This window comes from Aricia agestis, chromosome Z, assembly GCF_905147365.1.
Source record: "Aricia agestis chromosome Z, ilAriAges1.1, whole genome shotgun sequence".
Classification (NCBI taxonomy): domain Eukaryota; kingdom Metazoa; phylum Arthropoda; class Insecta; order Lepidoptera; family Lycaenidae; genus Aricia; species Aricia agestis.
Genome location: NC_056428.1, coordinates 9,358,800 through 9,480,695, shown reverse-complemented (window position 1 = coordinate 9,480,695; position 121,896 = coordinate 9,358,800). Strand labels below are relative to the sequence as shown.

The following is a 121,896-nucleotide window of genomic DNA, read 5'->3' as shown; positions in this document are numbered from 1 at the left end:
AGACTGCATCTATACTTTATTACTTTATCTATCATCTATGTCGACAAGGCTGTTTATGAATGTGGCGAGAAAAGGAACTTCTATACATAGATAAAGTATTATATTAAAAAGCATAGACATAATATATACTATATGGTATATATTAAGTCTATGTTAAAAAGTACCTCAATGCTTCTAGAGTGCGTTTCATCGAATAGTTCCTTTGCCGTCATGTTGGCATTACTGTCTGTCAATAACGTAAACACGGTAGACATGCTCTGCGAGTATTCATAAGTTTTAGTGTGATTTCGTGAGAAAATCATGCCGAAAACATTAAAGAGTGGTGAAAGAATGATGGTGTTAAGATTGAAAGTGTTTTGTGAACGTGAAAAACGTAACGGGGGCCCAATAAATTTGAATAACTCGGGTTGCCGCCATTTCAGCTTAGTGAAATAGGGTTACTAGCATTAGTTTAATCACCCTGAAATACAGTAAAACTTATGAATACTCGCAGATCGTGTCTACCGTGTTTAGTTGTTTACGTTATCAACAGACAGGAATGCCAACATGATGGCAAGGGAACTATTTGATTAAACGCACTTCTAGTGACGAAAACTACATACATGCGTCATGCGAACGAAGTCGCGGGTAAAAGATAGTAATTATATTATTATTATCAGGGTGAGCGAAGCGAGCCCTAGTATATCCCACAACCACACACACTTTACGGAAAAACTATCACGCCTATTGATTTGTGCTTTAACATAGTAATTTTTATTTACATGTAAATGTGTTATCACCAGTTAGTCAAGGTGTAACGACACGAGCCCTCACAAAGCTCGGCTTTTAGCTAGTAAATGCGAAAGTGACTTTGTTTGTTTGTTACGCCTTAAGTTTGTTACGCATAAAGTACTGAGCGGATCATCATGAAACTTTAATACGTACACGTTGTCTGGGGTATAGAGAAGGACATAGGGTACCTTTCATCCCGGGAAAAAGAACGGTCCCCGAGGGATAGACGTTAACGCAGGATAAGCCGCGGGCGAAAGTTAGAATTATATAAAATTAGGGAATTATTAAAAGTAATATTATTAGATCTCCCTAATTTAAGGTAGCACTATAAAGATAATGAGGCAACACTAATTTGCATTAGTGCCAACAAGACGGCAAAGGAACTATTTGATGAAACGCACTATAGTTCTATTCTAATTTCTATAGTCTGTCAAGAAAGTGAAGAAATTAAAAAGTGGCAACATCGTAGTGTCATCTCTTTTTTATTAGATTGATTTGAAAGGGATGACACAACGATGTTGCCACTTTTTAATTTCTTCACTTTCTTGACAGGCTATATCTGATTCTATCATACAAAAACGTCATTTTTGACAGTTCTCTCCAGCGGCGCACATTGACTGACATTGACACATTCAAATAAAAGCCTTGTCGAACTGTAAATAAACAATCAGAATTTGTAGGTTATAGTTTTTTTGTTATAATTTAATGTAACTTCGAGATGCGAAAAGTATCTTGTTCGAAAAATGTTTGTTTTATCTGAAATGAAAGACGTTATACGAATAACACCACAGTATTTTCATCAAAGTTTGGCGGAATCAATAACCACACTTCTTAATAGGAAACTTGCCAATAAAGTATGTATTATTCGGAAAGTGATTTAGAATTCGATATAAACTTATAATAATCTTTAAAATTACTTTTGCAGGTGGTGCTAGATGTTGGCTTGTGCATAGCATTATTTGATATAACTGATATTGGCCACTCTCACATATTCCCAGGAGATGGTTCATCACACACAGAGGTTAAGTTCAGGTTTATCATATTTAGACCTATGGTTGAAGAAATCCTCACAGGAAAAATCAGAAGTTGTAGCAGAGAAGGTGTACATGGTAATATACCACATATTTTGCTTATGATTTTTTATGTTGCTTTAATTTAAACATAATATGAAAGTCACATTGTTCAAACAGACTAGACTTCATCAAAGTAGTCATATCAGATCAAAGAGTCCCATTTCGATGTGGTTTGTTATCTACTTTCAGTGACCCTCGGTTTCTTTGATGATATTTTAATACCTGTGAATGCACTACAACATCCTTCACGCTTTGATGAAACTGAACAAGCATGGGTATGGGAGTACCCAAAAGAAGATGGCGAAAAGCATGATTTATTTATGGATTCAGGTAACACACACTTAAGAATATCTTTATTGAATTTTAGCTATAAAAAATAATTATTATTTATATAGTTGAACACATCGTTTTTTTTTAGTATTTTCAATGTGGTTTTTATCTAAGTTGTTGTTTCTGGGATTAATATGTGAAACCTTACTCACTATTACATTATACTTATTCTAATATATTGTATTTTAGGTGAATCAATAAGATTTCGTGTTACAAGTGAAACATTTGAGGAGAGCATACCATCAGGACCTCAAAGTACAGAATGTCCTGTACAGACCATAGCACCCTACAAATTGACAGGAGGTATTAACGAACCAGGTTTGGGTTTGTTGACATGGTGGGAGAGTCAGGAACAAGATGACGATGGTGATGAGGAGGAAGAAGACAAAGAGGAATGAAAATTACTAGAATTGTCTCTGGTTTTTTTTTTTTTACTTGAACTTGATGCAGGTTTCTTTGTTATTTAGATTTAAAAAAATGGATAGAACATAGTGCTCGATATTTTGTGGGACAAAGAGGATATAAACTATGTGGTGTGAGAGAGAATCTGTGATAGTGATTTTCATTATTATAATCTTATACGTTTTATGTTTTCTTGAAAAAAAGTTGGGTAACATCTGTTTCAAATTTACATTATTCTGTGAGAATGAAAATTTGGCAAACTATAGAGTTTGTACACACATTTCTTGGTCTTAAATTATTGCTCAATACAACTCAATAGTTGAGGCAATAATTTAACCATTTAACGGGCATAAGGATACTGCACAATAAAATAACTTTTTACAGTTAATTATTATTTTTTATTAAAATTAAAGAAACACGTCTTTCAGGAAAATTTAAAAAAAACTGGGAAACCCCCGGAAAATTTGGTGGGAAAAATATTCCCATTGCCCTTCAGGGACAGTGAAATTGACGAAAGCATGGAACAATGCACAGGGCAACATCGCATTTCTCGCACTTCACTTTGCTCCTTTTGTCATTTGTTTTTGTGCTGCATAATTTGCAACGCTTGTAAGATTCCAATGCCACAGGCATATGTACACCCACATCTTTGTAACGCAGTTCAGTTGGCACAGTATTTAGAGTTTTTTGGTAATTCTCTGATTCCAAGACTCTTATTTTCTTGGTCACGTAATTTCCTATAGCAGACGTCCGTTTTCTGCAGCTGTACCCATCGATCAGACCTCTGGCAATGGCCACACGGAATTCTAGGTTGGTGAGTCTTTGCGTTCTTGAAGTGCACGAATATGTTATAAAAGCATTAGTTATACAGGCATCAAAGAGAAAATAAAAAATTCTGACCCACCAACGCTTGCTCCTCCGTCCAATAGAATAGGTGCCTCTTATTTGATCAAAGCGATCAACCCCCCCCATTCTCTTCGTGTATTGTTGAACAGCCCTTGGACAGTTGATAAGTTTTTTTGAGCCATCTTTCTGTGTTCTTGTTACATGAGTATTATTTATTTTAGGATGAAAAGCAGTGGACAATATCAGGACTTCCTTTGTGTCTTGCCACACTGTGAATGGTACATCCTGTTTGGTCCTCCACTTGAAATTCCCTTTAGCTAACTTCAAGTTTTTTGTATTTTTTATCATATTTGGTAAATCGGATCGATTTCTTCTGACCGTTCCAGTAGCAAATAATCCATTCTCATGTAAATACTGAAGCAAAGCAGTATCAGTGAAGAAATTGTCGAATGTGACATGTTTTTCAAATTCTTCTTCTATAAGTTTTCTTGTCAGATTCTTTACAACCTTGGCTCCCAAACCCGTCTCAGTTCCTTGACCAGTTTTTCCCGTATATATTTCAAACTCATATAAGTATCCCGATTGACTGTCACATCGACACCCCACTTTATAGCCCCTTTTGATAGGCTTCAAAGGCATATATTGCTTTAGGGTTGATCTTCCCTTGAACAAGATCATACTTTCGTCAACACTTTGTGATGACGAGTTTTTGGCATTTTTTTGAAAATTGTTACCAAGCAGATATAGTAGAGGACGCAATTTGTATAATTTGTCAAAGTCTGGATGTCCTGGTTGTGGTTGATGAGTGTTATCATTCAAATGCAGTGCTCTCAGTATGTTTTTAAATCGTTTTATAGGCATAACACTTGCTACCTCTTCTACTCTGAATCCTGGATCTGTAGACCAGTATAGTTCTATTTGAGGTAAAATGTGATATCCCATAATCACGATTACACCTAAAAAGGCACGAATTTCTTTTTTATCAACCGGTGTCCAATTAGGTATCCTGTTCTGCTCAGCATACAGATTTGTGTGTGTGAAGTGTACCAAGTGATAGCACTTGGTACACTTCATCATCAAGAAATTTATCTAGATGTGCAACTGGACGGCATCTGTTGCTTAGCAGGTAAGTGGGTGCTATCAACATTTCATCAAAAACTTCTGGATCTGGGCGACTGACCCACATTTTTTTATTCCAGGGTTCATCTTCATCAACTTCAGAATCATTTGAGTCATCAGTTTCACATTCACTTGACACCTCAGGCTCCCAATCTTAATCTCTATCTAGTAAATCTATTGAATCAGACATTTATGTTGAGCTGACATACGTTGAGATTGAGACGGGACACTGGCTATTGGTTCAACAGTTTCATCTGAATCAGGAGAATCTTCTAACACATGTCTTAAATTTTCAGAGTTATACTCTTCATTTTCGTCCAGCTCCAAATCATCTTCCGAGTCGCAGTTATCCGGAATTCCACAAATTTCCTCTAATTCCAATTCAATTTCCCCATCCTTCAGATGTCTTCTTCGTGACATTTTGTCACCAGAAGCCTGAAAGATACAAGAAAAGTGTAAAAAAAACATGTATCCTTTCTAAATATAGTGATCTTGCCGGGCAACGGGTTCTATATTCCCACCAAGATATTGCCCTAGCCGGGGAACGGGGGATATATTCCCACCGAAACTAACCTCAATAATTGTAAATATTTCTGTTGAATTTCCAGAAATATTGGCACTAGTGACTAGTATATTGACTGATTTATCGAAATAAATGAATTACTCACCACTTCCAGTACGAAAATTGTAAGATGCACGTTGATGTATTTCACTATTGAAAAAATCTCGTTTTCGCAACAAAAAACAGCTGAAACCACCATGACACTTCAAACGTCAATTTTTTTTTTTAATTTATAATGTTTGACATATATCTATGGAGTTGCTACTGTTCAGAAAAAATACTCCCAACAAGTAAATTTTGTCATAATCTACCGAAAAAGTTGGTGGTTAAAATATTCCCTATGCCTGTTAAAGGGTTAACAATTAGGCAGTTTACACACGTGTGTTTCTATTTGCCCTTACACACTGTGCCGCTGCCGCTGCGGCGCCGTGTTTAAGGGCTTATAGGAATGCAGGGATGAGTATTGCAGCGGTGGCGGTGCCGCTGTCGCTGCGGCGTGTGTGTAAACAGCCTTACTATTAACTGTACAACTGTAAGGGTCAATTTATAATAGCGCAGAGTCGAAGCGAATTTTCAAAAACTGAACACAGAAAATTCAACCTTACTTCTGTGATACATTACTTCTGCGAGTCCAATCAGCGTTGTTCAGGTGCATTGACAGGAATTCGCGTGCATGCGCGCGCCTTTTTAAATTGGGCGTGTTCGTACTTCGTCGGCGTATTTTTGGACAAACCTTTTATTACGCATGTCCAAAACATATTGTTATTGTCATGGCAACGCCATAACAAGTTGCTGGTCAAGTCGTAAACAACGTATTAATTGTTTATGTTACGGTACATGAGATAAAGCTAAACATGTTACTAAATTGTCTAAAATAAATTATTTAATACTTTATTAGTTTTTTATTATTTTATTATGGAAAATATGGATATGGATCACTTGGAAAATTTAGTGGAGGAAATTATCGAGGTATTATAAATTTTGCGTGCATAAACATTGCATAAATTCATAAAGTTTGTACAAAATGGAGATGAATTTATTTTGTTTTACTCAACAGGACTGGCTATTTATTGATTCTTCATCAGATGAAAGCACATCCGATTCAGAATCTTCTGATGATGAAGGCAGAGGAGGACCTCCCGAAAAGAGAAAATGTGTAAAAAGATTTGTCGAGGATACTGTTAATACTTATTCTGATATAGAATTCAAAAATCACTTCAGACTTTCTCGACAAACGGCTTATAATTTAATAGGTTTTTAAAACAACTCTTTAAAGTTTAATTTAATACATAAAAATTGTTAAATTTTTTTTCAGAAAGATTCCGTCAAAGTATATTCCTAGCTAATAATGAACCTCAAGAAAATTCTATTACACATGAACGAGCTATGCTGATGACGCTTTGGTATTTAGCTAACACTGAAACTTTTCGTCAAATTGCGGATCGGTCGAAGCTCTACACACAATGTTTTAAATTTCATTATGTGAGGAATTTATAAAGTGGCCTATTGATGAGAACGAAAAAATTGCGACTAGCCAGGGATTTTCTCGTAGAAGAAAACCTTTTATTTAAATACTTACTCTAAAAAGAAGAAAATAAATTTTTCCTTATAAATTTTTAACTTTAATTTGTAACCTCATATATAATAGGTATATACAAATTGCATGATATTAAAAGCTTGTCGCGAGACGCTTGTAAGTACCTATTTATTCAGTCAAATTTGTACTAGTTTATTTACAAATCACGCGTATAATAATAATATTATATTGAAATAATTGAGGTTATAACTTAATACTTAAAATTATTAAGGACACATTTATTTTCCTCTTTTTATGGTACTTAGGTACTTATTCAAATAAAAGCTTTTTTTTCAAAAAGTTTTTGTTTGTAAGTAATTTATTTTTTGCTTTTTAGTTCAATATTTTTTTTTATTAGTTCACATTTCTCTTTCTCTACTTGTAATTTTTCTTTTGCTAGTTCAAGCTTTGCTTTCTTAAACAAAAGTCTCTCTTCGTTATCTTCACAGAGTTTTTTCTTTTTTCCTGACCTTTTTTATTTCCCGTTTTCTTGTTTGTATCTTCTTGGTTCTCTTTATTATTTTCATTTTTTTTTCGGTAGAGAACCTATAGCATATTGCGACGAGTTTGTTGGTTTGTGGCCTAGAAATTCATCAATCTCCTCGTAAAATTTAAATGTATCTGGAGATCGCCCGGATTTATCCTTACAAGATTTATAAGTGTGAAACAGGCTTCCCCACTTTGTCTGACATTGGTTTAGAGTGACGTTAAACTTTTGGCTAGTTAAATCAATAACAATATTGCCCCAAAAGTACTTTTTCTTAATTGGGTGATCCTTTTCGTCTAAATGATAAGCGTAACTTTGAATTAGAGCCAAAGTGTATTTATACTGCCAATTGCATTTTTCTTTCTTCTGGTTACGGGAAAAGCAAGAACTGGACTGATTTTTTCCATCATCTGATTTTTCTTAAAAGTAAGGAATTCATTCATATCAAAATTGTCCTCATTATCGGAATATTTTTTTTTATTGTCTTCCCGACAATGGTCATTGTCAATGTAAAAAATTTCCTCACTAAGTATCAGTTTTCTGCTCATGCATTCCAAACCATCAGTTTTTCCAAACTCAAACACTTTCAAGGATTTTTTTATCTAGAAACGAAAAATTTGTGTAAGTATGTGGAAATATATCTTTACTCAATGTATCTCCATACCTAATTTCAGCAAAATCGATTCAGTGGTTTGGGCGTGAAGAGGTAACAGACAGACAGACATACAGACAGACTGACAGACGGACAGACAGACACACTTTCGCATTTATAATATACGTATGAAAGTAAGGATAATAGTTTAAATACTATATGGTATACCTAAGTATACTTATATAGTATGGATATGGATTATAATTTCAGATTTCTGTGAATTTTCAACATGTAAATAAAGGCTTCCTTGTACTTTGATTATGGAAACAAGCCTTAATACCGTGAAGAAAAGAAATACGTGATTCACAATATAACATAACAAGTAACAACTTAATTACCTGATTGTATATTGGACTGCGGGTCTTTGGTAACACAAATAGGATATATTTTTTGGGATTTTGGATCCGAAAATGTTGTACTTTTAGCAAAAAATTCCTTTGCTGTCATTTTTACACGAAAATTTAATATAAGATTTAATTTCTTTATTTTTGGTTTGTTCATTGCAACGCCACCAACAAATTGCAATTTGTTTTAATGTCAAGTCGTAAACAGTTGTCGTTGCCATGGCTACATGAATTGGACATGCGCAATAACAGCGAATGCGTTAAAAATTATGCCGACGAACACGGCCGTTCTCAGAAGTAATAAAGTGCGTTAACGCTTTGGAGTTAAGGTTGAATTTGTTATGTTCACTTTTAATAATTCGCTTCGACTCTGCGCTAGTATGGCGCTAGTATAAATTGACCCTAAATAATTAGGTTTTGCAAGATTTTATTTTAATAATATAAAATTATTAAGTTTGCTCTTTGTGTTTTAATAAAAGCCTGAATAGATGCAACAATTCATATTTATTCAACAACATACAATAACATATTTTGAGATATTATAAATCTACTTATAAATAGACACCAATAATATATTTTAATTTGTATGATTTAAAATAAGGTTTATCACATACATTATATATTAGTAGTTAGTACTACTGCAGGCGAGACCGCACTAAAGCGACACTACGCGGCAGCGACGCGACGCGACATGTATTCCAAATGCTCGCTGATAAGCATATATTTTTGTGTCCTAACCTACTCATCAGACCACCACTTTTGTGAACATGGTACCAACTCGGTACCAGTTCAATCAGAACAAATACCCCATACAACAAAAGAAAAATTTTGAAAATCGGTTCACAAACGGCGGAGTAATCGTTGAGCACACATAAAAAAAAAATCCACAGCCGAACGTATAACCTCCTCCTTTTTGGAAGTCGGTTAAAAAAACTTAACAACGGACTTCTTTAAATTTATCTACGAACGTATAATTTACATCGGAAACCCAGATCTATTTAATATACTTATACTCTTTGAAACCTACAAAAGGTTTGCATCTGAATAAAAAAATCACTTACCTGCTATTTTCAGGTTTAACTTAGTAAAACTACTCGAAATCAACTCAAAACAACGTAGCCTTCCGTGAACATCAATGGTTTGGGTTTTCAATTAAATAAATCAAGTTAATAAACACGTAAAAACCAAGAAAAACGATAATCCTTTTTTAACGTTGCGGGTGACACGTTAGCCGTGTCATCTACTTCTATGGCGTATGACACGGCTCACGTGTCACGAGAATATTGTATGCCGCCACATCTGAAAGTCTTCAAAAAGGTGCGCCCCATTGAATCGGTTAACAGCGTCCAAATATAAAATCTTTCTCTTCGTATAAAATCGTAATAAGTACCTAAGCTAAGCAGCACTACTCGGCAGCGACGTTACCTACGCGACACACAGTTCTATGAGACGTAAAGTGTCGCGTCGCTGCCGCATAGTGTCCCGTAGAGTGGTCTCACCATAATATTATAATGATCAGACATTAACATGCTATGTATTAAGATTTGATCCCATTTTTAGGCTTCGCATAAACTCCATCGGAATCGGGCAGTACAGAATCCCATCATTTCGTTGCTTTATATTTTTATAATTTTGAATTGTATGATGAAACATGCAATGAAGCTCCCTTAGCATTTTTTAAATAATAACTCTTTTGGCATTTTAGAAATATTTAACGTGTAAGAAGCGTACGGCTTGATTCCGATGCAATGAACGCGCGTCTTTAAACAAATAAATATATCAGATCTTAATGCTGTTTCTACGCTTGCCGAGGCTTGGCATCCGTCCACAAGCACAAGCGTGTAAAGAGAGTATCTGGCTTGGCTTGCGTGAGCTTGTGGACGCTTGTATCCGATTCGGAGTAGTATCGGTTTTTGTACACAGATCATTGGGCGCTTGCGGCAAGCGCTTGTGACGCGTTCACACGTTGGCGCTTAGTAGCCTCTGTGATCTCGCGACGAACGAACGTCTAGTTCTGACTCAAAAATGAGTGGCTGGTCGAACGAAGAGAGCTTATCGTTTTTGGAATATTACCAAACCGAAATATGTATCTGGAACCCCCAAAGATGTTAATAGCCGACACAAGTTCGGTGTCCGCCATGCTTGGATGTACGTAATACACTGACGCATTCACAATCGTGTAAACGACTTCCAAATACCAAGCGAGATTTGTGGTCGCTTGCCAAACCTCGGCAAGCGTAGAAACGTAGCATTAGACTTTAGAGAAAGATATAATATTAACATTGAGATATAAGTACGTAGTAGTACATTAAGTATGATATATCTCAACAGCATTGAGATACATACATAGTACTTATATAACTCTATGCATATTAACATTTTTACGACTAACTGAGAATTATACGAATATTCTACGTAACTGATTCTGTTTCCCCCAAGAAACGAATAATATATCATTTCATACCTCATTTTATAATGAAGTGGGAAATTATAAATAGAACAAAATTATACAGCATGACTGGTAAGACATGTTCAATACTCGAGGACGTGATATTTGGTTATTATATTAGTTGAAAAAAAAAATATATATATAAAAATAATATCAATTGATCACTGAGTAAATGAAGCTTATAGTTAAATAATTATTTACCCAACGCATGGACACCGCGCGCGGGAAGAATAGTGCGCGCCGCATAGTAATTTACTGAGTGTCCATGATTCATTTATTTAAAGGGAAATTTGGTCAAAAATTAAATACCTAATTTAATAATTTTATAACATAATTATAATGAGAATCGAGTACCGAGTACTCCCATTAAGTATTGATCATATCTCACCAGTCATGATGTAGATTATAGATATATAAATATGTAATCAATAATATTAAACCGAAAAGTATATTGCCAACATTGTTACCTGAACTGAGTTATTTTGCTATCTACTGTTCTAATACTGAGATCAATTCATACATACATATTTACTATTGAGAAGCAAAGCCTTTTCATAAAGATTTATATGACCTATATTTTATACTTAACCACCATACACTTATAGGTACTAGTTATCTATAATAAAATGTTATCTTATAGTTTTTAGTTCTTTGGGTCTTTTACATATTTTTACTACTTAATACGTATACTATTGAATTTGCAAATAAACATGTTTGTGAATTAACAATTTAATGAAACTAAAAAAAGTATACTTACACACAAAAACCCTTAAAATAAATTGAATGTCTTTATTACACATGAATAAATAAACTTTTAAGCAAAAGAAATGTTGAAAAATTAGCATACTTACTTTAAATGGCTTACAATAAGATATTATAATATGTGCCCTACCAATATAGGCCTCTTAGACTTTTAACAGCGATGCAGTCGCGCGTTTTTGAAACGCGCGATAACATCGCGACACCAGCAATTTTTGTATCGATGCTGTCGCGCGTTAGTATCGATACAGTTGCGCGTTAGCATCGATACACACGCGATTTTGCTTCTGCATCGCGACAGCATCGCTACTGTATCGCGACTGTATCGATGCTTAAAATAGCGCAAGTGTGTAAAGATGGACCATTTGCGACTGCATAGATGCTGCATCGATACTGCATCGCGACTGCATTGCTGATAAAACTCACAGTGTGTAACTAAAGCATAAAAAAAGTGTGTAACTAAAGCATAAAAAAAAATTGTTCTTTGTATTACATAATCTTCATTGATTCATCTTATTGTCTGCTGATAAATATTCTGCAACAATATTATCTTTGAATGTTATTTCCACAGATATGATAAATAATAGTTAATCTTTCTTTGTTTCAACCATGTATCATTTCTGTCGATTTTAGGTTACATTAAAAATTGGCAAGAAAACAACATAACACATTAGAGAGCTTAATTACATATTTTATCGAATAAAAAAAAATCGAATGTAAAATTGGCAATTAAGTAAACTTATTTTAAAATCTTATTTTGTCTTTTAACATATTTTGATTGTATTCTAAAACATGACTAGAGTGGATACGTAAAACTACAAAAGTATGATTGATCCGATATGACTCAAAAATTATTTATTAAAAATAATATATTGTCTTTTAACTATTTCAATATCCTAAATTATACAATGATGGAATGTAATCCAAATCTATTGTTTGGTTCAAAACAACCTTATTATGATTTTTTATTACTTAATAATATTATTGATTATTATTTATTACAATTAAACATCTTTGATATTATTAATAAATTTAAAAAATATCAACTATTTCAATCATTGTTGTAAAATTTTCGCGCCAGGGTCATTTTAATTGTTTTCTTAAACTGTAAAGGAAGAAAAAATATTACAATGTCAATATCATGTTTGTTGCAACTTCGATTAATCATAAAAATAAAAAAAAAGTCCATAAATTCTAACAGATTTATTCTTAAAATAGCATAGGCTACTTTGCTAATACAATAACTACGTGTTTCATTCACAAGAACGTATACGTTATACGTTACGTATATATACCACTTTGAACACCACTCAGCGACTCTCCAAGAGGTTTTCGTGATTCATGTGTGAGGAGGCGGCTAACATTTTTTAAAACCGCGTAGGTTGATGTAAGATACATTGCTGTACCTGTAATACTCTTAGTCTGTCACAGGGACACAGCAGTGAAGTCGTGAGAATTGTAAACGTGCGCGAAGAGGCGGCCATAATTTATACACAGTAAACAGCGGTGGCGAGTCGGAGAGGTGGTGAGCCTTATTGAAGTGGGCGACGAAGCGGCCATATCAAAAAAAAGAATGTAGGTTATTAAAATTAAACATATACCTGTACTACCTATTCACAGGAATGTATACAGCAGCGGCGAGTCAGCGAAGTGGTGGGCATTATTCACGTGCGCTATAAGTCGTCCGTCGAGCAGATGTCGCGCGTACGCCGTAGCCGCCGCGTTGTCCGCCGCTAGCCCCGCGCGAACCAACCACTTCACTAGACACGAGCCGCGGAACACGCCGCGGTATGTCCGCACGCGCCATCTATCAACGTGACATGGTTGATTTTTTAATTTTATTTGGCTATTTATTGCCAGGTAGTTTGGATCTTGTAAGACCTTTTTATAATAGTAGTGTAAAATAGTGATATAGCATCAATGATTATAAGTCTTTAATTCATTTCATTGAACCGTAAAACTGAAGACTGCCAGTTATTTAGCTGGGTTCTGTTGAGTCTATATTAGTCGTGAATCTCGGGCTGGACTTTACATAATCCGACAAAATAAGGTATGTCATTTTTCTGCGAATAAATTATCTGATAGTACGTACAGTTTACAAATAAATGCTGGCAAAAGTCAACAATTTACCTGGTGTCCTTAGCAATGTCGTTCTTGCAGCGCTCTAAGTGGTGAGTGATGAACTGCTCACACACAAGCTTAGTCTCAAAGCTGAGATCCTCAACAGGCGGCAAAGTGATTTTATCGGTGCCATACCTGAAAATATTATTAAGTTATATAAATGTAGACAGAAGTGGACTTATTTTATTGGTTATTAAATACTGATTTTTATTTTGTTTATTTTGGTTCAGATTCTACCTAAAACAGAAAATAAAAAAGCTTAAAAATATGTCAGTCCATTTCATATTTTTTTCATCTAAATCACGTAATCAGCCTTCAACAGTTGGGATAATGGTTTTAAAGTATTAAGTTTATAAAAAAATCTCACCACTGGGTCTTAAAATATCTGACGACTGGCAACACCAACTCCTGCGGGTCAAGTCCGAACAGCACGAACATGAGTAACGCCTGGCCGTAAGTCGCGGCGGTGTCCAGGAATTGTATCTCTATGAACACACCGGACTCGTCCTTACGCATCATCCGCCACGCTGTGAACGTTAGACCCTGTGAAAAATTAAATTAGTGTCATAAATCATTTAAATATTTCTAATGAGCTTCAATATCAATTACAATATTTTAAGGTATATTTAAAACTAGATGACGCCCGCAACTCCGTTGCGCCAAAATTTTTATCGCGCTGGAATCGTACCTTTTACCGGGATAAAAAGTATCCTATTGTCCTTTCCCGGGACTCAAAGTATCTCCATATCAAAATTCATCAAAATAGGTTTAGCGGTTTGGGCATGAAGAGGTAACAGACAGACAGATACACATAATATTTTATATTAGGGAGTGCCTCCGCTGCCGGCGCCGGCTACCAAAAATATCAGTAATGGGAACCGGTGGTAGTAACTGCCGGCAGCCGAGATATAAAACAGCGGCTGCCGGAGCTAGCACTCAAAATGTGAACCGGAGAAAATGCGTTAAATGCTAGGTTCTAGTGCCCGTAAATAAATTTTAAAAAGAAATAATTATAATCTCAAATACTTATTCGATTTCTTAACCGACTTCCAAAGGTGGAGGTTATAATTTGTTCGGCTGTGGATATTTTAGTTTTTTGTGATGCATTTTCATCTATCTTAGCTTTACTACCTTTTTTCAGCTACCCAAAAATAAGATTTTGCACCACAGTTACCATACTTCCGAAGGTACTAAACAGACCTACGGACTCCTTATACATGTTAGAGAGTTTCAGCGTGGTTTAAAGAAGCATATTATGTATTATGCTACTATGCATATCATATATTTTATCATCATCATCACTACTATTAAAATATGAATTCTCACATTATGATCTTATTATATTTTGTACTTTTCATAGTCCTTTAGCTCAAGAGTCAAGACTGATGTTTTTGATCATTATTCTGTCATTTGAGAAGCGATGTTCCTGCCGGCGCCTATTCGGCAAACATCGCGTGACTTCGGCAAACTTCGGAAAACGGCAGCGGAGGCACTCCCTTTATATTAATAAATTAATATTAATAAAGCCTGGATAACGAGGCACAAAATAACAGAAAAGTTTGACATTTTATATAAAGTTTGGTGCCCTGATTCGCCGTTTGGGCTTTAGTTATTCCGGCGGCAGCAGACATTGCGCGCCCGCGGCCGCCTCCAGCTGCGCCGCGTACGCACAAGCCGCGCCCCCTCCTACGGCGCACGCTCAAGCCCCGCCCCCTCCCGTCCGTTATCTACGTACAATAAACATGACAAGGCTGTAAGCAACTAGCAGCACGGTGTGTCTAAGCAGCTGACCGCCGCGGCCGCGAGACGTCTCCGGCGGCAGCAGACCCAGCGCGTCCGCCGCCGCCTCCAGCTGCGCCGCGTACGCACAAGCCCCGCCCCCGCCAGAGGCGCACGCACTGCACCTGGTAAAACATAATATTATATTTTTTTGTCTTGACAACGTCCAATAACTCAATACTACGGGCTGCATGCACGAAAAAGATGACGTCATTGTCCCGTTACGCTCATTGTCGCGTTCCGCAAGCTCGAGCGCGGCACGATCGACAGACAGGCATGGTCGGCTCTAGCACAGTATAGCAATATGACATATCCCTACAGTAGTGAAACGAATGTACTTGCGCAGAGCAACGGAGGAGCGGGCGGCGCGGGCCCGCGTATACAAACTCGCGGAGTTTGTATACCTGCGCGCACAGGGGTCACCTTGGCGCGCTGTCTACGAATTTTGTGTTGTAAAACGATAACTTATCTTATAAACAATGGGATATTATAATAAATGTTTATGCACTAAACAAACACACTAACAAACTAAACGGATGTAAATCTAATTCAAAAAACAAAAAGGATTTAAATTTTCATAAATATCGGCTCACAGTTTACACTAATATTGTGTTGGCCTTGGCGGCATTTATTTGCATCTCTGTTTTATTGTTTACGTTGTAAGAAGTGTAACATGGAGAGAAACAATATAGAATTAATTAAAAATCTGTCAAATACCCTGTTACATACTAATTAGTACCTACCTAGCTGGGTACACACACCAAGTGTAACATTTTGTCCTTTGGACCGCCCTTACCACGCACGTAATAAGAGTTTTAAAGTGCTTCTGTTACACCTGACGTGTGATTAATTATTGGATATTTTATATATTCGAAATTTCGAATGCGTCTTCATTATTTTACTCCTCCGATCGTGATTCGTGGATTCTTGGAAATCTATTGTTATTTGTTATTCTATTGTGTCTCGCTCACCGGTGAGCTTATGGGGCTTGATGAGTTAATTAAATTTTTAAATAGAGAACTAAAATCATCTAAAAATAAAGTTTCACGTGAATATCTGGCAGTACGACATAATATGTAAATATGACACGCTGATTAAACAGATTAAATGATAACATTTGAATTACAAGCACAATTTTTTTTTAAATCTTTTTATTTTACAGAGGCTTTTAACACTCATTGTTAATGTCAGCCTCATAGGTGAATACAGTGTTCCCTACTTATGTAGGGACAGATCCAAATAACTATATAATTTTATTGCCTCTGGGAAGCACAATATTTTATTTTTATTTTATTTCCCGTTCCGTGGCAACCCTGGCATATCTGCTCGGTACCTACATCGGTGGCGGCATCAAAGGCGTTTCGTTACTGTAGGGACTAGGATTATTGCTATACTGTGGCTCTAGTGATGGGCTCAGTTCGTAGTTGTCACGTCAAACTACGGTCCGTGACCCGACTTTACAGATCCCGCCAATCTTGCAATTATTCCTCGAACTATGAGCAGATTTGTTGAGTGGCTTACATGGAAAGTAATGTTTCCCAGTGGCGACTACTCTTTGGGATTCTGGTCGCCTACGGCAACTCCGGTTCTAATATTTGACGTCGATTTTGCTCTACGCTACAAAGCAGTGGCGGCTTTGGTCGCTACTCGCTAGACAGAATATTACGTCGGTAGAAAATAAAGCCTATAGCCTAGTGCCGAATATGTCTTTAGAAAATAAAGCCTAAAGCCTATAGTAATTTTTGCCGGTCACGGTCGCGTGCCGCGAGGATCTGAAACCTTAACCCGACCAAATAGCGTAGGTCTATCTTCCTATGAATCAATTTACTTGGTGTTATATTACTTACCTGTCATCGTTGGCCATGTCCTCTATGTCTCGGGAGTTGGCGGTGAACTGTCCGTTGTCGCAAGCGGGCTCGTTCGTGCCGCAGTTAGTACGGCGCGGACTCGACGTAATTGTACCGTAGCAACCTGAGTAACGGTTAAAGAAGTAGGGTTAAAATGGGATACATTTATTATTGCATTTGCGTTCCTATAGCCGTGGAAACGAGATTGTTGCAACGACATGTTGCTAACACGTTTGATGTTCGTGCGCTAAAGGAGAAAAGAAACATCAATGCAGTTTCTTTTCTACAGGTACGCGATAGATGTTTTTTTATTGGAGGGGTACGTCCTACAAGTCTCCTTTAGCGCACGAACATCAAACGTGTTAGCAACATGTCGTTGCAACAATCTCGTTTCCACAGCTATAGGAGCGCAAATGCAATAAACGAGCGCGAAAGACAAGTAGCGATGAGTTAATGTAGGAATTTCTAGTGATAAATAAAATAAATAAATAAAAACTTTAATCCCATTTGGAAACATTACACAATCATATTGTTAGAACAACATAAAATTACAATTCAGTAAAAACAAAATAAAAATCGGCCTCGCGCACAATTAGGCCAAAAATTGTGTTTTTTGTGTGGGAGCCCCTTCATTTTTTATTTTATTTTAATATTATTATTAAATAATAAAATACACGTAACACTAAGAACTTTGAGAAAAATTCGAGTACCTACCTGTTGCTATCCTACTAATATTATAAAGGGGAAAGTTTGTTTGGATGTATGGATGTGTGGATGTGTGGATGTATGGATGTTTGTTACTCTTTCACGCAAAAACTACTGAACGGATTTTAATGAAACTTTACAATAATATAGCTTATACATCAGAATAACACATAGGCTACAATTTTAACCGACTTTCAAAATGGGGAGGTGTTATGTTCGTTTTCTTATATTCAACGATTACTCCGCCGTTTGTTAACCGATTTCAAAATTTTTCTTTTGGTATATAGGGTATCATTCCAATTTGGTATTATATTCACAAAAGTGGTGATCTGATGAAGGATCCATAAGTAATCGAGGGAACTCCTCAAAACTTATAGGGAAACATGTGGTGACTTCGGTTTCGTGAGAAGTATTCTAAGCATATGCTACCAACAAGTAAGATTTTGCACCGAGATATACCTGGTATACTGTGGTTCGGAAGGTGCTGGGAGAATTCCTGATTCTTTATAGATACAAGTTTGGGAGTTTCGGCGTTGTTTTAAGAACAGAAAGCATATGCTACTATGCAAATTACATTCATCATCATCATCATCATCACCACTACCATAATATTATACCATTTCATAGTCTTTTAGATCGAGACTCGAGTTTGTCAAGCGATAATTTAAAAAAATCTATACCTACCTAATATTATAAACCTGAAGAGTATGTTTGCTTGAACGCGTCAATCTCAGGAACTACAGGTCCGATTTAAAACTTATCTCAGTGTTAGATAGATCATTTATCGAGTAAGACTATAGGCTATATTATATTATCACGCTAAGACTAATAGGACCGAAGAAACTCAGGAAAATGTGGGTAAAACGGGGGAAATATTCAAAGTAACAATGTACGGTAATATCCAGGAAAGGTTAGATTTTTAAGGTTTTATTGTTTTCCCATACATTTCTTTAAAATATGAAACAATACACTAAAATATAATACTTTCCTTAAGTTTGTCATATACGATTACTTTCCAGAAATTATTCCTTACCAGCAACACTATATATTGATGCAATAATACAGGGTGTTTTTTTGTGATTTTTTCTTATCTTCTACCCTCATTAACTTTTTTCGCCCATGGTTAAGAGATTTTTCGTCATACAATAAAATGTTCAACTTTTCAAGCCCTTTCATTTGGTATATGTCTCAACGTACTACATTGGTGGGTACGAAATGCCCCTTCCTTCTTTGGCACAAATGTAGAGGTAGAGTAGACCACGGGAAAAATACAGCTAATTTTCTGCGGTAAACTGTACAGTTTCCGCGGAATCCTATAATAGGGGTGTAGACAGTAAACGAAATATAATTATTGTTTTTGAGAGTTTGTATTATAGAATTACCGTAAATGACATAATATTTTTACTCATTAACTTTACTAGAGATCGCCCCATGGTCGAAATTCGACCTTAGTTTCAACGACATTGGACTACTACCTATATTTTGTAAAAATTTTGACTTTATCATATATTTTTTTCACAGGGTGTCTCATCTCTTGTCCCTGGGGCTCAGCTGATCTCAGACGGGCCGTGTAAGCATTGTCATAGTATCTAAGATTCAATAAAAAAAAACTATGATCCATTTTCAATTTGTCACCTTGTTGTCAAAAGACTTCAACAATAAATAAAAGAGTATAATTCGTATGTATGTATAGGCTTGTCAGTCAATAATCTGTCATTTTTCCTAGTGTGTGTGTTGTAGTGTGTGTAATGTTTTATTTGTTAAAAAAAATTATGATAAAAGCATAATTTCAAAATAACATTAGCTCGATGCACTCCTTCAGCATATAAACTATAACTGTGCAAAATTTAATACCTACGTTTCCCCATTTTTCGTCAAAAGGGATACAAAGTTTTTGGCTCACGTATTAAGACTGGATTGCACCAACTAACTTTAACTGTAACTTTAACTTTGACTACAGTGCAAAATGTCAAATCTTTGGGTAAAGTTAAAAATGGACGCCATCAAGACGCCATATTTAACCATAACCATAGAGCTCGACAAGGTTTTAAATGCATGTGGCGAAAAAAGGAACTAACGCTGTCATCATACAAAAACCGCCATTTTGACAGTTCTCCTTTACCAGCAGCGCCCCCGCCCACGCGCATTTATAACCTTGTTGAATCAGCTGTCATCTGTCAATTTCTCCGGGCAAAGTTAAGGGTAAAGTTAAAGTTAAATTTACCTTAACTATAACCATAAATTTAACTTTACCCACGCCTCTGGTGCAACCCAGTTTAAGGCTTAAGCTTAGAACAAACCTAGGCGTCAGTGACGGAGCGTCAAGTTGCGTCAAGTTGTCAAATGTGTTTTTTGTATACAAAACACACATTTGACAACTTGACGCTCCGCTTCGCAGTTGCCTGGTCGACCACGCGACTGCGAGTGCGAAGCGGGAGCGTCAATACAAAACACACATTTGACAACTTGTCAAAATATGTGTGTTTTGTATTAACGCTCCCGCTTCGCAGTGCGTGGTCGCGTAGGTTTGTTCAAACCTTAACGGGTTTTAACTTTAAATTATGAAACGAAATTTAATAAGTGATTTTTAGGGTTCCGTACCCAAAGGGTAAAAACGGGACCCTATTACTGAGACTTTCGGTTGTATCTCAAGAATCGCTTTAGCTAGACTTCAGAATTTTCACAGATTGTGTATTTCTGTTGCCACTATAACAACAAATACTAAAAACAAAATAAAATTAATATTTAAGGGGGGCTCTCATACAACAAACGTAATTTTTTGGCCTGTCTTGCTCGTAATCAATAATGGTAACAGGTAGGCACTTGAAATACACACAATCCCTAATTATACTTGAACTTTAATAATTAATAATAAAATTTTAATAAAGTAAATAAGGGCTTCCAAACAAAAAACAAATCTGTGAGTTCACTCTATAACGGTACGGAACCCTTCGTGTGCGAGTCCGACTCGCACTTGGCCGATTTTTTATTATTAAATAAGAGTGTATTTATTTTTTATATAAATTATATTTTTAGTTCTAACAAATGTATATCTGTAAAATAAATATTATATTTCCTAAAAATAGTCTACACCCCTATTACAATTTACAGGAACAGAGCCACGCAGAACATCTTGTACTTATTAAATAATGCAACTTACCAAAGTTAGATAGAGTTTCAGACTGTGTGTTGGCAGCGCCATTTTCGATCAAATTAGCCGTTTCGCCTTCATTTATGGGATCCGTATCGTCTTGAGACGACAGCAAACTGTTCTGTGAGTTGCGCAGACGATTCCTCATATACAACGTTAGACAGCCGACAGTCACTGAAAAAAAAAAAGATTTAATACAATACTTAATTACAACATTTTAAATACAATAATTATTATGCTTAAAAAATTAACAAAAAAAATATGATTTGTTACAAATAAGGTTGAAGTTTGAATGAAAGTTTCTCAATCATCCATTAATTCTAAATTTTAATATTATTATAAACGCAAAAGTGCTTACGTCACTTCTACACACGTAAACCGCCAAAGCGATTAACGGCCGTTCCCAATATTTGATCTATCTCTGGTTTTGCCCTACTAGAGATAGGAATAGCTCAGATTAGACATTAGAGACATATATTTTATGTCAATTGTGAGCTATTCCTATCTCTAGTAGGGCAAAACCAGAGATAGATCAAATATTGGGAACGGCCGTTAGACACAATAGACATAACTACCAGTACTTCGACTGCAAAGAGACGGACGTTTATTAACCATAGATTTAATTATTATAATATAATATACAATGTGTCCCGACACCGGTGTCGGGACACATTGTATATTAACACCTGTCATTTCTTTCGGGTTTCGCCATGATAAGTTAAGGGCTGGCGCGCTGGCAGACAAAACTTATTTTTAAAATGAAGATTTTTGAAATTGAATTCTGACAGTTTTCTATGCATGTGCCAAAATATAAACAACAACTAAATTTGTATGTAACGACTAGGGAATGCAATCTTCTCTTGCAAGATCAAGATCTTGAGTGATTTTCAAAGACTCAATCTTGAAAGCCATCAATCCTGAATTTCGAAATCCTGTTCGCGATTTTGACAAAATAGTCCAAGATTGTAACAAGATTTCGAGATTTTCAGATTGTTCATACCTGCGCGGCAAAGCGCGAACCACAGTTTAGGGTATATATTATAGTAGACAGATTTAAAGCGTCTTAGAAGAGTTTGACGGCTCACGAAACGAACATTTGATCTACTTATATCCTGTGGTTTGATCTAGAGCGCCATCTGTAGTTAAAACAAGTAAACTTCACGGACACGTGCGTACACGTACTGTGTATGTGTGTGTGTGTGTTAGCGTTTGTGTGTGTGTAGGTATATTGCGTGTATAGGATAGAATAAGGCGCAGGCCGCAGCGCAGACGACATACTATCCGTGACGCACTTTTTAGTCCGTGGAAGTAGAGCCTATGCAATTGCCAAATTATATGCAGTACGTCTGCGTTGCGCATCGTGTGCGTTACTGCATATAATTGCATAGGTTCTATTTCCACGGAGTAGAAAGTGCGTCACGGATAGATAGTCTGTCGTCTGCGCTGTGCCTTAACTTGTAAGATTTTTATGTTTCAAAAAACTTGAATTTGTGAAAACTGAGTTTGTTGTGTTTAGTTTATATATGACAACAATACCCAATTTTCTCAAAAACAAATTCTTTGAAACATTACATATATTACTTAATATTAAATTACTGGTAACTATCAATTTGCAGCAAAAAAACGCATTTTTTTTCAATTATTCTGCTCAATCTCGAAAATCCCGAAAATCTTGATTCGCGACCAAGATCTCGACCCGAATCTCAACAGGATCTCGAATTGACCAATCTTGACACAGAAAAAAGACGCCAAGATCTTGAATAGTCAATCTTGGTCCAAGATGGCATTCCCTAGTAACGACCCTAGCGACGACTTTTGTCATAATACGTCAAACTTAAAAATTTCAACCTCAGTTCTAAGTCGGCATACTCGATAATTCTGTCTGCTCTGATTTAGATAAGATTTGGTCTAGGGATACTTTAAGCCCTACTTTAATACTTAAAGATACTTTTATAGTGTTGTGACGGAAAAATTTACGGATCCCTCGCGATAAACAATTTTCTGCATCTGTGAAATGACGTCGTTGTCAGATTTCGGCACGGTGCTTGTGTGCGTGCGACTAGACGTATGCGAATTATAATTGTATTTGTTGATAAATATGCAATAGCTTTAACGCGGCAGTCTCCGAGTGTCACACGTATTATTTATTCCTAAACACTTTTTTGCCCCCTCAAACACATATGGCCGAGGATCTCTTCATAGAAGGACCTTCACCGAGCTGGTTAATGGATGAAAAGTATTTTATGTTCAATTACGTATGTCAAAAAATTTATTGCAAGTGGGTTGCCTAAAAAATTTCAGTCCAGAATTAAAAAAAAAATAGAAATATTTTTTTTTTTTTAACATTTCGCTGGTTTGGTTAATAGACTAATTCTATACCAATCGAAAGTATGGAGCCCGTAGAATATGAAAACGTTAGGTTGTCTATTTTTTTTTCGTCACAACTTTTGGGTAGGCAGGTAAATCGATACTAGTACCGTAGTATTCTACGGGCTTCATACTTACGATTGGTATGGAATTCGTCTATTCACCAAACCAGAAAAATTAAGATTTTTTTTGTTTCATTTTTTTATTCTGGACTGAAATGTGGCCTTTAGATCCTCGGGATCTAAGGGTCAAATCAGATCGCACGCGACAATAGGTCTTATTTGACCCTGTCACAATATTTCTAAACCTCACCCGTAATACAGAAGAACAGTGCGCTTAGTCGGATGGCATCGGCGGCATCGGCATTGATGGGTCCGCCGCCTTTGGTGATGAGCAGCGACCCCACCATCACGGCTGGTGCACCCCAAGCGACGAACGCCAGCACGGGGAACAGAGTCACCACGAAACAGGGGCCACGGGTCTGGAATTAAAAGAGAGATAAAATACGCGCACGTTATGAAGGGCTGTGGGTACTGGGCAGCATTTTCGTAGCGTGTTTACACACGGCGCCACAGCGGCAGCGTCTTTCACTGCCGCGGCGGCGCGGTGTGCAAAGGATATAAGGACGAGTATGCAGCGGCGCCGCTGCCGCTGCGGCGCGAGTGTAAAGACGCTAAGGGTCAATTCAGACCGCAACTCGATACGTAGATGCATTTCTAAATTTGTATGGATTTGACAGATTTGCAAGACGTCTCATGCAATTGGGTATTTTTTTTAAAAAATAAGTCTGCATCACATCCATGCAAATTTAGAAATGCATCTATCTGCGCGTCGCATTGCGGTCTGAATTGACCCTTATGCTTAACATCTTTCTTTGCTAATCAGACAGATTTGTCCTTGTTTTTCTTTCAGTATTAGTAAAGTTGTTTGTGAATGTAAATCTTTTTATAATAGGCTACATGTCTATTCATTGAATCTTACTAATCAAAACCATGAAGAACTTTCGTGTGTCAATATCAATTTTAACTTAACGTACGATTTGAATATCAACTTCATAATATCATACCTCCAACATGAACAGGCCAACAGACAGCATAGCTGTCCAGGCGAGGCAGGAGAACATGGCAAAGTACAGCAGCGCCTGCTGTGCCGCGTCGCGCCACGTTGTCGCCGCGCGCTCCACCGGACCACCCCATAACACCGCCACGGCTAATAGAATCTGCAAAACATTATGCCATTTCAATACATCTATACTAATATTATACGGCTGAAGAGTTTGTTTGTTTGTGCGCTCAGGAACTACTGGACCAATTTCAAATATTCTTTCACCAATGCTGAGATGTCCATGAGTGCTATAGGCTATGTACGTGTACCATGACGGGCGGAGTCCATAATAATAATATTATAATCTAAAAACGCTGAAACCACACTTTTGTCCATTTAGTTATCTTCTATCCTATGTTCCTTACCGTTGCTGACGCCTCCGTGGTCCAGTGGTTGCGAGCTCGGCTCTTGATTCGGAGGTCGTGGGTTCGATTCCCGCGTTGGAAACATGTTATATCCAAGTTTGTTTAGGACAATACAGGCTGATCACCTGATTGTCTGGCAAGTAAGATGATCCATGTAAAAAAAGTCGGTCCTGCGCCCGATCTCTCGCCAGTCGTGTCGGTCTTCCGTCCCACTGGGTTGTGAGAGTAAAAGGTACTCTTGTGTACTGCGCACACACTTCGGCACTATAAAATTACTTCTGCGTTACTGGCCTTGGTTTCAATGAAATCGGCCACAGTCACCGAAGCCGGTGCGGGAGTTATTATTATTATTACTTACTTACCGTGAAGTAAACTATGTCTATAGCAAAATTTTATCAAAATCGGTTCAAAGATTCAGTCGAGAAGAAGTAACAGAATAGACAGACAAATAAGCAGACATTTTCGCATTTATGTTAGTAGTTGTGGTTAGTAGATGTCACTCGCATTCTGTTGAGCCGAAAGTCGTTTATTGAACGGAAATAAAACATTTTTCAGCAACAAAAAATATTTTTCGTACTTTCCTGTCCCTCAAAGCAAAGCATCTCCGTAGCAAAATTTATCAAAATTGTTTCAGCCATTTAGGCGGGAAGAGGTAATAGACGGACACACTATCACTTTTACAAGATATTATTTTGGATGATAATGTGTCTGTAATGTGCCTGTCCGTCGGACTGTCACGAAAATATAAAATTATTATTAAATCTTACCATAAAGTTAATATACCTAGCGGAATAGAGAAACAATCTCGAGCTGTCAAACGTAACCAAAATTAGTTTTCATCTGTGTGAAAAATATGTGTACATATACACTTACGAGGGCTGCTATTTATGTATCCGGAACTGGCCACTTACAAGAACAATAAAAAGTAATTACAACATTTGAAAATAGAACTCTTTGGTTGAAGAATACATTTTGTTTCATGTGACTGTCAATTATTTTTCCATTGTGGCGTCATTTTGAAAATTGCGTGTCTTCATTTACCATGGATTTAACGCGTGAACATTTTCGTGCAATGATTTACTACGATTTTCGGCGTGGGCTAAATCAACAACAGTGCTTTATTCAACTCACCGCAACTTTTGGAGATGAAGCACCATCAAAAACCACTGTTTATCACTGGTACAGTGAGTTTAATCGTGGGCGGTCTATGCTTACGGATGAAAATAAAGAAGGTCGCCCAAAAACAGCTGTTGTCCCACAAAATATAGATGCTGTGCTGGAACTAATAATGCGTGATCGTCATGTTACATATCGCGAGATAGAGGCGTCCTTAGGCATAAGTATGACGAGCATACATAAGATATTACACGAACATTTGGCTGTAAAAAAAATATGTTCGCGTTGGATTCCGCACAACTTGACAATCGATCAAAAACGGGCTCGTGTCGATTGGTGCAAAAAAATGATAAAAAAATACAACCGTGGTACGTCAAAAGTCGTTTACAATATCTACACAGGTGATGAATCTTGGATCTATGCATATGACCCCGAAACTAACTAAGGCTAAAGATGAGCCGAAACCAACAAAAGTTACTCGTGCAAAAAGTACTTTGAAGCAAATGGTCGCCTGTTTTTTTGGAATTAATGGACATGTGGCTACAGTGCCATTAGAGAATCGTAAAACGGTTAATTCTGAATGGTATACGACCATTTGTTTACCAGAAGTCTTTGAAGAAATAAGAAAGGACAACCGACAACGCAGAATCATATTACATCACGACAATGCTAGCTGTCACACCTCAGCTGAAACAACTCAGTTTTTGGAGGGTCAAAAGATCGAATTGACTGGTCATCCGCCGTACAGCCCTGATTTGGCACCTAACGATTTCTTTTTATTTCCATACGCGAAGAACAAATTACGTGGTCAACGTTTTTCGAGCCGCGAAGAGGCTGTTGATGCGTTCAAAATGCACGTTTTGGAGATACCTCAATCAGAATGGAAAAAGTGCTATGAAAATTGGTTCCAGCGTGTGCAAAAGTGTGTCGATCATCGCGGCGAATATTTTGAAAAGCAATAAAACCATATTAAATGATATATGTTTGTTTCTTTTTTTAATTCCGGATACATAAATAGCAGCCCTCGTACACATGCATGATTGAACATGAATTCTATGAGATTAAATTGTCAACGTGCGGCACGTGCCGACTGGACGTCAAAAAAAGAAAGCTGCTGTCATGTATCACACGTCTCTTTTTACCACGCAGTGTTACTGATAGTGACACCTCTCTTGCTCAGGCCTTTGTTTCTCTATTCCGCTAGGTATATTAACTTTATGGATCTTACATACCTGTGTACAATTCAGACACAAAGTGAGCTTGTGTGGCACCCTTTTATATTTCCTTGTGAATGTGAACACTACGAACACCCATATAGCAGCGATGAGAGCTACTATGGACAAGTCGAAGCCAAATCTCCTTATCTGTTCTGCATAGTCTTGGTTGATAGAGATCATTTGGGCGGAGAGAAATGTTATTGGCGCAGAAACGAACGTGCATATAACCATTGAGGAAGCCATCTGTAAAACAAAAGGGTCCAACAATTTGCGTCAAGATAGTAGATCAAGTAGTAAATTTTAAGAGAAAGGATTGATATGCGTTCAAACTTAGAGGTATAGTCTATTTGCGTCAAGATAATAATATAATTATTGTTAGAGCAATAACCAATAGAAGGCAGTGTAATTTCCCAACACGGACAAGAAGGTATACTATTTATTAGTGTCCGACCGAAACTGGTTTTTCAGCCGAAACCGAAACCGAACTTTCGGCCTTACTCTCAGTTTCTGCCGAAACCGAAACTTGGTAAAACATTTAAAATTACGATTATTTACTGAAATTTATTGATTTTTCACATAAATTACAACTTTTTAAACTAAAGAAGAGCACCGCATTGAATTTTTTACGTTTTGTGACATTTCTTAAAATAAATATTATTATCTACTTAAGCTTAGACTGTAATATGTTCCCTAGATTTTTTTTTTGTACTATATTCCGTTTTTATACGATTCCAAGTACTGTGCGATTTCACCAAAGAAATTGAACACGCTTAGTGCACACTAAACCGGTTCTAAACGTATAAACACGTTTGTAGCACTCAATTGCATTTCACCAACATAACCTAAACTCGTTCACAGCAAATCCGATTTTTATCTTCTGAACGCCCAATATTCAAGTTTTAACTTCATAAAACACACTTAAGTCCTGTCAGTGTAATATCATGACAGATCGAAAAACATAGAAGAAAAACTTGTTAAGATGACAGTTTTCACAGATGCGTTTGGGTAACTTATTTATCGTTTTTGATAATTTGTTAATAAAACAACGTGACAAGGCTCCAAAATGATAAAAACATAAAAATCATCGTGTGACGTAACGTAAACGCAGATTTGTTAATCGCGATTAAAAGAAGAATGTAAAATCTATTTGAAACAAAACGAGATTTACTCCGCCATATAAACGCGTTCATTGTTCAATGAGAACTTAGTTTAATTAGTGGCCCCTTAATGTATTACAATGAAAGATTACCCTAAGAAACAAGAGCAGCAATTATTTAAAGTCATTTATTTATGTGCAATTTCACCTAAGAAATAGGACGCGTTTAGTGTACACTAAATCGGTTCTAAACGTATTTAAACGCGTTTATAGCACCAAATTGCATTTCACCAATAACGTTTAAAGCAAATCCAAGTTTTATCTTCAGAATGTCCAATGTTGTACTTCATAAAAGCCGTTGAAGTGCTATTAAGGTGTACTGTCATGGCGAATCGAAAATCATAGATGAAAAAAATGTCAAGATGACAGTTTTGATAGATGCGTTTGAGTTAAATAGCATAACTAGACTCCAAAATGATAAAACCATGTAAAATCATCGCGTGACGTCACATAACCTTTGATTTATTAATAGTGATTAAGATTATGAAATCCATTTGAAATAAAACGAGATTTACATCCCCATAGGTACGCGTTTAATGAGAACTAAGTTTTATAAAACAAAGTTGTGTGATTGGAGAAATCCTCTCTTAGACATTAACGACGTACTACTGAAAACAAAATCAATTGCAGTATATTATTTTTATGGGAAACATGGACACGACCGCGGTCGAAGTTCAAAATGAAATTACCAAGCAATCTTGCAGTAGACGTCACTAAATCTCGCAAGATATTATATCCTAATATATCCTATAATCTCACAGTCAAAGAAAATTCTTAAGTAAATAAAGTTCAAACACAATATTATAATCAATTTATCATAACATTTACTAAATCGTTTGTTTGGGAAACATTGTTAAAATAGCACGTAATTTGCCAATAGTTATGTATAAGCCTGCGTTTGACGTAGAAATAAAATTCAATAATATAATTTCGATAACAATAAGTTTAGACAGTTTAATAAAAATAAAATGAAGTGCAAATTTTTTATTTAGGACTAATCTCGAAAACATAATCTCAAATCACGATTAAATAGATGTGGCGAACTGAGCCGGGGCCTCGCTGGCAAGCAAGCACGAGTTAACTGCGAATTTTACCGAACGACGCATGAGTTTCGGCGGGGCCGAAAGTTTCGGCTATATTTTGGCCGAAACCGAAACTATGGCCGAAACTAGATTTTTTGGCCGAAACTGGCCGAAACCGAAAGTTCGGTCGGTCACTACTATTTATTTACAAACATGAAATTTATCAATGTATTTTGATTTTATGCACTTAGTTGCAAATAAAGTTCTGAGTTTTGAATATTATTATAAATGAAGCCTTTAGCAGTGAATTTTTATTTACTTACATAATGAACAATTTTTATCTTACGCAAGCGGTTAATTACATTCACCCCAATAAATTCTTGACTTACCAGATCTATCTCCAAATTATAAAGGTTTGAGAACACAAAGACAGCGGGCGCAGTCGGAATGGTTCCGTATAAGAAGGCATACGTCGACAGCGACTGAGTTTCCGTGTCGTTCGCGCCAGAGTGCAGCGCGCTTACGAACTCTCTCATGATCACCGGCAGGCATATCCTAGAAAATTTTATTATTACGGTTAGATCATAAAGTTAATATACCTAGCGGAATAGAGCAACAAACTCGAGCTGTCAAACGAAACCGAAATTGATTTTCATCTGTGTGAAAAATATGTGTACGTATACACTTACACAAGCATGATTGAACATGAATTCTATGAGATTAAATTGTCATGGTGTGGCACGTGCCGACTGGACGTCAAAAAAAGAGTGCTGCTGTCACGTATCACACGTCTCTTTTTACCACGCAGTGTTACTGATAGTGACATCTCTCTTGCTCAGGCCTTTGTTTCTCTATTCCGCTAGGTATATTAACTTTATGGGTTTGATACGCTTTTCCTGTCATGTCTGTGACCGCGCGCGAATCAGGGGCCGTACCACGAAACCGTTTTGAGACTCAAACAATCCTACGAGAATGCCGCGTCCTACTCTTACAAACTTGAAATGGCGTTGTTAGTGTAGGACGCGACATTCTCGTCCAATCGTTTCAGTCTCAAAACTTTTTCGTAGTAGGCCTACTGGTCAGCATGAAAGTTTAACTACTGGACCGATAAACTAATATAGAACATATTTCTCTATGTATAGAACAGACTACTCACAGTGAAGGATTAAGGCATCTTAAAAAAGTCAAGAGCTATTAGTAATTTGGCTTTGCAGGAAATATATTATAAGTTATTCATTTAGTATACCACTTTCAATTTTAAAGATGTACCTACATACTTTGTAAGATGTCTTAGAGATTGCTGACAGTTAAAATTTGTTAAGGCTACTTACAATTTGACCATTATTAGTACACAGGGTAGCACAAGTGCTGCTCCTCTCAATCTTGTTATTTGACCAACCATCCTTAGTCCCAGGAGGAATAGTGCAGCAGCAGAGAAAGATTGACCAAAAACCTTAACCAAAATGACAAAATGTTAGAAAACAGAGGCGGCGTAACTCGTAAGGCGTAGGCGACGTGGGCGACCGCCCACGGCCTCGCGTTCTCCTTGGAACATGAGGTTATTTTAGGATTTACGAGTTTTGATACTCAAATATTCATAAATAAAAATATTCATAAATATCTATAAATAAAAGTTTAAGTCAATCATGTTTCAATAAAATTAACTTTAGGGGGCCTCACAAGATACATCCTGCCTACATCTTTAGGTCTTGCCCCGTCACTGTTAGTAAACATAAATAAATTAAACATATTGAAAAATCAAAAACATTAATTATGCTGCTGAATTTCTAAAAGTATGGGCATTGTAAATGTATAATATGAGATGGCAAAAAGTTTAAAAGTAGTTGCAAGCTTAAAGATCACAGCACACATATCAACTCGGACAGGGATCGGCACCGTATCGCCTCGAGTCGTTCAATATTGTTTGTATGAAACTCGTAACGTAATCGCCTCGCCTCGGAACAAGCTCCGAACCGGGATGCGAAGTGTGGTTAACTAGCTTATGTTTCTGAGGAACTTTAATGGCAGTTTATCTATTCGTTAGCGCTATTGGTTCGATAAACTAAGAAAGTGCGTTTCTGAACATCGCAATGTAAGATAAACTCCGTTTAAGCGCAGGTTAACTTAACTGGCCAATGTGTGCCGTTTATCGATTTCATAACTTTATTTGACGTTTTGCTTCAAGCAAATTACATAAACTTTTAGGTTTTAGCTTATTATAAAATGTCAGTTAAAATATTTAAATTAACATGATGAATACGAGCAGCTCATCAGAGTCTGATTTGGAGGTATTGGAGTTTATCCATACTAATATTATAAATGCGAAAGTATCTCTGTCTGTCTGTCTGTCTGTCTGTCTTGCTTTCATGCCAAAACTACTGAACCGATTGCAATGAAATTTTGTACACAGTTATTCTAGAGTCTGAGAAAGGACATAGGTCACATTTTGATGTGGGAAAATATCTTATTTCCATGAAAATATCGATGAAAATGAATTCGCATTGCGCGTGGCCAGCGCTCATCCCGGGGGTCCTGGGTTCGAGTCCCGCAGGCGGAACAAAAAGTTTTCAATGTTCCTGGGTCTTGGATGTGTATTAAAATAAAATTTCAAAAATCTTAAACATATTTTATGTATAATATTATAAAAAATCCAGAAATATATCGATGCAATGAACATTTTAGTTCTAATACGATTCAGCAGATGGCGTTTTATTTTTTACTTTATTGTAACATAGAACTAATCATACTTATTAGTTAGTATGTTTTTGTTTATAGTTTTTAATACGTTAGAATATTATGTTTAATAATATTATCACTTGGTATAATAATAATCAATCTATCTTATCTTATAGAACTCCTACTGCATTTCTAACGTATATGACAAGTTGACAACAGAAGGCGCTCTAAAATAAAGGAGTTCGAGTGTACCGTGTTGGCCTATATTCCATCCAGAAAATATATCAATGCAATCAACATTTTAATTCTAATATATGAAAACAGATGGCGTTTTATTTTTTACTGCATTACGAGTATTGTAACAGAACTAATCATACCTACTTTATTATATATTGTTTTTATTCATAACTAGCTGTCGCCCGCGACTTCGTCCGCGTGGACTTTAGTTTATAGCGCGCGGTGTCAACAAAATTTGTGTCAAATTTAAAAACTTTTTAAAACCCTGGTAACCCTCTTAGGGCCGCGCTACACCGGAATGGCAGCGCTGAAAGTGCTCGCCTCGCCGCTGCCATTCCGGTGTAGCGCGGCCCTTAATTAATCAAAAAACCGAAAAACAGCTGTGCAGTGTGCACATAATCTATACTAATATTATAAATGCGAAAATATCACTGTCTGTCTGTCAGTCTCGCTTTCATGCCAAACGCCAAAACTACCGAACCGATTGTAATGAAATTTTGTATACAGATAGTCTAAAGCCTGAGAAAGGACATAGGCTACATTTTTTACTGGCAAAAGGGTTGTAAAGGGGTGAAAATGCGTAAATTTATTCAAATTAAGTTAGTTCCAAAAATTCATAATAGATGGCGCCGTGCGTCTTCTACATCGCGCTGACGCTTGCTCAAGTCTTTCTATAAGACGTGGTATCATCTTACATTTTTAAGGTTCGATTTTTTTCGATTGTTATATCTATTCTACGGTATTAAATAACTCAGTACTTTATCTGTGCAGTGACGTAACCTTAAACCTATCAAAGATAAATAGTTTACGGGTAAAGTTGTGTAATTGGGGGGCTAAATAAGCTTTAAAATTTGGCATAAAATATAAAGTTTCATATAAAAACACAAAAATAATTTTGAAAATCGGATCACAAACGGCAGAGACGTCAGGGTTACTAGATCTCAGAGAATTCGATTTGTCAAAAGACATCGTCATTTTTAATATGGCTTGTTTTTTGTTATTTCAGCAAGATTTAAATCCAAGTATATAATTAGAAAAATAATTACATTACATTATTTGAAACATATTAACGAACAAGAAATTAAATTTTTTTTTTATATTAAATAACTGGCAACACATATTTCTATGACCGTATTGGATCCAATCTCTCAGCAAATGTCAAAAATCTATGATCAAGGAAGAAATGAATCATGTCTATATTACATTATCCAATATCATTGACTCAATGATCTCGGATCCAATATATATGATAATCTAATATCCCCCTTACAACCGTAAGCGGGGGGACGACCCGTGCTTACGTCTCTCCGTACTTAAGCTTACGTTTCTTCGTCCACCCTTGCCCCTTTTCCCTACCCCGAGCTGTAAGCGAGGCGACACCTAGCCGTAGCCGAGTTGATGTACAGGCGCTATCAGTAGCGCCTGTACGTCAACTCGGCTACGGCTTCGGTTACGTGCACACGGGTTGACGGCTAGGCGAAAAGTGATACGGTGACGGTGACGATTCCTTTCCAAGTTGATATGTGTGCTGTGACCCTAAAACTGCAGCATACGTCTTCAGGATAATCTATTTCCTAAGCTGGGAAATTTTAGAAAAGTAGGAAAGTTTAGAGTTTGCACAATACAAACATGCACATAACACGACATAAAAATAAGTAAACAAGTACATAAAAAAGTTGAATACTTACATCTAACAACCCTTCTATATAAATAGAGAGCTTATGTTTAAATGCTATATTTCCAATGATTCCCAATATAGTCATGACTAACACTGGGTTAAAAACAATTCCTTTTATCAGCTGGAGTAGCATTTTAAGTTTCCTACAGTTCTGTGACGTTACAATCTCCGGAATAGTACTTTGCCCCTGCTTATGAAGCTCCATTATCACAAAAGCTACAGGGTTCAATATAGCAAGTGATATGGGCGCCATCAGGTACAAGTAAAGTGCATATTCTGGGTGAGTTTTCTCATAGATAGCATTTACTGAAAGAAAAATATGACCTGTTTATAAAGTAGTTTACTCTAAAAAAATCATTCAGATAATATTATAGTCTTCTTTTTATAGTATAAGTATTGTACACCCACATTATATGTATGTATGAGTCACTAATTACACATAATTTTATGCATTATAAAATAATATTATAAACTTACTTATAGGATATCCTAAAGCAAAATCATTACTCTGTGTGCAGAATATTGCAAAAATGCCAGCTTGTCCCAGATTCATAGGCTTGGAAACTAGTAGGGTTATAACAATAACAGCAAAGAACACCAGTCCTTTTGCTAGTAAAATTGATAATAAAAACGTCCAGTTCACAGTACTAAAGTCCAGGCGAGCTAGAGACAGAAAAATCAGAGATGGCAATGCAAATGTACCAACAAATGTTGCTATGCCTTTTGATTCAGATTTTGTTACAACATTTAATCTTCCTGCAATATACCTAAAACAAAAACAAACATTTATAAACACATAAATAAACAGAAACTCAAATCTCTACTTATGCAATGCTGTTATTTACTTGTACTACTTGTCTTAACAGCATGTTTTCTCTTTCATTAGTATAAGCCAGCGTTTCCAAGTGGGCGATAACGCCCCCTTGTGGGCGTTGAAGGCGGCTCTAAGGCCAGGCCACAACACTGTGAAAGTAGGTGAAACAATGGAACTTTGGCGCTAACATTTTTTTTTTCGCAAAGTGGCCGGTAGACAAAATAAGTTTGGAAGCCCCTGGTATAAACTATTAAAGAAATACCAATATTTTTAATAAACAATCTTAATAATTTTTGGTCAAATTGCCATTATTTTGCATTAAATTTAAATTAAACAAAAGTCTATCTGCCGCACTCAGAGTGGAACATTACTAGTTAAATGTAATTAATTCAAAATTTTGACATAAGCCACATACATTACCTGTCAAACCCTTCATTAAATTGAAAGTTAATCATAATTAAATGTCTCTGAGTACGGCGGTATACTTCTATTATAAATGCGAAAGTATCACTGTCTGTCTCGCTTTCACGCCAAAACTACTGAACCAATTGTAATGAAATCAGTACACAGATAGTGTAAAGCCCGAGAAAGGACATAGGCAACTTTTTAACTAAAGGGGTTGTAAGGAGATGTTTATGCGTAAATTTGTTCAAATTAAGTTAGTTCCAAAAAATCATAACAGATGGCGCTAAGAGTCGTCTAGATCGCGCTAGCGCTTGCTCTTACGTGTTTTTATAAGAGGTGGTACCACCTCAAGTTATTTCTTTCGATTGTTATACAAATATACACACTTTTGCAGTAGGTACTCTATGTATGCAGTGACGTGACCTTAAACCTATCAATGATAAATTATAGTTTAATAGCTGTTGCCCGCGACTTCGTCCGCGTTAGCATAGTAGATCACATCCCAAGTATTATTTATTGTACAAAAATATTCAACATACAGAATTGACTTTCCTACGATTTTATTATGTATAGATGTTCCGCGCGGCTTCGCTTGCGTAATTTAGGAATTTCACGCAATCGTACATTTTGCAGAAAAAAATAGCCTATGTCCCTTCACGTGGTCTATTCTTCATGTTTGCCAAATAACATAGAAATTGCTCCAGTAGTTCATAAGATAATAAGCAATTCCATATAATTTTCCCCCCTTTTTCCACATTTTCATCTATTTCTTCGCTTTTATTAGTTTTGGCGTAATAAAATATAGCCTATAGCTTTTCTCGACAAATGGGCTATCTAACACTGAAAGAATTTTTTAAATCGGACCAGTAGACACCGCGTGCTATAAACTGAAGTCCACACAGACGAGGTCACGGGCAAACAGCTACTATATATTATGTACTGATAGTGATATTATACTATCAAAGTGCGTGCCACTGTATGCACCTTGTTATTATGTCGTATCACTATGATTCATATTATTATTTGTGTATTACACACATATGTTCACAATGATTGTTGTCATGGAAGATATTAACAGTAATTCTCTAATGCCTGTTGACTAAAATAATTGAATGTTAGTAATCACACAAAAAGCATGAAAAAGCTATACAATCTTGCTGCTATTCATTTTCATTTGCTGTTCTTTCTCCAATATAAACAAAGATATATAGATATAGCGAGTCGTATCACTATGATTCATATTATTATTTGTGTATTACACACATATGTTCACAATGATTGTTGTCATGGAAGATATTAACAGTAATTCTCTAATGCCTGTTGACTAAAATAATTGAATGTTAGTAATCACACAAAAAGCATGAAAAAGCTATACCATCTTGCTGCTATTCATTTTCATTTTCTGTTCTTTCTCCAATATAAAAAAAGATATAGCGATTCAATCCAGCGAACAACTACACCTTGATAGGTTGTCACAGCGGACAAAGTCCTTCCAAAAATGTTGTCAAGTCAATGAATCTTCAATAAAGTTGTGTCTATTATGATGTTGTAAGTTGTAACTATCATTATTTTCTCATAATATCTCATCTTTAGTATAATAATTTTTAAACTAGCTTGTGAAATGTGTTTACTTACCCGCACAAAATAATTGTAAAGCATTGAAACAATGCTGGGTACAGCTGATCAGACACTGCATCACCCACTTTTATGGTATCCATTCTGAATGATTATGGTAAGAGACTGAAATCAAGTTTTATTTATAAATCACGTCTTGTTTTTTTTCCATGACAAAATATTAAGTACTTTCTATTGTGGTTTAGTGAATAAATACTTTATATTTTATTGTTTGGAAATTTTCATGTAACAAAAACATTAATTTATCATATAAGTAATTTATATTACAGATTACAAATATTTATTTCATTTACAATTTTTTATTACGGCACGTTCTTTATAAGAAAAAAATGATAATATTGTATTTGTATTACTTTTTACTATAGTCTAATTGTGCCTCGATGTAAATATTAGTTTATTTTTTGAGAAAATCCACAAATTTTTTAGTTTCGGATTTTAGTAACAAATACAGAAAAGTATTGTGATAAGTGATTTCTTCTTCTTTAAAAATGGCCTCCCAGGGAATTCCAAATTTTGACATTGACAAATTGACGGTTGTGTTCACTACTAGTACCAGCTTACAGACCGCTGCCATTTTACCGAAATTCCTCATTTGATTGGCTAACGGGACAACAGTTTTCCTTGCCAGAACCCAAACAGTTCAAACAAGCTTTAAGCTAAGACTAGCAATGAAACGCACCGCATTTTTTTTAGCCTGGCGCATTAAACATTGCCAAAGCCCAAACATTGCAATGACGCTGGCCTCACACAGCCGGAATGTCTCTCTGAATTCATAATGGGAGATTCATAATCTATATAAATTTCGGCACCTTGCCTCACACATATCTTAAAAATTCAGATTGATCAGTAGTCTCGTGTGATTCCCGAATCCCGGCACATATAGTGCGTCAAGAAAGTGAAGAAATTAAAAAGTGGCAACATCGTAGTGTCATCCCTTTCATTGCGGCTCTTCACGATGGGACAGCGTAGTGGGCCATCACGATGGCCCAGCGTGTGGAGGACGTAGTGGTGGCCGATGGCGCCAGCGCTGGCCGTGGAATGGCGGCGGTGTTGGTTTTTCGGCCGCACATCAAAGGATGTGCGGCCAATGCCCAGCGATGGCGGTACGCCTCTACACGTGGCCGATTCGACAGTCGGTGCCTGACCGCGGTCGAGTGCGGACGTCGTAATTCGTATTACAATTTACGAATTTCATTCAAAATGACGAGTACGTGGTCTCATAATGAATGAAACTATATTAATATGATAAAGCCGAAAGTTTGTATGGATGTTTGTTTTTTTGTTATTCTTTTACTCAAAACTACTGAACGGATTTTAATGAAACTTTACAATAATTATTATGGCTTTTACTAGTTTTTATTATTTGCAGCTTTTACATTATATATGTACATAAATCCTGACGCTCTAAAGATACAATTTTAGGAGTTTTGGCGTTGTTTTAAGAACGGAAAGCATATTATGCTATTATTACATTCATCATTGTCATCATTATCACTACCATAAACAATTATTTTAATTTTAGTCTCGAAATAATTATTCGTAGAATTCAAGAGAAGGTTCATATTAGGAGGGAGGTGATACGAAGTTCACCGGGTCATCTGGTGAAGTCATAAATTATTAAAAATGCACGTTTTGCATTGCCGCAATGGCTAATGCTTACACGTCCATCTTGAACGACGTTTAGATCACAACTGAACACGGCCATCATGTAGAGGCGTTGCGACCATTGCATAGCCATCGCATGCGCCATTCGATCGCCCAGCGCTGGCCCATCTTGAAGAGGGGCCATCATAGTGTATTCGTAGTGTCATTCGATTGATTTGAATTTCAAATTTTGAAAGGGATAACCATAGATAAAGTATTAAAGTATATAATTTTATAATGTAATCTTAAAAGGCCCATTCACGTGCAGTCCTGCCGCGAATGGGCCCTTTTAGCCCATTGAGGTACTATAATACTTTATCTTCTTCTTTATTATTAATGGCTCCTTTGTGAGTTGCCAGTATCAGAGTGTTTTGGCAAAGACTTTACTTTATGAGATGGCTTTATGAAGAAACAAGGTTACGGTATGATGAGACGCGTACGATGACTGTTGAAAAATCTAGGGTTAGTCCTATACACCTTACAATTTAATACTGTTAGTATAAATGTATGAACATAAAGTTTCAACTGAGGGAGTATTTACAGAGGACAGAACTGAAGTAAAATTGATAGGGCGAGGAATAGTAGGGGGAAGGAAATCGTATAAGGAAGGTTGGTATCTTGGGCAAGAGAAAAAAATATGGTCTAGAGTGCCCTCGTCTAGGCCGCATTCACATAAGGAGCTATCTCGGACCCTAATCTTTGCTAAGAAAACAGGCGTGCAGCAGTGTCCTAGCCTCATGCGACAAATTGTTGAACACACTGTTTTGCTTGCTTTTTTGAATTTAAAAAACCATGGCTTTACTGGAATAAAATTTTGAATATTAAAATAGTGTTTTCCTTTACTTTCACTAGTTCTGACCCATATATTGTGCCAGCTATTGTACATGTGGGTTTTGGCCAGCGGAACTAAATCCTGGCAATAGACTGTATATTGACTTGACACTCCTGTACTTATAGCGTCTTTAGCATAAGAATCTACAGCCTCATTACCAGTAATTCCGCTGTGCCCCGGTATCCAAGCTAGAATTACTTGTAAGTCTTGTGTATGACACCTGAAGAGAAGCTGTCTTATTTTCAAGACCAATGGAAATTTGCACCTGTAGCGAAACTGATTGGTGATTATGGCTTCCAAGGCACTTTTGGAATCCGAAAGTATAATGGATTTGTTGAGGTGGTGGGATTCAACAAACGAGAGTGCCTCCAAAATTGCCAGGGTTTCCCCTGTAAACACTGAGGAGTTTGGAGGTAATTTGAAATTTAAAATCACATTAACTTTCGGTATCCAAACAGCCACACCAACACAGTCACTCTCCGAAAGCTTTGAAGCGTCCGTGAAAATAAGCAGCCAATCCTCAAAGTGCTGGTGAATGATGTGGTTAAATTGAGTGTTAGCCATGGTAGAACCCTTATCTATAGAAAAATTTAGAAGCACTTTTGGATAGAAGGTAAGTGCATTATAGGGAGTGGAGTAAAGGGGATTGAGCCGAAATAATTTAAACAGGAATCTGTCAGAGAGGTATTGCCTTCTGATGTTAAGTGGGGGATCCCCACATTCAACCTGAAGAGCATTAATTGGTGTGGACTTCATGGCCCCGACAACAATTCTTAAGGACTTGGATTGAATCTTGTCCAGAACCTTAAGAGGAAGTTTATTGCATGGTTCAAGAAGGAAAGAGCCGTAATCTAAATGGCTGCGGACAATAGCATTGTACAACAGCTTCTGCGTGAAAGGATGTGATCCCCACCAGACACCAGAGAGTGAGCGGAGAATATTAATATTTTTTTCACATTTTTCAACTACATGATTTATGTGGTGTACACCAGAGAGTCTAGAATCTAAATACACGCCCAAAAATTTTGTCGCCTCCCTTACCGGGAACTCCTGATGATTGGAGAAGATATTGATATTTGGAATTATTTTAGACCTACTAAACACTACAACCGAACTTTTAGAAACAGAAATGGACAGACCATGTCTGTCCATCCAATCATTAAGATATTGAATGGCAGTGTTCAGGCGGGTGGAGCATTCTGCAATATCTTTCGAGGCAATGTAAATGGTTATATCATCTGCATACTGAAGTATCTCGCAAAAACTAATGACGGATAAATCCAAATCGAAGGTATAAATACCCCAGAGGACGGGACTGAGGACATTACCCTGGGGAAGACCTATATAAACAATTCTGGGAGGGAGGGAGGAATTTGGACAAGTGATGGTAATAGTACGGGAGGAAAGGGAATTGCAGATATAATTCGTCATCCTCTCTGAGATACTCAGCTGTCGCATTTTTTGCCTGAGTACTGGAAGACTGACGTTATCGTATGCAGATGATACATCCAGGAACACCGCCGTCACATGTTCCATTTTCGAAAAGGCTATGCGTATATCGGTTACTAAGATTCCTACGCCGTCTGTTGTGCAATAGCCTTTTCGAAAACCAAACTGTGTTTTGGATAACAGACCTCGGCTCTCTAAAAACCATTCCAGTCGATTTTTGATCAGATGTTCCAAAATTTTCCCTAGAGTGACCGAAAGTGCAATGGGTCTATAACTAGACGGGTTATCAACTGGTTTTCCCGGTTTAAGAATCGGCAAAATAATTTGGGAGCGCCACTCATCCGGGGGAACCTCCGACTGGTAGATCTCATTAAGGATATTCAGACAAAGCTGTTGAGTGACTGAACCGCTATTGACAAAAAAGGAATAAGGAATTCCATCTGCCCCAGGAGCGGAATCCTTCAATGAACTCAAAACCAGGCGGAATTCCTCCAGAGAGAAAGGTAAGTCTAACCAGTTTGAAGATGATCCTTGAGAAGTACTAACGCAAAGTTCGCCAAGTGATGGAGCCGTCAAAGGAGCCAATCTCCGCGAAAATGCTTCAATCCATTCAGAAGGATCATTGGACTGACGGTAATTGTTTGCCGAAAGGGATCCGCGAAATTTCCTAATGTTATTCCAAACGAGTGAGGGTTTAGATGTCGGAGAGAGACTTAAGCAAAATTGTCTCCAGCCTTCCTTCCGTTTTTGACGCTACGACAATTCCACTGGATCATCGGGAACTGATCCATGGTTTAGGACGGTATTAAGAAGCTGAGTCAAGTTAGCACGAGTTTTGTTCGGTAGGCCGGTATCACTGAACCGGAAGATTAGTTGGGAAAGGGTATTGATGAGGAAGTCAATAAAGTTGTCGTTTGGGGAGATTTCTAAAGGTGAGGGATATGCACTACCATTAGGTAATTGGGAAGCAGGTTCTTCGACAATATTTCTGAGTGCCTGATGATCATAACCAGACAGCACAGGGGTAATAGGACGGCGAGGAATAAAAACGGTTTTTTTGTAGGAAGTTGTAGCGGGAGATTTGGGCGGGGATCTAGAACTGGTTGCGGAGATCACAGTGGGAACAGTCTTAGTCGAATCCGCAAAAGAACGTCTCACTGGACGAAAACGAGCTGAGGCTTCAAAGTACGAGACATTCTCCTGCGACATGACAAGCTTGATTTCCTTCTGTCGTGTGTGTTCTGGACAGGATGGATTGTTAGCTGCATGAGAGCCTGAACAAAGCAAACAAGACAGATCGGAAACATCACAGGTTGCGCCCTCATGCACCTGACCGCATTTAAAGCACCTAGGTTGTGAACGGCATTGAGATTTAATATGGCCAAAACGACAACATTTATTGCACTGGATAGTAGGAAGGACATAGGATTCAACTGGAAGGGATGTAAAGTAACAATAAGTGCGGGGGGGAAGTTTTTGACCAGAGAAAGTCAGGACTACGGATTTGGTGGGGGTATATACAGGTTGGTTCTGATCATTAAAAGTCTTCCGGCTCAGTCTCCGGGCCCTTATTACTTCGCCATAACCAGGTGGTACAGAAATATTAGATACCAGCTCCTCCATCGACCAGTTAACTGGTATGTCACGTACTATACCCATGCGTGATACATTATATGATGGAATCACCACAATATATCCAGCATTGGCAAGCACAGGTAAATTCAAAAATTCATTGGCGTGGGCAGCTAAGGAGAACTCAACTGAGATGCGATTTCGACCGACCTTCTTAATACCGTCCATCTTTATGTTTTTGACTTCATTTTTGAAAAGAAACTGTCCAAATTCCATGGGCCGTAATGCCGATCCATTTACTGTTTCAGGTTTGGAAACATGAACCAAGAACGGCGCAGCATCATCAACACTATACATTTTCTTGTTCTCAAACTCGGGGCTAGCATATTGCAATTGTATAGAAGGAACGGAATGAGTATTGTCAGAAACTTTTTTATTATTAACATTGTCACTGTCTGGATTAGTACGTTTTCTCGACCTTGTAATCACAGCTGTAATGCTGCTACATTCCATAGCATCTATACTTTGCATGTTGTAAACCTGATCATCGCGACCACCACCGGGATCGGGCGGTTCGGCGTCCATGACGCTTGTTATAAGTAAACAACAACAACTATTAAACTACTTAAAACCACACTTACACGAGGACAAATACAATATTTACACACCCAGAACCAAAAATAGAAGATTCAACAGTAAAAAAGTAAATAATAATCGGAATTAAGCACTGAAAAACAAAAAATAGAAAAGAACGCTTGTTACCACACTCAACCGGAGAAGCAAAGTCCTCAATACTTTATCCATAGACTTAATATATACTGTCGTATTATAGGTTTATGACTTTATCCATAGACTTAATATATACTGTCGTCAATATCATTGGTCGTATCTATGTCTGAGCCCGTCATCGCGTGGCCATTTTGTGCTTATTTTTATACAAGTGGTGTGCGTTTATTTTCTTGAATATTTCTATTTGTCGATCATTTCGAAGCACATTATAATCCAGAAAAGAAAGCCAATTACTTCATGATATCGATAAACTATAGTTCATGTAATGATAATCCGTAGACACACGTAAAAAGGTATGCAATTTTTGTAGCCAAATTATTAAATGATGTGACATTTTTAGCACTAATGCCTTATATACTCTTATATAGCACAAATATGGGATTATTAAACTTATAAACTATTTTTTTAGCTTACAAAAATACCGATTGAAAAGCCCAAAAAACGTTGTTCAAAACTTACATATTTAATGTTAAATCCACGCGTTTGAGGCATTCTTTGGCCATTCTTATGGTTTACTATTTAGCGGAACCACAAAACTCAACAATATCTAGTATAAAATGTTCACTAAAAAGTAAAAACCTTTATTAACCCTTTTATGACTTACATGAAATATGCAGATCGACTCCTGTTATGTCCTAGTAGGTAGGACATAACATTACACGCTTTTGACGCTTATTCACCGTTATAGTACCTCAATGGGGATAACACTACGATGTTGCCACTAATTTCTTCACTTTCTTGACAGGGTGTATAAGGGGCGTCTACAAATTACGTGAGGTGTTTAAGGGAGGGAGGGGGTCGAGTCAAATCTCATGTAATCATACGTTGGGGAGAGGGGGTGTCTCGGCAAATCTCACGTAATTATTTTTCTCATTGTTACACAAAAATATTACTACAAAATGTTCAGGTTTTTGAATATACTCGGGTCTAGGGCTTGCTTCGTTCGCCCTGATAATTATTAAGGGTTGCTTCTTTGTGCCGTTCGCATGGGCGTACCGACGGAGAGCTGACGACCAAATCAGCCATGTAGCTTCAGCTGTGTTAAAACTCCGTTAGCTACTTCCCTGAACAACCCTTTCTAATAATTTTCGTGCTGGCAGGCGTGGGTGTGGGAGTTCTCGAGTAGTAGTAGAAGATCTATGAGTAAACAAACAAAGTTTACCTCTTTATAATATTAGTATAGATTAAAAACTACTGAATCGATTTTAATCATTTTTTCAGTGAGTGACATAGGCTATACATTTTTTACCCGTGCGAAGCCGGGGCGGGTCGCTAGTTCAGAAATAATTTACATTAGGCTCACACAGCCGGAATGTACTCTGAATTCATATTATAAATCCAGAAAGACCGGAATACCATACAATATTAGCTCGTCTGTCAAGCGCCCAAAATGGGCGTCTCATGCCGCACCGCATATGCGTAGTGCTTCGCACTTAAACCGATACTATTGATCTGCGTGTATCGTCCAATAGTATCATCTCACATAGCACGAAGCTTCGGACGGTAGACGCAGGCACAGTATAGCAATATGACATTGTATTGCAAACAAATTGCAAAAATTCGTTATTTTTATAGAGGAAAGTACTAGATAATATATTTAGCAGGGACGTCAACATGACGGCAGCTGGCCCCCCCCTCGGTACGCCCATGCTCTGAATAGATCTAAACTCCTCTGCCGCAAGCGCACCCCCGACCCCGCCTTGGTAGCAGCGCCCACTTCGAAACGGGCGTAAATCGCAATATTTTAATTTCGCCATAACTTCTAAACCAAACGTCCAATTTTAATCAATCGAAGACCAAATATTGTCTACATAAACTGTACTTAGAGATGAAATAATTTATTTTGATAAGGATTATTAGCATGAGTAAATTAAATGCGTTTAAATGTAGTCCAAAAAAATCAAGATTTTTTATTAAAAAAATGGTAGTTGTGCCTCACTTGACATAGATAGGTATAGTGTGTCGCGGACATTTTTGTAGATATTTATAAGATCTTTTATAGTTTAGACAGCGTACGCAAAATAAGTAAATTTTCTGGTTGTTTCCGAAAAACTGGAATATCTTACGGAACCCTATATTTTCCAAAATAAAAAGTAGCCTATGTTACTCGTAAATAATGTAGGTTTCGAATGGTAAAAGAATTTTTAAAATCGGTCCAGTAGTTTTTGAGCCTATTCATTACAATTAAACAAACAAACAAAGTTTACCTCTTTATAATATTAGTATAGATGTGTCATTTTAATTTGACTTCAAAAACACTTCATCTACAATAGAAATTAGAAATTACTCTCCTAGCCTTACTCATTTTTTAAGATAAATACATTTATTAACCATTAAACACAAAATTTAATATAAAACAAAACTTAAAAAATCATCTATACATACATATACATACATACATACATACATACATACATACATACATACATACATACATACATACATACATACATACATACATATAAATAAAATTGTAGTGTCTGTTTGTAATATTGAAAGAACCGTTTTTTACTACATGTATACAGGGTGTAATAAGACCACTTCCGATAACTTTGGGGTATGATTATACTACATTTTCTGATTACGAATATGTATTTTTTTTTAATTTTTTTTTTATTTTTTTAATTTTTTATTCTTTATTTTTTTATAATTAAAACCCTTTAAACATGATAATAAACCACATAGAAAAATATTTTAAAATATTTTTTTAAATTTTATTATTTTTACCCCAATAAGCATTTGCAAGCGCACGGTCAACGTTCTCGTGTTCCGAGTACATACCCGAGAACGTTGACCGCGTTAATCAGCTGTTAGCTCCGCCCTACGCACGCTAAGTCGAAAGGTCGTATGCGACGAATGACGATACACTACGAGTTACGACTTACGACAGAACACACAGAAACCCTAATGTATGTCTTTTCAATTTCAAACCCATGAAGGTCACCATGACGTGGAACTTAGAACTCTGACCTCTGACCTCTCATCTAAGCTACTTGCAGTGTTAAGAGTTTAATGGTAGCTCATGTAGAAAACTGTAAGTAACTGTCTGTGCATGTGTAACAACTTACGACAGTATGGCAAACTTCTAAGATTATTAGACTAGTTAAAAAGTTCATCGTAAGTAACGAAACCTATGCGGATGAACTGTTTATCCGCAATCGTCACTTATCAATCGAAATAACAGACGATACACGAAAAAACCTCATACATAAAACTGGCAATTAACTTACGTGAAAAATGTTGAGTTCAAGTGTTCTTACTTCTTTATGCATTTTGAAAATAGTCCTTAACACCAAGCAATAAGACCAGTCACTACCAAGAACGTCAAAAAAACTTCTCGTTAACGAAATGTATCAACCACCACAAAGTATTTTATTACAACTGAAATAATAATCAATTATTAACACTTTACACAATACTACCACGTTTTGATACTTGAAGTAATTGTTAAAAAATCAAACTTATCTCCTAACAACTCTAACAACCTATTACCTCAATGCTCAAATGGCTACTAAATTAAAAAATCTATTTTAATTTTTGAAATAATGTTCGTCGTGTATCGACTTTCGGAAGTAGTCAAAGGACACCGACCGGCGGCTTGCTTTGATCGCGGCGCCGACAAAGCGCGCCGCTGTGCAGGTGCCCGACGCACGTGTCGCTAATCCATTTCAAGGACAATCTAAGTGTTGTACCCTATAAATTCAATACTATTTAGTCGATATTTAAATTACCATTAAATAATAAAAATTATAACTATTATTTAGTAGAACTCATCTCATTTTTTAAATTCGATACCTACATTACAGTGATAAAGTGATTGTTATACCGTGGTACGCGTTATGCGCGTCTAAAATACTTTAATACCTAATTAATTAAATAACTTTTAATTATTGTCGCTTTTCTTAATATTGAGTAGGTATTTGTTTATTTTTAGTTTGACAGTAATCAATACGTACTCGTATGTAAAACAATTAATACGATTTATCGATAAAAAAATTATCGATTACTCAAAATATTCACATTGCACAGGGATACATCCCTATTATTTTACAAAGTTTTTTCTTCAATTTTGTTCAGTCGGCTGTCTAACACGCGCCGTGCTGGTGTAGGTACTGTGACGTTTTTGTTTAAGTTTTGTAATTTTACGTTTAGATGTTGTCATATTATTGCTTGTTTTGTGTATTGTTAACTATTTTTTTAATGTTTGTAATTAATAACGAGCCGTGACAAGATACGTCCGATGAATGTGCGATGCTTTAAGGAACAGGTGAACATCATCGTCGATAGACGATAGTGCGGTTTAAACAGTGGAATAAAAAGTGTTTAAAGAATTGGAATGTCTCCTGTAATTACTTTTGTTAAGTGTTGAATAACTCTGCAATCTACATCGAGTTAGATGGATCATGGAGCACAGTTCGAACTGCATTTCATAAAAGCAGACAGCTGATCACAGGTCAGTGAACATGTTATCACGTATGTTTTCCATTGATAGGTATTGATAGGTGCAGTAGGTAACTGTGTATGTATTTTTACAGATGTGTAAATCGGATGATGATCGGATGTGAATTATGATTTCTTTTCCTTTTTGGCCGGAAGTAAAAACTGAGTATTTTTGAGTAAAAAATTGAGAAACGGTAATTAATAAATTGTAACATTTTGTTAAATCGTGTAAACTATTGTAATTTATCATTACAATATTGGTGGTTTATTCACTAGGTACCTACGGGCTAGGGTATAGGGCACACCACGATCAGCTGTTTTGTCTTAACTCATGACTAGCGCAGAGCCGCGCGCGCGGTATTCGGCGCGGGCAGCGCGGGGGGGCCGGCTCGGCCCGGGGTTTCATTCATCGGCGGCGGGCGATATTATCGCGCATTAACTGCACGCATTATACATTGCGTGTTGAAAATTTTGACTATTTTAAAAACTGGCGATTACATGAAAATTTCTTGCACCAATGGATATATCTCATGCCCTATAATAACCCCACGAAGTTATCGGAAGCGGTCTTTTGACACCCTGTATACGATACCTACACCAAAACTACATTTTTTTTAAATTTTGTCTGTATGTCTGTCTGTCTGTCTGTTTGTTCCGGCTAATCTCTGAAACGGCTGGAGCTATTTAGCCGGGACTTTTTTTGGTAGATAGCTGATGTAGTAAGGTGTAACTTAGCCTACTTTTTAACCGACTTCCAAAAAGGAGGAGGTTATATTTAACTTTTTTCATATTTGTTAGCGGACTATCCATCTTTGTTATTATACTATGTTAACGCGGACGAAGTCGCGGGCAACAGCTAGTATATAATATAAACAAAAAAGGTATAAAAAAATATAAACAAAAAGGTACAAAATATAGTAAGTACAGTAAAATACTATAGACTTGTAAACCTGTTTGATTTGAAACTATACTCTGTACATGAAGGTAAAAAAGTTCTTACTTACCCAATCACTGCTGTCCTGGTCATACGCCGAAGCCGAAAACCTAATAAAAGTGTACAATTAATAACCACTCGCACACACACACACACATACACACACACTTTTATAAATATATATATTTTTTAAGAATAAGGATGATTTGTTGATAAGGATGTTTTTTTGTTTGTTTTCTTTATGTTTCTGTTGTTCTAGCCGCAATACTTACTGTACTCAATTAAACTCCCCCATAGGACAGGCCTCGCCTAGTTTGGGGGACCGTTATTTGTTAAAATGTTTGTAAAATTATCATGGTGAATAAAGACTTTTGTATTTGTATTTATTTGTAAATACCGTTTAACGGAACGGAATATTGGAATAGCCAATCGCTATCCGCCATACGGTCTACTAAATGGACTTCCTTTTCCGTCCGCCATTTTCCACTTCTATCGAGTTGTTCGTCGCCGGGATAAGGAGGTCGTCGAATTGAATGTTAAAATAAAATAATAATCATATTCTCTCGTTTGAGAGGTGAGTTATTTTTATGGCGCTTATTACTAATTTATCATTAGTTTTAACGAAAATGACAATAAATTATTTTTACAGATATCTACTGAAGCTCTTACCACCACGTACCTATTTAACATCCAGCAAGAGGAAGCAAAGGCATCATCATGCAGTACAACAGCTTTCACAATCAACACCCAATGTAAGATTAGAAATTAATGCTTTTTTGTAACTTGTCATGCATCAGGTATCGTAGAATCAATCTTGTTGAAGCACATCGGTACTCGGCAGCCATTTTGTCTTATGTTATAAATACAGCTGATGGAGGAACCTTTCAATTTTGAAATTATATCTTATTTTTACTTCTGTGTTTTGAACCTATGTGTCTTACTTTAAAATGGATACAATTTTTTAAAACAGACTTATTGTTTGTATAGGTACTTTATAATATGCGATAGCATTAGAATTTCTAGGCGTGTTAATTTATTGATTTTTTCTATTCATACCTACCAACCAGTGATTGGGTATTATGTAGGTCATAGGTACTCATTTCTAATAGAGTTGCATTTTTCACAATTACTATTTCTTATAAAGTGTATTTCCTCATTAATCTCATTTTATCAGTTGAAAACCCTATTTTAGATCTTACCTCTCCTTTGATGTCGGAGCTTAAAAGCCCATTTCTTTGCTATTATGGAACAATAATTAGTTGAGCATTCCATACAATTGTGCTATTTTTTAACTGAATATTTAAATTTAAATACATGGAATTAGACAATGTGTTAATTAAATTCTGAAAAGCATCTAAAATAAACCTCCTATTTTATTCAAGACTTCCAATGAATATTAAAAAAAAAATATGTACTATTGAATTAAATTAAAATCAACATTCAATAGAATAATTTAATTGAGAGGTTCTTATTACTGTAGTTAAACTGCTTTTGTTAAGTAAACACTATAAATGTTCGTTTAGTAGTGGCGGCATACAATTTTTTCGTGACCCGTTAGTCGTGTCATACGCCATAGAAGTTGGATTTGTCTCGCCATAGATGTTGCAAACCTTTTTTGTTTGCAACATATTCTATGGTAAGTTAGAAAAATGACAGCCCCTACTTTTTTTTTTCAATTCACAGAATATTCAGAAACGAAGCCTTTGTATTACGCGGAAAATTAAGATGGTGTTGTTAAGAAAATAACCTTCTAACATGTAATTTGAGGGTGATATTACATAGGTCGATACTTCCTATGTCCTTTCCCGGGACTCGAAAGTATCTCCATCGCTTTCAGTAAAATCGGTTCTGCGGTTTTGGCTTGAAGAGGTAACAGACAGACAGACGGACAAACTTTCGCCGTTGTAATATTAGTGAGCTGTGCCATACGCCACACGTTAAAAAAATATATGTATATGATACGGAAATGAATGCAGCTTAAAAAAGGGTTGACAATGGTTTACTTATTCGTTTCTGAATATTATGTGAATTGAATTCACATAATATTCAGAAACGAAGCCTATAGGCTAATTAAGCCAATTTTGTTCGGAGTAGAACCTTCTAAAGTGTAATTTGAGGGAAATAAAATTGTTTTCTAAATGACACAGCTGCCGTGTCATCTGCACTGAATCAGTTAACTATAATAAAAATTAATACATACAATGAGCTAAATTCATATTCAGGGTCATTCAAGGACACATAACTTTCATAGCAAATCAATATTTAATTTTTATAGAAAACCTCGCAAATTACAAAAGGTGGTATATTATTTATTGTGCCTTCCTTAGGTTATTGTTTGTTAATTTTTTTACCTATTTTTTTTTCTTTTTTTTATTATATTATTATTTGTATTCTTTTGCTGAATAAAATTTTGCTAACCAAAGTTTTTCTAAAATGCTAAAAATTTTTGGAGCCCCTAAAATTCTACACTTAGAAAATGGCATTGACTTAAACATTTAACATATGTTACAGCTTCCGACCTCGGTTTGACCGGAATGAACAATTCAATAAAATGCCAGTTTTTAATCCTATGGAATTTGGAGGCCCTAAAAATTTTGCACCAAGAAATGGAATGGGCAATAAAAATTTCAGACCAAGGAATGACTTTAACGGAATGAGGAATGATTTTAACCATGCTAAGAATGAGGGACCACACAATGACTTTGGAGGACCTAAAGATTTTAGGCCTAAAAATCAATATAACAACCAGCAAAAGAAGAATGATTACGAAAATGACAAGCCAAATGGAAACATGCAATACTTTAATGGAAAAGGGGAGTTTGGTGGTCCCAGACAGCAAAACAACTTCCAGAAGAACAACTACGGCCAAAAGAACTTCAATCAAAACAATGGTCAACAGTCATATCAAAAGAAGAGTTACAACAACAATCAAGGGGGTGACTTTAATGACCGCAACATGCAGAGTAGGAAGGCAAAACATCCTGGAGACAGCTTAGTAAAGCCTATGTGGGACATGTCTACCTTGGACACAATCCAAAAGAATTTCTACAAGCCTCATGCTAATGTTGAAGGACGCTCTGAAGAGGATGTGCAAAGATACCGTGCGGCTAAAGAAATAACAGTGAGTGGAAACAATGTTCCACGACCAAATCAAATCTTTGATGAAGGTAATTTCCCTGACCACATTCTAAACACCATCAAGGAGCAGGGATGGGAAGAACCTACCGGCATTCAGGCTCAAGGATGGCCCATTGCTCTTTCTGGCAGAGACATGGTCGGCATTGCTTCAACTGGTTCGGGTAAAACTCTTGCCTATATGCTGCCTGCTGCTGTTCATATTGTTCATCAACAGAGAATCCAGAGGGGTGATGGTCCAATTGCATTGATTCTGGCACCTACCAGGGAATTGGCTCAGCAGATTCAGTCAGTAGCTCAAGCTTACAGTGCTCGGGGATGCATCAGGAACACCTGTCTATTTGGAGGCTCTCCTAAAGGACCTCAAGCCAGAGACTTGGAAAGGGGTGTAGAAATTGTGATTGCCACTCCAGGCCGATTGATTGATTTCTTAGAACGGGGAACAACTAACTTACGTCGCTGCACATACCTCGTACTAGATGAAGCCGATAGAATGCTGGATATGGGCTTTGAGCCCCAGATTAGGAAAATCATTGAGCAAATCAGACCTGACCGCCAAGTTCTCATGTGGTCTGCTACCTGGCCTAAAGAGATTCAAGCTCTTGCTGAAGATTTCCTGACAGACTACATCAAGGTCAACATTGGATCATTGAATCTTTCTGCAAACAACAACATCAAGCAAATAATTGAAGTTTGTGAAGAACATGAGAAGGAGAACAAACTTACTAATCTGCTCAAAGAAATTGCTTCTGAAAAGGACAATAAAGTTATTGTATTTGTTGAGACTAAGAAGAAGGTTAGTTTCAAGAACTTCATTGATAAATATTCATCACTTATAATAACTATTACTTATAATACAATTCTTTTTTCTTTATAGGTTGATGATATTGCTCGCGTAGTGCGCATCAATGGATACAAGGCACTGGCCATTCATGGTGATAAGTCCCAGCCAGAGAGAGATGCTGTACTTACCGAGTTTAGGAATGGCTCTACTGCCATTTTGATTGCCACAGATGTCGCAGCTCGCGGCCTTGATGTCGAAGATGTTAAATTTGTTGTGAACTTTGATTATCCTAACTCATCGGAGGACTACATACATAGAATTGGTATATACATTATTGCCTCTTTTTGACAGACATTGTAACCTTGTAGCGTGTAAACCTATAGGAACTTATTTTAATGTTTGTTTTTGTCAAGGTCGTACTGGTCGGTGTCAGCAATCTGGTACTGCTTATACCTACTTCACTAGCGGAGATTCCCGTCAAGCCAGAGCTTTGGTCGCGGTACTCCGGGAAACGGGACAGAACCCACCAGCTAAACTATCAGACATGGCTAGAAACAACAACAATAATTCTGGTTAGACTTAAACCTTAAATTTATATTTAAAAGTTATAAATGTTAAAGTAATACTAGATAATATGCTTACTTAAATATTATTTTTTCAGGTCGCAACCGTTGGCAACAGCGTAAAGAAAATAACAGCGGCGCCAGCTCACCTCGTCAAAAGAGCAACAACCAATGGAACAACAAGATGGCCATGAACTCGAATGACGAAAGCCAAAGTTATCAAAATCATAACGCAAGCCAACAATCCCCACGCTACAATAACCAGAATCAGAATCAAAACTACAGACAAAACAATTACCAAAAGCAGATGCCCTTCCCGACACCCAATGTTTTCGAGTCCATGGGAAGCTACCAAGGCGGCTACAACAATGGATACCAGAACACATACAACAACCAGAACGCGTATGGCCAGCGTACGTACGACAGTAAGAGTTGTTCATTTGCTAGACTAAAAATTTTGAGCTGCAGAGCATATTTTGATAACCTCTTTTTTTGTAAATATTTTACATTACATTATGATACTCACAAAATATTTTCCAACAGATCGCAACAGTGGACAGCAGTACCGCAATGGAAATAACGGCATGAACAAACCGCAGGGCAGTGGTTCGTCGTACGGCTCCCCACCACCTCATTTCACAGCGCCACCCCACTTCTCACAGATCCACCCACACCACCAGGACATGCTAGGTTTGTAGTCTCTAAAAAACTAAAAATGTGCTATTAAAGAAAATTGGCATAAAACATGATTTTATTGGGGTTTTTTCTTCTCATAATCCATAATGGCAACAGGTAGGCACTTGAAATATTCGAAAAATCTTTAATTATATTCGTAATTTAATTAAATAATAAAATAAATAATTCAGGGGGGCAAAAACACAATTTTTTTGCTCTATAACTGTACGGATCCCTTTGTGGGCGAATCCCATTCGCACTTGACCGATTATTTAAAACATCAGTTTGTGATTCTAATTTATCTGTTGTGTACAGGAGGCAAGTTCTACGGCGGCGGTGTCAGCGGCGGCGGCCCCTGCGGCTACCAGGCTGCGGTGGGAGCGGGCGTCCCCTACGCCCACCTGCCCCCTGGCCCTCTGCTCTATGCTGCACCAGTACAGCAATAATTTCATACAAGAAGTCACGCGAGACCCCTCTTAAAGGTTTGCTATTAGAGAGGGTCTCGTTATTATTATAAGCACCCAATATCTTTCATTTTGCATCTTTTTTGTCCTCGATATAAAATTATTTCTGTACTTAGCTTTAACACTCTTGGATAGGGTCGCCCGCCTGCTTGCGGTGGTTTTTCTCTCGTATGAGGTAATCTTAAGATCTGAATGAAAAAACAGAAACGAGAATAATTTATGTTCCTGAGTTCTAAATAGTTCTAGATTTATTGCAAGATTTGTTGCAATAAATGAGGGATGTATTATTTTTTAATAACATAATAATTGATGTTTTTGGTTAAATTTTCTTTCTTCAGATCATTTAGGTATTAAAAATTAATGTGGTAAGTGTGTTATGTATTAGTTATAAATCTTGTGTTCTGCTGGCCATGTATGTTGAGTGAAATTGATAAGCATTTCAGTAATTCATTATTGAAACATTTTAATTAAATTCAATTCTAAACTTGCCTTACATTATATATTCAAAATTGTAATTATTCAGTCTCATGTTCAAAAAATATAAAAATGTATCATAGCCCGTAGGGTCGAATATTACGGGAGATATTGTGTTTTTTTTAATTTGAAGTGGTCAGCAGAATAAAACTAGAAAGTGGAACAACTGGACAAGTATGTTTCACTAGTAGAGTTAATCATAATTATATTATCCGTTTAGAGTAGTTGATGTGGCTACCCACTTATGTAATCTCGGGTGCCTTCGTTTTTAAAGTGTCTGTATAATGTACGAAATGCACGAAACATTAGAAGATGATTGAAATTATAGAAATGAAGGTTAAAAGGCAGAAAATAATATTTTATATAAATTATTTTTATTGTTAATAATGATCTTATCCAGTGAAGATATGGGACAACTTAGAGTAAGAATTTGATATATTTCAAAACAATCTGTATTGCCAGATAAAATTGTGAATATTTTTCTTACGTACTATGACGTCAATGACATTTAAAGTCATATTTTCAAGTTTTATTTATATCGATATTACTAGATCTAATTATATTAATGCCTAGGTACGTTGTTCGCCTACGATCGTTCCACGTAACAATAGCTAGGACTCAAATTGAAAGTAATACAATATTTCATAACATACTGAAAGAATGTAAATAAATGCATTTAATTTAGAGATATTAATGATTTGATGGTTATAAATCTGACAATGATTACTTTCTAGCCTTTAGTAAAGTAAGCGGTTTCTCAAGTGTTTTTTGAGTTTCCTTATATAAAAGATAAATATTCACATAATTTGTCTAGTTTTTATACTGGACATCCTTTGTACGATAAGGGGTTTCTCGGGCTAAACATAGTGTCAATTGGTACAAAACATACTTGAATCAGGTATTATTATTATGTTAGAAGCCCATTACTGTCCAAAGAGATAAAAAATCTGTGATATTTCATTACTTGTAACCTGTCGTTGCGTTCGTCAATTGTTAATGCATAAGAGCACTTCCTTTTGTTCGGAAAGTGTTGTTTAGACAAAAGTATATTTTTTGACTATTTGAGCGAATTTCAAGAAGAATGTTTGAGACTACAGAGTTTGGAAGTCCTTCGCAGATATTTTGTATGGTAGATGTAAGATTTAATATTTTATTGTTATTCAGTTTTATTTCGAGTTTACTGTAAGGTGACGAAATTGTACCAGTTGTAAGATGGGACGTAATAGTTATTATCTAGGAATCCGTTAATAATATGTTAAGTAAATGCATCTGAAAGATACGACGATGTAGTTTTACGGACGGGTTTGAACAAGGGGTGTAACAACTCTGAGTGGGTCACGCCTAATAGACGCACTAAAATTGCGGGATTCGCTTTGTTATTTATGTACATTATAAGAGAAAGACTGCATAGAAAAATGTATATTTGCATATTATATTCATCTCAAAGATGATCTCCTAAGCGAACCGTGTCCTTGGTATCATCGTTAGTTTTATGCAAGTTATTTATACAAAAAGTTTGAACCGGGTCGCGTGTAGTTAGAGATACCGGAGGCGCTGGCGCACCGTAGGACGTGCCGGCCCAGTAGGACGCAGTGACAGCCGCGCCCGCGGCCCGCTTCCCGCCCCGGCGGCTGTATTATTGTGTACAAAGTACTGCACCCACCTCTTCTAAACAACTGTGATAATAACACTAAGTAGCATAGCAGGCGATTTGTATACTAGTTACGTCCAGGAGAAGGAATGACATCATATCTGACATATTGTATGTGATAGTAAATATTATGTAATCAAGACGTGTTGTGTTGTTTTGACACGTTATGGTTATTATGCGTTTTCTCTTAAACAAGACTGATTATAATTATTTCTTAATATTTTATACAAGTTCCACTTCGACTGAATGAATTAAGATTGTCTGTATTGGTAGTTCTCTCGTGCTGTGTTTCACCGAAATTTATTATTCACTATGTTGGATATGTGTCAAAACGCCTTTCTATATGGTCACCATGATAAAAATTATATTATTTTTTCTTTTTCATTTATTGTGATTGCAAATGTTGTTGACAAATTTGCGGCAGCGACAGTCAAATACTAAACGTTGTTAAAATGTTTTAATTGTTGTTTATTTGCAAAATTTTATTTATTCACAGATAACCGTAGATTCATGCTTTACGATAAATAATGTTAAGGTTTATGTTCGGAACTTTCATTTTTGTGAAAAATATACATAGATTTTTAAGTATGTGGCAATGCAGATCTTCATAAATATTGATAGTATAAAACCTATATCAAAGTAGTACGTATTTATTTTTTTAGTAAATGAGAAAATGTTTTGTTGATAACTGTCCCAAAGGGAAGTCTTCTGAATGTTTCTGAGAAGTGCATTTCTTCTATGTAATACAGTATTAAATTCCAATTAATAAATTGATGTGTAATAAAAATCAAATTATGTTTTATTTACTTCCACTACAACAGTCAACAAAGTAGTTGTAGAAATTGCGGGAACCGCAATTTCTGCTGGAACTTATTCCGGGTGGTTAATTGATTCGTTGCAGATGGCACGTTTCAGTCCGAGAAAGTTTGATTTAAAAATTGTGATTTTATTATCTAGTAAGGGTGGGTTGCACCAACTTAAGGCGAGGATAAACCCCAATTTGTTATTCCGTGACTCCCGGTTTACTTAGTTCCAATATAATTACGAAGCGTTAAAAAATATGAGATATAAAGCACAATATTCAAAATACCTTAAACCATAAACATTTTAATAAAACGTAATACTTTGGCTGTAATTAATTTACAAACCTCCGAAAAAACTATTTCATCGAAATATAAGTATTAACTAGGATAATTGTACATTTTATTTAAATAAATTGTTAGCAAATCTATATTAAAAATTCTTTAACCGAACAATTTTGTTTCTTAATATTTATTTCCAAAGATATTTTAAAAAAAAAAACCGGCCAAGTGCGAGTCGGACTCGCGCACCGAGGGTTCCGACAGCTTAAAGGTATTATAGACCTGAGTATTTGGTATGAATTTCAATTTAATACCTCTACGCGTTTATGAGGAAATGGGTAGTAAGTTTAAAATTATTAAAAAATATATATTATGTGATGTAACTAAAAATTTATGGTTTTCGTAATTTTTCCTTTATCTATGCTATAAGACGTTGCTTCGTACCAAATTTCAAGATTCTGAGTTCACGGGAAGCACCCTGTAGGTTTTGATTCCCTTGCAAGTGTCGAAAATTTGCGGCATAAACGGCTGTATCTTTTGATTGCGTTGGCTTAGAAGTTTGATTTTTTCACAGCTTCAAGGGACAGTAGACCTGAGTAATTGATATAAATTTCAGCTTCATACCTCCACGCGTTCCTGAGAAAAAGGGTCTTGACAGACGGACAGACGGACAACAAAGTGATCCTATAAGGGTTCCGTTTTTTCCTTTTGAGGTACGGAACCCTAAAAACATGAAAAATAGAGAAGATCCGCCCGTGAACTTACAGTTTTATGCTAAGCTAAAATGAATCTTATTGCGATGTGAATACGCTGGGTCTTTGGTTGTGTGCAAGGTTATCGTTTTTGATTGAGATTAATCCCCGCCTTAAGCTGTAACTGTAAGAGTCAATTTATAATAACGCAGAGTCGATTGTCGAAGCGCGTCGAAGTGTCAAATTCGCAACAAGTCGAACAAATGCGCGCGATTCGCCAGAGTGCCTACAGTGATGACGCGTAGATTCGCCTGTGTGCGCTTTGGTTGAATTTGTTATGTTCAGTTTTAATAATTCGCTTGGATGCGCTTCGACTCTGCGCTAGAAGCGCGTCGAACGAACGCGCGCGGATTCGCCAGACTCACCAGTCACAGAGTGCCTACAGTGATAAGGCGGGTCCACACCAAGCGAGCCGCCTCGGCCGCGGCCAGCCTCGCGCGGCGTTTTCGCGCGGTGTGGACGTTGTTCGCCCGAGGCGGGCGCATGCTCACGCACGGGCGAGCGCGCGCGCGTCCGAGCCGAGCGGTGTCGGTTTTTTTAAATGCTCAAAGGCGCCTCAGTCGTTAGGCGGGTCCACACCAAGCGAGCCGCCGCGGCCGAGGGATGCTCGCCGAGGGCGAGGCGGACGGGCGTACACAGCAAAGTTGCCTCGCTCGAACATCCCGAGCCGCTCAGTTGAGCACAAAGACACGATGATACCGAAACATGTGACGTCCACACTGCGCGCGGCATCGCGAAAGTGCGCGCGAATGCGCGCGCCTTTTTAAATTCTCAAAAGTTATATGTGCGTTAATTTGTTATGTTCAGTTATAATAATTCGATGCGCTTCGCGCTTCTCTGCGCTAGTATAAATTGACCCTAACTTCTCCAAGCGGTCGCACGCTCTTTTGTAACGGCAGGGGTCGCGCGTAACCTAAAAGACGTCGTAGGTAAATTGGAGAAAGAAAACACTTTTGATTCAACATTATACATTATTTCATTAATTTAATTATTACTTACTCTAATAATCAATTCATCCAGAAAAATAAATGTATTTTAGTAAAAACTTAGTTATAAAAACCGGTGACCCAAAGTAGCTTATCTTGTGTGAACAGGGGCAGAAAAAGTGATCGGAATTTTCTTCTAGTTCCGATTTTTTCTTTATATACTTGGGCCGGCCTCAAATTGTCAGAAATTTCTGATCAGAAACATATGAACTGCCATCCGATCGAGTACTCTGGTGTTTCGTCCCAACCAAGGTTTTTGGGCCCAGTGGGCCCAATCACCAGATATGAATTTTTAACATTTTTTGAATCTGGCGATTGGTCCCAAGTAATTATTTTTTATGACTTTTGGGCTTATGTCCGTAGGACTAGCGAAAAAGTTGTAGATATGAATAAAAAACAAAATAATTGCTTTGTATGAAAGCATTTATTACACACTAAATGAATTTAATATGATATTTAAAGAAAAATAATACAATGGACATGTATAATATATTAAAATCTCTTATGACATAAATAATAACAAAAGTACTTATTTTCTAAATAATCTAATTATACTATTATTGTATAGTTATTTCCGAGGCCGAATTTTATTTATGATTTGAATACAAAAAAAACTTCCCAAGTCTATCGTACAACTAAGATGAATCATTTTACTGTGGGAAAACAACAATTAAAATTTCATGCAGTACCTATTAGAGCAGGTATTTTTTAAAAACTTGATTCGACGCAGTATGTTTAGGTATTATTACTAATAATAATAATATAAGTTTTAAGGTGTTAGATATTTTTTAGTGTTAGATATGTTTTGGATCAGAAATTTCTGACAATATGCGGCTGGGCTTAATCGGCATAGTCTCTTCTAACAATTATTATATCTGACTTAAATAAATATTAAATACAGCCCGTCAAAAAAGTCACGACATTAATAGAGTCGCCACTTGTTTCCGGTGTGGCCTCTTATGGTCACACTGTATCCAGTCACTATAAAAGATTTTGATAGGTACTTTATATTAAGTACAGTGTAAAAAACACGTAAATATTATTATGATTTATATAATAATGTAGTTAAGAAAATTTTAAATAATTATGATGTAGTTATAGTGTGTTTAATTTACGACATTACAAGAAACCTATGTAAAGTATTATAATCTTTGTATATGTCATAGTCTGTCTCTGTCAAGAAAGTGAAGAAATTAAAAAGTGGCAACATCGAAGTGTCATCCCTTTCAAATCAATCTAAGAAAAAAAGGATGACATTACGATGTTTCCACTTTTAATTTCTTCACTTTCTTGATGGACTATATAAAAATGCAATAGCTCGATTAAACGGTTGAACCGATGTGGCTAATTTTAGTCTTAAAATATTCCTGGAAGTCCAGGGAAGGTTTATAAGTGACACGAAGTTCACCGGGACATCCAGTCACTAGTGAGACATAGTATGAATTTATAGCACCTGTTATTTAAGTACCCTCTCCCTGAGAGCTGCAGGGCTACTTTGATGACTGCCAGTGAAAGCTCACTCCTTTTTTATTAAGGAACTACTTATTTTAAGAAAATACAAAAAATAAATAAATTAAAAACACGGTTTTGTTATTTTAATAAAATATGATAATCCAAATATTCTATAATGCAGCCGGAAACAGAATCATCGCCACTTTCTAGGTCCATGTAGTTACAGTAGTGGTGTCACAGTGAAGAGGCACTTTCATCTTGCTTGCATCAGCTCTTCAATATCCTAATAAAGGGTTAATTCCCACTTCTTGTATTTATTTTCAGTGTTTTTTTTTTTCAAAATGTTAGCATAAATTCTCCCAGTCATTTCGGTTATTTCGTTAAACGCTTTTTCTGCTACCTGTAAACATAAAACGTAAAAATTATAATATTATATTACGCTGCATCAAAGTATTAAAGGAGTTAAGCACATATACTGTGACGCGAGAATTTTATATACATCTAAGATGTATAATTAGAATTACGCAAAGCACCTAAGTCAAAGTATCAATCATTGTTAGGCTCGTTATATGATAGATTTCTTTGACAGTTCATTGTTTACGTAAACATAGGGTTTATGTAAAATTATTGCTTTATTAAACTACATAATACTTACTCAGGCTACTCAAAATTGCAATAAACAATTAAATTAACTAACAAAATTTATAAAACAAACGCTTAACTACCTGCTACTATGGTGATTGAGCGATCAGAATCGGAAATATGGACGCGAGAATTTCAGTAATATTTTCGCATTTTACTATTTTTCTTCAATGAAAATCTTCAAATTTTCAGCATTTATGACACGTCTTTCACTTTAATTATTCATAATAATCACAGTAACATGTAGTTTTCACATTGTAAAACTAAATTTAAGCAAATTGAAAATCTTTGTTTTGTAAATATTATGTCATTAGTATTGATACAACAAAGGGACAAATGTCAAAAGAGTGTTGCTATTGCTTAAAAAAAGTTTTGCCTCCTAGACATTCTTGACGCACTATAAGTTAAGTATTATTTACGCAATTAATTATTATTATTTTGAATATTAAATATTTCCTGTTAATGCGGTGTTGCAATAATTAGTAAAATGAAAACTCGTATATCCAATACGTGACCTATAATATGTTAGATATTTTTTAAATTTACAAAACAATATTATGGTTATAACTGATTATTTTTGTGCCAACCCTACTTCAAATTTTTTTGCCAGAAAACAATGAATCATAAAAGTGGAACCAATCGCCAGATGATAAAATGCTAAAAATTCATATCTGGTCATTGGGCCCACTGGGCCTAAAAACCTTGGGACGAAACACCACAGTACTCATCCGATCGACGTCATCTGACACATAATGTCAGATGCCTGCCGGAGTGCCGGAACGCACTCTGCTCATATATTTTGTATCTGACGTCCGGTCCGGATGAGTTGTCAGATGCCGTCTATCGGATGGCAGAAATTTTTAATTGCGTTCCGGCGGGCGTCTGACATTATGTGTCAGATGATGTCGATCGGGTGGCAGTTCAAATGTTTCTGACGGATCGCGCTCTCTCTTACATTTTGTACTGAGCCGAGTGAGCTCGAACTCGCCGGAAGGAAATTTCGGATAGTGTGCGGTGTGGCGGTCCGGCCAACGTTCAAATGTTTCGTATCAGAAATTTCGGACAATGTGCGGCCGGGCCACTCAATGTTATCGGTCAACGACAGACTGGGTTGCACCAACTTAAACTTTAACTGTAAATTTAACTTTAACTACAATGCAAAATGTCAAATCTTTGGTTAAAGTTAAAAATGGACGTAATCAAGACGCCATATTTAACCATAACCATAGAGCTCGACAAGGTTTTAAATGCACGTGGCGGTTGACAATTTAATCTCATAGAATTCATTATTCATGTTCAATCATGCTTGTGTAAGTGTATACACGTACACATATTTTTTACACAGATGAAAACCAATTTTGGTTTCGTTTGACAGCTCGAGATTGTTGCTCTATTCCGCTAGGTAGGTATATTAACTGTGTGGTACCTACCTACTTCGGGTGGTTGTGTTTCGACAAATCGGTTCTATCAATTCAATCTAGTTCACCGACGCGACGCTGCGAACAGCTGCGATATAGCGGCAACAGATTTACTGTCTCATCTGCCACACGCCAATGCGTTATATTCCATCTCGCTCTATTCCTGTGTCGCAACTCGCATCGGTATTCGGTATCGCAGATATTTCGCAGTTCGCAGCGCGTCGGTGGACTAGAGGCGTTATTGAACGAAAAGTTATACGTGGGAGAGCCATGCTTCGGCACGAATGGGCCGGCTCGACCGGAGAAATACCACGTTCTCACAGAAAACCGGCGTGAAACAGCGCTTGCGCTGTGTTTCGCCGAGTGAGTGAGTTTACCGGAGGCCCAATTCCCTTCCCTATCCTCCCCTATTCCCTAATCCCTTCCCTTCCCATCCCTACCCTCCCCTATTACCCTATTCCCTCTTAAAAGGCCGGCAACGCACCTACAGCTCTTCTGATGCTGCGAGTGTCCATGGGCGACGGAAGTTGCTATACATCAGGTGACCCGTTTGCTCATTTGGCCCCTTATTTCATTAAAAAAATTACTATAAATAAGTATTATGACTGACTGTATAACCCACAGATTATAGCCCCTTTTTTTGGCGCAGTCGGGATTTTGCAAGCGCACGTCAAACTGCCACGCCATCTGTGGCAAAGTTAATTTAAGTCGTCGTCATGTCGTCATCTTGTTTTATAAGGTAAAATATAGATGGCGTAGTACACCCCTTCAGAGATGGTAAATTTTGACGTTTACTTGCGAAGTCTATCTGGATAATGATAACGGATGTTATTTTTGGACAAAAAAAGGAAATCTAAGAGAATTTAAGTGTGAACACGTGAACTTTTGTGTCCCCTCAGTGCCATATCGATCTGGAATTTGTGTGCTTAGCAAATAGCAGACGTTTCCTGTGACAATTTTGGCAATAGTTGTAATAAGTAATTGAGGTCAATTTCAATGCTGAAGCTGTAATGGTATGAATTTGATTACATTTTCTTGCTTATCATTTGTTTCAGTTTGATAACCAGGTGCTAAATTACTCGTGCTAGCTAATAATTAAAGCACAAAAGTACCTACTGTAAAATATAACCAAACTTTCACTAGGTATTTAGACTAGACGGCCTTGAATCTAATCTTGCCAAGTCAATGTCGGTTGTTTAATCAAAATAGGTAGACTTGGACTGTAATACGAGCATAATTTGAGAGTTGCTAATTGGATTTTACACCAGCGGATCCTTGAATACGCCATGACTTATGGACTATGGTTTTTACTTCATGTTTTGTGTTATTCCAATGGTACTACTGCTGATAATCATAATAGTATTGACCTGGGAATACAATTTAGTAGCAGAATAAGCTATTGCTATCAAATTTGTAATTAGTAATCACCCAGTAATACCATACCTGTTTCACACGTCATGTACATTATTATCTGACCATACGGGACCGGTTTTAGCCTTACCAGCGCCCTGGGCGAGATTTCTTCGGCGCCCAGCGCGGCGTGCTGATAGTGCTGAAAAAAATTGGCGCCCCTTTTGTTTGCCTTCAGCGCTCCTTTTTATCCGGCGCGGCGCCCTGGGCGTTCGCCCAGCGTCGCTGCACCTCGCCCCCTAACGCCGCTACTGTGACCATACATTTATTTAAAATGCTTAGGATCCCATATAGGCCTGGAGATACTGACACAAAATTCTTGGTCATTTGTACCAGGCTGGCGGTTCTACAGGGGTTTAATTACGTAAAGGCAAAAAGGAAAATGATGGTCATAGCGCTCGCACTGGCAGCCCAAATTCGTGGGCGATAATCGAACGTCTCGGATAAATAACGAGTGTCGAACGATTTGTTCCACAAAAATGCTTGTATTTTCAGATAGTCGAAAAAAAATAAGTAGGCGAAAGCGTAATGCCATACCTGTCGGGTGCGGCTTACAGCCCGCCATACCGACGCGAATACGTTAATTTTAATAAAAAAATTAAACCATTGGTACCAGGATAATTTTTGCATAGCTAGTCATCGTCGAGTAGCCATTCACGAAAATACGGATGTGATGTTTTTTTTTTCGCCAAACGATTTGTACCAGTATTAAATTTGAATTTTTGGAAAGTATTTGAAAAAATATGACGGTTATTATTTTTCCCATACTTCTAGTAGGGGGAAAAGTGCTGCCATACTAGAAATCTGGGGGCACGGCAGTGCCCCCGCCAAGTCGAGCAAAAAAGCGGCACGGCCGTACTATCCTTTTCTCGGCCGTACTATCTTTTTCTCTTTATTACTTCATTGTGGATAAACCAACAAGCCTGAATTTTCAGTTGTTAAGCAAGCATTGTATAAACACGGTATATTTCAAATTTAATTCAATTTAAACCAATAGTTTAAGAACTTGTTAAAGTTTCTTAATTTTGTCACTGACTGACTGATCGGATCGGTCAGTCGATTACCAAAAGCCTAAGGCACTTCTAGCAGACATAGAACCTTCAAATTTAGAATATAACTAGCTGTTGCCCGCGACTTCGTCCGCGTAAACTTTAGTTATGTTTCTATATGAATTTCAAGGAGTCTCGTCGATTTCTCATGGATCGCATCATCAGATCACCACTTTTGTAATCATGTTACCGAAATCGGGCTTCACCTTATACAACAACAAAAAAATTTTGAAAATCGGTCCACAAATGGCATAGTTGTCCGAGAACAAATACAAAAAATAGTAAAATATATCATCCTCCTTTTCGGAAGTCGGTTAAAAAGTAGCCTAAGTTATTCCTTACTACATCAGCTATCTGCCAAAAAAAGTCCCGTCAAAATCGCTCCAGCCATTTCGGAGATCAGCCGGAACAAACAGACAGACAGACAGACATACAGACAAAAATTGTAAAAAATGTTGTTTTGGTGTATGTAGCGTATATACATTCATATTCATGTAGTAAAAGACGGTTCTTTCAATATTACAAACATACACTCCAATTTTATTTATATGTATAGGTTGATAAGAATTAATGCCATGAGTAAAATAAAGGCATTTAAATGTAGTCCAAAAACATTTCAAGATTTTTTAATAAAAAAATGGTTATTGTGCCTCACTCAACATAGATAGGTATAGTGTGTCGCGGACTTTTTTGTAGATATTTAAAAGATCTACAATTACTTAGAACATTTTATGGTTCTATCTTTTATAGTTTAGGCAGCGTACGCGAAAAAAGTAACATTTCTGGTTGATTTTTTACACCTTGCGTCCGAAAATCCCAAATATCTTATGGAACCCTATTTTTTTCCAAAATAAAATTTAGCCTATGTTCAGCAGAATTAATGTAGGATTCCAATGGTAAAAGAATCTTCCAAATCGGTCCAGTAGTTTCGGAGCCTATTCAAGACAAACAAACAAACAATCAAGTCTTTCCTCTTTATAATAGTAGTGTAGATTAGTGTTTAGTGTCTCAATCAAGGAAAAATTCAAATAATGTCTCAAGTTATTACGTAAGTTATTATCATATCAATATTAAAAAATCTTTTACGTTTTAAATAAATAGATCGACTTGGACATCGCATGAAAACACAATGTATCTTACAATTTATACTATAATTATTATATTATTACTTATTAGATTGTCTAGTCTGTTGCGCAGTGCGCTCCATGCGATTGATGCAGGCCCATAGTGCTGTGTGATGTTATATTTTAAACAATCTAATCATGCGATGTCCAAGTTGATCTATTTATTTAAAACGAAAAGATTTTTAATATTGATATGATAATAACTTACGTAATAACGATGCTTTTTTTATTAAAATTAACGTATTCGCGTCGGTATTAGCCGCACCCGACAAGTATGGCATTACGCTTTCGTCTAATTATTTACAAAGTTATTCACGAAGTTAGAGAAAGAAGAAGAAAACTGGACAGTAATTATGTAATATTTTTTGGATTTTCCCCTAATTAAGACACTAAACACTAGCTAGATATATCTCTCTACCGACGATAAACCGAAAATATTGATGGTACGGGTACAATATTATTCATAAACCGCAAATGTAACTTTGTAATCCTATATATTTGTATGGGATTACAAAGTTATTTACAAAGTTAGTGTATTTAGAAAACTGGACAGAAATTTTGAAATATTTGAATTTTTCCTTGATTGAGACACTAAACACAAATTATATTCTAAATTTGATGGTTCTATGTCTGCTAGAAGTGCTTTACGGCCGTTCCCAATATTTGATCTATCTCTGGTTTTGCCCTACTAGAGATAGGAATAGCTCACAATTGACATAAAATATATGTCCCTAATGTCTAATGTGAGCTATTCCTATCTCTAGTAGGGCAAAACCAGAGATAGATCAAATATTGGGAATGGCCGTTAGACTTTTGGTGATCGGTCAGTCAGTCAGTCAGTGACAAAATTAAGAAACTTTAACAAGTTACAGTTCTTAAACTACTGGTTTAAATTGAAATATACCTTGTTTATACAATGCTTGCTTAACAACTGAAAATTCAGGCTTGTTGGTTTATCCACAATGAAGTAATAAAGAGAAAAAGATAGTACGGCCGAGAAAAGGATAGTACGGCCGTGCCGCTTTTTTGCTCGACTTGGCGGGGGCACTGCCGTGCCCCCAGATACCTCTGTAGAACCGCCAGCCTGGTACAAATGACCAAGAATTTTGTGTCAGTATCTCCAGGCTTAACATGTTTTCCCATTATACGAGTCGTCTTTCAAGTTCGACTTCAGTACTTGCATACAATCAGTTTTAGATTTCAGCATTTGAATAGATGCGACTAGTAGCCAGTAGGTGTACCTAGTACCTACCACATAATATCTACTGTACTGTGAAAAATCTGCTTGATTTATTTATCATAGGTACTTTGCATTAAAAAAATGGTTCTATGTCAATATGCCCATTAAGCTATGATGAAGCTTGATCGCGTCACTAATCGCCGTTATTCCATTGTTCCATAAAGTGTTGTAAACATGCCGTTTGTTTGTGTCCAGGCTTGACACGTGTAGCGGACAGCCACCAGGGGCTAGAACTAGGCTAAGGCAGCACTGTGGCACGTGATACGAGGTAAGAATCGATTTTTCTCTAGGGCTACCAGTTAAGACGCTCCTGACTCAAAAAATCAAACATCGTCCTTCTCTCTTCACACTCACGCCCGTCTTTCATATGCCAGGTGAAAAAGGACGGCGCGGAATCATCGCCAAGTCAGTTTTACTTGTAAAAGACGAACTATAATGAGTTTGAAAAAAGTGTTTTGAGCAAATTTAGGTTTTATCAATGCTTTTTTAGATATTAAAAAAATATTAAATAAAAGACAGCAAACTTCGAAGATCCAAGCAAAAATGTGTCTAAAACAAGGTTTCTTGTAAAGTAATCGTGTTTTCGTCTTGAGCATTTAATCATGAACTGAAGTTACTTGTGTCAAAAAATCCGTTTTCTAGACCTTACAGATTTTGAGATCTAGGTTCAAGTAAGTAGTCAAGTTAGGGTCAGGTGCGCTCTTAACACGTTCGCTGCGAAGCAAGGCATTATAATATGCCTGGTTGATTGCTTTCTGTCTGTGCGCGCTTTTCAAATCGTGTCTTTTCGCTCGGTGCGGGCGCTGTAACTTGAGAAGTACTACGTGTACGACAGAGATAGTTTTATATCTAATACCCATTTTTAAAGCTTATGACGTTGAAAAAACGTTCTAAAAGTGTTAACTTTTTTAGCCTATTTGGAAATAAATATACACACTTTGATTTTTGATAACGATTAAAAAATGCACCAGGTTTTTTAAACTTAGTTCGCACTGAATTTGAAATTGAATAAGCTCAGTGTGAATACCAGGCCTTGATTTGTAGCCCTGGTAGCCGCACTGAGCGGGTGATGGGCGTGTGCGCCGCGGCTAGTGCTTTCGAATGCTTTGTTTGTTGTCGATTGTGCGCAAGCGTTTTCAGTTATTATATTTAAGTTTAAATCGCGTGGTAAATAAACTTGCGTGCAAAAAAATCGACCCACCTCTCTCCTTATGATTCAAACGGTAATAACTCAAGAAATAATTAGTATTAAATAAATGTTGGAATCATTTTAAAGGTAGTACAATAAGGATTTAATTATTGCTATAGTTATTGTAATTGTAAATTGTTTACTAATTCTACAGCCTTAAAACAAAAACCGGTCAGTTTGGCATAACATTTCAGTAGGCGATTAATGACATCTTTCTTGTAAAAAACACTAACAAATTGATTTCAATAGCCCATAGTGCCACCCATTACCCTAATTTAGGTTTCCATCCGGGTTTTCCTTGACCTTATCAAAGTTATGATGAACTCCTGAGCGATACCATGCCGATCTTCTTGTACAGCCACCTAGAGGTCCTTTTGAGTTCTCCCCATAGGTGCTCAATAGTATTAAGGTTACGACTCCTTGCTGGCCAGTCCAAACCCGAAATTTCGACGTCGGAGAGATATTGACGAACTTTCGCAGCAACGTGCGGTCGAGCATTGTTCTACATCAATATGAAACCTTCATCAACAAAACCAGCACATGGCACCGCATGTTGTCCTAGTACGCCCTGAATGTATCGATAGGTACTCAAAGTGCCAAGGCGTGGCCCGGTTACGAACTCAAGATTGGTTTATGCATCAAAAGAAATCTCGCCCCATACAGTCCCCGAACACCTACCAAATGGAAGCCTTTCGTCAATGCACGCCTGCGCAAATCATTCTCCTTATCAACGGTATGCTTTTCTGCGACCATCGTTACCATAAAGACTGATTTAGCTTTCATCAGAAAAGAGCACGACCCGCCATTGCTCCAATGAAAAATCAACATGAGAACGTGCGAAACTAAGCAGCGCTTGACTGTGTGCTGGGGCTAATTTTAGACCGTTAGCGAGTTTTTGTGAAGTCAAACAGCTGCCTGCAAGTCTTCGTCGTACAGTCTACTCAATTACTGTAACTCATCCGACTTCTCTTGGCCGTCGTTGCACTTGAACTGAAATGAGATGTCGATTCCGCAAGGACGTTGACACCTTAAAACGGTCATCACGTTCAAATGTAGCCCAATGTCTTCCTGAACATGGTCGCATGATAAAGTTTAGAGTCTCTAGAATACTTCGGTATACTCTTGTAACCGAAGTTCGACTTAAATTAAGACTTCTAGCCACAACTCGTTGTCTAAATTCAGCTCTTAGCAAAGCCCTTGCTTGAGAGGCTTTATTTGGAGTAATATCCATTTCGCCACAAAGAAATTACGTTTAAAATGGAGTTAAATGAACAATAAATCAATAAAAATCGAGACAAAACAAAAACAATAAGATTTGACCGATTTTTCATACAGAACAAAACCGTTCAATTAACGATTAAAAAACTAAGTGATGGGGGTGCTTAGTGATTTGTGTCGTTTGTAGTCAAGCATCTTGGAAATGAAAATGTAGAGTAAACGCACACATTCCCTATCATAATATTAACTCGCATTATTAATAAAAAGAAATAATAAATAACTATAACTTTTTAAGATATAGCGACTTGAATAGAAATGCGCGGGGTGGGTCGATTTTTTTGCACGCAAGTGTATTAGTGTTGTGAAATGACGTCAAATAATATTGTTTCTAGTAGTGACAAAGTCTTTGATATATTTCCCGCTAGACCTGTTATTAGGCCAAAAAAATAATCGAAAAGAAGAATGCAGCTCGAGAAAAGCATCAGTACAGCATTGAATCAGATTCTTCTTATCATTGTCCATACTAATATTATAAATGCGAAATTGTGTCTTCTTAATAAATTTTGCTGCAATTTGATTTGGAGATATGTACTCTGAATCCAGGGAAAGGACATATGATACTTTTCATCCTGGAAATATGTACGGTTTCCGTGCGATAAACTAATTTTGTCACAACAGAGTTGCGTGCGTCATCTAGTTTAAAAAAAATTGTCGATATGATGCATTTGTTTTACTGTCCCATCCCTATTATTATATCTTTGTAGTGTTTGAACAGGTTTGGTAAACCTGGTATCTTTTTTTTAAAAAGGCTTCAAGTTTCTATCCAATTCCCGGGCGAAGGTAGTTCCAAATAGGTCCACTAATGAACTTTATATACGCGAAATTTCATTCATTCAATCCAAGCATTGTTGATCCTGGGTTCATATTATGGCCATAAAAACCTCATTCGCATACGATGAAAACTTACTACCAGATCGAAAATACCTGGTATCGCATGGTATGCTAGGTACAAAAAATCAGCCTCGCAGTTAACGTGTTAAGGACGGAGAGAACTGTCAGCTGAATGTTTGGGCAAATTGATAATCGTCCAATTGCTTTTGGACTTATTTATAAGTTAAGGGACGGACATCGTTTTGGACAGAATATCTTCTTCTTAGCTCTTTCCCAATTTATGTAGGGTCGGTTTTCCTAGTAGGTACAAAAATATATAATTACATATAAAATAAATATGCATACTTACAGTCCGTATCGAATGTGGAATCCCTATCCTCGGTATAACTGCGACATCAGTAAACATGAATCGGCTCCTTAGATGTTTTACGAAATGTTTGTCCACGCGACTGACGCGGACCGCGGACGCGACGCCAAATCGTTTGCGATGCGGTGATTTATTAAGCTTTGACAAAGTGCTCGCACTTGCGAAGAATTTGTAAGTATCAAACTCTATGCGCGGGTGTTCGAGTGAAATATGAAAACTGTTTATAAAGTAAGTCAAAGTAGCTAATAACCTTACAGCAGATACTTGTGAAAACCATTTTGTGTAGTAACAAAAAGTATCCTACTCCCTACCCTTACGTACTCGAATGATAAAGCCGAGGGTCAAGATTGTCCAATGTCCCGAGCCCGTCACTTGTACAATACCCTCGCTAAAACGTGTTTAAGTGGCGGCAAGTGGAGGAAAATCAATTTTATTTTACTTCACGTTCTCATTCCTATTGCCCCCTTGCGAGAGCAATGCGATAGCAATTATTGCGCGATAACTGCTCCAAAATCGCAATTTCGTGTCACGTATCAGCCAAAACAATACGATTGCAATCGATCACTATTATACACAATTGTTTGTGACATTCATGACACCCAGCAATCGCTCGCGCGATTATTGCTAGTGGACGCTATACTGCTATTTTTACGTGATAAGTATGGAGGGTAGATGGAGGAGAACTATCTTATATGGGGGATATTTGAAAAAGTGTCCAGCTGTACGCAGTAAATAACAGTTGAAAAATCCTCCAAGAGTGGTGCTAGCTAGCAAAGGGTATGGAATGAATGTAGCCGTTGGTGACAAAATATAAATTGAAGTTAGCCGAATAGCCGAGTCACAGAATTACTGGGTTAATACTTGGTTAATACCAATATATTTTGAAAAATATAACCTAAAATAGCTGAAATAAAAGCTGCTAAATGATTTAAAATTTACCCTGTTGCTACTGTAGCGCCACCCTAATTTAACGCATTTTTTAATGAAATAAAGGGGCAAATGAGTAAACGGGTCACCTGATGGAAAGCAACTTTCGTCGCCCATGGACACTCGCAGCATCAGAAGAGCTGCAAGTGCGTTGCCGACCTTTTAAGAGGGAACAGGGTAATAGGGGAGGGTAAGGAAGGAAAAGGAAGGGAATAGGGGAGAGTAGAGAAGGGAAGGGAATAGGGGAGGGTAAGGAAGGGAATAGGGTAGGGGATTGGGCCTCCGGTAAACTCACTCACTCGGCGAAACACAGTGCAAGCGCTGTTTCACGCCGGTTTTCTGTGAGAACGTGGTATTTCTCCGGTCGAGCCGGCCCATTCGTGCCGAAGCATGGCTCTCCCACTTTTTACATACAGAGATAGTTCTCCTCCATCTACACTCCATAGTGATTAGGTAGTCGCATGATTACGTCCGCAATGTCAAACGCATACAAAATACGGACGGAACGCGACGGAATAGTGTGGTCATCGGTAATTTAAAATACATTGCGGGCCGCGTAATCATGCGGCATTTACGCCGCGTAACTTCGGCCTATAGTGTGTTTAGACACTTACGGTGTCAGTAGTAAGATGGAACAAGGGAAACCTTCAATAACAAACCCAAAATGCCCCACAGGTACATGATACTTCCTCAACGTAAATGCAACGTATTGCGCCGGAAAAATCTGGAATTATTTTCAATGTCAATCCTAATTACAAAATGATAACCTCCACAACATGTAAACAAACCGTATTCAGTCAGCGTGAATGCCACCAGCCGCGTACTACGGTGACAGCGCATTATTTACGTTTTTACATACGAATTACGAAACCTTCAAAGGACGTTTGAGTAATCATAGTCATTGCTCATGCAGCGACTCATGAACACGCTATGTCTTCATTAATTGTGATGTTTTTCAGTCATGGTCTCACTTTTTGTGATACTACACGAGTCACGACTCACGACTCACGACGTAGACAGTAGGTATAAAGAGGGCAGAGGCTTTAATTTTTCTTAACGACATGTGACTCCGCTCTACAAAAGACCTTTGAAGGAATGGATAACCGTGGCAGAAATATAATAAAATGTTTTTCATATCCCGTTAGTTGCCCAAGTGAAGTTTTTGCGGAAAGGTCAGGAATCAATCTCGAGTCACGGCGTTGTTTGTGAAGTTTTTGCTGCAGCCGTTTTCATCACGAGTGAACACAATGTAAACATTGCAGATTATATAAGTTGTTATTGCGAGCCCGTGAAGCAATGTAATAGCCTAGAACCTAACGTCTGTACGGAGTCTAGAGACCGCTGGTAAATAACTGAGTCTCGCTACTTTCTAAATTACGTAATTGTTTTGCGTTTGTTTTGAACGGTACCGTGTCATAATCACGAGAACGTGTTTACAAAGGACGCCGGAGCCGATGTAATAGCGATTGTAGTTTGGATACAAAAACCAGTGTTGAGTTTTGCCTGTGGTTTTGCAAGATTATCTGTAAGCCTTCCGTCGGCTTGTATTAGGGTCCCGCCTCTCAACTTTACGGGAGATCGCAGACGACAGACCTTTTGTGCGATCGAGACTGCGGCGTCCATACAGTCATGGCGCGTCCATGCCGACTGTATGGGCGCCGCAGACTCGATCGCACAAAAAGTCTGTCGTCTGCGATCTCCCTAAATTTAAAAGACTGTAATATGTTATATTATAGTAATCAGAGTTGGGTGTCGAAAGATCTATTAGGTCTTGTCAATTGTCATTGATCTGGTATCTTATTCGATAGATCTGCCAAATGCATCGCCGTCGATGATTGACGGAGAGTGGAGACGATTGCACGCTATGTTTACTTTAAATGTAAATTTTAAACATAGTTATCACTCGGAGACGAAGGGTGCCAAATAAACAGGTCCAATGTCCGAGTTAAGAAACGATGTTAGTCGTTAACTCGAATTTATCGAATTACTCGAAGACCTTTGAGCCTAAATGATGTCTTTTTATTGGAACTCCACGAGCGATCGTATAGCAGATGTTGGCCCTACGAGAGAAACACTTATCCTGTTACACAACAGGCCTGGCTTAGCTTGAGCTCGTGAACGCATGTGATAAAATAACGTTACAAACTTATGCCGCCACTCCGAATCGTTACGTTAGCCCGTCCTTTGTTCTGGAAATTTTGGAAGCCCTTTAACGCGAAACGAAATGTCGAAACGTTTCATCTACACATGTTTTATTGATGTTTACCTCTAACGACAATGTATCTACGTGCGCGTGGTCAGTAACTAGTTAACATTCACGCCGAAGTACGGCAGTACAAGTATGTTACGTGTAAATGGTGTCGACTGGCGATCCAGTGCGCCGCGTGCGTGGTATGCGTTGCGCAATGTGTTTTGACGGCGTACATTCGATGCTTCTTGCCACATACCCGAGGAATCTCGTTTATGCTATTGTAGCGACCATCTGGTATCTTTTGTATCTGTTATTAACCCATCAATCCCCAAGCGGCAGCCGGCAGCCGTATAACAATTGAAAATCTATCGTGTCTGTGATACCCACGATGGAGGTGGTAAGGATCCGGCTCTCTCGTTTCGTGGGTCGCGCAATTACCCGTTTGTTTTGGTCGGATTAGAATGTAGGTCACTACGACCTTCCGAGGCGGACCTACTGTACCTGCATGCTCGATCTGCATGATCGGTTATATGCTATGAATTCCGTTATGTTTACATTTCTTACGTAGAACGTTTCTTTACTTTTAAAATATGAACTGGCAACTTTGGAGGAATCTTGCGAAAACATCCTTTATTTAGGGCTTTACTGTATCATCACTTCGAAACATTTAGAAAAGTTATTACAGTCAGGTGACTTTTGCTTGGAACAACTATGCGGAGGTCCGCATAGTTGTTCCAAGCAACGATCTGTTCTGGTCTGGGGTCTTTCACCGCGCCGCATGTTTGCTCCTATTAGTACATATTTATTGTTTACGTTGAACGCATCAGTAAATACGATAGTGGCAATAAAATATACCTTAAAAGTAAAGTCAATAAATACTCGTCGGTTGTAAACAGTAAACAGGATGCAGTTGTGCCGCCAACCTTGTCTGAGACGGCCTTTTTGCAAAACAACTGCATTGCAACATCTAGCCGTCGGCTCTCTCTTTCTTGTCGCGATCCGAGAGTAACTCGCGGCTATTAATAAATAATTCACTGAAATGAGAACGAATATGATTAGGGTTACCAGATATTATGAGATTGAACTTAGAGAGGTATGGCATTCCAAGTCCTTATTGGGCACTAGGCATTTGTTCTGGAGAACTGATAATTATTGCTTTTTAAAGACTTCTTAACAAATGAGTAAAGTTTTTCTTCAGCTTTATTACAAACTTCTTCTTCCTTACATACTTATTTATTTTAAATTGAATGATTATAACTAATAAGACCTACTTACGTATTCGCAACTGATTCTTTTTATGTTGATATACACTGTTTGTTGAGAGAGGCCTATGTCTAGCAGTGGACGACTATAGGCTGATATGATGATGATGATGATACACTGTTTACTATATACCACGCTTAAGGAAAACCTCAAGATTTCCCAAGCTTTCGTAATTTAATCAGAAACCTAAAAACCCAGATCTTACAAATAAATTCCTCGAGAATGGTAGCCCTAAATACGATGCACTTTAGTGAAATCCGATAGCAGGTATGTGCAACTTATGAAAGTGAGCTGTTATTTTATTAGTGCTTACCCGTTTTAGAAATCATTTGTTTTGTTCTGAACCTAGTAGACGCGAAAGTTATTGCAATAATTATATAACTAGCATTATAATATTGTGTTGGGAAATGTTGCGGAAGATATTATGAATTATGATAGCAGATAGATGCATCTTCCTTCACCTGTCCCCATCCTTAATTATTAATTATAATTTTAATGATGTTTAATGATTTGTTATGTTTATGATAATAGTTTCACGTAAGTAGGCACATACTTGTTTCGATGTTTCGGTTACTTTCCTATGCAACAACCGCTGCAAGCTATTTAATGATACTTATATTTTGTTAAAACGAAATATTTGCTATCGCATTCAATAAGTTTATTTAAAGTAAACGTACGACAATAATGTGATTGACCTGTCCCACAATAATTTTTATTATGTCCCTAAAAGAGAGCTTCCTTGACAAAAATAAGGAATTCAGAAGTAGCCTTCGGCTAAATTGAACGCTCGAATGAGGATGTAGTCAGAGTTCGGCGTTAGTCATTTCTGTGCATCGTTACGTCATTTGAATCAAGCAGACCTGACCTTATCAGCAATTTGCAGACTTCCTCTAGTAATGGATAACTTTGAATGCATACAAACCTACCCCAAGCCTCGTCCCGTGCATTGATAACATACTTTGCTCGCTTTCCTTGTGTGAACTCCGATTTCACTACATTTATTTGGTCAACGGCTACACAAACAGTTTTGGTTACGAAGTACGAACTCTCTGACTAGAATAAAAGTAATTTGAATACATATTCAAATCTGTAACGTAGCGAGTGCAACCTTGGATCGAACGTAAATTTTACAGAAGACTCTGTTTCCTGGTTGTTATCTGAAGAACTGTAATGTTTGTCCGCGTAATAAACAGGTAATCGTTTTGTTTTGTTCTTACTTGTGTGTCAACAAATCATTAGATTGTGTTTGCTACTTTGTATTGCCGACTTGACCTTCCGATGTTGCTAGAGTGTTTTTAGATGTGCAGAAGTTTCCAGCATATCTAAAAGTGTAAACACTTTTTAGCAATCCCAAAGTTGGAGATATTAGATGGCGTTTGAAATCGGTTTAAATGGTTTAAAACGTACGGAATAAAAATATGTCAAAACAAAAAGGGAAATACATTCTGTCCTTACCGTTATCTTAGTTTAACAAAAATGTAGAATAATGATTTTAAAGAGGTGTAGAAATAATAGAAAAGGAAGAGAAGCAAAAGAAAAACTTATAATTTAATAGTCATTAATTATACCAACATTGCTAATTTCATACTGAAGGTATTGAATAGATTAAAATGTCCACGTCTCTGTTTGTATCTTCCTTCTGAAAACTGAAATTTTAATTCATAACAAATATTGCTATATTTGTGTTCAACGCAAAAAATCCTCGTTACTTCATGTAGTAATAATAATATTATTGCTTTGCAATTTTGATTACTTCAGCATTATTAGTCTAAGCGATAAGTTGAGAATGGCGAAATATAGAGATAAGGGTCATAAAAATACGTGCGATAGCTCATTAGATTCGGGAAGATGTCTAGAAAAATGTATCGGAAGCATGTATTAGCACACAAAAAATTGCAAAAGTAATAAGCAAATTAGGTTTCCCAAAAAAGGTAAGTATTACGTTTTTTGTTAAAATTTCCGAAACTATTAACATTTAAGAAGTTTAAAAAAAAAGATTCTTAAAGAGGAGGAAATTTCCATAAGAAAACTCCCAGCTCCCGGAATACTATCTCTAATCTTTATTACTTATTTATAATTCTAATTTGACGCTGAAAGTAAGCCTCCGCGCGGCATTTTAGGTAGCGCGCGCGGCTTCAAAACCGAGCACGTCACACTGATTATTTTTTTAAAGGTGTATTAATTTAAAAATTTCAAAAACTTATGGTGTATTCCAAACACTTCAAAGAATTTGCTCCCGTTGGAAATTTAACTTCAAGTTAATTTTTCAACAAATTAGACAAATGTGAACTAACGAAAATTTTTCGAACTTCCGTCCTCATTGTACTTTAAATAAAATCTTAAATAATTTTTTGAGAAGAGCCAGCGCGGCGTAAGGAACTCGCACTGGGCTAGTTTTTACCAAAAAAGTGGCAAAAATTATTCTTTTAAAAATGTAATATTATAACCCTTTGGTGGTCGAATTCGCAACGTTTCGGTATCACTAGTAAGTGGTATGCCTTGCGCCGTGTGCGGCCTAGATCCGTGTCGTGCATTGTTTTGTTGGCGGATGACGTCGGCGAACTCGTTAGTCGTTACTCAATTCAGGGAGGCCGTGGCAAGGCCGCCGTCACGTTGTGACTTGTGGCATGCGACCGTTTCCTCGGTACACGATGGAATGCGTGCCTTTCTATGGCTTCCACGATTGTTCTAGTAATCTGCTCATGTTTTTGCGTCTGAATGCTTGTCAGGGAAAGTTATTTTAGCGTTGGTAAATATTGTGCAATGTTTTGCAAGTGTTGCATCGCTCGCTCTAGTCTCTACGTTCGTTAGCTTTGTACTAAGTATATTTGAAGAGCATTTTTTTTCTATAACTAGATAGAGAGTTAAAATAGTTGTTTTATAATTTCATTCTCTTTTGTAGCTTTATTATTAAGGCAGTCTGTTTGTATGCAACCTTCGCTTAATAACTCGTGAACTTAACTACCTATATACGTAATTACGTAGTTAAGTCCGTTATTCGTGAGCAAATTTTAATGTTAATGTAGTAAACTTAAAGTTTATGATCCATATTTTAGGCATTATTAGTGCCCAGAGACCTGAGAGCGGCATTAAAATTAAACAATAAGGAACATAATATAAACTCTGGAACACTAAAGATAATACTTAAATGTTATGACGAAATTAAGTGTCATTAATGTTGATTGCTATTATATCCGGGTTTCTTCTACTTTTTCATGAAATCTAATACTAGGTTCAGTTAATTTTATCTCTGAAAGCATCTCTGGAGTCTGGACCTTCAAGCTGACGACATAGAGATCGCTTTGATAGAAGCGAGATTTCAACTTTGTATGGTCTCATTTGACATGAGTCATGAACTCATGACAGAGTAAAAATCCGATTGACAATAATCTACGAATTATTAAAAAAACTATTGACAATGCTATGGTATCAGCATTCAGCACGCAATTAACTGCAATTCACGTCGAGTGTCGACCGTCTACTACGCCGCGGCCGCGTTTTGAAATCATGTCACAAGACTCCTATTTATTAGCGTAATTTCACGAGGTTGTCGTGTGTCGCCGATACCACCCGATACTAATGTACGATACATCGTAGCATCCATTGAGCGGAGTGAAAGCGACCGTACCGCGAAGCGCGCACATGATTTTCAATGGAACGTAATAGCTTATTCTTTTTCCCATCGAGTCGACTGTACCTGGCCTGCACGCCGCGCCGCTCGCGGCTAAGTGGGTGAAGGCCGCGAATGCATTTTTCATCGTACCGACTCGTTCGTGTGCTTAGCTATTTTATTCGACCTAGTATCGCAGTTGCACTCGCGAGCCCCGAAGGTTAGCCTAACGAAATCGGCACGTTTTTTGCTTTCCGCGAGTAGAAAGCACATAAGATAGCGAGGTCGGACAGGCAGAAAATAATAGTTTATCGATTGGGTTACAAGAACCGAAAGCACGAGTCACGGCGGGGCCGAGCTGATATGGGGTGGCGGCGGGAGCCGCTCGCTCGAAGGTCTGCGGCTGCGTTTTAAAATTTAGGTCACTCGTAGTACTCTAGACCCCGGTGTAAATTATATATAGAAGGTGAAAGATACTACGTTTACAATTTTGCTACACGTAATTGGCCTCGCTGTTCTTTGTGATGTTTGTTTTTAGCGCGACGCGACCGGCGACTTTAGAAAGTCGTTATGTGCGACCAAAATCTTTCTTATCTGGGCTTGATCTGTAGTTTAGGCTAAAACGGAAGGAACAATTAAATCTTGAGTGCTTTGTTATAAAATTAGATTTAATTATAATCTAATAGATATTAAAGTATTTACAAATAAGTCTGTCTGGCCTTTTCCAAGAGGTGCTTCAATACGTGTTGCAAATCACAACACGACTGATAAACTGTAAGTAGGTAAAGGATAATACGTGAGCCGTCTTTCAGAGTTCAGCTAATACCAGCTAGGGTTGGTATTTGTTAGATTTGTCTCCCTTTTTCAGGAAATTGTTATTAATTGTACGAACATACCAACAATTACCTTATCTTTAACTAAACATGAGACTATGGACATTGGACATGTTTAAGCTTGTCATTGTGAAAATTATTAAGGGAATATTATTGGTTATAATCATACTCTCCCCGTATAAAACTTGGTAGTATAATGGTTATTAATACTTATTGGTATAGGTACTTAACTATCCATTTATATTGCATCTTACCATCTTGTAGACTTTCAAGGTTTTGCGCAGCTGCTGTAAGCTTTGACGCATGACGGCATGAAATCCACATAGTGTTGATATTATATTATTATACAGTATAATCCGGCGCATCTATTAGGTGTCGCTTTGTCATCGGCGCTGTTGGGCACAGCGGGCGATGACGCGTCGCGGTGCGGCGACATGATTCACGCAGGGCTGCCATCAGGGCCAGATTTATGTTTTTTTACTAGATGATGCCCGCAATTCCGTTGCGCCAAAAATCGTTTATCGCGCGGGAACCGTACATTTTTCTGGGACAAAAAGTTATCTTCATACCAAATTTCAGCAAAATCGGTTCAGCGGTTTAGGCTTGAAGAGGTAACAAGTAGACAGACAGACGAACAGACAGACACACTTTCGCATTTATAATAAGTATTAGGAAGTACGGAGGTATGGATGAGTATAGGCCACTTTAATTTAAACTTTATGTATGAACTCTGCCGCCATCCTAGGACGCTGCCGCTTCCCTAGGACGCCATGGGAAGCTGCCGCTCATAGGCCATGGCCTACACTGCCTATACATAAATGCAGGGCTGGCTACCATCCAGCATTCTTCTGCCTGCTTACACTCGAAGCAAAGGAGAATCGAATCAACTCCATCTCATCATCATCCCAGCTATTACACTAGTGCCCGATTTGTGAGTAATCAAAATCGAGAAGTTGATCGTTGTGTCATTGCTAAGTCGATTTTGATTCGAGTTGCTGCAGCAGTATGGACGGCGATTGAAGCCATTTGAAGCTAAAGAGAAATCGGGTAAGACTCGTAATCAAAATCGAATCAGAGTGCTTTGTAAAATGCATTCGCCAGTTTTGATCAAGGTTAGATGGGATATTGTCACATGACATAACGCATCGCTAAGTGTCATAGCGTTTGCGATGCGTCGAAAGTCGAAACCCATACATTTTTGACATTAAACTTCACTATTGAAATTTGCGGATGCATTTTGACCATGTGGCCAGTTTCGGAAATAAGGCTTGTAACCAATACGGTATGGCTCCTAGTCGTGTTTTAACTGGGAATATCTAGCTAGCGCCAGCCCTGCGCCCGACGCGATGCGCTTCGCTATCGAAATTATGCGAATCCATTTTGACTATGTGGCCAGTTTCGAAAAAAGGCTATAGACTTGTAATCAATACGGTAAGGCCCCTACTCGCATATCTAGCTAGTGCCAGCCCTGCGCCCGATGCGATGCGCTCGCCCTCAGACGCGGGAATGTAGGTCACCCATCATGATGGTTTGTTTGGGTCCTCCCAAATTAGTCGGCTAATAATATATCAACCTTTGCTTTTAAATTGTGACGGTTTTGCGGTCCCCGGCCGGCGCTGCACGCGCTGCGGTAACGTGACGCGTAGTTACTGCACAAAATAACTGACGGTTATTTTTGAATGTATGGCACTTCGGTGTTTAGGTGTGGGTTATAATTAGTGACATTTTAGTCGCGCTTAACTAATTGTCAGGGGTTAGAAACGAACGATATCTGCAATATAGAGATCTAAATATTGTCATGCGTTTATATTATATAAGTAGATGCTAATGTGTCAATCTTGATTAAAGGCAACAAATATCTTTGAGTCAGTGCTTGCTTTGCACCTAGTCTAAACTCTGTCATTGTTACTCAAGTATAGAAGTTTCAGTATAAATCCAGAAGTACCTGTCTAATAATTATTCTAAACAGTGTCATTAAACGAAAAAGGTTTTACTAACAAAGTAACCTCTGACTTTATATCTTTTTAAAGACGTGCATAAAGTTTAAGTATCAGAATTCACAACCTGATTGTCTGCAACTTTATTTATAACGTATTTTATTATGGACACGAACATAAAATAACGTACAGTCGGCGACGCTCCCAGTGCACTACATTTCGACCTTATTGCTTAGGATGTAGAGTTCAAAAGTAGTGTTTCCCCAGGTGTTCGCGACCGTACATCCGCTTGTAATAATTGCTTCATTAAAGTATGCTTTAAACATAATACCTGTCGTCTTGTTGCCAGTTGCCACTGTAAATATTATTCATGTTACAGTGATTCGGCTGAATAAAGTGCGAGCATTTTTCATATTGCGGCTCCTAGACTGAGAAGGCCAATGACTGCTGGGGCCACCTTACTTCATTTTGACTATAGTGGTCCAAAATCCAGTATTTTGTCAAGCATCGGTCAGTTTACATGAAGTTTTAATAGTTACTGATACTGCAGTATCCGATACCAACCTCCGTCTCCTATGACCTGTAATTAACACAAAGTAAGTTTCCTCCCAACACTTGAAATTGGACCGCGACTTTGTAACCTGAAATCCGCTTTACTGTGTGTTGTGACCTAGAATAGAATACTTGGATTAAAAGTTGTGTTTAACCCCTGAAGTGAGGCATCACCTCATGCCAGGAAACACGTACCATGTTTTTAAATTCGCAAGTATTTCATTGGCTAAATGCAACCTGAATACTGACACACAATAACGGTCTCGTCTGAAGCAGGTGTCTCTCATATTTACCTAACAATTACCTACGATGGGAAGTTTTTGAATAATACCTACATCAAACGGTATCATCAGCCGACCTAATAGCTGGCGGCGCTTGTTGATATTTTTGTAATTTTAATGGCCGACTGACGGGTGCGTTCCGTTTGGCGGTAAGAATGCTAAGGTGCCGGTGGTGCGGAGTGAGGAGCATTAGTTACTCGTTAAATGACATAATGCCGGCTGGGTCGTGGGGGGAGGGGAGAGGGGGGTATAGAAATGGGTCAGTTGAACGCGGCGGAAGTACCTCGGTTTGTTTGGGTCCCCTGTATCGATTCACCGACCGATGCCAAATTGCGCACGCAGCGCTTGTGCCATTGCAGTATAATGCAATTTTTAATGGCCCCCGGTTGTTCCAATTTTGAAATTCCAGCGGATTGGACGTTTATTGATTTACTGAGGTTGCGAATTTTGGTGCAGTCTAGCATTAGTGACGATTTGGCGGGTTTAAGAAGATGGAGTTCTTTCAGTACAGAAATATATTATAGAAAGGGACATGCACAATGGATTGTTCAATATACACAGACTGAAAGACAGATTTACGATTCAAATTTGTCATTGAATTATATTTAATTGCTAGTTATGAATGGTTAGTCAATGGAGTATTACCGTATTTGGCGCGGCCGGAAAGCACATGAATGAGATGCAGAGCCAAGATTTATTATATTATGTAATATGTGTACATATTCTAGTCCATCATATGACTAACGAGGCTGCCAATATTGAAGCTATAGTAGCTACATAATAATTATGAGCACGTTTAAATAAAACTTCCTGAGATAATTCTACTAATTTAATGATCAAATCCGCTTTTTTAAATGAGTCAACGCATGACGCATAATATGCACTTCCCTTTTACCTACCCTCTTGCACATTGCAAGAACCGGCAATTTGAGATTTTATCGCGAGCGAGCGAGCCGTGACGTCACAATTGTCAGACTGGATTACGTTCGCCGTCGGCCATATATTAGGCGGACAGACGAGACAAAACAAGGCTCCAGGGGCCCGATTCTAGTGTCTTCTATATAATATATATATCGCTTCGATTGCAGGCTATCTCACGCGAATACAAGCTGTCTTCTGCGCGAGTGACAGCCAGCGATAGAAGCGACGTTCGGCGTATAAGAATCGTGCCCCAGTTTAAATTATGCTCGTCCCAGGATCTCGAATGGTTTACGGGCTTAACAGTTTTAAACGGAGACGGGCCGGGTCTTACATACGACCGGCCCGGATTACCGGCTGACGGACTAATTAGACCTGACGGACGACAACCCGGTTGAGATTTCCCACTTTACTGTAATTAGGGGCGCCGTGTGATGTATCCGACTGTCGACTGAGGGTTGAAACTTAAAAGGTTAAATTACGTTTATACTATAATATATACTAGATTTTGCCCGTAATTTCTGTGCGCTGTGTTTCGTTTATCAGTTATCAGTTATCACTTATTACACAGAAACCGAAATTGTTCCGATTTTTTTCCGCTTAATGTTCTGTTCTTTTAACTCAGAAAAACCAAATTTCATCCCAACTGGTCCGGTGGATAGCATGCAGACCGACGACACTTTCGTATTTATAATATTAGTACTTATATGCACAGTGAGTTTCAAATAATAATGAAGTTAAACAATAATTATGTTAAAAATGTGCTACGAGCATTTGCTACGGGCCGCGTAGAGGCTCGTAGCAAATGCGTGAGGCGCCAGATTAAACTTTATTTAAGTTTAATTTATATAATGATTTACAATAAAAAGTGCATTTGAAGTCCAAATATTCATGAAATTCAGTGTTTTGTTTAGTTTTTAAACTATATTATAATTAAATAAAATCCCACCAAAACATTAAATGTAAAAAGGAGCCAAGCAAAACGTTGCATAGCCATGCAATATATCTATCGTAAAAAGTTTTCAGATCACATTCAAGCCAAGCCTTCAACTTATTTTGTAATTTAAATCAACATTCAGTGAATTTATTATAACTATTGATAAATTCACTGAATGTTGATTTAAATTACAAAATAAGTTAAAGGCTTGGCTTGAATGTGATCTGAAAACATTTTTACGATAGATATATTGCATGGCTATGCAACATTTTGCTTGGCTCCTTTTTACATTTAATGTTTTGGTGGGATTTCATTTCTTTTTTTAAGGTTTCTTTTCTTTTTAGGTCACGTTAAAACTTTTCTGTACTTCGCTTAGCACGAATTCTCAATCTCTAGGAATATATTCTAGGTCGTAAAATTAATTGATAATAACAGGTAGGTACTTCGACAAAGTACAAATTCTATGACGATAGTCCAACAACTTTTGAACTTTCAGGGGGTTATTCGTGCACCGATGTTACTTTCGATTGAGTATTACGACCTATCCCGGATTTTTTTAAACCATAATAATTATACTCCGCAAACAAGCGATACCGCCATATAAAGGGAGTTACACCATCTATCGAGCGAGTATGGAGTGTACATCGTAATTCGCAGTTCTGATTTCATTTATATTTTAATCGAATATAATTATTATAGTTTCATTGTTAACTTTGTTAACACTATTTTTCCTTTTGTACGTAAAATAATTATTATGAAGTCGTAACTCATTTTTAATGTTCTTGCAAAGCCACAAACATAAAAATCTTTTCTTTTATTTAATAAAGTTATATTATACTTTTCAGTTTTTAGGTTTCCTTGCCCAAAGGATGAAAACGGGAGCCTATTCCTAATGAGTCAAGAGTCGCTGTCTGTCTGTCGTCCGTCCGTGTGTCACGAGGCTAGATCTCGAGAACCGCAATAGCTAGATAATTTTTTACAAATTATGTACTTTTGTTGTCGCTATAAAAGCTAATAGTCCAACTAAAATAAAATAAATGATTAATCGGGGGTCTCATACAACAAACACGTTTTTTTGACCTTTTTTGCTCTATATCCATAATGGGAAAAGAAAGGTTTTTGAAAATTTCAGAAAATACTTAATTGTATTTCAACTTTAATAATAAGTAATAAAAAGTACATAAACTTGTGATTTAAGGGGGGCTCCCATACAAATTTACGGTACGGAACCCTATGTACGCCAGTCCGACTCGCACTTGGCCAGTTTCATAATTTTTCCTTTCATTGTGGATAACGACCTACCTTGTTGCCAAATTTCAAGGTTCTAAATCTGCTAGAAGTACCTTAGAATTTTGATGATCTGTCAGTCAGTGAGTAACAAAATGTAGTAACTTTGATCATCCGTAACTATTAAACTATTTATCGAAATGTTATGTAATTTGGAGGTTAAGCTAATTTTATTACCTGCTCCTAGTCACCGAAATTCTAAATCCCTAGCTTTGTTAACATCGAAGATAAAGGGGGTGTGAAAAAGCCGCGAACCGCTTCGAGAAAAGTATGCTACGGCCGTGCCTTTGCTAAAAAGCTTGGCTGGAGCACTGCCGTGCCAGATGGAAAGTAATGTACCAAACTCGACTGAGATTGTGGCCACTCTTATAAAGGGCAAACCAAAAGAGCCATCAAAGGTTTATGTTAAGGTTTAGGTTCCCCCACTAATGTGGGGGAAGCGATACGAAATTCACTGGGTCACCTAGTTAGTGAAAAAAAATATAGAACAAACACTGTGTTTGTATATTTTGCTCGTATTAATTACTGTAACGTTAATAGTCCTCGAAAACTAATAATAACAGTGTTAATTAAATTGTGTACGAGACGAAGCCAAAGCAAAGCTATATTTATATAGCAATTAATACCTAGACGACGACGCAGGTAGCGTCTGTCGTAGGCGCCGTGGTGCGAGGCGAGGTTTTACCAGTGTTACCAACATTCAAAAGTAAAACGTAACTTATATGTAGGGATTTTTAACCCCTAAATATAAGTTACGTTTTCTTTTTTTTTAGTTTTAACGCGGCAGTTAGCATTTATTGTTTACTGTACATCTGGATCCGTACTAAAATTTATGTCAATTATAACAAACGCTTAATGACAAAAATATCAGATGCCAAAACCCTCTAATAATTCCCTAAAACGAGAACGCTAAAAATCTCATCATTCTTAGTTTTCGTTTAAACTTAGGTTTATCCTTAAGTTGAACACTGTTGTATGCGGGGAACTAGGCCACGGCTACTAGTTGTTAATAAATGCAGTATTTTTGCTTCTCTCCTATTTTAGAGTTTCATTTATTCATTGAGAATGAATATTACAATGACATTTGTGTCAAGGTTAGAACTTAGTGACTTAGAAACTACAGAGCTGCAAGGATGGCGCGCAAATGACGATGTTATGGGCCTGTATTTAAAGTCAGTACTCAAGAATCAAGATGCATCTCGGTCTCAAGACACGGTTAAGGCTCTGTGATTGGTTGGCTGTCAAAATTTGGACCAACCACAGAGCCGAACCGCGTCTCGAGAGAAGATGCGAATCTTAAGTACTGACCAAAAATATGGGCCATGGAGTGTGGATGGACACAGCTGTCACTCTAAAACCAGTGACAATTCATAATTCGAATTTCGATCACTACTAAGGCTAACGTGCTTATGTGACGTATGCAATCGGATGTACGAATACGGTAAACGAATTACCGTATTCGGAGTTCGGACATCCGATTGATTGCATAGAATCAGTAGAAAATACATTATCTGACGCACACGTCCGCCTTCTTCGGAACGGAACGTTTCGAGTACAAGCTGGCGCGTTCGCGAGTGGAGAAAAACGAACGTTTGCGCTAGTCTCACGGAATTCCAAATCGAAGTTCCACATTACGATATCGAATACGGCAAACATGTGTATGCGGGCCGCCTTAAGTGATTCTTGGATGACATTGACAACCACACAACCTGTGTTGAAGCAGTTACTTTTTACACTTTGGTCACCACCATTTATGAAGTTCTTTTAAGATTTATGATTGTATTACGTCATCATGCATGTGAATCTAAATATAATATATAACTCAAAGGAGACTGACTGACATGGTGATCTATCAACGCACAGCCCAAACCACTGGACCGATCGGGCTGGGCATGCAGGTAGATGATATGACGTAAGCATCCGCTAAGAAAGGATTTTGATCAATTCCACCTCCAAAGGGTTAAAATAGGGGATGAAAGTTTGTATATAATAATACTTCTTAACGCGAGCGAAGCCGGGGGCAAAAGCTCGTATAATATATAACTCAAAGGTGACTGACTGACTGACTGACATATTGAACTATCAACGCACAGCCCAAACCTCTGGACGAATCGGGCTGAAATTTGGCATGCAGGTAGATGTATGGCGTAGGCATCCGCTAAGAAAGGATTTTGATCAATACCAAAGCGATAAAATAGGGGGTGAAAGTTTGTATGAAACTTTGTCAATTTTAAACCGACCTGACACTTTGCATCCATAAAGCTTATGACGTAGGCATCCTCTAATTATTATTTTTAACAAAGAATAAAACCGACTTCCAAGGTAAAAACAATAATAACATCCATATTATATGAACTAAAAAGTATTACTTAAATAATTTTTCCTATCTAATAGTGCCTTTTTCCTAATTCGGCTAAAAATCAACTATTTCTGTACTCAATCTTCATCATTTTGAAGACTAACTATAACATTGAAAGAATTTTTCAAATCGAACCAGTAGTTCCTGAGATTAGCGCGTTCAAACAAACAAACAAACTCTTCCGCTCTATAATATTCAGTTTAGATATATTATAATATATTTATTCGTATTTTCTCATGAGGAATAACATAAACAACGCAAGTTTCCCTAGATAACGAATGTTGACTGGTCGTTGTGCGTGCAAAACTGTCTGATTTATAGAGGGCGCTTATCTCGCATGAGATAAATCTCACATGAGATATATCTCACATGAGATTTATCTCATAAGAGATTTATCACGCATCTCCTCTGGAGGAATTAAACCCGGGGCACAATAGACATAACGACCAGTAGTTCGACTGCAAAGAAACGGACAGGTTTCAATATCTGTCAAATTCGTCGGGTTTCACTAGGATTATGAACGGAATGTGCCTCGCGCTGGCTGATATAATTTATTTTTAAATATTTAAAATAAAGATTTCAAAATTGGATTCTGACAATTTTAATCGCATGTGCCAAAAGACAAACAACAATACGACCAAAGAGGAACACGTCCATCGAATATGTCATATTTTTAAATTCGTAGGTAACAAGTTAACAACCCTAGCGAGGATTTTCGTCATAATACGTCAAATTTAAAAATTTCAACATCAGTTCTAAGTCGGCATACTCTATCATTCTGTCTACTCTGCCCGGGGTAGGGACAAAAACTGACGTATCCCTCATTACATTGGGCATGGTAGGATTAGGAAAGTTTGAATTTGGAATTGTTTTGATAGTTCGAGCAGGTTCGAGGAATGAGGATGCGACTTTAAATTACTTGGCTAATATGCAATAAAAATAATAATAATGTTTAATAATAATAATAATGAAAGACAATGTTTTATTGATTTTAAATTAAGAATTCAACAAGCGACAACAGACACACATTTTCGAGTTCTATAGAATCGTCTAATAAAAATTTATAAAATTATCGATTTTATAAATTTTTTATTCATTCGTAGCGGATTTTCAGCCTTTAAAGAGCAAAGTACAAGGTTTTTATGTAATCACGAGTTTTGTGTGAAATTTAGGACGAGTGACGTATAGAACTGAGATGTTGCTAATAGATTCACGTCCTAGAATCTATATTATCTGCTCACGTTACTACGACAATTGTTTGCTTAACTAACTATCGACTACGTAGATATACGTACAGTCAGACAAAGCTTCATTTTTGTAAAGCCCAATAAAAATAATATGAAAAGTTAGATTGGTGGCTCGCTTGGAAGTTGCATGAATATTGAAAATAATTTGCTTATTTTTCCATCTAAACAAACTACTTAAATAAAATTCAGATTGTAATACATATTCTGTTTTACTAGCGATCGCCCAAAGGTCGAAATTCGACCTCAAATAAAAAATTAAATTAAGTATAAGTTTCTAACGCTTTTCTATTGACTAAAGATCGCCCAATGGTCGAAATTCGACTTTAAATTCAACGATATTAGGACTACTACCTATATTTTGTAAAAAATATTGACTTTATAATTTTTTTTCAACTCTTGTCTCTGGGACTTAGCTGATCTCAGACTGGCCGTGTAAGCATTGTCTAATAGTATCTTAGATTCAATAAAAAAAACTGTAATCCATTTTCAATTTGTCAATTTGTTGTCAACAGACTTCAACCATAAATAAAAGAGTATAATTCGTATGTATAGGCCTGTCACTCAAAAATCTGTCATTTCTCATGTGTGTGTGTTGTAGTGTGTGTAATGTTTTATTTGTTAAAAAATGTATGATAAAAGCATAATTACAAAATAATATTAGTCCGAGTTTTCCGCTCGCGTATTAATATATTATATAATATAGATGTGCCACTCGATGCCAGATAATGGCAGTTTAAATCATACTTTGTAAGGTTTTTAGTTAGAGTTTTATTTAATAGCATTTTTGATTATCTATCGTCAAAATCTTATATCTTTAAACGAGCAATTCTTGTATATATATATATATATATATATATATATATATATATATATATATATATATATATATATATATATATATATATATATATATATATATATATATATATATAATTATATATATAATTGGAATCTCGGAATCGGCTCCAACGATTTTCATGAAATTTAGTATATAGGGGGTTTCGAGGGCGATAAATCGATCTAGCTAGGAATCATTTATAGAAAATGTCATTTTATTCGTGTTTTATCGAATACCGAGCAAAGCTCGGTCAAATAGCTAGTGTTAATAAACCAACTCGCTGTTGTAAAGACAAAGTCCTGTAAAAAAAACCCACAAAGTATTAGTTTGCCATTCGTACATAATGCGAAGACTAAAATATAGTTTTAATTAAGTAATTAAAGTTACTACTTAATAATAATAAATAGTTTCAAAAACTTAAATAACACCCTTTTTTTCAAAAATATATATAAATTATACAAAGTTTCGAATTACTTAGACTACTGGAAATAGGTAAAAATCGTGCTCAAAGATTCCGTTAAATACAATATACGTACAGCCCAATCTAATAAAACCGTGTTAAAAAGTAGTCCACAGAATCTCCTACCGACTGTACCTGCTCACGGTGTATTGTCTGGTTTGATATAAACTAGGTCAGTTATAAATTAATGAGACGCGGGAAAATTTTCAAGTTTCACACATTACCAAGGTGACATGAAAAAAATACGTTACGCAACGCAGATTAACGAACTACGTCACGTAGTCCGTACTTTGTACAATGTACGTGAAGGAAAATGTATGCTGTTTTTATGATATATGCTTACGAGTAGAAAAATAAAAACGCTGTGTGATAAAACAAGCTATAAATATAAGGTAGAGATGGTTGATAGATCAACGCACATGCTTAAGAGCTAGTAACTTAAAATTTCTCACGTGGTTCCTCTAATGATGCAGATACTAATCTACAAGAATTTTTCACAATTCATCCCCTAAGAAGGGTGAAATAAGTGTTAAAAGTACGATGCAGGTACTAATATAGAGGAATTTTTCAAAATTCGTCCCCTAAGAAGAAAACAAGTGATCAAAGTACGATGTAGATACTAATCTTGAAGAATTTTTTAAAATTCATCCCCTATGAAGGATGAAATAGGAGATCAAAGTTTTTTTGATACACAATTATTAATTTGCGACAATGAATGAACTTTCTGATCAGCGGGGCTAAAATGGTCACATTTAGCAATTCGCCAATGACTATTAACAATGTCGGATGTGCAAAATCGTCATTTTTGATTTATTTCATAAAATAAATCCTTATAACCAAGGCTATCATGAGCTGAAAAGAAAAAATCTATATTATGCGTAGTTTCTGAAATAGCCACATTAAAAATGACGTATATTACTAAGATAGCCCGCTAACAATGTCGGATAGTCACTACCTACGTTATTAACGGAACGCGGAAGCGAGTAAGAGCGCACGATGTGCCACATCCGACTATGTTAACGGAGGGAATGGACGTCGCGCTGTCACTTGTTTTTTTGCTACCGTAGTTATATTTTTTTACTTTTCGACGCCATTTTCAATGTCTAGAAGATCAGCACGGCCAATTAAAACTTGGTAATCAACGAAATGAAGAAAAATATAGTAAAAGGCAAATAATGCTGATGGTAATATTATGTCCAAAGCTAACGCTAGTGCGGAAAATGGTATTTTCTATTCTTTATAATATTTTTAACAGTATAGCTTATGTTTTATTGCTTTAGATTTGATTATGAGATAAATTCTTAACTTCATCAACATTAATTTATCGTAGGTAACTTAAAATTGTAGGATGTACCACATCCAACGTTCTTAACCGGTTTTTCCAATGTGTAAAATGTCGGTAGTACCACATACGACAATTTTAATCGGTTTTATAAATGGTTAAATTGTCTGTAGTGCCACTTCCGACATTGTTATGTGGATTTACAAATTGGTAAAATGTCGGTAGAACTAAATCATAATAATTTCATTTACTTTTCTTATTAATTAAATGGCGCTTGTAGTTTGTACCATATCTGTCGTTGCTTACCGACTTTTAAGAAATTTCAGAAGGCTTTAAAATGTGTAATTTTTGTGCGAAAATTAGGTTTTTGTTGGCACATGTCATACATAATGAATTAATATAATTTTTTATTTATTAATCGTATTTTTCATGGTTTTGCGATTTGGCATTTTGCTATTAAGCAGGCAGGCAACAAACATAAAGATTTACTCAAATTATGTAAAAGTGATATAATTCCCAAAAATAATATCTAAAATGCTATTTAAAATACTATAATAGATCAGAGAAAATCTCGGATGAAGAAGACTGCTTTTGAATAATTAATCTAATAAATAATAATCTCAATTTTTCATGTAAACAAAGGCTGTGGTGGTACGTAAGTGTCCGAAAATGTAGAAATTTTTAAGAACTACTTGACTCCGCGAACTTCGTTTCATGGGCCTGCAAAACAGTCAGTCCTTCGTCAGTACTTTCTGTATTCCCCACACATTTAGGCACTATCATCTCTCCAGCATATTTGGAAGATCTAGATGAGATCGATAGCCGGTCGTTCGACTTGCAAATATAACATTTTCCATTACACATTCGGCGTCGGCGCGGGCGCCTTATTTGTCCTTACTTCTAAAATATTTGGCCCATGGTAATAATTTAAAGGACAATTCTGTTTTTCACATAATTCCAATTAATATTTTGATATTTATGTAGGTAAGGATTAATAACGAATATCCAAAAAAAGTCACGCTAGAAGGAGATGATTTGAAGTAAATTTTTTAATGAAAGTAATGGTTATTATTCGTTAACCATAAAAGATAGACATAAGCTGCCCTGGGCTTTTTTGTAGATAATGATGAGTACTATAAACATGTACAGCATTATTTTGATGTATCATCAGTATTTTTCGTAGCGGAAGCGAAATAATGAAATTTTTGGCAAACTTTTACCACTTTGGGTTATATTTTTGCAATTTTCGGTAGGATCCCTAATATTTTTCAGAATGATACATAGTCTGTGTTCTTTGCAAATGATGTAGCTTTCCAAAAGTAAAAGAATTTTTAAAATTAGTTCAGTAGTTATTAAGCCCATTCAATACAAACAAACATACGAATAAAACAGACTTTTCCTCTTTATAATTAATATATATATACAGGGTGTACCAAAAATAAGTGATAATACTTTAGGGTGTGTACGTGTTCCTTGTAGAGAGTTCACTGTGAAAGTAGCAGCGCTGAAAGACCAAAAAATTTTTTCACTTTTGTATGGGGAAACTCGTGACGCTCGGGCCCTTGCCCATACAAAAGTAAAAAAAAAAATTTCGTCTTTCAGAGCTGCCACTTTCACAGTGAACTCTCTACAAGGAACACGTACACACCCTAAAGTATTATCACTTATTTTTGTTACACACTGTATATATTTATTTTTTTATTTTGTTTAGTTAATTTAAGTTATGTTATCAAAAAGTCAACAAAATAGTGTTGGTAATAGTTTTTAATTTCAATGTTTTAAGTAAGTTTTCATTTCGGATGAAAATTTATTTTCCGAATTATTTAAATCATAAGAAATGTTTTGTATTTTCATACGTACATTGTTTTTACGTTTTATTTGACAGAAGTCCATAAAAATATTTTTTTTCTTTAAATTGTTGTCGTTTTTGTTGGTAATTTCTACATGCGACATATTTTGAAATAAACAGTTATCACTTAACAATGACGTAAATGCCACTTCCGACAAGCAATCATCGATTTTCTACAAGCAACAATGTCGGTTCTGGCACTTCCGACAAATCAGCATTACTCGTACTCCGTTAAAAAGGTCAGAAGTGACTTTTCTCATATTTAGGCATAAAATACGAGATACTCATAATAACATATCAAACGTAAATAACGTTTATAGTATAACCCTGAAATTTCATGATCCTACTTGAAATAAGTAAAAAGTTATGCACAATTTAGACTTTGAATCGCTCTCCTGTAAAGTTGTCGTTTTTCACAACCGACATTGTTAATAGTCATGGGCGAATTCCTCTCAATCAATTCAGCAAATGAATTGTCAAAACTGTCAAACTGACAAATGTCAAATCAGTACAAGAATACAGAAATTAATTGCAAGCAGAGTTGCATTTTGCGATTTTAGAAAAAATGAATCATATTATGATTCATATCATGATTCTGTCCGCAGCCCGCAGCTGTCTGCAAGCCAATAAAATTGTTGTTTGTCAAATGAAAAACTGGAGTGATATCACTGTATCGATTAGTGAAATTGCGATGCATTTTAATTTGTGTAATAGTGGAACGGGGTTGCCTCGTGCGTCATTTGCAGTGTAGGCTTTATATAACAAGCCTTCGAGACTGTTAATATAATGGAAAACAACCAGCCCACGTTCATACATCTACCTACTGAATAACGTAGGTTAGTTAGTTTTAAGATGGTAGAGCAAACAATTTTTATCTAGACGCTAACGTTTGGCGCTAAAGAATTTCGTTTACTCTGCTTCTGGGTGACTAGGTTTTAAAAATGATAACCCGATTGTGCTATTTTAAAGGGACAAATAATTCGATACTGTTTCTATGCAGTATCGGTATACTAACCTACCTAATGTCAAACACGTTCTCTTTGGTCAAAACTCCAAATATCAGTCATTTGAAGTAGGTAAGTAGATAATGCTGGAAATAAAAATAAAATTCTGAATAGACGTTAATATCAAGAGTGTATGATGTAGGTTACACGGTCAAATTTTCATCAATCTGATCCATCAACCTGGTGACAATCATGGATGGTAAATTGATAGACCATATCACGATGTCTGACCATCAATCTGGCATCTCAGTCAGAGATAAACAGTTTCAAGGAGCAGTCGTGTACATTAGCAGAATGGATAAAAAAGGCGTGTGTCGCTATTATCATAGCTTTAACAGCAAAAAAAACGTGTCGAAAGTAAAAGATGGGTTAAGCAGTGGCTTCTCAAAGGAGAAGCCTTTCTGAGTATTTCAAGTGCTTGCCTTGATTTTAAGAAAAAAGGCCAAAAATCACGTTTGTTATTTGGGATATTATTAATTTTCAAAATAATTAAAAATCCGTCAATCCGATCCATCAATCCATCAATCCGTGGGTTAGACGATCAAATTTTGTTTTGAAAATTTTCATAAATCTCGGTAAGATTGATGCCAGATTGACGCCAGATTGACGGTGTAACCGCGTTATATATTTATTATCCTTGGTGAGAAAAACCTATATGCAAAGATAGCAAAAAAGGATATGGGCGAATAACCCATAGACGGCCCCATTGGCCCCAAATTACATAGTAAAAAATAAAACTAATGTGTGTATTTTTATAGCGCAGTTGTGAGTTGCTTGGGGCCATTTAAATGGCAAACGACGCGCGAAGGCGTCATGAGTCAACCGATTTGGCCCCGGCGGCGGCTCCTATTTTCGGTGTAATGTAATCTAGCCCTCTTTAAAATAAAGCAAGGAAATCGGAGCCGAAAGTGGCCTGAGCTCCAATTTTCACCTCGGTGCAATAGGGTGCAATGAATGAATATTGTATGTAGGGCACGCTGCGGAGCCGTCTGCCAAGTTCGCGAGGCGCGCATGCGTCCGCGGTCTTCCGTATCGAGTCCTGCCTGGCGTTCGATCGCGTTACGTAGACGCTACGTTCAAACGGTAAAACGTAATCGTAAGTAGGTCGGGCGGTGCGCGCGCAGCCTGCGTCCCCCGCCCGCGCCCCGCCCGCGCGCCGCCGACACGCCGACGTCACTATTGATCGTCCACGTGGCGCCGTAAATGACGTAGCGGTGTCGCGTCGCGCCCGCCCTCCCACAGCACCCCATCGCCGCGCCACCCCGTCTGCGCCCCACCCCCCACCTACCCTGCATTTTGCACTTAATAACGTTATACCCACGCGTAAGCCTAGTTTTATGCGACACCATTGATGAAAATCGGTATCATGTTTTTCCGTTATCGTCGTAGCTAGCGTCTAGTTTTAATCGATTGATGATAGTGATACATAGTTTGTTTTAATATATAATTTTAGCAACTTGCGCAATGTCTTGAAACTTTAGCTGTAAGACATGTATGTTTTTTAGTTTCACAGTAAACGACTTGTTAGCATAATACATCTATTTGGATATTACGTGATTCAGCATTCTGTGAATCCAGTACACAGGTACTATAGCTATGTTTTCCATGAACGCACGTGTTTACAATAACTCAACATTTTACTTGAGGACTTCATAATAATGAGATCGCTACGCTTACTTTTGCTTTTGACAAAAAGCCTTTCCATTTGCTAATTCAGTATTTCCGACCGTATTCAGAGACATTTAATGATTACAGTAGCTATTTAATGAAGATTTTGACAAAAAATGTATTGGCTCTGTCAGAACTGTCATTAAGCGATTCCCGAAGTCATTAAATATGACTGCGGCCGCCAGTGACATATCAAAATTCTATCCTCTCTTCACGTCAATAAGACGCGAACAAATAAACCGACTCAATTCCACATTTATAAGAAAATAATACTATCAAAAGTCGAAACTCGAGGCTCATAAATGCCTCTCGGATGGGATCCTCGCCTCGTGTTTTCTTTTATGATTTGGGATAAATATTTGGACAGAATAAGGAAGTGAATTGGACTTAGAAAGCGGCGACAAGGATTTTCCGTCGAGTTATTATTACGAGGGTACACACAAAAACAGCATTGTCATTTCCTGCGAGGTTGGTAATGTTGAAATGACCAGTGGAAATGTTGTGACGTAATCAAGGATTTAGGCCAATATTTTAAACTCAATAAATTAGTTAAGACTGATATGGGGCAGCAAGCTCACTAAATTGTTTCAGTGCTAAAAACTTCAGCATTTGAGATCATTATCTTTAGTTACACAATACGACTACATATTACATGATTATGTTCCTTTAATGCTGTTTGAGCTATGCGAGCAGCATATAGCAGAAACATGTTGCTTTTTCGCCCTTGTTAGCTCGTACTTTCACGTAAACTAATAAAGACGAAATACGCAAAAAACATTGGCATCACGGTTGTATGATAATAATTATGGGGGCAAGGATACACAAGACCTAAAGAAGTACAAGGCTTGCTCCACCACACCGGGCACGTGCCAGGCTAATCTAATCTGGATCTAGTGCACAATAAACAAAGCCTGAAACGGAATCCTAAGGCTGCGTTTCCACTTTCAGTAATCGTGTTTTCGTCTTGAGCATTTAATCTTCATGAACTGAAGTTACTTGTGTAAAAAAAAAAACAGTTATCTAGACCTTACAGATTTTGAGATCTAGGTTTAACTATGTAGTCAAAGTTAGGGTCAAGGTGCATTCTTAAGATCCAATAGAATCGCTGCGCTGAGCGAGGTCACGGCAAGCTCACGTCAATGAATCGATTCTATTGGTTCTCAAAAACACATTCTTTGCAACACATCTCTGGTGGAAACGCAGCCTTATACGCGTTTCGACCCGCCCCGGTCACAAGACTCCACAGTCCACACGATGCACTGCGCAGTACTCTCGCAATGTTTACGCAAAACGCTCCAAGTAATTGGATTTTTGATATTAAATGTTCCACTGTTTACACGTTAACATGTATTTTCACGTTGTTTACATTGTAAATAATGTGGTTTGAAGGCTAAATCAGTGTCTAGGTGAATTAAAATTGTTGGTTTGTTGCAATAACAATTTTACTGAATAATAAGGATGCATACATAATTGCATAAATATATTAAATGAGGTATCTAATAACGTAATTAGATATACTATTTTGAATGTCATATGTACATGCAAATTGTGTTTAAACCACAGGCGTATTTTTGTAATCTATTTTTAATTTTTATCTGAGTTAATCTAAAGCTTTACCTTTAAATTCTATAACAAAAACTATCTGGAATATCAGCTATTTATCCCTTTTCCGCCTACGCAAGCTACAAATGTAGCCTGCGTAGGCGGAAAAGGGAAACTTTTAAGCAGAGATTAAGGAAAATGACATTTGATCTGGAGCAAAGTCAACTCTGACCTTTAGCATTCGGTTCTGTTTAAATTGGGATGGAACATCCTTGAGGCATAGACTAGACGGAACCTAGGTACCTAAGCTATAGGTCAGGGTACAAGTTGTTGCGCACTTACGTAAAATTATTATTTTACGTAAGTGCGCAACAACCCGGCCGCAAGGTTAAGGTTTTGTTCCATTATTTACGTAAGATTTGTGATAGGTTGTATGCTTTAGCCTTTACGGTGCCGTATTCACAAACACTATGAGATTATTTGTTATATTATGAAATCTGCGTAATTCTAAATAAATATATCGTGACAGGAGATAAAATCCGGCGGAAAATGACGCTTTTCTTTTTCGGTTTGGGACGGGGTTTGAAGGATTGTTTAGGAATGTGTGCATCTCCTACAACAGGTCGTCTAAAAAGTAGAAGTAGGTTTCGCGAATCCTACTAATATCTGCTACTAAAATATTAGGTCGGCAACGAACCTGCAGCTCTTCTAATGTTGCGCGTGTCCATGGGTGGCGGTAGTTGCTTTACACCAGGTGACCCGTTTGCACGTTTGTCCCTTATTTTATATTTAAAAAAAGACTTGCAAAGTTGTAGTTTTGAAATTATTTCTTAGGTTTCTTATAATAATTGTTTTGACGAAGTTTGTCGCGGACCTTTTGGCTACTTTCCAGCGGCATTGGTCACGGAAGAATTGAGGTGTTTGCTGAAGCTGTTTAGAAGTGCCCGACGATTCAATGTAGCCATTGTTGTCCAGAATAACGTACCTGTAGGAAGAAGTAACTCGATATTTCCCCGTTTCCTTCTAATTTGCACGGTTTACAACAGCAATAAAGCGAGTAATCCGAAGGCGTTTAATGTGATTTCTCCGTACGCGCGGTAAAAACTCGACGTGTTTTGCCAAATTCTGTTCCTTTGTGTCCGTAAACAAACGGAACAAACAGTCGGAATTCACATGATACGCCGCGTCGTTCGCGTCATCGCGACCGCGTCATTCCCCTGCATTTAGATCACCGCCCACGGGGTAATGAGTTTGATGGCCAGGTTAATGAAAGTTAATACTGCGAAACGTTTTATATTAAATGTAAAAATAGCACGTTTTTGACACACGTCTATTTGTGAAAACATGCTATTTTTTTACATAATTTTTGAGTAGCAATGCGAAATAATAATTGTAAATTGATATATTTTTCTTTACTAGAGATCGCCCAATGGTCGAAATTCGACCTTAGTTTCAACGACATTAGGACTACTACCTATATTTTGTAAAAAATATTGACTTTATCGTATTTTTTTTCAACTCTTGTCTCTGGGACTTAGCTAATCTCAGTCTGGCCGTGTATAAGCATTGTCTAATTAATAATTATAGTATCTTAGATTCAATAAAAAAAACTATAATTTATTTTCAATTTGTCAACTTGTTGTCAACTATAAATAAAAGAGTATAATTATGTATAGGCTTGTCACTCAAAAATCTGTCATTTCTCATGTGTGTGTGTTGTAGTGTGTGTAATGTTTTATTTGTTAAAAAAATGCATGATAAAAGCATAATTTCAAAATAATATTAGTTCGATGCACTCCTTCACCATATAAACTATAACTGTGCAAAATTTCATGCACCTACGTTTCCTCATTTTTCGTAAAAAGGGTTACAAAGTTTTTCGTCCGCGTATTAATATTATGATATCAAAGCGATTTTGAAGGTTAGAAAAAGGAGAGTTGTGTCGATCAAAATGCGGTTTAAAGCTGGACTACTGAAAAGTGCAAATAGGGCCCGTACGCTCTGCGTATGCGCTGTCAATAATAAAATTCTATGAATGTTTTTTTACTATGTTTACTGTATCATACAAGTCCATACTGTCCATACATACATAAGTCCATACTTTTTTCAACGCTGTTTTTTACAAAGTTAAAGAACATAATTATTCATTACTATCAAAATCTATTTATACCACTTTAATATACATCCATCAATCAAATGAAACTTTCGCAATATTAGTAGGAAGCGACGTGGGAGGCTGATGGGTCAGAGCGACTCGTATTGACTGAGTACAGTCCGTTCGGAATCATGTTACCTCGGAGTTTTCGAGAAAATGAGCCTTGTTAAATCGGCATAAAGTTCCTGTAGGAAAATGAGCGTGAGCGGCACATGGAGGAGTGAGACCACACTCTAGTGCGTTGCGTGTAACGGAAAACGCATTGTATGCCACATAGATGCGTTCAGCGTTTCTGCATAGTGACATTGGAACGCGCCAATCCCCCTGCTTCAATTCCTAGCTGTTTACTCAAAATACCGAGTCCGTTGAGGCGATGTGGCGTATTATAAAATATTAATTTACGTGAGCCAAAAACTTTTTATCCCTTTTGACGAAAAATGGGGAAACGTAATGAAATTTTGCACAGTTATCTACACTGATATTATATAAAATTAAATTAAGAAATTAAAAAAAACATCTTTAAAAAGTAATAAAATAATATTTACTGCCTTTAAGTTCAAATAATTCCTAACTTGTGTAAAGTAATATTTTAGTCCATAATAAAATACGTATATTGTATATTCACAAATGTCACGAACTAGAATAAAATATAAAACCCATCAAACGACTAAAAGTTGCTAACGGCCTTTTATGAACCAGATAAACCCTGATTGTTTAGCACTGAGCAGGCTGATGATGATGAATTATAGCTAAAAACACTCTCGATCATGTCAGCTTTCAAACAAAAAAACTAGATCAAAATCGGTCCACCCGTTTGGATGCTACGATGCCACGGACAGATACACACACAGACAAACAGACAGACAGACAGACACGTCAAACTTATAACACCCCTCTTTTTTGTCGGGGGTTAAAAAGGAAAACTTTGTTTGTATAATTGTAATGAATAGGGCCAAAAACTACTGGACCCATTTAAAAAAATTCTTGCACCATTCGAAAGCTACATTATCCACGAGTAACATGGGCTAGATTTTATTTTGGAAAAAATAGGTTTCCGTAAGATATTTGGGTTTTTCGGACACAAGGAGTAAAAAATCAACCAGAAAAGTTACTTATTTTGTAAACGCTGCCTAAACTATAAAAGACAGAACCATAAAATGTTCCAATTAATTGTAGATCTTATATTATATATCTACAAAAAGTCCGCGACACACTATACCTATCCATGTCGAGTGAGGCACAACAACCATTTGTTTATTTAAAAAATGTTGATTTCTTTGGAGTAAATATTTTAAACGCGTTTATTTTGCTCATGCTATTAATCCATATTCCATATCAAAATAAATTATTTCACCACTAAGTACAGCTGTTTATGTAGATAATATTTGAATGACTAAAATTGGTTTTGAGTTATGGCGTTATATTCAATTAAATAATATGGGCAAAACAACGTTTGCCGGGACAGCTAGTAGTTTATATGGTGAAGGAGTGCATCGAGATAATATTATTTTGAAATTATGCTTTTATCACATAATCAAACATTACACACACTACAACACACACACTAGGAAAAATGACAGATTTTTGAGTGACAAGCTTATACATACGAATTATACTCTTTTATTTATGGTTGAAGTCTGTTGACAACATTCAACAAGGTGACAAATTTAAAATGGATTATAGTTTTTTTTATTGAATCTTAGATACTAGTAGACAATGCTTACACGGCCAGTCTGAGATCAGCTGAGTCCCAGAGACAAGAGTTGAAAAAAATATTATAAAGTCAATATTTTTTTACAAAATATAGGTATTAGTCCTAATGTCGTTGGAACTTATTTCTTTATTAAATCTCTAGTATTAATTATTATGTAAACCGTTGTAGCAACGCATCGCAATGGAGCAATGTGGCTTGAGGTTTCGCTCTTCGTCAACCGGCCGAACATGCAGCTGCGCGGTGCGCCACTGACAGAATGTCAAATCATTGGCTAATAGGTTTAAGAAGATTGGATAAGGAGATGCGTATTTAAAGTTGCCGCAATCGTGTATGGTGTAAGTACTGTATCTACTTACTAGCACAATTAATGCTGTGTGTTACTAACAAAATGTAAGTAGATACAGTTCATATGCCATCTTCCTATTAGACTCTCAAATCTGGTGAACGTACATATCAGAGCGATTTTCTGAAAACTTGATAAGGCTCCCGTGCCTATAATTTGGTCGCAACTAGTAGCTTCTTCCTTCATACCCGGTTCTTCTTTCAGATCCGGTGAAGTACATAGAGTAGTTTTTGTCACTAAAAACAGAATTCCCGCGCGAGAAACCTGTGCGACGAAATTCCAGGTAACGTCTAAATTTAAAATATCTTCGTCATCATTAAATAAAAAACACATTAAAGATAAGAAAACGTAATAAATCTCGGCAATCATAAATCAAACAAGAAAAATAACACGTTTCTTGCAAATCATTAAGTTTAACCAGCCACTGTTGATGCTCGAAAACATGTTGATTACTGTGACCTTTCCCAACTGCAGTGCGCAATAACATCTACCGTGAAGGACAATGGCGAATTTTCACGAGTTTTCTTCATAAGTAATTAAATGTTAAGGAGGTTTGTTTACGCGCGAAACGTTTACGGTTGGATTTCGGAGTAAAACTGCAGTTAAACTGAAATTTGGCTTTTGAAGTTATAGAACTTTTATACCTGAGTTAAATATGGAATTATTTTTTTATTTGACTTCGCTAAAAAGACTGCAGTGCGACAAAGCGCACATTTAAGGAACCGGATTAAAAAAATATTCAATCATGGTTACAAAATTATCTTCAAAAAACTTAAAAATATTACACGCAGCATATCAATTAAAATTGCGATCGGTAAATCTTATTGAACTGGACATAAACAAATTGTTTTCTATAATGCAAGCGAGAAAAGGAAGTAGTTTTTAATATATTATTTTCAGAGATGAAAAACGTTGTAGAATGCGAGCTAGCCTCCGGGCGTTTTCTTCAACTGCACTAAGAATCCTTTGGTAAACTTACTTAACTTTGTAATCTTATACATGTACTTATATGGGATTACAAAGTTATTCACGAAGTTAGAGAAAAAAGAAGAAAACTGGACAGTAATTATGAAATGTTTATTAGGTTTTCCCTTAATTAAGACACTAAACACTAGCTAGATATCTCTCTACCCACGATAAACCGGAGATATAGATGGTACGGGTACAATGATTCATAAACCGCAATTGTAACTTTGTAATCCTATACATTTATATGGGATTAAAAAGTTATTTACGAAGTTAGTGTTTCTAGAAAACTGGACAGAAATTTTGAAATATTTGAATTTTTCCTTGATTTAGACACTAAACACTAATTATATTCTAAATTTGAAGGTTCTATGTCGGCTAGAAGTGCCTTAGACTTTTGGTGATCGGTCAGTCAGTCAGTCAGTCAGTCAGTGACAATATTAAGAAACTTTAACAAGTTACAGTTCTTAAACTACTGGTGCAAATTGAATAAAATTTTAAATATACCGTGTTTATACAATGCTTGCTTAGCAACAGAAAATTCAGGCTTGTTGGTTTATCCACAATGAAGTAATAGGGGGTCAAAAAGAGCCTGAATTGGTTCGAGAAAATAATAGTACGGCCGTGCCGCTTTTTTGCTCGACTTGGCGGGGGCACTGCCGTGCCCCCAGATACACAACTATGTGTGAACTTTATTTTTAAATACCACAAAATAGTTTTTTTCTGCTATCTATACAACAATTTCATTATTTTTTCTTTTTTTCTTATTCCTGCATTGCAATAGAGTAGTCTTTACCGCTGGGAAATCATTTAATAATGCGCCTCTTAAGGAAACGTCGCGTCGGTCGTGAACGCGGGAGTCAACATCGCGATGTAAACATGTAATCACAATACAAATGAATACAGTAGCGTAACTAAGCCGTGTTCTAGAAATCTAACTCATTAAACACAGACACAAGTTTTAGGTGCGCAACGAACTGACTTTTTCTTTTTTAAAAGCCCCCGCAGGCTGCAGACTTTCTATCGCCCGATTTTTTGGTCGGGTTGGCTGTTAGCGCGCACACTACGCCAACTAAACATTTGGGACGGGTTGGTGGTGAGTGCGCAGATTAGACAACAGTCGGCCGATTGTTCTCGCACGATTCCATTCATAGCGATAGATTTTTTAATAGAAAATTTTACACGATTCGGATTTCTGCCGAGTCGGCCGACCAAACGATTGGCGTCGTGTGCGCGCATGAAAGAACGTCGTACTGATTACGCATCGGCCGACTCGGTTTGCCGATGGTTAAGTTTGAAGGCAATCGTATAGCTCTTCGAACTTAATTATCGGCCGACTCGGTATCGTTGTAATAATATTATGCGCACTTCCATGTTTATACAGCTAGCTACTGATCAAGAGCCAAACCAAACTATCGGCTGATAGAAAATCTGCAGCCTGCGGGGGCTCTTAAAGATTTTTAGCTAACTGAAATTACGCTTATGTATGCATGCGCTTATTTTGGACAGTCTATACGATGATATTTTTTTTGTTTTAACCGTGGTTCTGCTTTCTAGAGTTATCTAAAACACGCTAATGAATGCGTGCGCCAGCGTAGCAATAACTTGGTCTACTGCCTTTAATTATATTGTTCACATTTTGCTTTCCCTCCTTAAAGCTATCTGAAATTGCGCTTTTGTGTGCGTTTAGCGTGTGTTTGAGTCTGTCCCGTATGAAGCTGACCTACTGCATTTTTTGTACTGTGGTGTAATGATGGTCAATAAGGAAAATAATATAACTGTTACTCCGAGTTGAGTATACTTGAGAGGGTCTGGGAAGGAAAACAATATTATCTTTAACTGAATTAGCGAATTTAGTTCGGGGATTTACCTCCTGTAGCGCCTGTGTGTGCAAATCTCACGTTACGTGGATTACATGCGTGTGATGTAATTGGAACTTCCCCTATTTGTAATGTGTGTCATTGCCAGACAGACTTATGTAATAGTTTAAATGTTTACTAAACTTTATCCTGTTATTAGGAAAATATTTGTTCGATATTGATTGTGCATTAAAATTTTCCTTCTAGGTGGTTTGCCATGATTGTCATGCATGTAAAATCGAGGCAAATCATGGGCAATCATTGAAGAATATGCCCACCTATTCGTTCTTAATGACTTGTATTGAATGCCCATAATGGGCCAAAGTGTAGGCCCTTCGCCTTCACGCTTAGGAGCTTTTGCTCGCGCTCTCTTGAGACACGACAGTCTTAAGACAGATGATTATCGAATGCAAAACACAAACAAATATTATGTTGGATAACTATTGTCTTATCTATACTAATAATATTATAATTGGGAAGAGTTTGTTTGTTTGTTTGAATGCGCTAATCTCAGGAGCTACTGGTCCGATTTGAAAAATTCTTTCAGTGTTAGATAGCCCATTTATCGAGGAAGGCTATAGGCTATATTTTATCACGCTAATGCTAAGTACTCGCATACGGTTTTGCTCGATATTTTTACTCCAAATCGAGCAATAACCACCGTGTGGACCGCAAAACTTATCAGCTCGAAGGCTCGCTTCGAGCCGGCTCGATGGAATTAAATATGTCAAATATGTCATTTCCTTCGATTTGGAGTAAAACTATCGAGCAAAACCGTATGTGAGTACTTAGCATAAGACTAATAGTCCGAGCGAAAAAATAGAGGAAAATGTGGAAAACACGGGGGAAATTATTTGAAAGGGCTTATTTGAACGCGCTAATCTCAGGAACTACTGGTCCGATTTGAAAAATTCTTTCAGTGTTAGATAGCCAATTTATTGAGGAAGGTTAAAGGTTATATTTTATCACGCTAAGAGTAAAAGGAGCGAAGAAATAGAAGAAAAAGTGGAAAAAACGGGGGAAATTATTTGAATTTTTATCTCACGAACTACTGCAGCAATTTTTCTGTTATTTGGCAGAGATAAGAAGTAGACCACGTGAAGGATCATAGGCTATTTTTTGGGGACTTATTTGTCTACGAAATATCTAATATACGCGGGCGAAGCCGCCCGGAACGTCTAGTGTTGCGTAACTATTGTCTATTCATATAATACAACACATAAATTATTATTCAGATCAGATTATTATCAGTGTTAAGACCTAAGGCACAAAAAATCCTACGTTGCAATAAAAATGCCAATAGTTTCCTATTTTCCGCACATTACACGTGCCCTGACGTCAGTAGCGTAGCCTGCCGTCGCAGAAACGCATTTCAAAATGGGTCGGTGGAAATGGCAGAGGTCGTGGTGCAGTGCAGCTGCAGTGGGCGGCGTGGGCGGGCGGGTGGCCGGGGGCGTTATATAACCCGCCCGGGTTCCGAAGGCTGTTATAAGGTCGACCGTCTGGGTCACTCCCTACTACGTCCCACAATCGCTTCTTCGCTGTTTTTGTTGTTATCTATACTAATATTATAAATTCCAGTGCCGGGCATTTTTGACTGTCGCTTCCCACGGCCAAAGACCCTTATACTCTCTTAAAGTATTATAAAATAAAATATCTTTTTCTTCAAAATGGGTATCATTTAGATACACTTTTTGAAATTTTTCTTTATTTTTCGGTAAGTATTTCATTTTGAAATAACTTTTGAATTATTGCGAAAAAATTATAAAAAAGTGTTTTGTTATAAAACTTATATAGGATCTTTCCATTTATCACAAAAAAATATTGTTCAAATACCCAATTGCATCAACTTTTTTTTTATGAAATAAGGGGGCAAACGAGCAAACGGGTCACCTGATAGAAAGCAACTTCCGTCGCCCATGGACACTCGCAGCATCAGAAGAGCTGCAAGTGCGTTGGAGGCCTTTTAAGAGGGAATAGGGCCCTTCCCTTCCCATCCCTACCCTCCCCTATTAGAGGAGGGTAGGGATGGGAAGGGAAGGGATTATATTAACTTAATTCCGTTGCTAAGTTAAGAATGCTCAGTTCCGGGTGCTCCTGACCTGACTTTCTTCTGTATGTATCTGAATGTAAAAGCAAATCGTTATCTAATAAACTGTGGTATTTCGTCGCATTAAAATTTTACCGTGTCATTTAACTCAGCAATATTAGCATAAATCTAGCGCGCTTGTTTGAATTTTCTCACGGAAACGAGTTTTCGATATATTGTAAATTTTTAATCGAGTGTTTGATTTTTTCTATTGTCGAATAAAGTAGTACGGGAGCCCTAGAACAATTGTTTTTATTACTATCAAGCTAATTTTTTGTGAGTAGCTTCATTTTGATATGACGAACAACATTTCTATTTGCGAAAAATCTCGAAAGTGTTAGCTAACAGAGATAGAAAGGATTATAGCTACCACTTTCAAGATTTTTCGCAGATAAAAATTTTGTTCGTCACAAAATGAAGCTACTCACAAAAAATTTGCTTGATAGTAATAAAAAGAATCTTCTTGGGCTCCCGTACTATATAAATTCCAACGTAGAGTTTGATAACAAATGCTAAATGTTAGCATTTACATCTAGGCAATAAAATTGCGCATTCTTTTCTGACTTTAAATTCTACGAATACCTATTTACGAGTAGATATTTTATGTTTTTTTTTTGATGAAAGTTAACCTTTTTTAATAATTTTTTTTAGTGAAAAGATAACTGTGTATACTCTATTATAGCCTTGTGCTTGTCTGTTAAATCAGTTACTATTCTAACGTATCAAACAAGAGCAAAATATTGTGTATTAACTAAAGCGTTTGTATGCAGAGTCAATCTTTTTAGCAGTTTTTTTTAAGGTCTTAGTATAGTTTTAACACAAGAAATTCATCGAAAACTCTGTCTCGAACAAGATAAGACGTTTTTATGCGTGTTTTAAATGCTGAAGTGCAGAAGTAAGTAGGTGACAAGCATGTCAAGTATGAATGTAGCCTCGCCGGTGCGAATCTGATAGGCAATATGTATTAAGTATTAACCTCAACATTTAATGGGTCTCGTAATTTCAACCACGCCAGGTCTTGTCTCTTATCCATCTATCAAAGGACCTCGTCCCTAATAGCCGACTACGAGTACTTATAAGTTGACGTGAAATTTATGTGACACTGTTCAAACTTACTTTATATCGGCATGCTGAGCAATGTTTTACATTGAATATGTGCATGTATATTGTACAAGTATCTACAGTAGTACAGTATCATTGTACAAGATATTTTTGGATAGGGCGGTAAATGTTATCATAGTAATATAAAACAATTTTCCAATAACAATTTTTTCAAACAAAGTTAAACGAAAATACAAACGGGGAAAAACGTTACTTAAAATGTTCACCTTTTTGGTCAAGTTTTCATTATAAGTGGGATCAAAGTGAGTCAGTATTTTTATTCTTTCGCATTTTTACTGTGGTCATACCCTCACAATGTTAGGCCGCGTACTCCTCCGAAACGGCTTTACTGATTTTAACCAAATTTTATATATGCATATTCAGTGGGTCTGAGAATCGGCTACTGGGTACTTTTTATATTGGTAAGTGCATTTGTTGAATAAATAATAGTAAATTATAACAACTCGAGACTGGCTATCTGGCCTGATGACTGGCCATCGCTATCCCATCGCACAAACAATGGTCGCCGACCATTGTTTGTGCGATGGGATAGCGATGGACGTTGCCATGGTGACATACTTATTAAGTCACTTCAATTAAATAATACGGGCGAAATACTTTATATGGCAAATAAACGTTTGCCGGGACAGCTAGTTTGCTATAAAAATTATACATATTACTGTTATTTGCTTTACCTTCATGTACATAATGTGTGATCTATTTAATTCGATATAAACCAAGTTAACGCAATTGCCCGCCCACAGCCAACAGGTTTGTCCCACGGTGAAAGTGAGCTGGGAGTTGGGACATACCGATTACTGACATGCCGACTGCCGACACCGATACCATGGGTGACTCAAAGTCTCGCCTTGGCTAGACTTCGTCGTAGAACGTCTTTTAACCGACTTCCAAAAAGGAGGAGGTTATATATTCGTCTGTTTTTTTTTAGTTGAAATTTTTTGTACCTTCGTCGAACTTCATTGCAATATCTTCTATGTAGCCGGGATCGGCAGCGGTGATGTATCAAGAAGAGTTTTTCTATGCCAGGGATGCCCAATTCATAAGGCATGCTAAAAATAACTTTGGCATGCCCAGAAGTGCATGGTGAAAGTGAGCTGGGAGTTGGGACATGCCGACATGTTGACTGTCATCGCGACACCGATACCGTGGGTGACTCGCCCTTGCTAGACATATTTGGTCGTAGAACGTCTTTTAGCAGAACCTCATTGTACTTAGACGTAGAGCGAATTTTTTGAGGACCTCATTGTAGTAATTTGGAAGAATTTCATTGCATCTTTCAAGTACAAGATTGATAGCGTGGACGCACCATGAAATCCATAAAAATATTTTGGTCTTGAGGGTGCCCAAGGCTTGCTAAAGCTAAGACAGCTTTTGGATGCCCAGTGCACGAGGCTGTCTCAGGATCCGCAACAAATATAGGAAGAATCAAAATCGGTGTGTGTGTGTGTGTGTGTGTGTGTACACAGTGTGAGCCTTCAATACACAACTTAAAAAGCGAGAGCGTCAAGATTTTGACATAATATTTTTTTATATTGCGCTTTAATGAGTTCAAACGTCACGACCATAAAGTTCATGTTTATAAAAGTCAGATTGGTTTACTGCCTGATGATCTTTACAATCCCCAACCCTTTACGCGCATGTAAATGACATACCTTGTATTTGGTCCCTCGTGTCCTTTCATGACCGCTCGTTTGATGCTCCGATATGTTTTTAATTTGTTTGTTTACTTGTAGGAAAACGGCACTGAATATAGTGACTCAAATATGTGATTATGAAATTGTAAAAACTTTTCCTGTTTGTTGTTTTTGTGGTGCAACAAATCGTTGTTTGTCAGTTGTAGCCACGTTACTTAACCAAAAATGAGGATAAACAATGAGTATTATCATACTGTGATGAGGAAAAGTTTTTGGGTGCATTTGGCTGTTTATTCGTTTTTGTCAAATAGTGTGGAGTGCCTAGAGCAGGGGTTCCCAAACTTATTGTGTCTACTGCCCACTTTGAGAAATTATTATGTTATAGCGCCACCCCCTTTGTTTTAATTTAAAATGCATCCGTATGAAACAAATCACTCCTCATGCTTCTACACAACGCCCCCATTTTTTTCTGGGTCCCACACCGCCCGCCTTTAGACCTTCAGCGCACACAAGTGGGCGTTATCGGCTATCGCCCACTTTGGGAAAGGCTGGCCTAGAGCGTAAAAATCACGCAAACCTCCGATTTCTGTAACAGTTGATGAAAATTGAAAAGAAAAAAAAGGATTGTGTAGCTAATAACATAAATAAAAAAGTTTACCTATTGAAAAGTTGTGCTTTTGATTTTTAAATTATTCTATTCCACTTCAGTAATTACACTAATACGAGTAAATTTAAAAATTTTGAAGAAAACCTGCATTTCTTTTAGTTCTGTTATTAGTCCAATCAAATTACGAAATAAATAAACATGACACAGTTTGGGGATTTTAAGGATCGATAGGGCACCCCCCTATCGATCCTTAAAATCTGAGCATAAATTCCAATTTGAGGGGTTCTACTGAGGGCAGCTCAAGGTCATTTCGATAGAAACGCGTTTAATTCGATATCTCGATAATGATCAGTGCTAGGCAAAAAATTGTAGAGACCTTTTCTCTTACAAATTAAATTTACTAACTTTTTTATCTGAAACTTTTTTTTTAACATTAATATTTTTCAACTTATTACTCCCGTAAGGCAAACATTTTACTTTTTAGGGTTCCCTACCCAAAGGGTAAAAACTGGACCCTATTACTGAGACTACGATGTCTGTCCGTCTGTCTGTCCATCTGTCTGTCCGTCTGTCTGTCCGTCTGTCTGTCCATCTGTCTGTCCGTCTGTCTGTCCGTCTGTCTGTCCGTCTGTCTGTCCGTCTGTCTGTCTGTCTCCAGGCTGTAACTCAAGAAGCGCTATAGCTAGACTTCTGACTTTTCACGGATTATGTATTTCTGATGCCGCTATAATAACAAATAATAATAAATATTCTTTATTGTGCACACACTAAGAAGTAAAATTACAATAATAATTATAAACTTATAACTAGTGTACCACAATGGCGGCCTTATTACTAATTAGTAATTTCTTCCAGGCAACCACAGGCAAAGAACAGTTTGTTTTTGGCTCGTAATCCAGAATGGCAACATATAGACACTTGAAATTTTCACAAAATCCTCAATTATATGCGTACTTTAATATTCAATAATACTATTAAAATAAAATAAATAATTTAGGGGGGCTCCCATACAAAAACACAATTTTTTGGCACGGAACCCTGCGTGCGCGAGTCCGACTCGCATTTAGCCGATTTTTTTTAAATAGAAAAAAATGTAAAATTTTTGCCTTGCAGGAGTAATAAGTTGAAAAATATTAATGTTAGAAAAAAAGTTTCACATAAAAAAGTTAGTAAATTTAATTTGGAAGAGAAAAGGTCTCTACAATTTTTTGCCTAACACTGATCATTCTCGAGATATCGAATTAAACGCGTTTCCATCGAAATGACCTTGAAGTGCCCTCAGTAGAACCCCTCAAATTGGAATTTATGCTCAGAATACACCCCCCTATCGATCCTTAAAATCCCCAAACTGTGTTCGTTCATGTTTATTTAACCCATTTTGAGCCGTAGTTTTATTGGACTATATGGCGCATCCACACATGCCGCTGGCTTATACAGCCGCCGGGTTTGTCGCCGGCTTTCAGACTGCCTTGCCACTGAAGCCGGCGGCATGTGTGGATACAGCATAATGTCGCAAAATAATAAAATATATTATATTTTTTTATTCATATCGATGCTTATATTCCAAAAAAAGAAAATAAGTGGTAAAATAATATATGTTTATTTAATTAGATTTAAAAATGAATATTTTTGTATCTAGATGAGCATACCTCCGAATAAGTTTGTGGTGTGCTTCGGCAGTAAGTACCTGATAAATGGCGTTCCTATTTTTATTTTTTTGGTTTTAAATGGGAAGTTTAAAATTATTTCTTAGGCAAAGCTGTCTATTTATCAATGCGTATATTTTTTAGCTCTTACTTTATTTACTTTTCCGTAAATGTAGCACAAACATTTCACGTATATTTCGAAGAATATCTGTATATTTTATTATAAATTCTTTTGGTTAGGTTTTAACAGAATATTTTTTTTTTCATTTATAACAATTCGCTATAACATACTTAAAGGAAAAAGTACAATTTTTTTTTCTTGACTGGTTTTATATGTTGACATCAAAGACTTCTATTTAAATATAATTATTTGGTTGAAATTATCTTATATCTTTAAACGAGCAATTCGGAATAAATCTCGGAATCGGCTCCAACGATTTTTATGAAATTTAGTATATAGGGGGTTTCGGGGGCGATAAATCGTTCTAGCTAGGAATCATTCTCAGAAAATGTCTTTTTATTCGTGTTTTATCGATAATCGATTAACTGAAAAATATGACTCTTCCTGACATCTATTGGCGAATAACAATACTATTATGTGAGCAACTAATTGTTTTAACGACCAGCAGATGGCGTTATTAAGTAACACGAAGTCAATGAGTGTTTGCTATACCGAGCAAAGCTCGGTCATCCAGGTACTTTTTTAATTAATTTATAACTAAAAAATTAAAAGCACAAAAATTTTTTTGGAGTTTCTTTGGGTTGTCTTTGGGTTTCTTTGCAAGTTATAGTGTAAAAAAGAAAATGACACCTCAAAAACAAAAATCCATTCACTATTACAATTTTCGAAGGTTAAACCTCTGGGCGCTGCACTAAAATTAAGTTGTGTGTATTATGTATAATGCTTTACGTTAGGTTTTAAAACTATTCTGAAATAATATAGCTTTAAAACTATTTCTAATTTTATAATTCGAATACTTATATAATACTAGAGATCGCCCAATGGTCGAAATTCGACCTTAGTTTCAATGACATTAGGACTACTACCTACCTATATTTTATAAAAAATATTGACTTTATCATTTTTTTTTTCAACTTTTGTCTCTGGGACTTAGCTGATCTCAGACTGGCCGTGTAAGCATTATTTAATAGTATCTTAGATTCAATAAAAAAAACTACCATTTTCAATTTGTCATCTTGTTGTCAATTTGTCAAAATGTTGTCAACAGAAGTTCAACCATAAATAAAAGAGTATAATTCGTATGTATAGGCTTGCCACTCAAAAATCTGTCATTTCTCATGTGTGTGTGTTGTAGTGTGTGTAATGTTTTATTTGCTAAAAAAATGTATGATAAAAGCATAATTTCAAAATAATATTAGCTCGATGCACTCCTTCACCATATAAACTATAACTGTGCAAAATTTCATGCACCTACGTTTCCCCATTTTTCGTAAAAAGGGATACAAAGTTTTTGGCTCACGTATTAATATTATATAATATAATAATTAGCTTTTCGCATCACCGCCTTTTAAAAGGTCTACAATTGTTTTAAGGAAAATAACAAACTTTTCTACATAAATTAACTGTTGTACTATCTATACACGTCTGACTTAAGTGATTTGTATAATTTAATAGTTATACAGAAAATAAGGATATAATCTTGCGAAAACATACATTCCTATTGTAAAGTTTTACAAACAAGAGCTCTTTAGGTAATCAATAAGATAGAGTTAGTTTATTATTATCTTTGATATTATTATGAAATTGAAAAGTTTGATTGTTTATTATTGCAAATAAAAAGAAAACGATTGAATTATAATATTTTTTTCACATTTTTCTCTATTTCTTCGCTCCTATTAATCTTATGCTAAGTACTCACATACGGTTTTGCTCGATAGTTTTACTCGAAATCGAGCATAAAACACCGTGTGGACCGCAAAACTCACAGCTCGATGGCTCGCATCGAGCCAGTTTGAAGGCTCGAATCGAGCCGGCTTGACAAATTTTTGACATAGTTACTCTTTCTTAGTTTTTATTAGTCGTAGCTAATTTCCTTCGAAATGGAGTAAAACTATCGAGCAATACTGAATGTGTGGACGAAAGCCCGAGCCGTGGTTTTTCCTGACAATGTCGTGTGGGGTATTAAAAGAAAGAGCCTTATTAGCACATTTAAAATATGTAAACATTATTATCAATTTCTCACGGGTTTACGAGCAATCACCTGATAATTGCAAGAATTCATAAATCACTTCAATACAATATCTATACAAATACATATTATAAAAAATCGGGATTGGAGGGGGGGGATGGGAATAGGAAGGGGAGGGTCGAGGGGGGGGGTGTAGGAGAGGGGGGGTCGGAGGTAAATGTTGCTTATATCAAAATGGTGTGGGGGGCTTCGCCTCTGGCCTGTACCAAACCTCCCCCACCTGGAAATGTTGTCGCATCGTCAGTGTTGAGTTTTGATTCTCCTTTTTTAGGAACAAAGTTATAAATATAAAGTGAAATTATTGTACCCTAAACTAAACATACACTTTTTGAGTATAATTAATTAATTACCATATACTCCACATGCTTGGCCCTCGGCCGGAACTTGGCCCCCCAAGTTCCGGCCGAGGGCCAAGCTGCTACCCTAAACTAAACACACACTTTTTGACTATCATTTAATTACCTATATGAAGGGCTTGGCCTTCAGCTGGAACTTGGGGGGGCGCAGCCCCCCCTCCCTCGTGGAAGTGTTATCGCGTCGTTATTGTTGAGTTTCGATTCTCCTCTTTTAGGAACAAAGTTATAAATTATTAAAAGTAAAATTATTGTACCCTAAACTAAACATACACTTTTTGACTATCATTTAATTACCTATATGGAGGGCTTGGGCTTCGGCCGGAACTTGGGGGGGCTGCTGCCTGCTGCCCTAAACTAAACTTACACTTTTTGACTATCATTTAATTACCTATATGGAGGGCTTGGCCTTCAGCTGGAACTTGGGGGGGGGGGGGCTGCGCTGCTGTGAATCTGATTCAGAACCAAATAAATTGTAAAACATTCTCATGATCCTCGATCATTTGAGGAGTTGGATAGTTTAAGATAGAGTGAATCTTAGCCCCAAAATAATTGAAATAAAAATAAAGTTTAAAAAACTAAAACCCGACTACTAAAACACGTTCTAAAAAGTACGAAACAAGAAAACAGTTTATAGGGATATGGAAACGTTTAAAGGATAGTATTTTTCTATCCTTTAAACATTTCCTCGGCTTGTATTTTTTGTTATACTTATATCGAATTTCTTCATTAGAATCAATGATATTCTACTTATACAGATATGTTACGTCCATACTATTTTCCGGCTTAAATCTCTTCCGAACAATTTTCAAATTTAAAATTGCAGACATTGACAAATTTGACAGATAAGTGAAACAAAAGATACGAAAAACCATTTACATAAAAGAGACAGTTCTATTTTTAAACGTCGAATCGTATCGCTGTCTCTTTCTTCGCCTGGGCTATGACGAAAATTCGACTTTTTCCAGATTGTTCGAAAAAATAATTGAAAATGTAAATAATCGAGGTATTTATTGCAATCAAGACATGTGGTAAGAGATTCCATGTGTTTTGTTTACTTTTGAGTCATAATTGGTACATTTTCGAAACACGCACGACGTCATTTTCAATTTATTTAGGTACGACAAAACGCGGCACGTTCGTGACTGCGCTCGATGCAGACTAAACAACAGACGGCCCAATTGGGCCGTATTTGAAGCTTCACAACGCGCGCGGTAGTAACATATCTGGTTTGAGTATTTCATCATTGATTAGAATCAATCATTTTAACAATAAGAAAAACAAATGAAAATCTCACATTTACCTAATTTGAATTTGGAATTGTCTTCTGTAAAATTAAAACTTAATGATATCAAAATTAGCCAGATACAATAATTATTGGTATAGCCCATGAGATTTTATGACAAGTTCATACATACTCTAATGCGAAAAGACTTTTTCCCCAGCCTTTATTATCTTTTTACGTTCATTAACAAATCGAAGCATGCCGTAAAGCTGATTTCAAATGCAATAGATAAAGTTTATCAAGACCTATAACTGAAGGGGAAATCCCACAGTCTATTAATACTAAAATTCACATACGATATAATATTGTATGTACAAATTATGGGGTCACCAAATGGCGGACCGCGGTCCGCATCCGGACTGCCGCTCACACAAATAACGCCCAAGTCACCTCAAACAATGAAGCCTCCCAAAGAATTTAACCTTCTATCGGTATTCGATATTTGAACACCGCGCAAATTGAACGCAAGCAGCCGCGTGCGGTCGAAAAAGCCGCAATTTCGCGGGTCTGGTAAATATTTTGCCGCTATAAAAGTTCAATCTGTGGAATAACCAACGCTGGGTATCAGATGGGCGTACTGCGAATTTCCGAAGCAAACAATAGCTGATTGTTATTATCTAGAACATCATATTGGGGGAGGACACTCTGCGTCATTGAAATGTAAAGGCCGCTCTACAATGGCGATGAAATGGTGTTACTTTTTTTTAAATAGGAACATCAAAGTTTAGGTCAAGTAACCACTTTGCCAAATTAAGTTGACAAGCAAGTTGCTTTAAAAAGCCTGACATGGAGCTTGCCGATTTCCAAAAAACGAGGAGGTTATATATTCGGCTGTGGATATTTTTTTTTTTTGTATGTTCGACCACTACTCCGCCGTTTGTGAACCGATTTTAAAAATTTTTGTTTTGTTATATTAGGTTTTACTCCAATTTGGTCCCATTTTCACAAAAGTGGTGATCTGATGATGGGATCCATGAGTAATCGAGGGAACTTCTCAAAATTTATATGGAAACATATGGTGATTTTGGTTTAATGAGAAGCATCCTAAGCATATGCTACCAAAACCCAAGATTTTGCATTGCGGCGAGTAATTTTAGGTTGTTTTAAATCGTGTTTTTTGGCACAATTTGTTTTTTTTTCTCGAATTGGATAGAATTTTATTTATAGATTATTTCTGTCATTTTCTTTTTATGAATTACAGCTCCAAGTTGCCGAAATTAACAGCAATTCTTTGCCCATTTTCTCTAAAATTTTGCCGAGTTACATATTTTTTTACTCAACTATTTCATATTAAAGTGGTAAAAAGTAATTAAAATATTGTATAGACGACTTTCTCAACAGTACATTGTATTTTTTTCATACCGTTAAGACGTCAATACAATCCATAAACAGGTGATATTCTAAACCTTTTACAGCAAAAATCACAAAACTGTCGCGGGTTTGAGTTGGATTATTTAAAAATACTTAAAAAAATAAAAATCTAGCCCCATCATTAGATTCTAATTGAAATGATCTTACATGTTGTGCATTAAAACTTATAGAAATACTGTATTTTAACTGTTAAATCACGTCTGTTAAATCAGCGAAATCGGCAAAATTTCGTATACGGACTCTTAAGTCTTAACAAATTGTAATAAGAATTAAGATACGTAGAATATTAAATATACGCGATGGTTTACTAGGTAACTAAAAAGGGTGAAATTATTATTTTTGTAGAAATAGTTGAGGTTTAGCCGAATTCGGAAAAAGGCACTATTAGATAATTATTTAATACTTTTTAGTTCATATTATAAGGAGGTTATTATTGTTTTTACCTTGGAAGTCGGTTTTAATTTTTGTTATAAATTAATGGCAAGTAGCATTGTTTATATTGGTCCGGTTTGCTCTAAGTTTCTAAGATTTCTTGATAGGAGTTTTTTCTTTTCAATATCGTCGTTGATTGGTCAGATGTTTGACATTTCACGTCAGCCAATCAAAAGCACTAGTCGAAAGATAAGCTGTCAAAAAACCCCCGAAATAAACCGGGAATTGATGGTCCATATAATCAGTTAGAACTTAGGTTTGAACTTCGAACCTACACGTACGATGCGACCTGATATCGTGTGTTCCCGATTGTATATCACGCTGTGATTTGTATACGTGTGAGGGGCGGGAGGGGGGCGGGGGGCGTCTAAACACTTGATGGATTAGGCGCCACATCCACGCGCTTATCTAGCACGTAGCTGACGTCCGCGCGGTGATGTACACGGCCCTTATCTGTTCCACAGAATCGGATAAACCGAGCGATAATTTATCGTAAATATTGGTTAAACAGCTCTGTGATAATGATTCGGAGTATTCCATGATTGCCGATACGGTACACAAACATTTCGTAGTATTTTTCTTGACGAGTACGAGCGAATAAAAGCTTATTGTGGCAGTATATTATGTCGTTCATCAACATCATTCTTAGATATGTATATTGTATATTATGTCTATGTAGCTGTCTCTATATATGTATCATCATAATATTAATACGCGAACGAAAAACTTTGTAACCCTTTTTACGAAAAATGGGGAAACGTAGGTGCATGAAATTTTGCACAGTTATAGTTTATATGGTGAAGGAGTGCATCGAACTAATATTATTTTGAAATTATGCTTTTATCATACATTTTTTAACAATTAAAACATTACACACACTCACATGAGAAATGACAGATTTTTGAGTGACAAGCCTATACAAACGAATTATACTCTTTTATTTATGGTTGAAGACTGTTGAGAAGAAGTTGACAAATTGAAATTGGATTATAATGTTTTTTATTGAATCTTTAAAGATACTATTAGACAATGCTTACACGGCCAGTCTGAGATCAGCTAAGTCCCAGACAAAGTTGAAAAAAAAGGATAAAGTCAATATTTTTTACAAAATATTGGTAGTAGTCCTAATGTCGTTGAAACAAAGGTCGAATTTCGACCATTGGGCGATCTCTAGTATTGTATATTATGTCTAGTTATTTCAAATTACGCCATAGATTTTGATGCTATTTTTTTAAAGATATTCTAATTGCTAATATCAAGATTAGTTTATGGCAAAACAATGTTTGCCTGGTTAGCTAGTAACATTACAGTAACATTTATAAGCACTTTAACCCCTCGCTGCTTTGTGTGTATTTTAGGCTGCCTTCACTTAAGGGGAGGATAAACCCCAATTTGTTATTCCGCGACTTCCGGTTTACCTAGTTCCAATATAATAACGAAGTTTTAAAATTATGAGATATAAAGCACAATATTTAAAATACCTTAAACCATAAACATTTTAATAAAACGTAATACTTTGGCTGTAATTAATTTACAAACTCACCTCCGAAAAAAATCTATTTCATCGAAATATAAGTATTAACTAGGATAATTATACATTTTATTTGAATAAATTCTTAGTAAATCTATATTAAAAACTCTTTAACCGAACAATTTTGTTTTTTAATGTTTATTTCCAAAGATATTAAAAAAAAACATGAAAAATAGAGAAGATCCGCTCGAGTGACTACAGTTTTATGCTAAGCTAAAATGAATCTTATTGCGATGCGTATACGCTTGGTCTTTGGTTGTGTGCAAAGTTATCGTTTTGGATTGAGATTAATCCCCGCCTTAAGTCGCGAGTAGTGCGGCAGCCGCGCGACTCGCGACTTAATGTGAAGCCAGCCTAAAAGACGCTCTTTTCGCAAGAGGTCATCTCGACCTTGAGTCCTTTGCCCTTTGAATAAGATTATTTCCGTCCCTTCGCTAAGTCTAGTCTGTTGCTCTGGGGCTGGTCAGTGGCAAACAGCCCCACATCTATCTGGCAATTTGTAGAGATATCCTTATCGGGCAGTTATTACATAATATTACTCCTTGACGCGTCCTTTGACCTTTTAATATGTGACCCGTGGACCCTTAAACTCAATATTACATTGTATCGATACAGCATCGAGTAAATTGTGAAACTCAGCCAAATTGAAATTTATGAAATTAAATTCATTCACAGAATATAGTCCAGAGATTTGGGATCGAACCTGCATGCCTGATTGAGGATGTCGTTGAGCTGATAATCGTTTATCGCGCCGGAACCCGGAACCGTACCTTTTTTGGGGATAACTAATACATTTTGTCCTTTCCTGAGAATCGATTTTTTTTATCGATCGAAAGCTTTTATCAGAATCGATGTAGCGATAATTGTTTCAGGTTTTTTTTTTATGAAATAAGGGACAAACGAGCAAACGGGTCACCTGATGGAAAGCAACTTCCGTCGCCCATGGACACTCGCAGCATCAGAAGAGCTGCATGTGCGTTGTTGGCCTTTTAAGAGGGAATAGGGTAATAGGGGAGGGTAGGGATGGGAAGGGAAGGGAAGGGAATAGGGGGAGGACAGGAAAGGGAATAGGGTAGGGGATTGGGCCTCCGGTAAACTCACTCACTCGGCGAAACACAGCGCAAGCGCTGTTTCACGCCAGTTTTCTGTGAGAACGTGGTATTTCTCCGGTCGAGCCGGCCCATTCGTGCCGAAGCATGGCTCTCCCACGTCTGTAAAGGTATTGAAAGGAACTAACTCAAAACAGACAGACAAGGTTTCACAGTTATAATATTAGTATGAATTATGCTCCTATTACACACGTACAGTGATTACGGGTCCCGGTATGTGACAGGCGCCGCACGTGCAGTGAGGCGCCCGCCCGCCGCTTCGACGGTAATCGTGTAATTATACATGACGAGCAACACAGCACCTCACCGTGCACCGGTGCAAAGGTCAACGGTTCATGTATGTTTACTGTATATGGCATTATTTTGTGAGAATTTTGTTTATGGTCCAAACTCCAAAACCAAGGAGGACCAGCAAGACCTCTAGGCCTCTGACATATTAACCTCCTTGCTTATAATAAAAATCACACTGATATTATAAAGGCAAAAGTTTGTGGGTGTGTATGTTTGTTACTAATTCTACACGTCTTAATGCATCGACGCGAATTCGCGCGGATGCGGGAGTTAAGATTGAATTTGTTATATTCAGTTTTAATAATTCGCTTCGATGCGCTTCGACTCTGCGCTAGTATAAATTGACCCTATGAGTTAAATGTATAAAAAATCGTAAATTGTTGCGTGGTTTTGATCATACTTTTACTTTATTTACTTACTCTACAATCTACATTCCAACTGAGTGAGTGTATATCTATAAAGTGAAACTATTGATGATGTGATTTCTCCTACATTTTTCATTTTTGATTTTCTTATTCTTTGGGTTGTATTTATGTTTTAAGAAGTTCTAAAAGCTTTGGATATTATTTTGTGTTTTCTAGGTTTGTGTTTTTCCTTCCCTGATTTTAAGATTCTCCGGAATTGTTTTACCACAAGATTGAGGAAAACTTTTTTATCCTCATATGGAAACAATAAAATCATAAAATATAATGTTAAGGTAAAGAAATATACCAAAAATAATATACACCGTACAGGACAAATCTAAAATCCTTACTACATATTCAACACTAGATGACGCCCGCAACCCTATTGCGCCAAAATTTGTTTATCCCGCGGGAAAACCGCTGAACCGAGTTTGCTGTTTGGTATGGAGATATTTTGAGTCCCGGGAAAAGACATAGGAAAGTTTTTAACCCGGAAAAATGTACGGTTCCGCCGCGATATATGAGTTTAGGCGCAACGGATTTGCGGGCGTCATCTAGTTTAATATAAAACAATTTTCATCGCGTGCTTATATTTAATTTGCCTGTTTTTTAATGATCATTATAATTAAAAATTATTGTAACAAACATGGTCGCGAGTCGCGTGTAACCGAAGCTTTTTGTGAAACGTCTGGCCTTATGTTTAAAATATGGAGTAATGAGAAATGTTACATTAGCTTTCCCTTAGGTTTATCTAAGGCCAACTTCTGTGATACGAAGGTTTAGCAGCTACGTACTCTGT

At 36.9% G+C, this 121,896-nt stretch overlaps 3 protein-coding genes and 1 long non-coding RNA gene across 6 annotated transcripts; 3 read left to right on the top strand and 1 right to left on the bottom strand.

The window, feature by feature from the left end:
- Positions 1-1,437: 1,437 nt before the first annotated feature.
- On the top strand, positions 1,438-2,625 carry LOC121738321 (DNA-directed RNA polymerase III subunit RPC8). Its single transcript, XM_042130298.1, has 4 exons — positions 1,438-1,625; positions 1,697-1,880; positions 2,034-2,174; positions 2,364-2,625. The coding sequence occupies exons 1-4, from the start codon at positions 1,515-1,517 to the stop codon at positions 2,570-2,572; spliced, it is 645 nt and encodes a 214-aa protein (XP_041986232.1). The 5' UTR covers positions 1,438-1,514; the 3' UTR covers positions 2,573-2,625.
- A 9,795-nt stretch (positions 2,626-12,420) lies between these two features.
- Positions 12,421-37,232, bottom strand: LOC121738308 (integral membrane protein GPR155). The gene is made up of 16 exons (XM_042130279.1): positions 37,119-37,232; positions 36,766-36,870; positions 34,389-34,678; positions 33,922-34,217; positions 30,652-30,773; positions 29,710-29,875; positions 27,158-27,385; positions 24,407-24,559; positions 23,653-23,821; positions 20,983-21,147; positions 17,118-17,241; positions 15,227-15,395; positions 13,859-14,034; positions 13,501-13,626; positions 12,972-13,177; positions 12,421-12,475 (listed from the first exon to the last, which is right to left on the bottom strand). The coding sequence occupies exons 2-15, from the start codon at positions 36,846-36,848 to the stop codon at positions 12,985-12,987; spliced, it is 2,460 nt and encodes an 819-aa protein (XP_041986213.1). The 5' UTR covers positions 36,849-36,870; positions 37,119-37,232; the 3' UTR covers positions 12,421-12,475; positions 12,972-12,984.
- On the top strand, positions 30,696-44,809 carry LOC121738326. Its single transcript, XR_006037271.1, has 3 exons — positions 30,696-30,705; positions 31,365-31,372; positions 44,734-44,809. It is a non-coding gene; the product is annotated as an uncharacterized LOC121738326 (long non-coding RNA).
- A 4,086-nt stretch (positions 44,810-48,895) lies between these two features.
- Positions 48,896-56,955, top strand: LOC121738309 (ATP-dependent RNA helicase dbp2-like). Of its 3 annotated transcripts, none has more exons than XM_042130283.1 (8): positions 48,896-48,999; positions 49,075-49,177; positions 51,057-52,356; positions 52,438-52,666; positions 52,758-52,916; positions 53,006-53,332; positions 53,451-53,597; positions 53,898-56,955. In XM_042130283.1, the coding sequence occupies exons 2-8, from the start codon at positions 49,143-49,145 to the stop codon at positions 54,026-54,028; spliced, it is 2,328 nt and encodes a 775-aa protein (XP_041986217.1). In that variant the 5' UTR covers positions 48,896-48,999; positions 49,075-49,142; the 3' UTR covers positions 54,029-56,955. The 3 variants fall into 3 exon arrangements, with proteins under 3 accessions (XP_041986217.1, XP_041986216.1, XP_041986215.1); XM_042130282.1 differs by having other exon boundaries at positions 50,937-52,356; positions 53,006-53,320; XM_042130281.1 differs by having other exon boundaries at positions 50,937-52,356.
- The last annotated feature ends 64,941 nt before the right edge of the window (positions 56,956-121,896 follow it).

Excerpts from the sequence above, each read along its gene's own strand:
- LOC121738308 (XM_042130279.1), bottom strand. The coding sequence starts at position 36,848 with ATGGATACCATAAAAGTGGGTGATGCAGTGTCTGATCAGCTGTACCCA. Across the intron at positions 30,774-33,921 it reads ATATAGAAGGGTTGTTAGAT|GTTTTTGGTCAATCTTTCTC; the intron begins GTAAGTATTCAA and ends ATTTTGGTTAAG. Across the intron at positions 17,242-20,982 it reads TGAAACTCTATCTAACTTTG|GTTGCTACGGTACAATTACG; the intron begins GTAAGTTGCATT and ends ACCGTTACTCAG.
- LOC121738309 (XM_042130281.1), top strand. The coding sequence starts at position 49,143 with ATGCAGTACAACAGCTTTCACAATCAACACCCAAT. Across the intron at positions 52,917-53,005 it reads AAACAACAACAATAATTCTG|GTCGCAACCGTTGGCAACAG; the intron begins GTTAGACTTAAA and ends TTATTTTTTCAG. Across the intron at positions 53,598-53,897 it reads ACACCACCAGGACATGCTAG|GAGGCAAGTTCTACGGCGGC; the intron begins GTTTGTAGTCTC and ends TGTTGTGTACAG.
- LOC121738321 (XM_042130298.1), top strand. The coding sequence starts at position 1,515 with ATGTTTGTTTTATCTGAAATGAAAGACGTTATACGAATAACACCACAG. Across the intron at positions 1,626-1,696 it reads ATAGGAAACTTGCCAATAAA|GTGGTGCTAGATGTTGGCTT; the intron begins GTATGTATTATT and ends TTACTTTTGCAG. Across the intron at positions 2,175-2,363 it reads TGATTTATTTATGGATTCAG|GTGAATCAATAAGATTTCGT; the intron begins GTAACACACACT and ends ATTGTATTTTAG.